At 40.6% G+C, this 144179-nt stretch overlaps 2 long non-coding RNA genes, 3 other non-coding genes and 2 pseudogenes across 5 annotated transcripts; all 7 read right to left on the bottom strand.

Annotated features, from left to right (window-relative positions):
• Positions 1-10609: 10609 nt before the first annotated feature.
• On the bottom strand, positions 10610-11573 carry LOC147612014 (uncharacterized). Its single transcript, XR_015263627.1, has 3 exons — positions 11168-11573; positions 10884-11080; positions 10610-10803 (listed from the first exon to the last, which is right to left on the bottom strand). It is a non-coding gene; the product is annotated as an uncharacterized LOC147612014 (long non-coding RNA).
• On the bottom strand, positions 11351-11549 carry LOC147612015 (U2 spliceosomal RNA). Its single transcript, XR_015263719.1, has one exon. It is a non-coding gene; the product is annotated as a U2 spliceosomal RNA (small nuclear RNA).
• Positions 11574-38274: 26701 nt separating the features above from the next.
• LOC147612011 (uncharacterized) lies at positions 38275-110701 on the bottom strand. Its single transcript, XR_015263626.1, has 3 exons — positions 110389-110701; positions 95883-96060; positions 38275-39080 (listed from the first exon to the last, which is right to left on the bottom strand). It is a non-coding gene; the product is annotated as an uncharacterized LOC147612011 (long non-coding RNA).
• LOC147612013 (U2 spliceosomal RNA) lies at positions 39323-39521 on the bottom strand. Its single transcript, XR_015263718.1, has one exon. It is a non-coding gene; the product is annotated as a U2 spliceosomal RNA (small nuclear RNA).
• Positions 96282-96459, bottom strand: LOC147612012 (U2 spliceosomal RNA; annotated as a pseudogene).
• A 290-nt stretch (positions 110702-110991) lies between the features above and the next one.
• Positions 110992-111190, bottom strand: LOC147612010 (U2 spliceosomal RNA). The gene has a single exon (XR_015263717.1). It is a non-coding gene; the product is annotated as a U2 spliceosomal RNA (small nuclear RNA).
• Positions 111191-124387: 13197 nt separating this feature from the next.
• LOC147612009 (U2 spliceosomal RNA) lies at positions 124388-124481 on the bottom strand (annotated as a pseudogene).
• Positions 124482-144179: the final 19698 nt, after the last annotated feature.

Genomic DNA, 144179 nt, shown 5'->3' with positions numbered 1-144179 from the left:
TTGATTTTCTTGTTTTACAGTTGCTTGAATTAAATTCAAATGCTATGCCTTTGAGGAAAAGGCCACCCCCTTCTCTTCTTTACAATTCAGCCTTTCTTAATCCTAGAAAGATTAATTAAACTTTTCTTATTGTTTACTCTCTTGAATTTTGAAAATTGAGTAGATTGGAGTCCTATACATCTAGATTGGGTTAATTTAAGTTGAAATTAGAATGATAAGAATGAGAAATGCTCAGCCATACAAAGGAGGTTATGGCAAAATTTTCCAGAATTTTGTGGAAAAGAAAGTAGTTTTTATGTTATTCCAAAAGAGTAATTCCCACCGTTTGTGCATTCTAAAAGAAATATTCTAATTACTCCATGTACATATTCACCTATGAATATGCATGGATATCACTGATATTAATTATTAAAATTGATTTCTATGCATAGAAAGATGCATAATGGAAATTATTTTGTTATAAAACTGTTATTTTCATTAAATTTAATTTCTTTGCATAGAAAGATGCATAATGGAAATTTTTTTATTATAAAAGTGTTATTTTCATTAAAATTGATTTTATGCATAGAAAGATGCATAATGGATTTTTTTTTATTTTAAAAGTGTTAATCTCATTAAAATTGATTTTATGCATAGAAAGATGCATAAAGGATTTATTTTATTTCAAAAGTGTTATTCTCATTAAAAAAAAATTTGCATAGAAAGATGCATGAAGGATTTATTTTTATTTCAAAAATGTTATTCTCATTAAAATTGATTTTATGCATAGAAAGATGAATAATGGAATTTTTTTTATTTCAAAAGTGTTACTCTTAAAATTGATTTTTTGCATAGAAAGATGCATGAAGGATTTATTTTTATTTCAAAAGTGTTATTCTCATTAAAATTGATTTTATGTATAACAAGATGCATAAAAGATTTATTTTTATTTCAAAAGTGTTATTCTCATTAAATTTGATTTTATGCATAGAAAGATGCATCAAGGATTTATTTTTATTTCAAGTGTTATTCTCATTAAAGTTGATTTTTATGCATGAAAGGATTTTTATAAAACTGTTATTCCCACCATTGAAGTTGTTTTTTATGCATAAATAGATGCGTAAAGAATCTTTATATCAAAATTAGAATTCTCTTAAATTCTATGTTTAAATTCTATGAATAGATGTAATGAGATGTGATGAGAGTCAGATAGGTGTGAATGAATGGATGGATGGATGTGATGTGAATAGAGGTGATGAGATGTGAGGTGAATAGATGTAATGAGATGTGATGAGAATCAGATAGGTGTGAATGAATGGATGGATGGATGGATGTGAATAGAGGTGATGAGATGTGAGGTGAATAGATGTGATGAGAATCAGATAGGTGTGAATGAATGGATAGATGGATGTGAAGTGAATAGAGGTGATGAGATGTGAGGTGAATAGATGTAATGAGATGTGATGAGAATCAGATAGGTGTGAATGAATGGATGGATGGATGTGGCTGTATGTGAAAGAATGGATGTGGATGTATGTGAAAGAATGAATGTGGATATGTACGTGAAAGAATGGATGTGGATATGTACGTGAAAGACAGGATATGTGGATATGTACGTGAAAGACGGGATGTGGATATGTATGTGAAAGAGTGGATGTGAATGTATAAGTGAAGAATGGATATGAATGTATATGTGAAGAATTGATGTGAATGTATATGTGAAGAATGGATACGAATGTGTATGTGAAAGAATGGATGTGGTTATGTATGTGAAGAATGGATGTGAATGTATATGTGAAGAATGGATGCGAATGTGTATGTGAAAGAATGGATGTGGTTATGTATGTGAAGAATGGATGTGAATGTATATGTGAAGAATGGATGCGAATGTGTATGTGAAAGAATGGATGTGGTTATGTATGTGAAGAATGGATGTGGAAGTATGTGAAAGAATGGATGTGGATATGTATGTGAAAGAATGGATGTGAATGTATAAGTGAAGAATGGATGTGAATGTATATGTGAAGAGTTGATGTGAATGTATATGTGAAGAATGGATGCGAATGTGTATGTGAAAGAATGGATGTGGTTATGTATGTGAAGAATGGATGTGAATGTATATGTGAAGAATGGATGTGGTTATGTATATGTGAAGAATGGATGCGAATGTGTATGTGAAAGAATGGATGTGGTTATGTATGTGAAGAATGGATGTGAATGTATGTGAAAGAATGGATGTGGATATGTATGTGAAAGAATGGATGTGAATGTATAAGTGAAGAATGGATGTGAATGTATATGTGAAGAATTGATGTGAATGTATGTGAAGAATGGATACGAATGTATATGTGAAAGAATAGTTGTGGTTTTGTATGTGAAGAATGGATGTGAATGTATATGTGAAGAATGGATGCGAATGTGTATGCGAAGGAATGGATGTGGTTATGTATGTGAAGAATGGATGTGGATGTATGTGAAAGAATGGATGTGGATATGTATGTGAAAGAATGGATGTGGATGTGTATGTGAAAGAATGTGATGTGATGTAAAGAGATGTGATGTGACATGAATATATGTGGATGTGAAGTGATAGATATGAATGTATGGATGATGTGACAAGTCGTACATGTGAATGATTGGATGGATGTGGATGAATGAGATGATATGTGTATGAATGAGATATGATGTGGATAGAAGTGATGTGATATAATGTGGATAGAATGTATGTGATGGGATGGTTATGAGAATGTATGTGGTGGATATGAACGAATGAATGTGATGGATATGAATTAATGTGATGTGATGTAAATGGAGATAGATGTGTTGTGTGATGTGAACGAATATGATGTTATGAGATGTGGATATGGGTAGATGTGAGTGGATGAGATCTGATGCGGATAAATGAGAAAAGATGTGATGAAATGGAAAACGATGTGATGAGAATGGGAATACATATGAAATAAATGAGAATTGATGTGAAACAATATGGAAAGACGAGAGTTCGTTATAGAAACTGTATTTATGACCTGTTTTTAAATGATTGTTTTATGTCAAGAATGTTGGGGAAGCATTTTGACCGTCTTGTGAATGAGGTCATGGAGACCTAATCTGATAAAGTTGCAACAGCTGTTTGACGGAGAGTCAATGGAGGACGTCTCGCGTAGCAAGGTCGCAGTCGAGGTCTTGACCAGCCTTGGTTTGATTAAATGGTGAGCTTCCGGTACGGTGGATGAGGGACCAAGGAAGCGGCCTATGAGTGAAGCGCTAGGTGACCTGCGAAGGATCCTAGAGGGTGCTGACCATACGCTGCTCAGGCTCTAGCTCGCCGAAGATACCCACACGTGCGTCGGGGAAGATATTAGAACAAGGAGTAAGAGTTGTTTTCTGAATTCGGGCGTGGATCTAGTTGATTGACCTTGCTGGTCCTCAACAGATGAGTCCATGGCTCTTTTATATGTATCTGTTGGTTGATCTTGCTGGAGGAAAGAGGTGATTATGATTCAACTAGATATTGAAAAGGCTTATGCTACGTTAGTTGATCTTTTCTTTTGCAGCTTATGCAAGCTATGGGATTTGGCCCTCTCATGTCTTCTTTGATTTATACTATTAGCCAACATGCAGTGGCTAGGCTTATGATTAATGGTGGGTGATTGAGCCCAGTCATTTGACGAGATCGGTTAGGCAAGGATGCCCACTTAGCCCTCTCTTGTTTTCAATTGTTACACATCCAATCTTATCTTAACTAGATAAGCTAGCAGAGGACCATGAAGTTGTAGGGCTTACACTTCCAAGCGGAGAGCAGATGGTTGGCCAGGCATTGGCAGATGATTCTTTCATGTTCCTTAAGGCTCAAAGAGATAATGTTCAAAAGGCTATGGCTGTTTGGGATACTTTTGGTCTTGCTTCAGGGTTCTGCATTAATATGCAGAAATCTGCTCTAATAAGTAGTACACTGAGAGGGATTTGCTTGATTTGGGATGGAATGGGGACAGGTCATACAAAGGGGATGCATCACACACCACTTGGGTTATCTGATTGGAGTTGATGTTGATTTCACAGGCTTTGTTGGCATGGATTTATGCAAGGATAAATGATAAGTTTGTGTGTATTGGAAATCTCAAGGTTGGCCTATGCATGTTCGGCTCAAAGTGGCACAATCCATTATGATTAGTATGATATCTTTTTTCTTACCTTTATTTCCATGGACGGGCAAAGCTTTACATCAGATACAACATCCAATTTGATTTATGCTATGGAAAAGAGCCGGAAATAAACCAAGGCAGACGTGGATTTCTTGGGAACATGTTACTACTCCGAAGAGGAGTGGAGATCCGGATAGTCCTATTAGATGTTAGATTACATATGGTCGCTAGGAGATGGCCTTGATTGCAAGATATGTGTGTATCTCAAGAGCCATGGGTGGTAATAGCTAAGGCCCTCATAGAGGAGGTCGCACTTGTGCATGGTAATACCAGGATTGATGGTACATGGTGGGATGTAGTGAATGGTTCTCAATAGGTTCGAGCGGTGGCTTGACATCTCCTTTCTCATTTGATGATCTCATGGAAGGAGGTGCTGGCACACACTAAATGGAAGCCTTCAAATCAGTGGTTGCAGTTGAATTCTATGGCAAGTGAGGTGTTGGGTATTTCACAACTTTTGGAGTGGCCTGACAAACTTGTTGAGTGGCCAAAATTCAATAGAATGGCTCGATTGGGACTCGTGAGGATTCTGGATGCTTTGTTGCCACGTAGAGGCCACTTATTGTCTTTTCGAAAAATCCATCAATATTTTCGTGTTCCACGTGGATATTTACAGTTTATGGGAGAAGGTGAGGGCAGCACTTACATCGTTTGGCGATATTCCTTAGTTGGAGGATCAACAACCTTGGTTATATTGGGCATTTAGAAAGCCTCATGACATTTTTTAGCATACAACAAATCAAGTGTACCATATGATGGTGGTAGAAGACAAGAGTTACATCATTGAGAAGGCTAATAGGGTATGGAACATCAGGAAGAGTAGGGCCTAGTGGAAGGAAGTAATCTTGCAAGGCTAGTGGTCTAAGATTCCATATCAAGAGAAGGTGTTCCTATGGTGCATGCTAGTTGGAGGTCTACCAGGAACCAGTCACAAAAGCGGTGGATTGCTTTTGGTAATTGTGTGTTTTGTAAACATACTCGCATCTTTTCATTTCATGTCCGGTGTGGCAAAGAAGGTATGGGATTTCCTTTCTTGCGTATGGACTCCATTGACAAATAGGCCCGTAAAGGTTAAAGATTGGATTTTTGGTAAGATTCCGAATGGGCCAAATAACCCTGAACATTCAGTTTTCTTTTCTTTTTCAAGTGGACAGGTTTGTGGCATATCTGGTTAACTAAGAATGCCTTCATATTTGATGCAAAAGTTGGTATTATAGCTCACATAGGTCGTATAAAAGGGCTACTATTGTGGCAAGTCTCTTCGTGATCAGCTCATTTGGTGGAGAATGACATGGCTATATATTGGATGAGGGTACTCCGAGCTACACTTGTGGTTCAGAGTAAGTGAGGGAAAGCTAGTACATCATATGGTAGCCATGTGAGCATTTGTAAAGTATTTTTGGTAATATATCTAAAAAAAAAGAGAGGAGAGAGAGAGGAGAGAGAGAGAGAGAGAGAGAGAGAGAGAGAGAGAGAGAAACTTGTTTCCATTGAGAATTATGCATTTTGGAAAATTTTCACTGATGTAAAAAAGGTTTTGGGTGCTCAATCAAACTGCTTCAAGATGCTTATTTTAAATGGTCCCCCAAACCTTACAAAAGCTGGCAGGGGCCTGTGGGTCCATGACCCCACTCTTGTGGTAGATCAATGTGAGAAGCTAGGAGGACATACAATGGAGACCATTACCAAGCTATAGCCAAGAACCAAAAGGACCAAGAACTACCCAAAGGTGTTGCCTTCACTAGAGTTGCCAAAGGTCACTGGTCAACCGCCGCAACTTCCCTTCTCATGCTTTATTCTTCGCCAACCTCTAGCTCAGATGCTGCTGGTAAGCTATATATATTTTATTGTTTTAATTTATTCTATGGTCTTTTGGGGAGTTCCTATTGTGGAGTTATTCAGGCGTGTTGGGAGAGAGAGAGAGAGAGAGAGAGAGAGAGAGAGAGAGAGAGAGAGAGAGAGAGAGAGAGAGAGAGAGAGAGAGAGAGAGAGATGCTTGATATTGCTGCTTGGCATGTATACGTGGTGGATGTATTTTTTTCATTTATGGATGTTTTTTTTTCATTTATGGATGTTTTTTTTTCATTTATGGATGTTTATGAGGATAACTTGAGGGATGTTTGTGTGGGTATATATAATACTTTTATATAAATAATACATAGAAAGTAAATGTACACATTAAGTAGTTTTTGGATTTTCAATGTTGTGTAGTATTATGTTATGTTAGGTCATGACTTCTTATAGATGCTACTAGAAATATAAGGGTACATGAAGGTATGTTGATGCATTAGGAAAGTGTGGATGATGGTATAAGGATGTTGAGATCTGGATGTTACTATACATTGCTTTTATGCTTTTTGATGCGTGAGAATATGTTCGAGATTCTATGCACATGATTGATACCTATGTCGATATTATGTGATTGTTTCATGATGAACTATTAGTATCTTGTTGATTTTTACAACAAACCTTTACAATGATGATACGGGGTCAATGGTTATAGAACAAGGGGGTCATGCAACTTTAGTCCCCGAATTGATTGTATACTCCCTCGATTGATTCACCGGCGGCGGTTGGTTAGTGAGGGGGGGGAGTACGGTGCGTCCTGAGGATAGGGTTTGTGGATGGGTGGACTCGAGCAATTGCGGGGACTTTGGTGATGGGTAATTAATTATCGGCTAACCCTATGAGTGGCAACTCGCACCTGTGAGAAGTAGATGGCCACCTGGTCTATGGGAGAAGCAAATGGAAGGGTGGCCTTGATTAGTCTCGAGCTTCTTTGTGTGAGTTGTTATGGTCTACTCAAGCTAATTATCTTGGTCAAGTTTGGTCAAGTATCATCTTGGTTGCTGTCTTGGTTGACACTAGTTAGATGGCTGTACTTTTATTGTGATGCTATATCGAGCTTCTTTGTGTGAGTTGTCATGGTCTACTCAAGCTAATTATCTTGGTCAAGTTTGGTCAAGTGTCATCTTGGTCAAGTCTAGTGAAGTGCTGTCTTGCTTTTGACGCTAGTTAGATGTCTGTACTTTTATTGTGATGCTATATTTAAAGAAATTTTTGATATTTTTTTTATATATTTGCGTGTCGTTATTGTACTCTGTTAGTCACTTGATGTGGGCGGTACGAGGTAGTCGGATGTCCATTACGTCAATCGATTGAGGTGGTATGACATTCTAGTCAGCCCTCAATAGACGTAAGGACCCCATATGTGGACTTTTAGTTACTTTCTTGTTTAGCCCATGTGGGGGGACCTCACATGTGGTAGCAAAGCACATGTTTCGTTCACCTAAGACCGGTGGGTAACAAGATTTTCATGCTTTCCATTCAATTAAAATGCGTAAAACAAGACCTAGAGTTGATCTTGGCAGAGGGCTTAGTTTCTATAGCAAACTTGAGAGTAGCTCATTGTGCCAAGTGTCCCATGAGAGAAGCAACAAAAAGAATTAAAATGTTGATTAGTGGTGCATGTGAGATTAATGCTAATCAAAATTACCTTGCACATGAGACAATGAGAAATAGATTTAATGGTCTATATAATACAAAACACAAGTATTTACGATCATGAACTTAGATCTTGGATGAGATTTTTGTTATGCATACATAAATAACTTGTTAGTTCATAGCTTTGTAATTATCTCCAAATGAGATTCTCATTACACATACCTATCTCCAAATGCTACTTGCTTTAAGGCTTAAGGCTACAACATATACTTGTTTTCACCCTGTATGAGAAGATGATATGAGATGCCTAAAATGAACTCTAAGCTACCCTCTTATAGGGTTTGTTGCTACTGGTTGGGTTCAACTTGGCCACCTCAAAAAGTCATCCAAAAGGTCATTTGTTGTGTTCCTATTATGCATACTATATTGCTTGTGCTTGATGGTCTTCTGAAATTTCTATGCTCTTTTCTTCTTGTGCCTCGTACAAACTTAAAAATATCATCCATTATTGATGTGATCTAACCATAGGTAAATGAGAACTAGCAATTGAAACCACAATGTCAAGAATAATAACCTATAGTGGTTGCATTGGAGGAAAAAACTAAGCACAAGAAACCTTAGCTTGAATATCGATTTCCACACAATTTCCACCTATTGAAACATTAACTTGATTTCCACACAAGTTCATCATTAACTTGGAGCTACATTGTACCGATTTAATCAGAGGATTCATACGCAAGGAAAAACCATTATGACTTGTCTACTAAAGAGTACACGAGCTCACTAGGAAACTCACTCAAAGACGACATCCTTTGTGATGTTGAAGTTACACTTGACTATGGCTTACGCGTCTTCTGTAAGACCTTCTCGAACCTTCCCGTGTGAAACCATCTTTTCTCTTATCTTAGTGGAGTTTCCCTCCACCTTGGCATCAGACGGAAGCATCAATTGGGACGATCGAATATACGATTGTAGAAAAAGTGGGGCTAGAGTTAGCGGCGGTGCATTTGCATTAACTATGCGTGACTACGTGGTAGAAGAAACATGATGTTTGTGGCCATGGAGAGCTTAGTTACTGCACTGGATATTGGAGACTTCGTTACTACAACAAACTTGGAGTAGCTCCCTATGCAAATTAACTAGAGGATTTTAATTATTATAACAAACCTGGAGGAACTCTTTGTGCCAAGTGTCCCATGAGATTAATGCTAAGTGCACGAGATCAATGCTAATCAAACTTATCTTACAAACACACAAAAGACAACATTGGAAATCGACTTAATCTAAAGTATAATACAAAACATAGAGATCCTCATTATGCATACGTATTTCCAAATGCTACTTGCATTCAAGGCTAAATGCTGCAAACAAACAATTGTATGACCCTATATGCGTGCAATAACTAATGATATGAGATGCCTACAATGAACTTTAAACTACACTTTCATAGTGTTTGTTGAAGCTAGCCAGCCATCCTTTCATGACCCCAAAAAGTCATCGAAAAGGTCAATTCCTATTGTGCTCAACTTTTGTCCCAATTATTGGTGCATGTCATGGGCACCTCTGGGCACCTATTGGGCTGTCAAAACAGCCCTGAATAAGCCATAATGTTTCACCTACTTGCCTAGAAAGTGACTGCAAGTAGGAAGCATGTTCATGTGGTACTCACTTGCGTGATGTAGGTGACACCAAGGACTTGGCGTCCGAGAAGACCCTTGGGGGTACCCCTTGTTAAACAAGTTTGACACATTGGAATTTCAAGTCTTCCACAATTGTATGTCAACTCCACGTTATGTCATATTCATGACCTTGACAAACGTCCAATCTATGAAAGTACCCATCTTGTCCCTTTCAAACTTCAGCAAGTACAAAGCAATGGGTGACCTTATTAGCAAAGGTGAGTTTTTCATTATGAGTTTTGTTGTAAAACCCTCGACGCGGTCAAGATTCTGAAGTGATGGGGTCCCTCAAATTTGCCACACTGGCAATCATAATCGGTTCCTTGTGCTACTAGGGGCCCTATCTTGGTTCCCTCAAATTTGGCACACTGGCAATCATAATCAGTTCCTTATGCTATCGGGCCTTATCTTGTGATCTTCTCCCATGCTTCAAACTGATACACCTAGAATGCCAAGTGTTGGAGTCTAGCTTGCCATCATACTCGATGTTCTCTCATAGATGGTTGACTTGAGCTATGAAGGATGCTTTTAAAAAATCGATGAAGCATGGCAACGCATTCTCATTGGTATCAATTGTCTTCAGCCTATCCATGATCTACCTCAATGGAGCACAACTGTAGTGCCATGTTGCTCTTTGCCCAGTTGTTCTTCCATTGGTTTCATGTATTCGACTAGGAATCACATCATAGCATCGCCTTCCAACAAGGGTGCTGGTAGTAGCCACTGTTAAGTGTCACTTGGGGTAAGGAACCTAGAGGGGTAGCTTGCCAAAAAGCCATCCAAAAGGTCATTTATTGCGTTCCTAGTGTGCATACCATGTAGCTTGTGCTTGATGGTCTTCTGAAATTTCTATGCTCTTTGTTTCTTTTACTTGGTACAAGCTTCAAAATGTCATGCAAAAACTTATTCATGATGCGATCTAGCCATAGGTAAAAGAGAACTAGCAATTGAAACCAGAATAATAACCTAGAGTGGTTGCATTGGAGGACAAAACTAAGCACAAGAAACCTTAGCTTGAATATCGATTTCGACCTATTGAAACATTAGCTTGGAGCTACCTTGTACCGATTTAATCAAGGAGGCAAAACCATTGTGACAATAGTAGATCGAGAGGCCTCCTTGGCAAGCGTCAAATGGCAAGCACAACAGCTCTGGTTCCGTGTTGGTTGCTCTCCGCCCAGCTGTTCTTCCATTGGCTTCATCATGTATACGGCTAACAACAATCACATCACTAGAATCGCCTTGCTGGTAGTAGCCACTGTTGTTAAGTACTTTTATCACTTGGGGTCAGGAACCTGGAGGGGTAGCAAGAGCAGAAGCATAGCTGAGAGTTGAGAGTCAATCGTGTCATGTATGAGGAGGATTTTACTGGCACACATGATTACCGGCATATCAGACACTAAGAGGAGTCTGAGGAGGCATAGCTTTTGCCATGAACATGAAGCACAGAGTCCAAATATTGCACCTCTTGTATTGAAAGCTGACTGTATATATGATGCCTGTTTTGTATGAAACTGGCAGTTCATTTTAGTAGGACTACTATAGCGAGAGAGCACTTGAGCTTTAGACAGGTATTTACCTTCTTACCACCACAGTCAATTTGTTTTTGGTGAAAAGAAACCCGGCTGCTCTCCTCATCACGAATCTCTATTGCTGATGGTTGCTCAGCAATAAATCATCCACCACAACCCACCCCCACACGCACACACACAAAACACAAACAAACTGAATCGAAGCTCTGATACATGATGATGATGATGATGATGCACTGACTGACTGCAAGATGAAAAAGAGATTATTATGGTTTTGCAACGCAGCATAGAGAATGAGAGATGAAGAAATACAGGAAAACTGGGTGTGTACCCGTCCGTTCATTGCTGTAGTTGAAACTCTGTTCAGGACCTCTCTGCAACTGTTGTTGAATCTCACATATGCTCCTCCGGCGTTCCCTCGTTGTTCTGCACCGGCTGTGGGGGCCAAAATAAAAAATAAAATCAGAAACACCAAGAACGCGCTTTCTTTCCACTTTGGGATTTTATTTTGGTAGGGGGGTGCGCCGGGCCTCTGAGGCAGTGCAATACAGAGGCGACGCGCGCAGCCCCCGGGCAGCAAGCTGCCGGGAGGGGGCTGCCCCCATGAAAGAAATTAGGTTAATATCATGTGGCCCGATGGGCCACGTATCAGATATTAAACTGATAAGAACAGATACTACACTTGATCTTAGCCAAAAGGCCGAGAAAGGTATGAGACACCACGGCTCACCCCTATGGATTTTATACCAGCCCTCGCAGTCCAGCCCGCCCTATGGGATAAAAAGGCGGATCCCTCACCTGCTATTCCATGCATATGCTTTGTAAGGCCACAGACATAAAGTCATCGAGCAACCACCTCCGAGTGACTCGAGAAATTAGAATGATCATGCACTTTTCATAACCATCCACTAGAGACTTGAAGGATAGGGATGCGCTCATTATCATGGCTTTTGCATCGCTATTATAGTAAGGGTGCCAATACCTAACTATTAATTGCGTACTATATGTGGACACCCATGAATCTCCGATAAAGCCACCAACGTTAGTGTGCTTCCCACCACCGCTACGTCTAGATAAATGAAGAATGGAGAGGCGTTTGCCCCCCGACTGTCAAAGAGCATGATGTGTTATGTAGAAGGTATTGGTGCTACAATCGGCCCACCATATAGCGTGCTAATGAGATGACATTACCATTGATGATGACTAGGATGCTCCTCAAGACAATCCTCCCCCGTTGTTATAAACAAGCCCAAGGAAGGGCACGAGTTCACAAACACACCTTCTCATTGCATGTAGATATAGCTATGCCCTAAACTTATAACCGTACACGAAGATGAAGAAGTTGATCCTCCACAATTCGTTGATTCGGAGTGATACGACCCATTGAACTCCTTACTTTTGTGATCGAGGAGAGAGAGAGAGAGAGAGAGAGAGAGTTTAAAACATTGGCTACTATAAGGTGCTACAAGTCAAAAATGGCAGAGCTAAAGCAATCACAGGGTTCTTCTCTCCATATGGAGGTATCGGCACGTGGAAGATTCAAGAGGACACTATCGCATGCCTAACAAGACCCGTGATGTAATTACAAAAGCAAATATGGGATTGCAACCTATCTAAAAACAGCCCCAACTTGAATTGTACAATGTTTCACTTGAATAAAGGGCCAACTCCTGAGACAAGTAATAGCATATTTCCATAAGCTCGAGATTCGTGGCATGATGGCACTACTTATAATACTCTTTAAAGATATGATACAAACACACTTATGTGGGCACCTATCCTCTACTTCAAGTAAAGAGCCACACAACATTATTATTCATTATACCCTTTGTACTAGATATTTTTATACACTCATATGACCAATTTGAAGATGGAATCATAATAAAAAGGGGAGCATGTTAACTCATTCATGTTAAAATAGCCTAAATATCACATTCTCATTACCAAACTCTGTGTAATATCACCTTTTGAGCCCTAATGTTATCTTGTGCTAGTCATCAGTATTGTGTGAGTCAAGAGTGGAATTTCTTACTTGTTTTTATCCTTCTTTATGGCTTTTAAATCATTGTGTGCTTTAGTAAGAGTGCTAGTACCTAAATATCATTACGTGTGGCTGGAACTACACAACCATTCTATATGGACACTGTAATTGGCACGAAACTTACACCAATGTCGATAAAGCCACCAACATTAGTGTGCATGAAGGTGGTCTTAGTGAAGCCCACTTTTACCATGTCTCGATAAATGAAGAATGGAGAGGCTTGACGAGTGTCAAAGAATATGATAGGATTGGCCATAGCCAATGTTGTAGAAGGTATTACTGCTACAATTAGCTATACTGAAATCATACTCAAAGGCACCTAGATTAACACTTTACCATCTCCATGAGGCCAAGAAAACCACATTTTTTGTTGATGAATAGTTTATAAAATAGCTAGAGATGGACATTGTTGACCAAGGAGTAATTCAGCCTTTCTATATAATTAAAGGGAAGATTTAATAAAAAAAGGGGAGCATGTTAACTCATTGGATTAAATAAAATAAATCTCACATTTTCAACCCTAAAAAAGTCTTTGTAATATCACATTTTGAGCCCTAATGTTATCTTGTGCTAGTCAGCAATACATGTGTGACTTGCGAGTGAGATTGCTTACTTGCTATAAAGTATGTTTGTACCTTTCCTCTATATTGCGTTCATTATCTTGGCTTTTGAATTGTTTTATGTGCTTTAGTAAGAGTGCCATTACCTAAGTATTAATGCGTGTGGCGGCTTAGTACTACAAAACCATTCTATATGGACACCTTAACTCATACGAATCTTTTACCATGTTCACAAAGCCACCAGTTGTTGAGCTTTTGGCCTTTGATCTGTTCTATGTGCTGTCATTCAAGGGTTCCCAGCATGCAGCTAGGCATCTAGAGGTTAGGATGGAAACTCTGGGTGGCTAAAATCTCTCTATGTGCAACCGATGTTCTTGCGTCGCCTCCTCCTCATCTGGATCTTGAGCTTGATGCTATCTACCTGTTCTGGAAGAAAATGGGAGAAGTGCCTGACATTGGCTCTGTTCTTCTCGCCTCCTCTCTCCTCTCATGAGTTAGTCTCCTTGTCTCATCTCTCATGTAGAAAGAGTGTCACACACCGATGATCCTTATACTCTATGACACACCGAAGAGGAACAAATCTCTCTGTGAACAGGCAGTGAAAGTGGCCTCTAATTGCATAGTATGCTGGGCATCATACTTATGCATATCACATGCATTGCAGAACTGTGGGTTCTCATGTGTGGATGACACCTGTCTCTACCTTAATGTGGAGTCTATATGATGACACCTAGAGCTGGCCCATGGATATCCTTAGTGCTTTGGATGTGTGAATTTTTAGGTAACCTGGCGTGTGGATTAACCCATATGTCATCACTGTTAGAAGCTGATCTTGTATAGTACTTTCTGTAGCTCTTCCACGAGCTTGAAAAAGAAGGAAAGAAAGTTCTGGTAACGTCTACAAAAGACCAAAGGGTCTATGAGACCGGAAGTGTTATAATGTGTCCATGAAGTAAATGAATCATGGAAAAAAACATAAAAAGTGTCACAATTGTCCATGAAGTGATTGAATCATGGAAAAAGCATATAGAGCTGAAAGAAAATACAGCCATGTGAGTGCTACTGGTACAATGCTCCAATGATACAATGTGAGGGATCAAAGTGGGTCCTTGACATCTACGACTGTATAGAGGCTCTCTAGGTCCACTGGATGTGGAGGGGCACTTCTGTGGTACTCCCGTGTCTTTGGAGGATCTCTCAGATCTGAAATTGTTGGGTGGAGCATCTCCTTGGACTAGTGGGTCTTAGGGATCTAGGTTTTTTCATCTGGATCACCTTGTCTAGAGAGACATCTGGGAGGCGGCAGGTCATGCCATTGCACATGGACTGTTCGTGTGTGCTGCCTGGTCCATCAAGTAGGCGCATCATGGATATTGTCAACTGAGGAGTAATCCTTTCTATATAGTTAAAGGGAAGATCATTACAACACTTATCCATCAGTATTGCCTCTCAATCACAATCATGCTACACTTCTAGGCTTGGTGTTGAATGCTCAATTTTGTAGAGAAGTTTCTTGACCGTCGCATAAACCTTCGAACTTGATAGATTACAAGAATGATTACTCATAACATCTTGAATAGGGTGGAGGTTTGGATAGTAACATAAAGGACCTATTTGCCATTGATAAAACAAGGAGGTGCACAAGGCAAGCCCAAAGATCATCGTCCTTTTGTATGTAAGAGCATAAACACAACTATAAGCTCAAGCTTCTCACAATATGAGTTCTACAATAACCATGGTGCTTAACAAATGAAGTATATGATATTGAGGACATGAAGAATATGATGTTAAGGACATGAAGAATGCTACATATCTCTTTAGCACTATGAAATCAAAGGACGTAGCAAACAAGTTTTAAAGAATGCTACATATCTCTTTTAGCACTATGAAGTTAAAGGATGTAGAAGACAGAGATGGGGAAAGCAAGGGCAAGAAGAAAGAAAGCAAAGACGGAAGCAAGAAGGAGAAAAGAAAAATGAAAAAGCTTAAGATACACATATTCATGGCAAGCTAGCCCCCTCCTTTAGCATAACACCCTCTTGAAGTCACCATGACTAACTATATAGAAAAATTACCAGGTGATTTGAATACCCTTGTATATTTCAAACATATGACATTACATTAAGTGGGATGTTGTGAAGTACTCCTCATGATAATTTTCTCATTGGTATAACAAGCTCGAGGAAGAGTGGTGACAATGCAAGGACAATCCGGAAGAGTTATTGACATGCCAACCACCTAGACCACAGTGACCTATCATGCTGATTGGGCAGGTGATCAGCTCCTGACCCATATGGGAGTCGCTCCACCATGTTGGGAGTTAAGAGGAGGTGTGGGACTGTGTTCATCTCTAGCATTTATCCCATTCATTGCACCATTTATGTAGCATATTTATTTGATATATTTTACTAAGTCATGGATATCTTTTTCCACATTTTTAGGCATTTCTCCTAGTCATAAGTATTTTCATCAGCCATGGGTTTCTTCTACTCCAACTTGGCTATTTGTGTTGTATATAAGAACATGCTTTTTGCCATTTAAATCATTCATCATTTTGCTCAAGTATGGATCATTGTTGGGCTGCTTCAAGTCTCTCCTCTACTTTCGGTTGTTGCCTTCAACCATTCTCTCATGTTCATTCCCACATTCATCACTACTATTAATATTTAACATTCCCCCCATTGTGATAATGTGGCTAGAAAGCCAATTCGTCTTGGACTAGGTCTTCTGTATCTTCTTGCTACTTCTTGTCGTGGTGGTCAGAGGAGGGTAGAGGTAGCACGGTTTATCAATTTATCTCTTCAGCCTTCAACTTGGCAAGTCATTTACTGCACTCACATTGATGTAGTGCTTAGGCTTGTGGCAGTAATGACATTTTCCTTTCTTCTTGGTGTCACCCTGAATCCACTTTGCCTTTACTATCTAGAGAAGTAGGGTTGGGCTTCTCTACCAACATCTCCTTACGATCTATTCTTTCTTGTCTACTCTTCATGAAGGAGTAGCCTGACCAGCTCTTCACAAGAAATAGGGTTATCTCCACCTCTCATGGAAACATTTAAAGAAGTGTGAAAGTTTTAATAAGAAAGAGGTAAGGAATTAAGAGTAGTGGTGAGACTAGCTTTATGTCTCCTACTATCTCATTGATGTTCAACGTATGTACTTTTTCAAGTTCTTTACCATGGATATATGCTCTTCCATAAAATCTCCTTCTTGCATATTAAGGTTATCCATGGCTTCACATCAGGTACATGACCCTAGCTTCATCATTGTAGGTTTGAAACATGGCTTCAAGGACCTACCATGAGTTGCAATATCAGATATGAGATATGATACATCACTTTAGAGAACGTCATATAAATAATTGCACTGATGTAAGAGTGCCTAGATTTGCATTGAGTTTTGGAGTGCCTATGGTGAAGCCACCTTATGGCTAAGTGTTGGTTGGCTTTGATGGCCTCCAATGCCCCTGTGGTTGTCGGTGGCTTTGAAGATCTGCCACTAATGGTGGCATAAACAAAGGGCGGTAGGCGTGTAGGTAGAGGCAGACTGGAGAAGGGGAGAGATGGCAGGATAGCTCTAATATAAGATATTAGGATTAAGAGTTAATCATATGGGTTTAACAAGAGTTATTAAGCAAGAGGGCAACAAGATTAACTTGAAAGATTAGACATACACATAAGATTATAATAACGGTTCTTTTATAGGAGAGAGAACCCTTTACAAGGTATATACATATGGGGCATGGGGCACCCACATATGCCACATGTCAAACCATGATGATACCAAGTGTCCATAGTTGTCACCTAAGATCCTCCAAGAGTAAGAGGTTTTTCCCACACAACACAAAAGAATCCACACCATTATAAGAAATAGGTAGGTATATTTGCAAAGAAACCAAAGGATCTAGCGAGTGAAAAAACATGTTTTATGTTTATAAACTCGGTTGATAATGTGGCTACGGATTCGTGACTAGGTTACCTTTATAACTACTGTGAAACAAAAAAATAAAAAACAAAAAATTAGAGCAAAATGGGGGAGAAAAATTTATGCCATTTTGTCCTATTTTTTTAAAATTAAGTTTAAATACACATTATTAAGAGCAAGAACACATTAAGAAGATAAAGGTCTCATAACATGTAAGAGCATATAAAAAATGTGACATTTAATATCCAAAATACCAAAAGTACATTCATGATATATACAAAAAGAGGAATCATATCCTCATCCATATGTTTTAAACAAAAAAACTATCCTAGAGTGCCCTATTCATCTTCATCCTCAAGCTTATCTTCATCATCATTTTGCTATACAAAATAGAAAAGAAAGAAATTATAGAGAGAACTATAGTGTTGTTAGAAAAGATAAAAGAGGATATTAAAGAAATATACGGAATAGAAAAGAATGAAATTACATAGATAACTACAATGTTGTTAGAAAAGATAAAAGTGAATATTAAAGAATATTAAATTTACCTCAATGGGGCTTGAACTATTGCCCCCTTTTCAAGAAGTCATTGCCCATGTTTCTTTCTCATTATTTTTTTTGGCAATAACCATATTCTTCTTTTGTGCTTTCTAAAAATTTTAATTAATCATCTTAATAAATCTATGTATAAGTTGAAAAGATGAATCGAAAAAAATATGATAATATAAGGTGGTTTTCCCACCCGAACTATAGTGTGAGGGGCTCATCGTAACCAATTTGCATTGAGCTACTGACCTTGGTTATGCATGGCCTTGTGGATTCTCTTTAAACTGTTTCTCTGCAATTCTCCACTACTTATTTGAGCAATGGCTAGGATAGGGACCACCATGCTCTACCTGTTGGTGTATCGTAGACCTCATATTGGAAAGATGTAGTTTTATTTGCTCTTTGGCCCAACCTTCATCAAAGTGTTAGCCTATGGGATCTATGGGATTTGGAAACTCTATATTTAGTACATCTATTATGTATTGCTTGTCCCTAGTCTTTTGCTTGGTCTACTTAATAAATGCGTTCTTAAAAGTTTTGCTTGCTTTACTTGTGTTGATAAATGAGTTCTTAAAATTTTGGTTGTTCTTTTATTTGGTCTACTTGATAAATGAGTTCTTAAAAGTTTGGTTGCCCAAGGTTTATAGGCGATTTCTTAAAAACGGTTGCCTTGGGTATCCATGAGAACACTCCCATCAACATCCACCATTGTGTAATATAATCTCTCCATTGCACATGAATCATCCTTCTCATCCTCCATAGATGGTGAGCTAGCATCTCCACCAAGGCATGCACTAAAGTATCCTCGAGAAAAACAACTTTAAGAGCCCATTTGTTCTTGAGAAGCCCTAGACTCTCTTGAGTGGGCATGATGGTGAGTGGATGTTGAAGTATCATTGCATCCCACAAGACTTTGGGGAGATGGTAGGGTTGAGGGCGAGCAAGGATGGAGCCATGAATGGAGGTGCCAATGGAAAAGGGGTGGCATGGGTAGATGGGAATGTAGATGGAACAAATGAATGGGGTGATTGGAGGTTGGAAGGAGATGGTATATATGGGGTTTTTTTTTATTTTAACCAACTTATGATATGAATAAATGGAAAGTATGAATGGGGTGATTGGAGATTGGAAGGAATTCTACCGTCGCATCCCACAAGAGATGGTAGGGTTGAGGAAGGAGGCATGAATGGAGGTGCCAATGGAAAAGAGGTGGCATGGAGAGATATGAATGTAAATGGAAAGAATGAATGGAGTGATTGTAGGTTAGAACAAAATGTGGTATATATATGAGGGTTGGATTGTAACCAACTTACGATATGAATTCCATCCCATATCTTTGAAAGTATCACTCATATGCCTCTGGATCATCACATGAGCTCCTTGTGAATTTCAAGAGAAGAAGAGCTTCGCCCCATCTACAACAAGGCATAAGGTAAAGAGAAGAAGAAGAGCTTCGCCCCATCTACAACAAGGCATAAGGTAAAGAAAAGCACTCTCTATACATGCATAGAACTCATAGAGATCCCTATGCATGCATAGACAATGCCTATGAGCACTTTATGCATGTATAAAACTCAATGCATTTGCGTAAGGGTGCTACCTTATGTATAGAGATCAAAGAGAGCTCTATGCAATAAGGTGACAGACCTTATGAAAATGCAAAGATAACTCATAGAGAGCTCTATGCATGCATAAAGAGCAATCTATTCTTGCATAGGAATCATAGAGAACCCTATGCATGCATAGACATCCCTATGTTGTATGCATAGGAATCATAGAGAACCCTATGCATGCATAGACATCCCTATGTTGTATGCATAGAGGGCACTCTATGCATAGAGGGCACTCTATGCCTGTATAGCTTATAAAGAGTCCTATACATGAATAGAGCACTCTATGCATGCATAGAGATTATAGAGCCCTGTGCATAGAGAGCTCTATCCATAAGGTAGAGCTCTCTATACATGTATAGAGCCAATAGAGAACCCTATATACACATCAAGAGCTATATCCATGCATAGAGAGCTCTATTCTTAAGGTAGAGCCCTATGCATGTATACCTATGCATGCATAAAGCTCATAGAATGCCCTATGCATGTATAAAGTTCATAGAGAGCCCTACTATGCATGTATAGAGCTCAATGCATTTGTATAAGGCTCTACCTTATACATAGAGCCTAAAGAGATGCATAAGGTAAGACCCTTATGTAGATCTCAGAGAGATCCCTATGCATGCATAGAATAGTGAACTTTACGCATGCATAGAGCCCTATGCATGCATAGAGAGCACTCTATCCACCATAAGGTAGAGCCCTTTATGCATGCATAGAGCACATAGAGAGCCTTATGGATGCATATAGAGCTATATCCATACATAAAGATCATAAAATATCTATATGATAAAAAGCTCTATCCATAAGGTAGAGCCCTTTATGCATGTATAGACCTTATAGAGAGCTTTATGCATATATCCATACATAGAGATCATAAAAGAACTATATGCATGTAGCATAAAAATCATAAAAATCTCTATCCACCATAAGGTAGAACCCTCTATGCATGTATAGACCTCATAGAGGGCCCTATGCATGCATAGAGAGCTATATCCATGCTCTATTGCATCTATAAGCTCTATGTATGCATAGAGGGCTCTACCTTATTGTGTATGCTTCCATACATTCTGGGGCTTCTTCATCCTCTGAATCTACAATCAATTCTTCAACTATTTTAAAATTAAGCTTTGGGTTTAAACCTGATACTTTGGCTTCATTGGCTTTTTGGGCTTCACTAGTCTTTTTGGGAAGCTTCATCTTTTGGAACATTTCCACATAACATCCTCCCATTTTTCTTCTATAGCTTTGATGGCCTTCTGTTTTTCGAATGTCATCTTCCTTGTAAGGTTGTATTGGCACCACCATTTATCAATGGGAGAGGGTTTATAGTTTGAAGATGACTGTATATTGGCTGAGGATATTTTTCTTTAAGCATCCTACCAAATTTTTTCAAGCAAATTCTTTATTTCAATGTGATTCAAAAGCATCCTAGACTTGGTTTGGTTGAGTCTATCATTTGCTTACATAATAGCTTGCATATTTTGTATTTCTCTTTTATTAATTGGCAAAGAGAGCCTTGGAGTGTCCATTTGAAATAGAGAGACCAGTATTTAGTGCTTGGTCAAGTGGTTGGGCTCCATATGGTGCATATACCCATAGGTATCCTTGCTTTATGCCTTCTTGGTCGGTGATTATGGTGACATCTCGTAGGATGGGGAATAGATTTTCAGTGTCACTTTACTGTCTGCCAGTAGTGTACCCATCATTGATACTCTACTTCTTGCTCTAACCACCATGCATCCATAAGCTATCCAAAAGCTTTGTATCTCCATCAGTCATGGTTTGAGTGTGATCACAAAGATCAAGCTTCATTGTCCCCAACTTTTGGGATAGATCTTCAGGCTACTTTAGCTTGTCTTCTCTCGCCTTGGTTTTACATTTGTAAATATACAAATAGACTTACTTGTTGAAGCTTCAAAAGCTTCTTCTCTAATTTGCAATTTCACTGGAGCAGGGAGTTCTTTGGGTAACTGCTCTATGTCAAATGTCCATTTTTGGGATCTTTAAATTTAACCACCTTGTGACCATGGGCATTATACTGCTAGAACTTTCATCGAGCTTTACAAACATGTTTATGCTTTGTATCGACCAATCTTCTCCTTGTTGTTCTCTACTATATGCTTTAGCAGAGGCATGCTGGTATTTATGTACCTATTACATATTTGCCATTGCACAGACAGAGTTTTTGTGAAGTTTATGAAGTCTTCTATGTTGAGGGTTACCTAATTGCAAGGACTTCAAGATAATAAGAATCTTTAAGAGATAGAAGATAGTTTGGATAGACTATGGAAAATGGTCCTTTAGAGAAGGGGTTTAGAGAGGGGAGTGCCAAGTAGTAATTATATACTTTTGCATGTCTTTAACTCTTGTGTCCATAAGGGAAACTCAAAGTCTAACAGACATCCTCTTTCTATAGTGAAAGAATGGATGTGGATGTGTATGTGAAAGAATGTGATGTGGATGTGAAAGAATGTGATGTGATGTGACATGAATATATGTGGATGTGAAGTGATAGATATGAATGTATGGATAGATATGAATGTATGGATAGATATGAATGTATGGATAGATGTGAGAAGTCGTACATGTGAACGATTAGATGGATGTGGATGAATGAGATGAGATGTGTATAAATGAGATATGATGTGGATAGAAGTGATGTGATATAATGTGGATAGAATGTATGTGATGGGATGGTTATGAGAATGTATGTGGTGGATATGAACGAATGAATGTGATGGATATGAATGAATGTGATGTGATGTGATGTAAATGGAGATTGATGTGATGTGTGATGTGAAGAACGAATATGATGTGATGAGATGTGGATATGGGTAGATGCGAGTGGATGAGATCTAATGCGGATAAATGAGAAAAGATGTGATGAAATGAAAAATGTTGTGAGAATGGGAATACATATGAAATAAATGAGAATTGATGTGGAACAATATGGAAAGACGAGAGTTCGTTATAAAAACTGTATTTATGGCCTATTTTTAAATGACTGTTTTATGTCAAGAATGTTGGGGAAGCATTTTGACCGTCTTCTGAATGAGGTCGTGGGGAGACCTAATCTGATAAAGTTACAACAGCTGACAGAGAGTCAATGGAGGACGTCTCGCGTAGCAAGGTCGGCCGAGGTCTTAGGTGACTAGCCTAAATGGTGAGCTTTCGGTACGGTGGATGAAGGACCAAGGAAGCGGCCTATGAGTGAAGTGCTTGGTGACCTGCGAAGGATCCTAAAGGGTGCTGACCATACAGTGCTCGGGCTCTGGGTCACCGAAGATACCCACACGTGTGTCACGGGAAGATATTGGAATAAGGAATAATAGTTGTTTTCTGAATTCGGGCATGGATCTAGTTGATTGACCTTGCTGATCCTCAACGGATGAGTCCATGGCTCTTTTATATGGATCTATTGGTTGATCTTGCTGATCTTCAACGGAGATTCCATTTTGATTTTTATAAGTGAAAATATTGCCGGTTACTATGAGCTAGGAACTATCGAAAAGGCCCCTGAGTGGACAGGTGGTGAGCGTTCTAGTTGCCAATGATGCCAAAGGTACACCGATGAAGGAAAAATTGGAAATTAGGATTCAACCGGATATTTTGGAGGATTATGATCAGTGACACTATGGTTTCATTAAATGATTGTTTTAAAGACAGCTGATTCTGTGAAAAGGCAATTTTATATTGGGTGTGTAAGTGGTGTGACTAGTTTTAAGTTTATGTGAATATCTGGCTAGGGGGCCTGGGAACTCTTTTCCCTGGTACCCGGGACAAAACCTAACCAAATTCTTAAATGGATCCCATCACTACAGTGGTTGGTGGTGTGGGCAGTTGGCTAACCCACGAGACTAGATGGGGTTAGGCTGGACTGATGGATCCCTAAATTGAGACTCAATTCTGTTATGGTACGATAGATGAAGTAAATCCCAGATAAGAATTATTCTATGGAAAAGAATCAACGGCTGTGCCTCTCAATGAGGAAAAAAGCGTTGGTCTCTATGATCCAAGTGTAATTTTTCCCTTGATTTGACTATGGGACTTACGGGTTCGGTCAGATCAATTCAGTTAGTTAAGGCTTTTGACTACGTTAGAGTAAAATTATCCTGGAGGAATCGCCCGTGCTTTCCGGGCAAGGGAAGTTTTTCCGGGTTCGGTTTTGGAAGAACCGATGGATTAGTCTCTTGTCCGGATATCCGTGGGCGAGGGCCTCGAGTGACTGACCCAGCCCTGTGCAAGAAGTGCTACTTCCGCTGCTAGCACCCCTGAATTTGTTGCGCAGTGTGGGGACATGGATCTTTCAGGTAATATCAGATCAATCGAGAAGTCAAATGTCAAAAACTTATAAAGTAGCAATGAAAGGTTGTAATTGTGTGATGAAATTCATACAAATTGATATTCAGAATGAAGATTCATAAATAGGTAATTGGGTCTTCAATTGGAAGTACCGCAATTGTATGGAATCCTTGACTTGCTTGAGGCCTAGACATGATGATATTTACCTTAAAATTCCAAAGACCGTGACTACCCGTATATACCAAGGGTATAACTACAACTCTTTACTGGCAGTATATACGAGTAAATCTAAGACCTTGAAATTATAAGCATAAATGCTATCCAGATGATGAATTTGAATGTGGTTGATATGAGTTTTAAATTCTGGTTGAGAAAGTTGATTTGGATTCTAATTGAAAAATGACGATTCCTGAAGTTTGGTTGAAAAGTGATAAGCTGAGCAAAACCACAATGAGGATGAATGGGACGAGTCCCTGTGATGATGTGCGTAATTGGAATGACGATAATGACTTCAGAAATCACTATGAGATTAGTGGATTGTGCTGGTGAGTGACAGATTGCTACTGTCAACACTTGACCCAGTGGATCAAGTTAAGGGATGAGAAATTAAAAATCTATATAATTGAAATTCCCATGGAGGACTGTTCAGATGATGGAAATTTCGGTCTATAGGACCATTATTGTGATAAGGATTTGAATGATATGATCTGAGTGAATTGTTATCTGATGATGAGTTCTATATAAGGGATCTTTATCCCAGGATTCTGTTGGGTTCACCACACTATAAGGGACCCCAGAATCAGTTGGATCTTAAGGAAAAGAGTTGTCCTCTAGTTTTGCGAGATAAGGACATCTCGCGTTTTTTAAGTGGGGTAGGATGTAAGATTCCTCCCTCCAGCTTTTGAGGTGTGTGGGTATAAGAACCTCCCCTTCTTATCTTATAATTATTCCCCTCTTTGAAATCAAAGAAAGATCCTATTTTACCCTGTTTTGGCCTGGAGAGAGAAAATGTCTAGAGGGAGGTAATTTAAAATTGAGATATTTTTTGGATATGAAAATCCTGCTAGTGTCTAAAACGGTTTCCCCTGAAACATAAATTCAAAAAGAACCTTCCAATGTGCAATTGAAATAAATTGAAAATAGGTAAAAAGGACCTTAGCCTAAGGGTCCAGATTTTCAGAAATTTTTGGAATATGGTCCAATTAAGGTTCCTATGGACCAATAAGATTAATCCAAATGTAGGGAGGAGATAAATTGAAGAATTAAAAAAAAAACTCCCAAAAATGAGTAAATGCTCACATAAGATGAAGAGTTGACTGAGTACAAAGTTTATTAGTTAAAAATTAAGAGATATTTAGAGAAAATGATGCATTTTTGACACCTCACTGTGGGGATCTCCCCTCATGAAGGAGGCGCCTATTTTGCATGTGTGGAGGAGTTGTAAACTAAAAAATAATGAGATATTTTCATCTCTCCTCTCTCCTATTTCAACTAGATCCAAAAAGTAAGCTAAACTGACCCAAAAATGGTCAAAAATTGACCAAACTGATTTGGAAAATTCTAGAATCATTTTTCTTGGTTAGAGGCTCACTTTTTCGTGTAAATAAGAGCCTCCCTCTTTGTAAAGCTTAATGGTTTTTATGCACTGTTACTCTGCTCTCCTGTCCTGAGCCATTTATATTGAATTTTATTAATAATTCAATTGTTTTTGGCCTAATCCTCTCCAAAGTGAATTGGTAGCCACTCTTGCTTCAAACAAGAGTAGAACCCTCAATCCCTCAAGCCAAAGTAAAGCTTACAACTCCATGTAAACTAAATTTTCTTACTTTTTTAATTTTAAATCTATGGTTTTCTTGATTTTCTTGTTTTACAATTGCTTGAATTAAATTCAAATGCTATGCCTTTGAGGAAAAGGCCACCCCCTTCTCTTCTTTACAATTCAGCCTTTCTTAATCCTAGAAAGATTAATTAAACTTTTCTTATTGTTTACTCTCTTGAATTCTGAAAATTGAGTAGATTGGAGTCCTATACATCTAGATTGGGTTAATTTAAGTTGAAATTAGAATGATAAGAATGAGAAATGCTCAGTCATACAAAGGAGGTTATGGTAAAATTTTCCAGAATTTTGTGGAAAATAAAGTTGTTTTTATGTTATTCCAAAAGAGTAATTCCCACCGTTTGTGCATTCTAGAAGAAATATTCTAATTACTCCATGTACATATTCACCTATGAATATGCATGGATATCACTGATATTAATTATTAAAATTGATTTTTATGCATAGAAAGATGCATAATGGAAATTATTTTGTTATAAAACTGTTATTTTCATTAAATTTAATTTCTTTGCATAAAAAGATGCATAATGGAAATTTTTTTATTATAAAAGTGTTATTTTCATTAAAATTGATTTTATGCATAGAAAGATGCATAATGGAATTTTTTTTATTTCAAAAGTGTTAATCTCATTAAAATTGATTTTATGCATAGAAAGATGCATAAAGGATTTATTTTATTTCAAAAGTGTTATTCTCATTAAAAAAAATTTTGCATAGAAAGATGCATGAAGGATTTATTTTTATTTCAAAAATGTTATTCTCATTAAAATTGATTTTATGCATAGAAAGATGAATAATGGAAATTTTTTTATTTCAAAAGTGTTACTCTTAAAATTGATTTTTTGCATAGAAAGATGCATGAAGGATTTATTTTTATTTCAAAAGTGTTATTCTCATTAAAATTGATTTTATGCATAGCAAGATGCATAAAAGATTTATTTTTATTTCAAAAGTGTTATTCTCATTAAATTTGATTTTATGCATAGAAAGATGCATCAAGGATTTATTTTTATTTCAAGTGTTATTCTCATTAAAGTTGATTTTTATGCATGAAAGGATTTTTATAAAACTGTTATTCCCATTGAAGTTGTTTTTTATGCATAAATAGATGCGTAAAGAATCTTTATATCAAAATTAGAATTCTCTTAAATTCTATGTTTAAATTCTATGAATAGATGTAATGAGATGTGATGAGAGTCAGATAGGTGTGAATGAATGGATGGATGGATGTGATGTGAATAGAGGTGATGAGATGTGAGGTGAATAGATGTAATGAGATGTGATGAGAATCAGATAGGTGTGAATGAATGGATGGATGGATGGATGTGAATAGAGGTGATGAGATGTGAGGTGAATAGATGTGATGAGAATCAGATAGGTGTGAATGAATGGATAGATGGATGTGAAGTGAATAGAGGTGATGAGATGTGAGGTGAATAGATGTAATGAGATGTGATGAGAATCAGATAGGTGTGAATGAATGGATGGATGGATGTGGCTGTATGTGAAAGAATGGATGTGGATATGTATGTGAAAGAATGAATGTGGATGTATGTGAAAGAATGGATGTGGATATGTACGTGAAAGAATGGATGTGGATATGTACGTGAAAGACGGGATGTGGATATGTATGTGAAAGAATGGATGTGAATGTATAAGTGAAGAATGGATGTGAATGTATATGTGAAGAATTGATGTGAATGTATATGTGAAGAATGGATACGAATGTGTATGTGAAAGACGAATGTGTATGTGAAAGAATGGATGTGGTTATGTATGTGAAGAATGGATGTGAATGTATATGTGAAGAATGGATGCGAATGTGTATGTGAAAGAATGGATGTGGTTATGTATGTGAAGAATGGATGTGGAAGTATGTGAAAGAATGGATGTGGATATGTATGTGAAAGAATGGATGTGAATGTATAAGTGAAGAATGGATGTGAATGTATATGTGAAGAGTTGATGTGAATGTATATGTGAAGAATGGATGCGAATGTGTATGTGAAAGAATGGATGTGGTTATGTATGTGAAGAATGGATGTGAATGTATATGTGAAGAATGGATGCGAATGTGTATGTGAAAGAATGGATGTGGTTATGTATGTGAAGAATGGATGTGAATGTATGTGAAAGAATGGATGTGGATATGTATGTGAAAGAATGGATGTGGATATGTATAAGTGAAGAATGGATGTGAATGTATATGTGAAGAATTGATGTGAATGTATATGTGAAGAATTGATGTGAATGTATGTGAAGAATGGATGCGAATGTATATGTGAAAGAATAGATGTGGTTTTGTATGTGAAGAATGGATGTGAATGTATATGTGAAGAATGGATGCGAATGTGTATGTGAAGGAATGGATGTGGATGTATGTGAAAGAATGGATGCGAATGTGTATGTGAAGGAATGGATGTGGATGTATGTGAAGGAATGGATGTGGATGTGGTTATGTATGTGAAGAATGGATGTGGATGTATGTGAAAGAATGGATGTGGATGTGTATGTGAAAGAATGGATGTGGATGTGTATGTGAAAGAATGTGATGTGATGTAAAGAGATGTGATGTGACATGAATATATGTGGATGTGAAGTGATAGATATGAATGTATGGATGATGTGACAAGTCGTACATGTGAACGATTGGATGGATGTGGATGAATGAGATGATACGTGTATGAATGAGATATGATGTGGATAGAAGTGATGTAATATAATGTGGATAGAATGTATGTGATGGGATGGTTATGAGAATGTATGTGGTGGATATGAACGAATGAATGTGATGGATATGAATTAATGTGATGTGATGTAAATGGAGATAGATGTGATGTGTGATGTGAAGGAATATGATGTTATGAGATGTGGATATGGGTAGATGTGAGTGGATGAGATCTGATGCGGATAAATGAGAAAAGATGTGATGAAATGAAAAACGATGTGATGAGAATGGGAATAGATATGAAATAAATGAGAATTGATGTGAAACAATATGGAAAGACGAGAGTTCGTTATAGAAACTGTATTTATGACCTGTTTTTAAATGATTGTTTTATGTCAAGAATGTTGGGGAAGCATTTTGACCGTCTTGTGAATGAGGTCATGGAGACCTAATCTGATAAAGTTGCAACAGCTGTTTGACGGAGAGTCAATGGAGGACGTCTCGCGTAGCAAGGTCGCAGTCGAGGTCTTGACCAGCCTTGGTTCGATTAAATGGTGAGCTTCCGGTACGGTGGATGAGGGACCAAGGAAGCGGCCTATGAGTGAAGCGCTAGGTGACCTGCGAAGGATCCTAGAGGGTGCTGACCATACGCTGCTCAGGCTCTAGCTCGCCGAAGATACCCACACGTGCATCGGGGAAGATATTGGAACAAGGAGTAAGAGTTGTTTTCTGAATTCGGGCGTGGATCTAGTTGATTGACCTTGCTGGTCCTCAACAGATGAGTCCATGGCTCTTTTATATGTATCTGTTGGTTGATCTTGCTGATCTTCAACGGAGATTCCATTTTGATTTTTATAAGTAAAAATATTGCCGGTTATGAGCTAGGAACTATCGAAAAGGCCCCTTAGTGGACAGGTGGTGAGCGTTGTGGTTGTTGCCAATGATGCCATAGGTACACCGATGAAGGAAATATTGGAAATTAGGATTCAACCGGATATTTTGGAGGATTATGATCAGTGACATTATGGTTTCATTAAATGCTTGTTTTAAAGATAGCTGATTCTATGAAAAGGCAATTTCATATTGGGTGTGTAAGTGGTGTGACTAGTTTTAAGTTTGCATGAATATCTGGCTAGGGAGCCTGGGAACTCTTTTCCCTGGTATCCAGCACAAAACCTAACCAAATTCTTAAATGGATCCCATCACAACAATGGTTGGGCGGTTGGCTTGGGCGGTTGGCTAACCCACAGGACTGGATGGGGTTATCTGGATGGGGTTAGGCTGGACTGATGGATCCCTAAATTGAGACTCAATTCTGTTATGGTACGATAGATGAAGTAAATCCCGGATAAAAACTGTTCTATGGAAAAGAATCAACGGCTGTGCCTCTCAATGAGGAAAAAAGCGTTGGTCTCTATGATCCAAGTGTAATTTTTTCCTTGATGTGACTATGGGACTTACGGGTTCGGTCAGATCAGTTCAGTTAGTTAAGGCTTTTGACTACGTTAGAGTAAAATTATCCTGGAGGAATCGCCCGTGCTTTCCAGGCAAGTGAAGTTTTTCCGGGTTTGGTTTTGGAAGAACCGATGGATTAGTCTCTTGTCCAGATATCCATGGGCAAGGCCTTGAGTGAGGAACCCTGCCCCGCGCAAGAAGTGCTACTTCCACTACTAGCACCCCTGAATTCGTTGCGCGGTGGGGACAGGGATCTTTCAATATGGAGAGAGAAGGCATTGAGGATCCTATGCAATATTTTAAGGAAAGAGAGGCCAATGGTGGTACCTGTGTCATTGATTGGCTTTCTATTTTGATGGATTCTGAAGATTGCTCTTTGGAATGTAAAAGGTGTGTTCACCGCCGTCGAAGAAGTATCGCATGTGGCATACTATGTTTCAAGGTCGATGGGATATGTTTTGTGCTGTGGAGCATAAACAACATTCCATGGTTGGACAAGTATATGATTACAAGGAATTTTGTGTGTTTCATAGTGGTCACCTCATAGTGGTCACCTCACTACACAATCAGTGGTCACCTCATAGTGGTCACCTCACTACACAATCAGGGGTCATGATTGCAGTGAAATTTCAGTTTAAGCCATCATTGGTTATGTAGGATGTCCGAGGGAAGTTCATTATTGTGGAAATGGAGTTTATGGATGAAACATTATGGCTTGTAGGGTTGTATGTGCCTAATGTTGTTGCACAGCGTTGTCAGTTATGGGATGATTTATTGTGTTTGTGCAACGCTAAGCCTAGCTTTATGTTGGGCGATTTTAATGTATGTGAATTTCCGGAGCATGCTTCTATACCTCAATCTATTATGAATGGGTTGGAGAGGCTCAGCTGGAATGTGTTTGTCAATCAAGTTTTGAAACAAGATATGTGGTCATGACTACACCCGCAAGAGAGAGGATTTACATATGCCTCTCAATAGTACATGGGTACAAGAGCTCGTCTCTGGACTGAATGTATATTTGCCAGCATGATTTGTTTTTGCCATAGATATTGTCCATGCAGATGGAATATAAACATATTTTGTCAGATCATTGCTCTTTGGTATTGGAGATGCATAGCCATTTTGTGGATGCTTATAGGCCATTATTGGAAAAGGCTCCTTTTAAGGTTAACCAGGCTTTCTTGGAGCATACTTTTTTCCATTAGTTTATGTTGCAGGTGTTACAAAACTTTCGAGGCCATGTAATCTCTATTAGGGTGTCATCTTGGGAGTGTTGTATGTTCAAAATCTTGCTCGCCAGTATGGGATTCATAATGCATTATATTTTAGGGAGAAGTTGCAAAACCTAGAATCGTTATTGGTTCATTTAAACTAGGTGATTCAAGAGGACGGTTCTTGCCCTGACATTAAGATAGCTATTGATTGGTTGTCCCATCAGGTTTTGTAGCATTGTATGAGAATCAAATATGTGCGATATAAGCTTATGGCTCGAATGGATGCCCTAATGGATTCTAATTCTCAGCAGTCACATATGTTCTTTGAGATCGTTTGCAAAAAAAGCATGCACATGAGAATATTATCAAGACTCAAGATAAGCAAGGAGTATTGATTTACTGATCCTGCTTGTGTTCTAGATGTGTGTATGGACTTTTATCACCATTTGTTGGGTCCGCAGGAGGTCATATCTCCTTATGTCATTGCAGCTAGAGAGTCTTTGTTTCACTTGGTTCGTCACCACCAGGTATCAGATGTTTCTCTGCAAATGAATCAGAAAGAGATATTTCTGAGGATGAGATCAAAGCTGTGTTGAAGCATTTGCCTAAAGGGAAAAGTCTAGGATGGGATGGGCTCCCCAATGAGCTTTTCACGAAGTATCTTGATGAGTTAAAGGCCCCTCTTGCTTCTATTTTTCAGGAGGTGTGGAATACAGGTATCATGCCTATGAGTTGGAAGGTTGGGCTTGTACATTTACTGCCTAAAGTTCTATCCCCAATTATTCTACATCAATGGAGACTAATCACATTGATGGGGGCCATGTATAAGATATTTGTAAAGGTTTTGGCCAACAGGTGGTTTCATTCATCCAAGGCAATATGGATTTATTAAATGTCTAAATATTTTGCATAATATACTGAATGTACAAATTGGAATTGATTATGCAAGGGCTTCGAGGAAAGAGGTGATTATGATTCAACTAGATATTGAAAAGGCTTATGATAACGTTAGTTGATCTTTTCTTTTGCAGCTTATGCAGCTTATGCAGGCTATGGGATTTGGCCCTCTCATGTCTTCTTTGATTTATACTATTAGCCAACATGCAGTGGCTAGGCTTATGATTAATGGTGGGTGATTGAGCCAGTCATTTGACGAGATCGGTTAGGCAAGGATGCCCACTTAGCCCTCTCTTGTTTTCAATTGTTACACATCCAATCTTATCTTAACTAGATAAGCTAGCAGAGGACCGTGAAGTTGTAGGGCTTACACTTCCAAGCGGAGAGCAGATGGTTGGCCAGGCATTGGCAGATGATTCTTTCATGTTCCTTAAGGCTCAAAGAGATAATGTTCAAAAGGCTATGGCTGTTTGGGATACTTTTGGTCTTGCTTCAGGGTTCTGCATTATTATGCAGAAATCTGCTCTAATAAGTAGTACACTAAGAGGGATTTGCTTGATTTGGGATGGAATGGACAGGTCATACAAAGGGGATGCATCACACACCACTTGGGTTATCTAATTGGAGTTGATGTTGATTTCACAGGCTTTGTTGGCATGGATTTATGCAAGGATAAATGATAAGTTTGTGTGTATTGGAAATCTCAAGGTTGGCCTATGCATGTTCGGCTCAAAGTGGCACAATCCATTATGATTAGCATGATATCTTTTTTCTTACCTTTATTTCCATGGACGGGCAAAGCTTTACATCAGATACAACATCCAATTTGATTTATGCTATGGAAAAGAGCCGGAAATAAACCAAGGCAGACGTGGATTTCTTGGGAACATGTTACTACTCCGAAGAGGAGTGGAGATCCGGATAGTCCTATTAGATGTTAGATTACATATGGTCGCTAGGAGATGGCCTTGATTGCAAGATATGTGTGTATCTCAAGAGCCATGGGTGTATCTCAAGAGCCATGGGTGGTAATAGCTAAGGCCCTCATAGAGGAGGTCGCACTTGTGCATGGTAATACCAGGATTGATGGTACATGGTGGGATGTAGTGAATGGTTCTCAATAGGTTCGAGCGGTGGCTTGACATCTCCTTTCTCATTTGATGATCTCATGGAAGGAGGTGCTGGCACACACTAAATGGAAGCCTTCAAATCAGCGGTTGCAGTTGAATTCTATGGCAAGTGAGGTGTTGGGTATTTCACAACTTTTGGAGTGGCCTGACAAACTTGTTGAGCGGCCAAAATTCAATAGAATGGCTCGATTGGGACTCGTGAGGATTCTGGATGCTTTGTTGCCACGTAGAGGCCACTTATTGTCTTTTCGAAAAATCCATCAATATTTTCGTGTTCCACGTGGATATTTACAGTTATGGGAGAAGGTGAGGGCAGCACTTACATCGTTTGGTGATATTCCTTAGTTGGAGGATCAACAACCTTGGTTATATTGGGCATTTAGAAAGCCTCATGACATTTTTCAGCATACAACAAATCAAGTGTACCATATGATGGTGGTAGAAGACAAGAGTTACATCATTGAGAAGGCTAATAGGGTATGGAACATCAGGAAGAGTAGGGCCTAGTGGAAGGAAGTAATCTTGCAAGGCTAGTGGTCTAAGATTCCATATCAAGAGAAGGTGTTCCTATGGTGCATGCTAGTTGGAGGTCTACCAGGGACCAGTCACAAAAGCGGTGGATTGCTTTTGGTAATTGTGTGTTTTGTAAACATACCCGCATCTTTTCATTTCATGTCCGGTGTGGCAAAGAAGGTATGGGATTTCCTTTCTTGCGTATGGACTCCATTGACAAATAGGCCCGTAAAGGTTAAACATTGGATTTTTGGTAAGATTCCGAATGGGCCAAATAACCCTGAACATTCAGTTTTCTTTCCTTTTTCAAGTGGACAGGTTTGTGGCATATCTGGTTAACTAAGAATGCCTTCATATTTGATGCAAAAGTTGGTATTATAGCTCACATAGGTCGTATAAAAGGGCTACTATTGTGGCAAGTCTCTTCGCGATCAGCTCATTTGGTGGAGAATGACATGGCTATATATTGGATGAGGGTACTCCGAGCTACACTTGTGGTTCAGAGTAAGTGAGGGAAAGCTAGTACATCATATGGTAGCCATGTGAGCATTTGTAAAGTATTTTTGGTAATATATCTAAAAAAAAAGAGAGGAGAGAGAGAGAGAGAGAGAGAGAGAGAGAGAGAGAGAAACTTGTTTCCATTGAGAATTCTGCATTTTGGAAAATTTTCACTGATGTAAAAAAGGTTTTGGGTGCTCAATCAAACTGCTTCAAGATGCTTATTTTAAATGGTCCCCCAAACCTTACAAAAGCTGGCAGGGGCCCGTGGTTCCATGACCCCACTCTTGTGGTAGATCAATGTGAGAAACTAGGAGGACATACAATGGAGACCATTACCAAGCTATAGCCAAGAACCAAAAGGACCAAGAACTACCCAAAGGTGTTGCCTTCACTGGAGTTGCCAAAGGTCACTGGTCAACCGTCGCAACTTCCCTTCTCATGCTTTATTCTTCGCCAACCTCTAGCTCAGATGCTGCTGGTAAGCTATATATATTTTATTGTTTTAATTTATTCTATGGTCTTTTGGGGAGTTCCTATTGTGGAGTTATTCAGGCGTGTTGGGGGAGAGAGAGAGAGAGAGAGAGAGAGAGAGAGAGAGAGAGAGAGAGAGAGATGCTTGATATTGCTGCTTGGCATGTATACGTGGTGGATGTATTTTTTTCATTTATGGATGTTTTTTTTTCATTTATGGATGTTTATGAGGATATCTTGAGGGATGTTTGTGTGGGTATATATAATACTTTTATATAAATAATACATAGAAAATAAATGAACACATTAAGTAGTTTTTGGATTTTCAATGTTGTGTAGTATTATGTTATGTTAGGTCATGACTTCTTATAGATGCTACTAGAAATATAAGGGTACATGAAGGTATGTTGATGCATTAGGAAAGTGGATGATGGTATAAGGATGTTGAGATCTGGATGTTACTATACATTGCTTTTATGCTTTTTGATGCGTGAGAATATGTTCGAGATTCTATGCACATGATTGATACCTATGTCGATATTATGTGATTGTTTCATGATGAACTATTAGTATCTTGTTGATTTTTACAACAAACCTTTACAATGATGAATCTATCAATGATGATACGGGGTCAATGGTTATAGAACAAGGGGGTCATGCAACTTTAGTCCCCGAATTGATTGTATACTCCCTCGATTGATTCACCGGTTGGTTAGTGAGGGGGGGAGTACGGTGCGTCCCGAGGATAGGGTATGTGGATGGGTGGACTCGAGCAGTTGCGGGGACTTTGGTGATGGGTAATTAATTATCGGCTAACCCTATGAGTGGCAACTCGCACCTGTGAGAAGTAGATGGCCACCTGGTCTATGGGAGAAGCAAATGGAAGGGTGGCCTTGATTAGTCTCGAGCTTCTTTGTGTGAGTTGTTATGGTCTACTCAAGCTAATTATCTTGGTCAAGTTTGGTCAAGTATCATCTTGGTTGCTGTCTTGGTTGACACTAGTTAGATGGCTGTACTTTTATTGTGATGCTATATCGAGCTTCTTTGTGTGAGTTGTCATGGTCTAGTCAAGCTAATTATCTTGGTCAAGTTTGGTCAAGTGTCATCTTGGTCAAGTGTCATCTTGGTCAAGTCTAGTGAAGTGCTGTCTTGCTTTTGACGCTAGTTAGATGTATGTACTTTTATTGTGATGCTATATTTAAAGAAATTTTTGATTTTTTTTTATATATTTGCGTGTCGTTATTGTACTCTGTTAGTCACTTGATGTGGGCGGTACGAGGTAGTCGGATGTCCATTACGTCAATCGATTGAGGTGGTATGACATTCTAGTCAGCCCTCAATAGACGTAAGTACCCCATGTGTGGACTTTTAGTTACTTTCTTGTTTAGCCCATGTGGGGGGACCTCACATGTGGTATCAAAGCACATGTTTCGTTCACCTAAGACCGGTGGGTAACAAGATTTTCATGCTTTCCATTCAATTAAAATGCGTAAAACAAGACCTAGAGTTGATCTTGGCAGAGGGCTTAGTTTCTATAGCAAACTTGAGAGTAGCTCATTGTGCCAAGTGTCCCATGAGAGAAGCAACAAAAAGAATTAAAATGTTGATTAGTGGTGCATGTGAGATTAATGCTAATCAAAATTACCTTGCACATGAGACAATGAGAAATAGATTTAATGGTCTATATAATACAAAACACAAGTATTTACGATCATGAACTTAGATCTTGGATGAGATTTTTGTTATGCATACATAAATAACTTGTTAGTTCATAGCTTTGTAATTATCTCCAAATGAGATTCTCATTACACATACCTATCTCCAAATGCTACTTGCTTTCAGGCTTAAGGCTACAACATATACTTGTTTTCACCCTGTATGAGAAGATGATATGAGATGCCTAAAATGAACTCTAAGCTACCCTCTTATAGGGTTTGTTGCTACTGGTTGGGTTCAACTTGGCCACCTCAAAAAGTCATCCAAAAGGTCATTTGTTGTGTTCCTATCATGCATACTATATTGCTTGTGCTTGATGGTCTTCTGAAATTTCTATGCTCTTTTCTTCTTGTGCCTGGTACAAACTTAAAAATATCATCCAAAGACTTATTGATGTGATCTAACCATAGGTAAATGAGAACTAGCAATTGAAACCACAATGTCAAGAATAATAACCTATAGTGGTTGCATTGGAGGAAAAAACTAAGCACAAGAAACCTTAGCTTGAATATCGATTTCCACACAATTTCCACCTATTGAAACATTAACTTGATTTCCACACAAGTTCATCATTAACTTGGAGCTACATTGTACCGATTTAATCAAAGGATTCATACGCAAGGAAAAACCATTATGACTTGTCTACTAAAGAGTACACGAGCTCACTAGGAAACTCACTCAAAGACGACATCCTTTGTGATGTTGAAGTTACACTTGACTATGGCTTACGCGTCTTCTGTAAGACCTTCTCGAACCTTCCCGTGTGAAACCATCTTTTCTCTTATCTTAGTGGAGTTTCCCTCCACCTTGGCATCAGACGGAAGCATCAATTGGGACGATCGAATATACGATTGTAGAAAAAGTGGGGCTAGAGTTAGCGGCGGTGCATTTGCATTAACTATGCGTGACTACGTGGTAGAAGAAACATGATGTTTGTGGCCATGGAGAGCTTAGTTACTGCACTGGATACTGGAGACTTCGTTACTACAACAAACTTGGAGTAGCTCCCTATGCAAATTAACTAGAGGATTTTAATTATTATAACAAACCTGGAGGAACTCTTTGTGCCAAGTGTCCCATGAGATTAATGCTAAGTGCACGAGATCAATGCTAATCAAACTTATCTTACAAACACACAAAAGACAACATTGGAAATCGACTTAATCTAAAGTATAATACAAAACATAGAGATCCTCATTATGCATACGTATTTCCAAATGCTACTTGCATTCAAGGCTAAATGCTGCAAACAAACAATTGTATGACCCTATATGCGTGCAATAACTAATGATATGAGATGCCTACAATGAACTTTAAACTACACTTTCATAGTGTTTGTTGAAGCTAGCCAGCCATCCTTTCATGACCCCAAAAAGTCATCGAAAAGGTCAATTCCTATTGTGCTCAACTTTTGTCCCAATTATTGGTGCATGTCATGGGCACCTCTGGGCACCTATTGGGCTGTCAAAACAGCCCTGAATAAGCCATAATGTTTCACCTACTTGCCTAGAAAGTGACTGCAAGTAGGAAGCATGTTCATGTGGTACTCACTTGCGTGATGTAGGTGACACCAAGGACTTGGCGTCCGAGAAGACCCTTGGGGGTACCCCTTGTTAAACAAGTTTGACACATTGGAATTTCAAGTCTTCCACAATTGTATGTCAACTCCACGTTATGTCATATTCATGACCTTGACAAACGTCCAATCTATGAAAGTACCCATCTTGTCCCTTTCAAACTTCAGCAAGTACAAAGCAATGGGTGACCTTATTAGCAAAGGTGAGTTTTTCATTATGAGTTTTGTTGTAAAACCCTCGACGCGGTCAAGATTCTGAAGTGATGGGGTCCCTCAAATTTGCCACACTGGCAATCATAATCGGTTCCTTGTGCTACTAGGGGCCCTATCTTGGTTCCCTCAAATTTGGCACACTGGCAATCATAATCAGTTCCTTATGCTATCGGGCCTTATGTTGTGATCTTCTCCCATGCTTCAAACCGATACACCTAGAATGCCAAGTGTTGGAGTCTAGCTTGCCATCATACTCGATGTTTTCTCATAGATGGTTGACTTGAGCTATGAACGATGCTTTTAAAAAATCGATGAAGCATGGCAACGCATTCTCATTGGTATCAATTGTCTTCAGCCTATCCATGATCTACCTCAATGGAGCACAACTGTAGTGCCATGTTGCTCTTTGCCCAGTTGTTCTTCCATTGGTTTCATGTATTCGACTAGGAATCACATCATAGCATCGCCTTCCAACAAGGGTGCTGGTAGTAGCCACTGTTAAGTGTCACTTGGGGTAAGGAACCTAGAGGGGTAGCTTGCCAAAAAGCCATCCAAAAGGTCATTTATTGCGTTCCTAGTGTGCATACCATGTAGCTTGTGCTTGATGGTCTTCTGAAATTTCTATGCTCTTTGTTTCTTTTACTTGGTACAAGCTTCAAAATGTCATGCAAAAACTTATTCATGATGCGATCTAGCCATAGGTAAAAGAGAACTAGCAATTGAAACCAGAATAATAACCTAGAGTGGTTGCATTGGAGGACAAAACTAAGCACAAGAAACCTTAGCTTGAATATCGATTTCGACCTATTGAAACATTAGCTTGGAGCTACCTTGTACCGATTTAATCAAGGAGGCAAAACCATTGTGACAATAGTAGATCGAGAGGCCTCCTTGGCAAGCGTCAAATGGCAAGCACAACAGCTCTGGTTCCGTGTTGGTTGCTCTTCGCCCAGCTGTTCTTCCATTGGCTTCATCATGTATACGGCTAACAACAATCACATCACTAGAATCGCCTTGCTGGTAGTAGCCACTGTTGTTAAGTACTTTTATCACTTGGGGTAAGGAACCTGGAGGGGTAGCAAGAGCAGAAGCATAGCTGAGAGTTGAGAGTCAATCGTGTCATGTATGAGGAGGATTTTACTGGCACACATGATTTTCTCTGCAACTGTTGTTGAATCTCACATATGCTCCTCCGGCGTTCCCTCGTTCTTCTGCACCGGCTGTGGGGGCCAAAATAAAAAATATAATCGGAAACACCAAGAACGAGGCCCCGCGCGCTTTCTTTCCACTTTGGGATTTTATTTTGGTAGGGGGGTGCGCCGGGCCTCTGAGGCAGTGCAATACAGAGGCGACGCGCGCAGCCCCCGGGCAGCAAGCTGCCGGGAGGGGGCTGCCCCCATGAAAGAAATTAGGTTAATATCATGTGGCCCGATGGGCCACGTATCAGATATTAAACTGATAAGAACAGATACTACACTTGATCTTAGCCAAAAGGCCGAGAAAGGTATGAGACACCACGGCTCACCCCTATGGATTTTATACCAGCCCTCGCAGTCCAGCCCGCCCTATGGGATAAAAAGGCGGATCCCTCACCTGCTATTCCATGCATATGCTTTGTAAGGCCACAGACATAAAGTCATCGAGCAACCACCTCCGAGTGACTCGAGAAATTAGAATGATCATGCACTTTTCATAACCATCCACTAGAGACTTGAAGGATAGGGATGCGCTCATTATCATGGCTTTTGCATCGCTATTATAGTAAGGGTGCCAATACCTAACTATTAATTGCGTACTATATGTGGACACCCATGAATCTCCGATAAAGCCACCAACGTTAGTGTGCTTCCCACCACCGCTACGTCTAGATAAATGAAGAATGGAGAGGCGTTTGCCCCCCGACTGTCAAAGAGCATGATGTGTTATCGGCATACCGAGAGAGCTATACCTCCTCCTCAAGTCTTGTAGAAGGTATTGGTGCTACAATCGGCCCACCATATAGCGTGCTAATGAGATGACATTACCATTGATGATGATGACTGTATAGCACTCCTCAAGACAATCCTCCCCCGTTGTTATAAACAAGCCCAAGGAAGGGCACGAGTTCACAAACACACCTTCTCATTGCATGTAGATATAGCTATGCCCTAAACTTATAACCGTACACGAAGATGAAGAAGTTGATCCTCCACAATTCGTTGATTCGGAGTGATACGACCCATTGAACTCCTTACTTTTGTGATCGAGGAGAGAGAGAGAGAGAGAGAGAGAGAGAGAGAGAGAGAGAGAGAGAGTTTAAAACATTGGCTACTATAAGGTGCTACAAGTCAAAATGGCAGAGCTAAAGCAATCACAGGGTTCTTCTCTCCATATGGAGGTATCGGCACGTGGAAGATTCAACAGGACACTATCGCATGCCTAACAAGACCCGTGATGTAATTACAAAAGCAAATATGGGATTGCAACCTATCTAAAAACAGCCCCAACTTGAATTGTACAATGTTTCACTTGAATAAAGGGCCAACTTCTGAGACAAGTAATAGCATATTTCCATAAGCTCGAGATTCGTGGCATGATGGCACTGCTTATAATACTCTTTGAAGATATGATACAAACACACTTATGTGGGCACCTATGCTCTACTTCAAGTAAAGAGCCACACAACATTATTATTCATTATACCCTTTGTACTAGATATTTTTATACACTCATATGACCAATTTGAAGATGGAATCATAATAAAAAGGGGAGCATGTTAACTCATTCGTTAAAATAGCCTAAATATCACATTCTCATTACCAAACTCTGTGTAATATCACCTTTTGAGCCCTAATGTTATCTTGTGCTAGTCATCAGTATTGTGTGAGTCGAGAGTGGAATTTCTTACTTGTTTTTATCCTTCTTTATGGCTTTTAAATCATTGTGTGCTTTAGTAAGAGTGCTAGTACCTAAATATCATTACGTGTGGCTAGAACTACACAACCATTCTATATGGACACTGTAATTGGCACGAAACTTACACCAATGTCGATAAAGCCACCAACATTAGTGTGCATGAAGGTGGTCTTAGTGAAGCCCACTTTTACCATGTCTCGATAAATGAAGAATGGAGAGGCTTGACGAGTGTCAAAGAATATGATAGGATTGGCCATAGCCAATGTTGTAGAAGGTATTAGTGCTACAATTGGCTATACTGAAATCATACTCAAAGGCACCTAGATTAACACTTTACCATCTCCATGAGGCCAAGAAAACCACATTTTTTGTTGATGAATAGTTTATAAAATAGCTAGAGATGGACATTGTTGACCAAGGAGTAATTCAGCCTTTCTATATAATTAAAGGGAAGATTTAATAAAAAAAGGGGAGCATGTTAACTCATTGGATTAAATAAAATAAATCTCACATTTTCAACCCTAAAAAAGTCTTTGTAATATCACATTTTGAGCCCTAATGTTATCTTGTGCTAGTCAGCAGTACATGTGTGACTTGCGAGTGAGATTGCTTACTTGCTATAAAGTATGTTTGTACCTTTCCTCTATATTGCGTTCATTATCTTGGCTTTTGAATTGCTTCATGTGCTTTAGTAAGAGTGCCATTACCTAAGTATTAATGCGTGTGGCGGCTTAGTACTACAAAACCATTCTATATGGACACCTTAACTCATACGAATCTTTTACCATGTTCACAAAGCCACCAATATGAGTGTGCTTCAAGGTGGTCCTAAAGAAGCCCACTTTCACCACGTCTAGATAAATGAACAATGGAGGGGCTTGACAAGTGTCTAATAACATGAAAGGGCTAGCCCATAATGTGTTCTCAACGTACCAAAAGCAATACCTGAAGTATAGTTATTAGTGCTACAATCACCCCACTAGCGTGCTAACAAAATCTTACTCAAAGGGACCTAGATTAACACTTTACCATCTCAATGAGCTTGGAAAAACCACATGTTTGGGTGAATAGTTTGTAAAATAATTAGAGATGGATTTTGTCAACCGAGGAGTAATCCTTTTTATATAGTTAAAAGGAAGATCATTACAACACTTATCAGTATTGCCTCTCAATCACAAGCATGCTACACTTCTAGGCTTGGTGTTGAATGCTCAATTTTGTAGAGAAGTTTCTTGACCGTCGCATAAACCTTCGAAGTTGATAGATTACAAGAATTATTACTCATAACACCCGCCTGCGTGAACAGCCCATATAGCGAGCGCCGTCGACCCGTACGGCCACCACAGCGGACGCTTGGATATTATCAACCGAGGAGTAATCCTTTCTATATAGTTAAAGGGAAGATCATCACAACACTTATCAGTATTGCCTCTCAATCACAAGCATGCTACACTTCTAGGCTTGGTGTTGAATGCTCAATTTTGTAGAGAAGTTTCTTGACCGTCGCATAAACCTTCGAAGTTGATAGATTACAAGAATTATTACTCATAACACCCGTGTGACGCCTCCGCTTCTACGGCTGCGTCTTCCTCAAGCCGCCATAGCCTAGGCGTGGAGAAGAAGAGAGGGTGGAAGTCGGTTCACCTCCCAACCATATAATGACGAGTTAGGGTTTCTCGTTGGGTTTTATACCAAAACCCTAGCCTGTGTCCACACCTCCTAGCCCGGCCGCCCATCTTACTTAAGAGCCGTGCTAACTTAGATGTGTACACACATCGACCAAACCCTAACGCCCATTAACCCCTGAACCCCGCTAGCACTAATAATACTCTCGAGACTCCGAAAGCTATTAACTTATGCTAGGGTTCGACTTCCGTAGGACCATAGTCCTGACATTACTCCCCCCTTCGAAAAGAGTTTTCTTCCTCGAAAACAAAAGTGGGGAAACGTTTCCTCATCACACTAATGTTTTCCCAAGTGGAGCCTTCCTCTGGACGGTCCTTCCACTTGATAAGAGCTTGTTTTCGAACTTGGTGGCGAGTACGTAACATGTGGTAATCCAATACTCTTTCTGGTTCATGAGGCAGTATTGGGGGTTCCACATATTCTACCAAGAAAGAATCATCCACCAACCTTTCATGACCCATAAGGCGTTTCCTCAAACGGCTTACGCTATCCATAAGCGTCATAAACGTTGCCGGGGCATTAGTAAGCCCAAACGGCATAACCAAAAACTCATAGTGTCCAAAGCGAGTCTTGGTTATATCATCAGTGTTAATACGCACTTGATGATATCCTGAACGTAAATCAATTTTAGAAAAATACTTCGCACCTTTGAGTTGATCAAACAACTCATCTATCTTAGGTAGCGGGTATTTGTTCTTAATGGTTACCGCATTCAAGGAGCGATAATCCACACACATGCGCATGGATCCATCCTTTTTCTTCACCAAAAGAATGGGCGATGCCCATGGTGAAGCACTATGGCGAATGAAGCCCTTACTAAGGTAATCAGCAAGCTGACGTTCCACCTCAGCTGCTTCAGTCACACTAAGCCTGTACGACGGCTTACTAATTGGTTTGGTGCCCGGAACGACATCAATGCGATGAGGCAAAGCTCGTTCGGGTGGCAAACCCTCTGCTAAATCATTAGGAAAAATATCTTTAAATTCTTGTAACAGTTGTTGCAAAGACAAAGCATTAACTGTTGCTTAAGATTATTTAAAGAGATTTTAGAAGAAGGTAAAGAGAAAGAAGGCATCGCTGAGGAAGATTCATTTGAAGAAGAAACATCATGCACATCAAACCCACTAGTTTGCGACACACAATAACAAAAATAGACTTCTTCTATTTGATTACTATGCTCCAAAAAGAGAGTTCGGCATTACATATGAGTGGTGTTGGGGGTACATCACGTTCCCCAATAAGTAAAACATGCTTACCATTGGCCTCAAACGTAAACGTATTATGTTCATAACTCCTTTTGAGTGATGACCCTAACCCATACAACCACTCCCGTCCTAAGATGACATCCGCACGAGACATATTCATCACTTGGAAGTCAAGAACCATAGTGTGTTCTTGCACAAACACAGGCACTTGCCATACTAGAGTATCCCACACATCGTGATCATCCCCTTGAATGGTGGACACCACATAACGATGAGAACTCTTTGTCTCCGGCAACTTTAATTTCTTAACTAATGCATAGTTTAAGAAATTGTGCGTGGCACCATCATCAATGAGAAACGTACTCGATGGCCATAAATGGAGCCATGCATACGGACCAAATCATGTGGTCCAACTGTCTCTTGCCACATAGATGCAGTGAGATTACACTCATGCATCTCGGCGGCAGTGTGCGAAACCTCTACCGCAGAATACTTAGGATCAGCATCCAAGGGAAGCGTTTGCACCATGTGTACAGCCTTCTCCTTGACCTTATCCTTATTCTTGTGAGGCAACTGTGGACAATTTTTCTTCTCATGATCACTACCTAAGCAATGATAACATAGTTTCTCCTTCTTGGCGGCCCGTTCATAGTCTTGTGGAGACAACGGACCACTTGACCCTTTAGACTTCTTTGTGGTTTCAGTAGAATTGCTGGCAAGTTTACGCTTATTAGCATTAAATTGCGAGCCATTGAATTTGGCTGGTCTATCCATGCCCTTCTTATCCATGGTGTCATCAAAGATAAGGGCACTTTGGATAGCCGCTTCCAAAGTTTTAGGATACTGGGTTTTAACCTTTGCCTGATATTCTAACAAACCCATGAACCTTTTGAAAGTCGTCCAAACCGTCTAGCTTGAGAATGACTTCACGGTATTTGTACACATACTGATTAGGTGTAAGACCTTCCATCTTGCACTTGTCCCAGGCTGTCCAAACTCCGATCTTTCTCGTTTTGCGGTAAGAACTCCTTTTTAAAAGCTACCGCAAACTCCTCCCAAGTCTTAGGGCGAGTTTCAATAGGTAGACTCATCCACCACTTGTAGGCTTTACCTTCAACTGTGAGACTCGTCTCAGTGACCATAACAGCAGCGGGAGTGCGGCGTAAGCGATGCAAGTCCGTCCACTTGTGTAAAAATGTATGGACCGCATCCTTGTTACGATCGTGCTCCTCTCCCTTAAACACAGGCGGCTTCACGTTTTTCAACATAGCCCCTTCCTGCGTTGCAGATGGTGCAATAGATTCTACTGTAGGATTTGGAACAAGAGGAGGCATAACTATCGGAATAGGCCCTCCACTTGCTGCCGATCCACTTGCAAAACGTGCCATAAATTCAGTAAAAAGTGTGCTCATGTTTGTGAGATTGGTATTGACATTTGTTATAGTGCGCTCAAGTGCAACTACCCTTGAAGTGAGACGCCCAAACTCTAACGTGTCTACCAAACCATAATCGTCTATTGGACTCGCACCCCTTTCGGCATCGGTCATGTTGTCATCCCGATCAGGCGCAACGGCCTGTTGCGAATCACCCACACCACCACCCAAAGGGTGTGCCTCACTAACATCATGCATATCATTCTCAAAATCGAAGTGAACATGAGACGGTTCCGCTGAGGCCATGGTATGCACCTGCTTACAAATAGAGAACAAAAGCGAACTCCAATTGAAGCGTCGTAGAAGAATTCCTCTTGCATGCGCACGAAAATCGAGAAGAAATCACCACTTGAGTCGTCAATCAACACATGCATGCAAAAAAGTGTGTTGCATGTAGCATGTCGTTGAGGATCCGTCCACCAAAAACTTCCAAACTTGGAGCATAGAAAACTCCTCTCACAAATTGAAAGAAGGAAAGTTGAAGGTGAAAAGGTCACTTTCCTTGTAGTTTGTGTCACTTTCCTTGTAGTTTGTGTCCTCCCTTGAAAGAATAAGTAGAGTTCTTTTGAAGAGAAGAACAACACAAGTGAAAAGGTGAAGTGGCTAGCACACTTGCCTTGGAGCTTGAGGTGGTGGGTTCAAAACCCCACTCCTTGGATGGTGAAGCCTCCCCCTTGTGCCACTCAAGTAAGGGAGAATTCTCGCGCGCTCGCCAACGGCGCGCCAACGATCGCTCACCGATCGCCTTCTAGGACTGCTGGATTGCCTTGGTCGCCGCCTTGGGCATACTATAACAAATGTCAATACCAATCTCACAAACATGAGCACGCTTTTTACTGAATTTATGGCACGTTTTGCAAGTGGATCGGTGGCGGCAAGTGGAGGGCCTATTCCGATAGTTATGCCTCCTCTTGTTCCAAATCCTACAGTAGAATCTATTGCACCCTCTGCAATGCAGGAAGGGGCTATGTTGAAAAACGTGAAGCCGCCCGTGTTTAAGGGAGAGGAGCGCGATCGTAACAAGGATGCGGTCCATACATTTTTACACAAGTGAACGGACTTGCATCGCTTACGCCGCACTCCCGCTGCTGCTGTTATGGCCACTGAGACGAGTCTCACACTTGAAGGTAAAGCCTACAAGTGGTGGATGAGTCTACCTATTGAAACTCGCCCTAAGACTTGGGAGGAGTTTGCGGTAGCTTTTAAAAAGGAGTTCTTACCGCAAAACGAGAAAGATCGGAGTTGGACAGCCTGGGACAAGTGCAAGATGGAAGGTCTTACACTTAATCAGTATGTGTCCAAATACCGTGAAGTCATTCTCAAGCTAGACGGTTTGGACAACTTTCAAAAGGTTTGTGGGTTTGTTAGAGGCCTTGATAAAGAATATCAGGCAAAGGTTAAAACCCAGTATCCTAAAACTTTGGAAGCGGTTATCCAAAGTGCCCTTATCTTTGATGACACCATGGATAAGAAGGGCATGGATAGACCGGCCAAATTCAATGGCTCGCAATTTAATGCTAATAAGCGTAAACTTGCCAGCAATTCTACTGAAACCACAAAGAAGTCTAAAGGGTCAAGTGGTCCGTTGTCTCCACAAGACTATGAACGGGCCAAGAAGGAGAAACTATGTTATCATTGCTTAGGTAGTGATCATGAGAAGAAAAATTGTCCACAGTTGCCTCGCAAGAATAAGGATAAGGTCAAGGAGAAGGCTGTACACATGGTGCAAACGCTTCCCTTGGATGCTGATCCTAAGTATTCTGCGGCGGTAGAGGTTTCGCACACTGCCGCTGAGATTCATGAGTGTAATCTCACTGCATCTATGTAGCAAGAGACAGTTGGACCACATGATTTGGTCCGTATGCATGGCACCATTTATGGCCATCGAGTACGTTTCTCATTGATGATGGTGCCACGCACAATTTCTTAAACTATGCATTAGTTAAGAAATTAAAGTTGCCGGAGACAAAGAGTTCTCATCGTTATGTGGTGTCCACCATTCAAGGGGATGATCACGATGTGTGGGATACTCTAGTACGGCAAGTGCCTGTGTTTGTGCAAAAACACACTATGGTTCTTGACTTCCAAGTGATGAATATGTCTCGTGCGGATGTCATCTTAGGACGGGAGTGGTTGTATGGGTTAGGGTCATCACTTAAAAGGAGTTATGAACATAATACGTTTACGTTTGAGGCCAATGGTAAGCATGTTTTACTTATTGGGGAACGTGATGTACCCCCAACACCACTCATATGTAATGCCAAACTCTCTTTTTGGAGCATAGTAATCAAATAGAAGAAGTCTATTTTTGTTATTGTGTGTCGCAAACTAGTGGGTTTGATGTGCATGATGTTTCTTCTTCAAATGAATCTTCCTCAGCGATGCCTTCTTTCTCTTTACCTTCTTCTAAAATCTCTTTAAATAATCTTAAGCAACCAGTTAATGCTTTGTCTTTGCAACAACTGTTACAAGAATTTAAAGATATTTTTCCTAATGATTTGCCTGAGGGTTTGCCACCCGAACGAGCTTTGCCTCATCGCATTGATGTCGTTCCGGGCACCAAACCAATTAGTAAGCCGTCGTACAGGCTTAGTGCGACTGAAGCAGCTGAGGTGGAACGTCAGCTTGCTGACTACCTTAGTAAGGGCTTCATTCGCCAATAGTGCTTCACCATGGGCATCGCCCATTCTTTTGGTGAAGAAAAAGGATGGATCCATGTGTGTAGATTATCGCTCCTTGAATGCGGTAACAATTAAGAACAAATACCCGCTACCTAGGATAGATGAGTTGTTTGATCAACTCAAAGGTGCGAAGTATTTTTCTAAAATTTATTTACATTCAGGATATCATCAAGTGCGTATTAACGCTGATGATATAACCAAGACTGCGTTCCGGACTCGCTTTGGACACTATGAGTTTTTGGTTATGCCGTTTGGGCTTACTAATGCCCCGGTAACGTTTATGACGCTTATGGATAGCGTACTAAGGCCGTAGTTAGGCAAATTTGTCATTGTCTTTCTTGACGACATTTTGGTCTATAGTTCGACTTTAGAAGAGCATTTGGAACACTTACGAAAAGTTTTTCAGTTACTACGCGAGAATGCACTTTACGCGAGAATGCACTTTACGCGAAAGAAAGTAAGTGCGAATTTCTCAAGGATAGCATACAATACCTAGGTCATGTAATTTCTGCAGACGGAATTGCTATGGGATGCTAGTAAGGTTGATGCTATTATGCGATGGCCAACACCTTGAAGTATGGAAGAACTTCAAATCTTCTTGGGAATGGCAGGATTTTATCGCAAATATGTGAACGGTTATGCAAAGATTGCCGCTCCCATGACTGATCAATTGAAAGGTGCGGCAATTACCTTTCAATGGCGTGAGGAGCAACAACGTAGCTTTGATAAGCTTAAAGTTGCTTTGGCTACGGCTCCCATCTTGGCAATTGTGGATCCTCAAAAACCATTTGTGATTGAAACGGATGCCAGTGCTAAGGCAATGGGTGCGGTTCTCATTCAAGATGGTCATCCTGTTGCCTATGAGAGCAAGAAGCTCAATCGTGCTCAACAAAACTACTCAGCTTACGAGCGTGAGCTCTTTGCCATCATATATGCCTTACGAAAATGGCGACATTACTTATATGGTACGCAATTCGAGATTGTTTTTGATCACGAAAGCATAAAGTGGTTTATGAACCAAATAGATTTGCAGGGTCGAAAGGCCAGATGGGCTGAGATCCTTCAGGAGTATGATTGCAAGCTACGCTATCGCAAAGGACGTTACAATATTGTAGCTGATGCTTTGAGTCGTATGCCAGAGATTAATTCGCTGTTATTCACAGAGTTGAAAAGCGAATTGTTAGAATTACGAGGCAAATGCAAGCAGGATTCAACATACTCAAAGGTGTGGAATCATGTTCAAATGAGGGGTCCCTCTGACTCACACACTAGTGTTCCCAGTTCTTCCACACATGGTTCTTCTTTATCACAAGATGAACTACAGCGATGGAAAAACTTTTCCATCGATGATGGATACTTATTCCACAAGGGGAGAGTTTGTGTTCCATTGACACTAGGCGCCAAATTCTTTTTGAGTGTCATGATAGTCCAAGTGCAGGTCATGCGGGCATTCGCAAAACGTATGCTCTCGTAAGAAAGCATTTCTATTGGCCTGGACTTCACAAGGATGTTACTGACTATGTTCTGCAGTGTCAGAAGTGTCAAGTGAACAAAGCAGAACATCTTAAAGCTGGCGGGTTACTGCATCCATTATCTAGATTCCCGACGGAAAGTGGGAAAGTATCTCTATGGATTTTATAATGGGCTTGCCCACAACGAATCGTGGACATGATGCCATTTGGGTAATCGTGGACATGATGCCATTTGGGTAATCGTGGATCGATTAACCAAGCTTTGTAGGTTCGTGCCTACCAGAATTGGGACGCCTTTTCGTGGAGAATGTTTACCGACTTTATGGCTTACCGTCCAATATTGTCAGTGATCGCGATCGTAAGTTTAACAGCCATTTTTGGCGAGCAGTATTCAGTAAGCTGGGTACTATGTTGAACCTTAGTACAGCTGATCATCCGCAGACAGATGGTCAGACTGAACGGGTTAATCAAGTGCTGGAAGATATGCTTAGGGCATATGTCAGCAAAAAACAATCTGATTGGGAGTCTTATTTGCCTATTCTCGAGTTTGCTTACAATAGTGCAAAGCATGTCTCGACAGGCTTTAGCCCTTTCATGTTGATGTATGGTTTTCAGCCACGTTCACCAGTGTCGGTGGGACTGGCGAATGAGAAAATCAGTCAGGTTAAGGATTTTATCCAAGACCATATGGATATGTTGCGCCTTGCACGATTAAATGTTCGTCAAGCGCAAGATCGTTACAAGAAGTTTGCGGACCAGAAACGTAGGCCACTTCACTTTCAAGAAGGTGATTGGGTGTTTCTAAAGGTACCAAAAAACTCCACCAGTTTAAAAACGGGTCCCGTACCAAAATTGTCGCCCCGATTTTGTGGACCGTTTAAGATACTCAAGACGGTGGGCCCAGTAGCCTATAAATTTAAGTTACCAGCACATTCCAAGGTTCATCCCATCTTTCACGTAAGCCGTTTGAGGAAACGCCTTATGGGTCATGAAAGGCCGGTGGATGATTCTTTCTTGGTAGAATATGTGGAACCCCCAATACTGCCTCATGAACCAGAAAGAGTATTGGATTACCACATGTTACGTACTCGCCACCATAAGTGGTTGCTGTCTTGGTTGACACTAGTTAGATGGCTGTAAGCCGTTTGAGGAAACGCCTTATGGGTCATGAAAGGCCGGTGGATGATTCTTTCTTGGTAGAATATGTGGAACCCCCAATACTGCCTCATGAACCAGAAAGAGTATTGGATTACCACATGTTACGTACTCGCCAACCACCATAAGTGGTTGCTGTCTTGGTTGACACTAGTTAGATGGCTGTACTTTTATTGTGATGCTATATCGAGCTTCTTTGTGTGAGTTGTCATGGTCTACTCAAGCTAATTATCTTGGTAAAGTTTGGTCAAGTGTCATCTTGGTCAAGTCTAGTGAAGTGCTGTCTTGCTTTTGACGCTAGTTAGATGTCTGTACTTTTATTGTGATGCTATATTTAAAGAAATTTTTGATGTTTTTTTATATATTTGCGTGTCGTTATTGTACTCTGTTAGTCACTTGATGTGGGCGGTACGAGGTAGTCGGACGTCCATTACGTCAATCAATTGAGGTGGTATGACATTCTAGTCAACCCTCAATAGACGTAAGGACCCCATATGTGGACTTTTAGTTACTTTCTTGTTTAGCCCATGTGGGGGGACCTCACATGTGGTATCAAAGCACATGTTTCGTTCACCTAAGACGGTGGGTAACAAGATTTTCATGCTTTCCATTCAATTAAAATGCATAAAACAAGACCTAGAGTTGATCTTGGCAGAGGGCTTAGTTTCTATAGCAAACTTGAGAGTAGCTCATTGTGCCAAGTGTCCCATGAGAGAAGCAACAAAAAGAATTAAAATGTTGATTAGTGGTGCATGTGAGAGATTAATGCTAATCAAAATTACCTTGCACATGAGACAATGAGAAATAGATTTAATGGTCTATATAATACAAAACACAAGTATTTACGATCATGAACTTAGATCTTGGATGAGATTTTTGTTATTCATACATAAATAACTTGTTAGTTCATAGCTTTGTAATTATCTCCAAATGAGATTCTCATTACACATACCTATCTCCAAATGAGATTCTCATTACACATACCTATCTCCAAATGCTACTTGCTTTAAGGCTTAAGGCTACAACATATACTTGTTTTTACCCTGTATGAGAAGATGATATGAGATGCCTAAAATGAACTCTAAGCTACCCTCTTATAGGGTTTGTTGCTACTGGTTGGGTTCAACTTGGCCACCTCAAAAAGTCATCCAAAAGGTCATTTGTTGTGTTCCTATTATGCATACTATATTGCTTGTGCTTGATGGTCTTCTAAAATTTCTATGCTCTTTTCTTCTTGTGCCTGGTACAAACTTAAAAATATCATCCAAAAACTTATTGATGTGATCTAACCATAGGTAAATGAGAACTAACAAGTTCATCATTAACTTGGAGCTACATTGTACCGATTTAATCAAAGGATTCATACGCAAGGAAAAACCATTATGACTTGTCTACTAAAGAGTACACGAGCTCACTAGGAAACTCACTCAAAGACGACATCCTTTGTGATGTTGAAGTTACACTTGAAGTTACACTTGACTATGGCTTACGCGTCTTCTGTAAGACCTTCTCGAACCTTCCCGTGTGAAACCATCTTTTCTCTTATCTTAGTGGAGTTTCCCTCCACCTTGGCATCAGACGGAAGCATCAATTGGGACGATCGAATATACGATTGTAGAAAAAGTGGGGCTAGAGTTAGCGGCGGTGCATTTGCATTAACTATGCGTGACTACGTGGTAGAAGAAACATGATGTTTGTGGCCATGGAGAGCTTAGTTACTGCACTGGATACTGGAGACTTCGTTACTACAACAAACTTGGAGTAGCTCCCTATGCAAATTAACTAGAGGATTTTAATTATTACAACAAACCTGGAGGAACTCTTTGTGCCAAGTGTCCCATGAGATTAATGCTAAGTGCACGAGATCAATGCTAATCAAACTTATCTTACAAACACACAAAAGACAACATTGGAAATAGACTTAATCTAAAGTATAATACAAAACATAGAGATCCTCATTATGCATACGTATTTCCAAATGCTACTTGCATTCAAGGCTAAATGTTGCAAACAAACAATTGTATGACCCTATATGCGTGCAATAACTAATGATATGAGATGCCTACAATGAACTTTAAACTACACTTTCATAGTGTTTGTTGAAGCTAGCCAGCCATCCTTTCATGACCCCAAAAAGTCATCGAAAAGGTCAATTCCTATTGTGCTCAACTTTTGTCCCAATTATTGGTGCATGTCATGGGCACCTCTGGGCACCTATTGGGCTGTCAAAACAGCCCTGAATAAGCCATAATGTTTCGCCTACTTTGCCTAGAAAGTGACTGCAAGTAGGAAGCATGTTCATGTGGTACTCACTTGCGTGATGTAGGTGACACCAAGGACTTGGCGTCCGAGAAGACCCTTGGGGGTACCCCTTGTTAAACAAGTTTGACACATTGGAATTTCAAGTCTTCCACAATTGTATGTCAACTCCACGTTATGTCATATTCATGACCTTGACAAACGTCCAATCTATGAAAGTACCCATCTTGTCCCTTTCAAACTTCAGCAAGTACAAAGCAATGGGTGACCTTATTAGCAAAGGTGAGTTTTTCATTTTGAGTTTTGTTGTAAAACCCTCGAAGCGGTCAAGATTCTGAAGTGATGGGATATAGATCGGGGACCCTCAACGGAGACCCTCAAATTTGCCACACTGGCAATCATAATTGGTTCCTTGTGCTACTAGGGGCCCTATCTTGGTTCCCTCAAATTTGGCACACTGGCAATCATAATCAGTTCCTTATGCTATTGGGCCCTATCTTGTGATCTTCTCCCATGCTTCAAACTGATACACCTAGAATGCCAAGTGTTGGAGTCTAGCTTGCCATCATACTCGATGTTTTCTCATAGATGGTTGACTTGAGCTATTAAGGATGCTTAAAAAAAATCGATGAAGCATGGCAACGCATTCTCATTGGTATCAATTGTCTTCAGCCTACTACCTCAATGGAGCACAACTGTAGTGCCATGTTGCTCTTTGCCCAATTGTTCTTCCATTGGTTTCATGTATTCGACTAACAATCACACCATAGCATCGCCTTCCAACAAGGGTGTTGGTAGTCGCCACTGTTAAGTGTCACTTGGGGTAAGGAACCTAGAGGGGTAGCTTGCCAAAAAGTCATCCAAAAGGTCATTTATTGCGTTCCTAGTGTGCATACCATGTAGCTTGTGCTTGATGGTCTTCTGAAATTTCTATGCTCTTTGTTTCTTTTACTTGGTACAAGCTTCGAAATGTCATGCAAAAACTTATTCATGATGTGATCTAGCCATAGGTAAAAGAGAACTAGCAATTGAAACCAGAATAATAACCTACAGTGGTTGCATTGGAGGACAAAACTAAGCACAAGAAACCTTATATGTGTGCAATAACTAATGATATGAGATGCCTACAATGAACTTTAAACTACACTTTCATAGCGTTTGACACATTGGAATTTCAAGTCTTCCACAATTGTATGTCAACTCCACATTATGTCATATTCATGACCTTGACAAACGTCCAATCTATGAAAGTACCCATCTTGTCCCTTTCAAACTTCAGCAAGTACAAAGCAATGGGTGACCTTATTAGCAAAGGTGAGTTTTTCATTATGAGTTTTGTTGTAAAACCCTCGACGCGGTCAAGATTCTGAAGTGATGGGGTCCCTCAAATTTGCTACACTGGCAATCATAATCGGTTCCTTGTGCTGCTAGGGGCCCTATCTTGGTTCCCTCAAATTTGGCACACTGGCAATCATAATCAGTTCCTTATGCTATTGGGCCTTATCTTGTGATCTTCTCCCATGCTTCAAACTGATACACCTAGAATGCCAAGTGTTGGAGTCTAGCTTGCCATCATACTCGATGTTTTCTCATAGATGGTTGACTTGAGCTATGAAGGATGCTTTTAAAAAATCGATGAAGCATGGCAACGCATTCTCATTGGTATCAATTATTTTCAGCCTATCCATGATCTACCTCAATGGAGCACAACTGTAGTGCCATGTTGCTCTTTGCCCAGTTGTTCTTCCATTGGTTTCATGTATTCGACCAACAATCACATCATAGCATCGCCTTCCAACAAGGGTGCTAGTAGTAGCCGCTGTTAAGTGTCACTGGGGTAAGGAACCTAGACGGGTAGCTTGCCAAAAAGCCATCCAAAAGGTCATTTATTGCGTTCCTAGTGTGCATACCATGTAGCTTGTGCTTGATGGTCTTCTGTGGATTTTATACCAGCACTCGCACTCCAGCCCGCCCCTATGGGATAAAAAGGCGGATCCCTCGACTTGCAAAGAAGAATTTTCACCTGCTATTCCTTTGTAAGGCCACAGACATAAAGTCATCGAGCAACCACCTCCGAGTGACTAGAGAAATTAGAATGATCATGCACTTTTCATAACCATCCACTAGAGACTTGAAGGATAGGGATGCACTCATTATCATGGCTTTTGCATCGCTATAGTAAGGGTGCCAATACCTAACTATTAATTGCGTACTATATGTGGACACCCATGAATCTCCGATAAAGCCACCAACGTTAGTGTGCTTCCCACCACCGCTACGTCTAGATAAATGAAGAATGGAGAGGCGTTTGCCCCCGACTGTCAAAGAGCATGATGTGTTATCGGCATACCGAGAGAGCTCTCCTCAAGACAATCCTCCCGTTGTTATAAACGAGCCCAAGGAAGGGCACGAGTTCACAAACACACCTTCTCATTGCATGTAGATATAGTTATGCCCTAAACTTATAACCGTACACGAAGATGAAGAAGTTGATCCTCCACAATTCGTTGATTCGGAGTGATACGACCCATTGAACTCCTTACTTTTGTGATCGAGGAGAGAGAGAGAGAGAGAGAGAGAGAGAGAGAGAGAGAGAGAGAGAGAGAGAGAGAGAGAGAGTTTAAAACATTGGCTACTATAAGGTGCTACAAGTCAAAATGGCAGAGCTAAAGCAATCACAGGGTTCTTCTCTCCATATGGAGGTATCGGCACGTGGAAGATTCAAGAGGACACTATCGCATGCCTAACAAGACCCGTGATGTAATTACAAAAGCAAATATGGGATTGCAACCTATCTAAAAACAGCCCCAACTTGAATTGTACAATGTTTCACTTGAATAAAGGGCCAACTCCTGAGACAAGTAATAGCATATTTCCATAAGCTCGAGATTCGTGGCATGATGGCACTGCTTATAATACTCTTTAAAGATATGATACAAACACACGTATGTGGGCACCTATCCTCTACTTCAAGTAAGAGCCACACAACATTATTATTCATTATACCCTTTGTACTAGATATTTTTATACACTCATATGACCAATTTGAAGATGGAATCATAATAAAAAGGGGAGCATGTTAACTCATTCGTGTTAAAATAGCCTAAATATCACATTCTCATTACCAAACTCTTTGTAATATCACCTTTTGAGCCCTAATGTTATCTTGTGCTAGTCATCAGTATTGTGTGAGTTGAGAGTGGAATTTCTTACTTGTTTTTATTCTTCTTTATGGCTTTTAAATCATTGTGTGCTTTAGTAAGAGTGCTAGTACCTAAATATCATTACGTGTGGCTAGAACTACACAACCATTCTATATGGACATTGTAATTGGCACGAAACTTACACCAATGTCGATAAAGCCACCAACATTAGTGTGCATGAAGGTGGTCTTAGTGAAGCCCACTTTTACCATGTCTCGATAAATGAAGAATGGAGAGGCTTGACGAGTGTCAAAGAATATGATAGGATTGGCCATAGCCAATGTTGTAGAAGGTATTAGTGCTACAATTGGCTATACTGAAATCATACTCAAAGACACCTAGATTAACACTTTACCATCTCAATGAGGCCAAGAAAACCACATTTTTTGGTTATGAATAGACAAAGATGAATGAATTTTGGGAGTTGGAGCAAGAAGACAGAACATTAAAAGAATATCACCAATCTTACTTGTGAAAGAAGCCCTTTTGAATTGGTTCATTCAAAACCTCAAGTGACTATGGGATCACTTGGTAAGGAATGCCAAATCGGCTTCCATATCTAAGATAATGGTGATGGGGCAGAAGATTCTCTAAAGTTTTTCCTAAAGAAAAAAAGATAAAGGATAGAAGGCCAGCCAAATTTGGAAAGTAGAATAAAGTGGGTGATGTTGACAAGACAAATTACCCAACCAAAAGAGAAACAAGATTCAATATCAAGAGCAAGAGAGGGATAGAATGCGGACTAAAGAAGGTAGAAGGATGGCCCCAAGACAATATAAACCCAAAGGAAAACTTCCTTTCGAGACTCCAAACTTGGGTAACCAACTACTATATATTTGTAATAATTGAGGTTTTAGGTCCATCAAGCTGGTCACCGATTTAAGGATTGCTTGTTGAATGTCAGACTTTCGATTGTCAATTTAAGGTTCTACCCTTAGGAATTTATGATGGGATACTTGGTTTATAGATTGGCTAGTCCAAAACCAACAAGCTGACATTCACTGCCATAATGGAACCTTATCCTTTTTGGATCTCAATAAAAATTAAGCCAAAGAAATGGGAAAATGAGCCACTTGTAGATTTAATCAGTAAAGGTGAGTAAAATATTAAAAGGACTCAAGACGAAACAAGCCATCTACTTAATTAAAATTACTCTGACAGGGAAGGATTCCGATGCTAAGGAGCGTAAATGGTTGAGAGAATAAGCTAACATCTTTTCTGACAGGCTTATGGAGATGCCACTAGTCCCTGACATGGATCACGAGATAGAATTGATACCAAGCACCCAACCAACCACCAAGCGAGCTTATAAAATATCTATCCTTAAAGCTATTGAGCTCAACGAGCAATTAAGGCAACTTTTGGACCAAGGATTCATTCAACCCAATGTTTCACCTTTTCGGGAGCACCTATCCTATTCCAAAAGAAAAAGGATGAAACTTTTTGTTTTATGTATTGATTATCAAGGATTTAACTAATTGACTATTAAAAATAAGTACCCATACCCCGAATCGATAAGCTTCTTGACTACTTGCATGGTGCCTAGATATTTACGAAGATAGACTTAAAGTTGAGCTATTACCAGATCAAGATCAAGTAGTAAGACATCCCCAAGATGGTTTCAACACTTGATATGGTCATTACTAATTCACTATGATGCCCTTTGGATTGACTAATGCCCAGCTGCATTGATGCAAGAAATTTTTTGGATTGACTAATGCTCTTTGGATTGACTAATGCCCAGCTGCATTCAACCGACTGATTGACTAATGCCCTTTGGATTGACTAATGCCCAGCTGCATTCAACCGACTGATTGACTAATGCCCTTTGGATTGACTAATGCCCAGCTGCATTCAACCGACTGATTGACTACTAATGCCCTTTGGATTGACTAATGCCCAGCTGCATTCAACCGACTGATTGACTAATGCCCTTTGGATTGACTAATGCCTAGCTGCATTCAACCGATTGATTGACTAATGCCCTTTGGATTGACTAATGCCCTTTGGATTGACTAATGCCCAGCTGCATTCAGCCCTTTGGATTGACTAATGCCCTTTGGATTGACTAATGCCCTTTGGATTGACTAATGCCCAGCTGCATTCAGCCCTTTGGATTGACTAATGCCCTTTAGATTGACTAATACCCTTTGGATTGCAGCTGCATTCAGCCCTTTGGATTGACTAATGCCCAGCTGCATTCAGCCCTTTGGATTGACTAATGCCCTTTGGATTGACTAATGCCCAGCTGCATTCAGCCCTTTGGATTAACTAATGCCCTTTGGATTGACTAATGCCTAGCTGCATTCAACCGACTGATTGACTAATGCCCTTTGGATTGACTAATGCCCAGCTGCATTAGTCAACCGATTGATTGACTAATGCCCAACTGCATTAGTCAACCGACTGATTGACTAATGCCCTTTGGATTGCCCAGCTGCATTCAACCGACTAATTGACTAATTCCCAACTGCACTGATTGACTAATTCCCTTTGGATTGCAACTGCATTCAACCGACTGATTGACTAATGCCCAACTGCATTCAACCGACTGATTGACTAATGCCTAGCTGCATTCAACCGACTGATTGACTAATGCCCTTTGGATTGACTAATGCCCAGCTCCCTTTGGATTGATTAATGCCCAACTGCATTCAACCGACTGATTGATTAATGCCCAACTGCATTCAACCGACTGATTGACTATTGCCCTTTGGATTGACTAATGCCCAGCTGCATTCAACCGATTGATTGACTATTGCCCTTTGGATTGACTAATGCCCACCGATTGATTGACTATTGCCCTTTGGATTGATTAATGCCCAGCTGCATTCAACCGACTGATTGACTATTGCCCTTTGGATTGGCTAATGCCCTTTGGATTGACTAATGCCCAGCTGCATTCAACCAACTGATGCAAGAAATTTGGATGGTTTCAACACTTGATATGGTCATTACTAATTCACTATGATGCCCTTTGGATTGACTGATGCTGCCCTCTGGATTGACTAATGCCCAGCTGCATTCAACCGACTGATGGAAGAAATTTTTTGGATTGACTAATGCCCTTTGGATTGATTAATGCCCAAGCTACATTCAACTAGCTGATGCAAAGAAAAAAATTAGGAACAATTGGATTAATTTGTGCTTGTGTTCTTTAATGATATCTTGATGTACTCTAAGGAAGCGGCTGACCATAATAAATATGTTTGTAAGGTGTTAGAAATCCTGAGGAAGTACAAGCTTTACACCAAAAAGAATAAGTGCACTTCCTTGTGTCTAAGGATTGAATTCTACATATTCAACCAAAGTTCAAGCACTGGTCAGAGCTAAATATTGTCAAGTTATGGGATTTCTAGGGTTGATAGGTTGATACATGGTTTTCATATCTAGATACACTAAGATAGCCACTCCTTTGAATGCTCTTCTCTGAAGAAAAATGTACCTTTGATAAGGTCTCCTATGTGTCAAGGTGCTTTTGATAAGCTAAAGGTGGCCTTGGTCTCACTAATCCCATCTTGAACCTGCCAGAGTTTGGTAAACCATTTTAAGGTTGTAACCAATGCTAGCAGATTTTTTATTGGAGGAGTTCTTATGCAAGATGGAAGACTAGTAGTTTACGAGTCTGAAAAGCTCCACCCACATTAGAGGAATTGTGCAATCCATGATGTCGAGCTACAACCATTGTCTATGCTTAAAATTATGGAGGGATTACCTTTTGGGACAAGGGTTTACCTTTTGGGACAAGGGTTTACCTTGGATGGACAAGAGTTTCATTTTGAAATCAAGTACACACCAAGGAAGGAGAATGTGGTAGAAGATTCCCTTGTTAGAAAATCTTCCTTGATGGCTGTGAGTGTGGTTGCAAACCTATTATCAAAAGAAGCGAAGGATAAATGCGCCAGTGACAAATTCTTTACACCAATTGTCTTACTTCTCTTGTAAGAGTGAAAGTCTCCTCAAGAAATAAATAAAGTGCAAGGTTGCATACTTAAAGATGGGTACTTTTATTACAATGGTTGCTTGTGTATACCATCGAACAATAAGCTGAAGAAGAAGATTTTGGTTGAAGCATATGACATTATTATGGTAGCAGGACATCTTGGAGCGATAAAGGCTAATAGAAAGGCATTAAGAAAAGTTTCTTTTGGCCAGGATTAAAGAAGGATGTATTTCACCATGTCATGCATAGTGTGTTAGAAGATTAAGGCCGAGAGAGTTAAATTACCTAGGAAATTACAACCTTTAGACATTCCTCAAATGAAATAGAAATGGATCAGTATGGATGTCATTATAGGTTACCTAATGCAGGGTACAATTTCATACTAGTAATTGTGGATAAGCTAACCCCAGTCACTTGATTCCAATCAAGAAGGCTAATATGGCCTTAGACATTGCAAGGATCCTCCTTAAGGAAATATCCGAGTTACATGGATTACCTAGGAGGGTCGTTAGTGACCATGATGCAAAATTCACCTCTCGTTATTACTAGACAGCCATCTTCAATGGATTACCTAGGAGGATCATTAGTGACCGTGATGCAAGATTCACCTCTCGTTTTTGGACAGCTTTCTTCGATATATAAGGGACATCCATAGATCTTAGTAGTACCTATCATATAGACACAGATGGACAAATTGAGCGGGTGAATTAAGTTATCGAAGAAATTTTGATAGCCTAATATAGCCAAGAACCAACATGGATGAACTATTTACACTTGGTAGAGTTCTCCCAGAATGCATCTTACCATCAAAGCATTGGAATGTCTCCGTTCAAGGCACTGTATGGATACAATTGTATCATGCCTTTAAATTGGTATGATCCAATGATCAAGGTTGAAGTATCCAAGCAAATTCTTGACAAGATGGATTTTTAGATGTAGACTATCCACAAAGGATATTAAGGCTGGTCATGATAGACATAAGTTGACCCTGAGTGAATAGATCATGTATTTGAAGAAGGAGATATGGGTTTGCTTAGGTTAGACCCAAGCAAAGTTCTATCCCTGTAGAATAAAATGATTAACTATCGTATTCCCAAAATGTACAGAAGGAACAAAAAACTAACCATCATTAAGGACCACTTCTACGAACTTGCAAGAATGCCACATGCATCTCCAAGTCCAAGAGTTCGTAGGAAGCTCCAAGAATTTGTAGAATACTTGTGCTTGCCTGTATTTTAGGCTCAACCTTGTGGACCACCTCTGGGTTAAGCCAATCTCCTGGCTGTACATTCTACGATAGCGTGAAGCACTTACCTTATCCTGCAACGCTGATGTGCTTACCATTGCCTTTTCCCATCAAAACATGGATTCCAACAAGTTCTGCATGCACTGTGCGTTCCATTGCCCTTGCCACCATCGGAACACGTCTTCCAAGTTCTACATGCACTGCGTGTTTCATTGCCCTTGCCATTAGAACATGCTCTCCAAGATCTACATACATGACTTGTTTGGGTAAGGACAACAATGATCCCAAACTTGTGCCTTTATTCACCAACCTCCCCCCAATATGCCTCTCTCCAATTACCTGGATCTGATATGCCTCTCAAAGGGCTAGATATGTTCTCTCAACGCTTCTGCTGGAGTTACAAAAAGGAAATTGGGGTTGGGCAAGCCTTTGCACAGGGGGCACAGAGATAGAGGAGATGATTGCAAGTTTTTTTTTAACAATCTGGGGGGAATAATGAAGGTGAATTGCAAAATGGAGGGAAGAAAGGGTGAATTACATAATGAAGGGAAGAAATTGGCTAATTGTAAAATTGAAGGGATGATAATGCAAATTTGGGGGAAAAAGGAGGCGAATCAAAAATTTCATGCGCATGGGGGTGCGTGTAGGGGGTGTGGTGTGGTTTGGTTGTTGGCATAAATTAGTGGGGAGGTGGGGTGATTATTAGAAATTGGGGGGCAAGCAAGCAGCAAACAATAGCCCTACAAGGGGGCGACCAACAATCGGGAAGGTGAGCCAGAGCTGGGGGGCTAGCAAAGAAATGGCTAAAAGGGGAAAGGAGAAAGGAGCTGACTATAGAACAGGAAAGGAGAAGAAGGGGGAGTAGGAGTTTGGTGGAGGTAGTTGAGTAGGGTCGAAGCTTGTAGCACCCACAAACACACACCATGACAACGGCCCACTTGTGAGAGCACCAAGCTACAAGCCATTCAAAATAAGGCAGCAACAATCTCCCTTCTTCTGTAGTTGCCTTTGGAAAGAGGGAGGAGGGGTTTGGGCGCCGGTGCCCAAACCCCCTCCCCCCACGACGAAGGCAAAAAAGGGGGTGGGCGGGCTCATATGGGTGCCGACGCCCAAACCCCCCCTCTTCCCAAAGGCAACAAGAGGTATGTGATTTAATCCCTCTCCATTGCTTCCCACCACAGCTTTCTTCCCATTCTCAAGCGCACTCTCCCACTTTCTCACTCACTCCATTCTCTCACTCTCTCTCTTCTCTATGTTTAAAATAAAAAATCTATAGTAGGATTAGCATGTGACTACATGCTTCCCACCACAGCTTTCTTCCCATTCTCAAGCGCACTCTCCCACTTTCTCACTCACTCCATTCTCTCACTCTCTCTCTTCTCTATGTTTAAAATAAAAAATTTCATCATCAAATAAGTTTTCAACATGGTTCATGTCATCGTTAAAAGCATCCTAAAACACCACGTTCATCTTAGCCAACAATAGTAGGATTAGCATGTGACTACATGCTTATTACAACCTTATCTACGTTGTAAATTTTTGTGTTGTCGGTAGGTGCCACATGGTAGTCAACATGTATGTGGATCGACGAATACACATGTTAGTCCACGATCTCAACATGCGTGTCCATCTGACAAACACCTTGATGCTCGGATTTTTGTTTTAGAATTTTGTATGTGTTTGTTGCATTATGGATATATGTATATATATAGCATGTCCATGTGTTTAAGTGTTGCATCCTAGGATAGTGTTGCATCCTAGGATAGTGTTGTCACACGGGGAAGATCCTTGCATGTATATTATATATTATATAACACAGCGGGGAAGATCCTTGCATGTATTTACCTCATTTAGTAATAAGGGAACTCAAGTGTGGTAGTATACCTTGGTTTCAAAGTAGTAATCCCAGCTCATGTGGCATACCACACCATTATTCTATCATATCCTACCCAACCTCCCATCCTCTATGAAACCTTTCCCACAACACCCCCCCCCCCCGGTGGGTGCCTCCCATGCTAAAAGACCTATCCCCAATTATATTAGGAAAAAAAACAAGAATCCCCATCCTCTCTCTCTCTCTCTCTCTCTCTCTCTCTCTCTCTCTCTCTCTCTCTCTCTCTCTCTCTCTCTCTCTCTCTCTTTCTCAAAATCTGCATATTGTTGGCTCAAATATTTTTTTATACTCAAGCTTGGGCCTTCCTCCATAGAGTACCATGGAGAGCTATATAAGTGCACACTACTTATCATTATCCATGAGTGTTTTTATCTCTAGAATTAGTGTGCAGCTACTTACGCTACTATAGTGTAAGGCTAGATTTATACAACCTTTTACAAAAGATGAAGGGGGTTCACAGTGGTACACTAGTTGCATATAAGAAACCTATCATTGATCATTAAGAAACCAAACAAGCTCATAATTAGAGTTTTTTGCAGCACCCACCAAGAGGCCCTCGCAACATGCCACAATGAGTAGACAATGAACCTAGAGGAGCAAATCTTCAAGTTGCATCTATAGAACACATTATTCAATGTTTAGCTTTATATACTAATATGCATCGAGGAACATTAGAGAGAAAGGTAACTTCGGAGATTAAGATCCAAACAAAAAAAATTGACATTAAGGTTAAGGAAGATTTGAGAGAGATGGTTAGGCACATTAAAACAAAATTTATAGTCAAAGACAAGGAAAGTTAATCGAGGGAGGTGATAGCCCTCAAATCCACATGGACAGAATGGTACAAGGAGATTGATATTTTTTAAGATGTGGGAGAATATATTTTCAAGGCTAGATTGAAAATGGAATGAAAAATTCATGTATAAGACAACTTGAGTAGTCAAAGAAAGCAGAAGGCGCAAAATTGGCCAAAGTTCACAAAGAAGACAAATGGGTAGTTATCCATGATGGAAGATCTCTCACTAAGCCTAAAAATGTTGTATAATCAAAGTTTGGAAAGGTCATAAACAAGACAAATGGATAATTATCCATGATGGAAGAGCCCTCATCAAAGATTTTTGGAAACAAGCCTAAACCTATTGAGTCTCAAAACGACAAAATATTGATGCATGCATTGACTATGTAGCTTTAGTAGGTTCCTAGTAAGGCATCTCTTTTTCTATTTCCTTTTCTTTTGTTATTCTCAACAATATCTATTTTGTTCAAGACCTTCAAGATATTTATGCTTGTACATGATCTCATAGGTCATTTTGGCTTCATAATGGTCAGTCTCTTGAATGTTCGGTGCAGGACTGAAGTAGGGCGAGTGGATAGAACTTTGGTGAGTTCAACTCTTGCAATTTTTGGGTGTGCTTTGAGCATTTGCATTTCATTGGTTTACTATTTGTGACCTACTTTAAAGGTCTATACTCTCATTTGTGCAGCCTTCATGGTGAGGTATGAATTAGCATGTTGTACTTATTTTATGTTTGGAATTAAAGGATCTTGTCGTAATATGACCATTGGAATTGATTGCTTGCAAGAGGCTATTAGCATGGAAGAGAGTTCTGGGAATTCATCGTAAAGTCATTCTCAAAAGAGGGAAATATAGTTGTTGAAATATATTTAGGAGTAGTAGATTTTGCTATAGTGGCTTGTTATGAGGGCATACATGATGTATGTGTGGAGCCTGATGAGGCTATTGTAAATGTCGTTCTATATACATTGGTTTCTTAAAGATCACAAAAAATTAATTTGTATATCTTGTGTTCCTTTTGATCTCATGTATTTGAAAAATATAAGGAGGATGACATGTTCCATAGCCTTGAGACATGTTCATTACTATTTGAAAAGATAGAGAGAGAGAGAGAGAGAGAGAGAGAGAGAGAGAGAGAGAGAGAGAGAGAGCGAGCGAGCGAGAGAGAGAGAGAGAGAGAGAGAGAGAGAGAGAGAGAGAGAGAGAGAGAGAGAGATTGCAGGGGAGAATGAGAAGGGGGGAATTGAGTTAAAGGGACAAAGGGAGGGAGGGCATGGACAGAGAGAGGGAGAGGGATAGATAGCAAAGGTGTCAATGAGGGAGAGACAGGGAGAAGGATAGACATAGGTGGAGGGGGCATGCATGAGAGTGCATGTAGAAGGAGGTAGAGAGAGTGTGTGTATGGAGAGAGAGAGAGAGAGAGAGAGAGAGAGAGAGAGAGAGAGAGAGAGAGAGAGAGAGAGAGAGAGAGAGTAGGCAAGAGAGGCATTGTAGAGGAGAAGAGACATTAGAGTAGGACAACAAAGAAATGAGCATAAGACAGGTGGAGAAAGAGAGAGGGAGAAGGATAGATAGAGGTGGAGAGAGCATGCATGAGGGTGTGGGTTGAAAGAGGTAGAGAGAGTGTAAAAGGAGGGGGAGAGAGAGTAGAGGGAGAGGGAGAGGGAGAGGGAGAGGGAGAGGGAGAGGGAGAGAGAGAGTTTGTGTGTGTAGAGGGAGAGAGAGTGTTGAGGGAGAGAGTGAGGGAGAGAGAGGGACAGAAAAAGAGAGGGAGAGGGAGAGGGAGAAGGAGTTGGTTGCAGTGGGTTGTAAATGGGGAGAAGAGGGAAGGAGGTTGAGAGAAAGTGAGAAATGAGCATAAGACAGGTGGAGAGAGGGAGAAAGAGAGAGAGGGGAAGAGGGAGAGAGAGAGAGAGAGAGAGAGAGAGAGAGAGAGAGAGAGATAGCAGAGGGTGAGCGTATGGTGGCAAATGAGAGAGAAAGAGAGGGATAGAGACAAAGAGGGAAAGAGCGAGAGGGAAGGGAGGGCATGGAGAGAGAGAGAGAGAGAGAGAGAGAGAGAGAGAGAGAGAGCAAAGGGAGAGTGTATGGTGGGAGATCAAGTTGGTTGCAGTGGGAGGAGGGGGGAGGAGGTGGGTTGGGTTGGGTTGGGATGAGCTAAGGTGGGAGTAGGGAGGAGGGGGGAGGAGGTAGGTGTTGAAATATACAAGTGAATAGGGTGTGTGCGGGAACAAGCCCTTGGCAAGAGGTTGTAAAAGAGAATCTGTAAATGTGAGAGAACCTGTGAAAAGGTGAGAAGAATCTACTAGGAGAGAATAAAGGGTAGCATGAGAAGATGACATCATAGTGCATTCATAATGACCATATCAAGTGTTGAAACCGTCTTGGGGATTTCTTGCATTAGCCAGTTGAATGTAGCTCAGGCATTAGTCAACCCAAAAAATCTATTGCATCAATCTATTGAATGCAGCTAGGCATTAACCCAAAGGACATCATAGTGCATTCATAATGACCATATCAAGTGTTGAAACCGTCTTGGGGATTTCTTGCATTAGCCAGTTGAATGTAGCTCAGGCATTAGTCAACCCAAAAAATCTATTGCATCAATCTATTGAATGCAGCTAGGCATTAACCCAAAGGACATCATAGTGCATTCATAATGACCATATCAAGTGTTGAAACCGTCTTGGGGATTTCTTACTACTTGATCTTGATCTGTAATAGCCCGACTTTAAGTCTATCTTCGTAAATATCTAGGCCCAACTTTAAGTCTATCTACGTAAATATCTAGGCACCATGCAAGCGGTCAAGAAGCTCATTGATTTGGGGTATGGGATACTTATTTTTAATAGTCAATCCCTGATAATCAATACATAAATAAAAAGTTTCATCCTTTTTCTTTTGGAATAGGATAGGTGCTCTCCAAAGGTGAAACACTAGGTCCAATGAATCCTTGGTCCAAAAGTTCCTTAATTTCTTCTTGAGCTCGATAGCTTCAGGGATAAACATTTTATAAGCTCGCTTAGTGGTTGGTTGGGCTCTTGGTAGGACCATGTCCGTGTGGAAGGTTTGAAAAAATAATTGAGAAAATGATGATCAATAAACTCTAAAAAATGAAGGTATTTGTACCGTTATATTAAAAAGGTTCATATGGTTTGAACCTATGGTTTAAACCTTAGGTCTATTAAGCAAGTGGCAAATAAGCATAGGTTTGGAAATAAATCAGGTTTAAAATTAAAAAGGTTTGTATGGTCTAAACCTTAGGGCTATTAAGCATGTGGAAAATTAGCATAGGTACTTTATGCACCTTAAAAAAGAGTAAAACCCATGTAAGGAGTCATGCTACTATGTGTGAGAAACCATATGGGTTAGTAAAAGAATCACATGAAGCTTTTTAATAAGGTTAAAGGCTATGCATTTATGAGAAGCCTATAAATCAATACATAAACAAAAAGTTTCATCCTTTTTATTTTGGAATAGGAGAGGTGGTCCCCAAGGTGAAACACCGGGTTCAATGAGCCAAAAGTTGCCTTAATTTCTCCTTGAGCTCAATAGCTTCAGGGTTAGAAATTTTATAAGCTCACTTGGTGGTTGGTTGGGCTCTTGGTATCAATTCTATCTCATCTAAGTGTAGAGCCTTAAATTGACACACCATCAAGTTTCCATCTAGGAAGAATTAGATTTTATCGGTTTTATTGCCAGTGAAAAGGAGCTTCCCACTGGCCAATTCTACTTGCATCGATTTACCTTGCCTCTGATCTAAGACTAGATTCCACATGTAACCAAGCATGATAGAAAATAATGAGTGCTTCCTGAACCAGCCAATAACTTGAAATCCTTACCGTGGTAGTTCGTTGGGGCTTAGATAACCAAAAATTGCTGATTCGGCCCTTGGAGCTCAACAGTGGCACGAATGTGGCCTCTTTCAACTTCCACCTCATCATCACCAATTGTAACAGCTTTAGTAGTGCTTGTCTAAACTCGAGCTATGCCCCGTAGGTTGTTCCAGATCGGAGGGTCCTTGATTTCCTGGCACCTAAAACATCAATTACCACACAGTAGTTGGTTACCCAATTTTGGAGTGTAGAAAAGAAGTATTCCTTTGGGTTCATACTACCTTGGGACCATCCTTCCCCCTGCTCTAGTCAACTCTCTAACATGGTTGGTGAGATTATGGTGGTTGATATGCTGCCAGTGGATGATAGGTTGTATGATGACAACCACTTTGGAGTACTAGAGCTATGGCATAGTTATAGTGCCAGCTCATATAGTCGAGTTCACACTATGGACCAACCATTATATGTTATTATACTTTCCCTTATAGTATGTACTCTTATCTTTTTAGTTATATGGTTGTAGATAAGAGAAGACAATAGAAGAAAATTCAACCATCCATCTCACTCTTGTGTCTTTCTCTCCCGAAGGGTGTCTAACAACCACCTAGGTACTCGAACAGATCGTGGAGCCTCCTGTGGGGTCGCGGGGGCTCTACTCCAGCTGCGGGCTCAAGTACTGACTGAGGTTGATCAACTGGAATGATGGTCTGGGAATCATCATCACCTTTGGATCTCCAAGAAGTGGCGGCTCCTCGATAGTGGATACTGGAACATGCTTGTCAAAGACCACATCCTGGCGGTGAGTATCTTTATCCCTTGATTCTGTGGGGAGCCTATTTAGAGAACCCCGGAATCAGTTGAATCAAAAATCAGATTGAATCATAAATAAAGAGACTTAACAAGAATTTTCGTATTGATAGGAACATGAATCGAGGTTGTCGTGGTAGAAATGTTAACCCCCAACTCAATGAAGAAGATCTCGACCTGGATGTTCGTAAAACTCTTCATAGTTCGCAGCCTGGACCTTTCAAGGGTGAAGGGAAAAACTTGGGCGAGGCTATGGAGAAGTGGATGGAATCAATGGAAGAATACTTCGACATCACCGGGTACAATGAGAAGAGCAAAATGTCTCTTGCAAGGCTGAAGATAGTGGAGACAGCTAGAGTGGAATGGAGAAACCACTGCGAGACAAACCGTCTCGACCAAAATACCCAAACCTAGACTGATCTCAAAATTTACCTAAGGACGAGGTTATGTCCTCCCGGCTTTTTAGAAACAAAGATGAACGAATTCTTAGAGTTAACCCAGGGGAGTAGAACTATTGAAGCATATCATCAAGCATTCGCCCTTCTCCTCAAATACTCGCCTCTGCTGGATGGAGAACAGCTGATGGCCAGGTTCATTCGGGGACTGAACGAACCTTTGAACATCCTGGTGAAGAATGCCAAGCCAGTTTACATGGCCGTTCGGATGGCAAAGGATTTCGCCAAAGCCTTTGATGTCAAAGTCCCGCCAAAGCCAGCACCATCATCTTTCAAAAGGTTTTTATTCCCAGAAGATGATTCCAACCTTACTCCGCCTAAGAGACATTAGGGTCAAACCCAAGATATGGGAAGTTTCAGAATGGAAGAAATGTCCTTTTCCCGAAACTCAATTCCCTGGATTTCAACTTCAAAAGTTCCACCCTTGAACAAGAGAGTGAAATGCTATAACTGTCAAGGATTTAGACATCACAGTATGGATTGTCCAACTCCTTTTGGATCAAGGTTTTCAGGGCAGGGAAGTCAGGGATCAAGATTCCAGACTCCAGCCCCTTCCTTCCAAAGTAATCAGGGTTCTATCCGCCAAAATCAGGGAAATCCCAGAGGTAGACCCTCTATCCAACCTACAGTTTCAATCCAAAGTAATGCAAGACCTCCACCTCAGAATAGGGGAAGTCAAAGAGAGTTGTTCCCAAATCGGCCGTCCACTTCCAAGGTAGTAACACTGGAAGAAGAAGAAGATGATGAAAGAGATCATATTGCGAGATGAGGACATCTCGTGTTTTTTAAGTGGGGTAGAATGTAAGATTCCTTCCCCAGCCCCTCATGATCTCCAAATTCTCCATGCATAGAAAGATGCATAAAGAATTTTATTTTTAATTCAAAAGAGTTATTTTCATCAATTTTGATTTTATGCATAGAAAGATGCATAAAGAATTTTATTTTTAATTTGAAAGAGTTATTCTCATCAATTTTGATTTTATGCCTAAATAGATGCATAAAGAATTTTATTTTTAATTCGAAAGAGTTATTTTCATCAATTTTGATTTTATGCATAGAAAGATGCATAAAGAATTTTATTTTTAATTCAAAAGAGCTATTCTTATCAATTTTGATTTTATGCATAAATAGATGCATAAAGAATTTTATTTTTAATGCAAAAGAGTTATTTTCATCAATTTTGATTTTATTCATAAATAGATGCATAAAGAATTATATTTTTAATTCAAAAGATTTATTTTCATCAATTTTGATTTTATGCATAAAAAGATGCATAAAGAATTTTATTTCTAATTCAAAAGAGTTATTTTCATCAATTTTGATTTTATGCATAGATAAATTAAGAAAAGAATTTTATTTTTAATTCAAAAGAGTTATTTTCATCAATTTTGATTTTATGCATAAAAAGATGCATAAAGAATTTTATTTTTAATTCAAAAGAGTTATTCTTATCAATTTTGATTTTATGCATAGAAAGATGCATAAAGAATTTTATTTTTAATCAAAAGAGTTTTTTTCATCAATTTTGATATTATGCATAGAAAGATGCATAAAGAATTTTATTTTTAATTCAAAAGAGTTATTTTCATCAATTTTGATTTTATGCATAAATAGATGCATAAAGAATTTTATTTTTAATTCAAAAGAGTTATCCTCATCAATTTTGATTTTATGCATAAATAGATGCATAAAGAATTTTATTTTTAATTCAAAAGAGTTATCCTCATCAATTTTGATTTTATGCATAAATAGATGCATAAAGAATTTTATTTTTAATTCAAAAGAGTTATTTTCATCAATTTTGATTTTATGCATAGAAAGATGCATAAAGAATTTTATTTTTAATTCCAAAGAGTTATTCTTATCAATTTTGATTTTATGCATAGAAAGATGCATAAAGAATTTTTTTTAATTCAAAAGAGTTATTTTCATCAATTTTGATTTTATGCATAAGAGGAATTCCCATGACAATTGGAATTCTATCATTTAAATGGTAAAAGTGGAATTCTTGGTATATTTGAAATAATGCATATTTTGATTTAATTTAAAGAGAAATTTTAGATAAATTCATTTTATGATAGAGGAATTCCCATGACAATTGGAATCCAATCATTAAATGAGAAAAAGAGAAATTTTAAGCTTATTCAAAAAAATGAATATTTGTGTTTAGTTAAAAGAAGAATTTTTATGGTATTTGTAGAGAAAGAATTGAATTAATTTTTGGTGACAAAAGAGGAATTTTCACCATAATTCCACATAGAGAATTAGGGTTGATAAATTAAGGTAGTAGAAAGAATATATTTAGATATTTTATTTGGTTAAATCATCAAATTGGTATTTATCCAAAATTAGATTAAATGGAAGAAGAGTATTTCATTAAAATCTGATATTCTCATATAAAACCATTTCTTAATCTATTATGGTTAAGAAGGAATGAAATTCACAAAGTTGGAATTTCCTTACAGTTAGAAGTTCAGTAGATGTTTATTTGAAGAAAATCCTTGGAATCAAAGCTAGGACTAAACCGAATGATTTTGGTTAGACCACGGCTATGAGAGGGACGGTCAGTAAACTACTTGTCCATCTCTCGATCTGAATCAAGCAAAAACTTCATTCCAGTTCCTAAATACAAAGAATAGACTACGTTGAATTAACTAATTTCACCTTGACCGAATTCACCAAGAATCTAGTTGGACAGTCAGTCAAATGATGGGTAGATTACCCTAATGAGAGATCAAGGATTCTCATTATGAAATTATGGATTAAGGAAAAAGGGTTTTGTGGAACCAATCTCAAACTGGGAATTTTACTTGCATAGAACCTCTGTTTTCATTTAAAGGACTGTTTTACACCAGAATGCTGGGAGGAAGCATTTGGCTTATGTTAAAACTAAGAAGAGGCTCATTGCAACAGCTGGTGGGGAGTCGTTGAGGGACGTCGCTTGCAGCAAAGCCTGCCGAGGTCTTGACCAGCCTCAGTACAGTTAAAATGGTGCGCTTCCGGTGTACGATGGGCGAGGACTGACGAAGCAGTCCCTGAGTGAAGTGCTAGGGCACCTAAGTAGGATCCTAGAGGGTTCTGACCAAGTGATGCACGGGCTTGCGGTTGCTGGGACACCCATACGTGTGTCGAGGAAGATTCGGATGGACTAAGAAGAATGACTTTTGTGAATCAAATTTTGGATATTGGATCTCGTTGGTTGGCCAGCTGGACTTCAACGGAGAGTCCAGATGACATATTTTGTAATACAATGGATTTAATATTTTGGAGGATTATGATCAGCAATACTATGATTTTTCATTGAAGGATTATTTTTAAAGACAGCCGAATCTGTTATAAATGGCAATTTCATATTGGGTGTGTACGTGGTATGCCTATCTTAATTTTTGCATGAAACGTCGGTTAGGGGGCTTGGAAACTCTTTTCCTCGATACCCGGGCAAAACATAACCAAATCTTTATAAAGGGATCCCACCAATACAATGGTCGATGGACGGTTGGCTAACCCATGGGCCGGTTAGGCTGGATCGGGGGATCCTTACGATACCATTAAGTTACGATTAGTTACGTTAGTTAGATTAAGTCCTGCTGAGAAGACCCTTGTTCTGTGGGAGGGAATCAACGGCTGTGCCTCGTTAAAGGAGGAAAAAAGCGGTGATTCTATGGACCAAGTGCAAGTCTCTTCTTTGATCTGACCATGTGACTTCAGGTTCGATCAGATCAGTTTGAATAATTAAGACTTTGACTCGTTAGATTAATTAAGCATGTACATGGTCTTAATTTGCCATGTATAAAACCCATCACCATTGAATTTCTTAATCTCTTGTTCCATGTTTGAGGGGTCCTAATGAGTACTACTCAGCAGTGTCTACCTCTTGATTTTACAAGTTGGGCATGTGTAGCAATACAAGCAAGATTAATGCAAAGAGTTGTTGCAATACAAATATGAGTGCTTTTGGTGTCATTCAAGGTTAATGCAAGCTTTTCAAAAACTTGAAAATGTTGAAAACCTCAACAAAAAAATTGGAAAATGTTGAAAACCTCAACAAAAAAATTGGAAAATTTTGACATGCCTACTTTGCATAGAAGATCTAAGAAGATCCAACCGTTGGATTGACTTCATGTAAAAATGAAAGTTGTTTGTTACCTCATGATCTACACTTTGACCATTGGGATTTCCAAAATCATCTCTCATATGCTACTGGGATGCACTTTACTAAAGTCCAAATTTCAGGTGGTTTGCAGAGCAATTGTAGCCTCCTTGTTGGCATTTGGTTTTTTTTGCTTGCTCCAACTCCCCCAATAGACCAAATGGCATGAGATTTGGGCTGTGGGTAGCTCATAACATTGCTAAACTTAACCTAAGAGGAATTAGCCCAATTATGAGTAGAGAGAAAGAATGAATCAAAAAACATGGATAGCAGCCCGCTGGTGCGGCTTGCAACACAAAAATCGGGAGGTAGAGGATAAAATTAGCCAAACCCTTGAATGTGTAGCTTAGCAATACATTGAGAAATGTGTGGCTAAGAGGGTTTAGGAAATGGTGCAAAGGATTGAGAGAATAGAGTACGTCAAATTTGGGCCACAAGCGGGAGAAATGGATAAGATGTGATTAGTGCTATTTGAGCTATGGGAAGACTAATGAGAAGAGGGAAGATACGTAGGAGAGCTATGGGGAGGCTCTGATACCATGTTGAGATTTTGGGAGACCCAAGCTCTCCATGGCAATGATGCTAATCCCACACTTATTATCACCTACATGATTATAATGACCTAAGGTGGATGGTGTCTAATTATACACATGATGATGTGTATGTGCAATAGACTCAAATCAATTAGGTTCTAAGATAGATTAGCTTGGACTCATAGAGAGACTTAAGATGTGCAAAGTGCATGAGATGATTCATTGCTTGAAAAATGACCCCTTTTATAGGGTGGAGGTACAAATCTCATAGGACTTCCCTTGCATATGGGATAAATGTCTACTTGCCATATGGAATTTCTCACTCTATACCTCATTTCTCACTCTATACCTCTTGTCTAGTGCACTTTGGAACCGCAATTCTCAACACGAAGGTGCCAATCCAATTTGGGTGCCTTGATAATCAAAGCCTCTTCCTCAATGCGACACTCAAAAGCCAAAGAGGAATAAACGTATACCACAACATCGTCATCAGTAAATGCCGATGTGAGTTCCTTAAAGAACTCCAGCCATTCAACAAGTGTGGGTGTCAAAAAGATTACTCGAAGCACAAGGGTACTACCACGGTAATACCAAATCTTGGATTCCCAAGCACGTCAAAAAGTCCCTTAAGCCTGCCTAGAGAAATAAACCTCACCAATCAAAGGCATCAACCATTAACTCCTAATGTTCATCAACGATTGGTGCTTGTGAGCATGCTTCAATAACAAGGATACTATGATGGTAATCCCATCATATGGTTGCCAAGATCAAACAAAGGAAGGAATGCTTCACCAACACCTTCAACCCCAACACCTTTACCTAAAGCTCGACAAGAATGGAGGCCCAAGCAACACCAAGTAAATACACAAGAGCTTGCCTGTTCAGATACCCCAATGGCAACCAACTTGAAGCTATACCTACAACCTTGACAACAATTGAGCCACAAACTCAAGAATCAATACCCACGCCTTTACGCCTCAAATGGAGACTTATGAGCACATCAAGGACACACTCACAATGCTCTTTTCACCCATTTGGATGAGAAGCATGAGTGCCGAAGCTATGCGGAAAACATAAGAACCTATTCCCTAAAAGGAGAGTAGCCACAAGTACCTGTTGCTCACAAGGTGGTAACAAAAAAAAAGAACAAAAACACAAGAGAGTCACACAAATGACCTACCTACAAATGGTAGAATATCACAAATGGTAGAATATCACAAAAAACACCCAACGATCGTCACAATAGAAGCCAATATCTTTTTGTTAAGCCTATAGCTTACTATTCTTTTGGCTAAGTTACTATAGCAGCAACTCTATAAGTACATATCCATACTATAGCAGCAACTCTATAAGTACATATCCATACTTATGCATTGGAGGACATTTGCACCAAACCCTTATCATCGACAACTTTCCAGGTACATCTCTAGGTAGATGGGGGGGCATGGTGAGCGAAAGTCAATGGTACAACCCATCACCTAGAATTTTCCTTCAAATTGCAAACCTCTCCAAAAGAAGGTAGCATCTTCAGAAAACATTGATCTCCAATCCTTAGTAAAGATGTCTATATTAGCCTCACAAGGTGACATAATTCTTTCATGCCTCGCCAACAACTGGCTACTTTAACAAACAGCAGCTCAATAAGAGTCCATTTGACTCATTTAATGTATATCATGTATCTCTGCTTCATAGAGCACTTAAATATACATAAAAGCATTAAAAAGCACATGGAAGACACATGCATGAACTGGTCCTATTCAACACATGCATGAACTGGTCCTATTCAACAACATTTGACATCCTGCTACACAAAGGGATATCATCGACAGCCAAATTCTTCAATGATGAATGCCACTTCAATTAATCAAATGAGAAATTGAGAGTCACAATCTCGTTCTGATGATTTTGTCTACGTCCTCCGGAGCCTTCCTTCTCTTCTTTCCCATCATTAACATCTCTTAGTTTCCCAAGTAACACTAATAACATGTAACCATGTTTATGATTGCTAAAAACAAAGTGAGCAAAAAATATATTCACAGAAAAAAAATTCTTACAAAAATATAAAAAATGCAATCACTCGCAAAAACCCCACCCCCCACCCTATTAGGAATTTCCACTAATATCTAAACTAACTACTCTTTCTTATTCCTTCCGGTGGAACACTGACCATTGAACGTCACCCAACATCAAAAGCCATCAACAAAGCTTGTCAATTCTCCCCACACAAAGGTTTTCAATGTGATCACGAGGATGCGATTGGCATCAAGGGAATGTTAATCCATTCCTAGGGTTAACAAGAGCTACTGCCATTTTCTTACATCAAGGAGTCAAGGTAGATACACCAAGAGGTCATACATCCAAGATATGAAGCAATGGTGTCCAAATCTACAACTTGGACGGGCGTCCGTAATAGTCCGACGGAATACTTAGGCGATTTCCGCTTCAAGAGCGTTTGGTAGTAAGTTAGGATGAAGTTCCAAGTGATGTAGTTCATGGATATATTATGAGATTAGTCATTGTAATAGCGTTAGGACTCTTATGAGCCTAAAGTGCCCGGCCAGCCATAGTTTAAGTGAGTGTGAACACTTATGGCCATGTATATAAGTGAATATCTCTTTAAAAACTCTCCCATTGTGCAATAGAGTCTTGCTCTTGCTAATCTCTCTCTAATCCATGCTAGTGTATGCTAGTGAGTGTGTGTGAGTGAAGTGAGGTGAGAGAAGGGATGAGTACATGTAGTTTAACACGGTGGAACTGCTTCTCAAGGAGTTGTATAGCTTGGAGACCTCAAGGGTTACGAGCTTGGCCATTGGAAAGATCCTCACGGTGGAACTGCTTCTCAAGGAGTTGTATAGCTTGGAGACCTCAAGGGTTACGAGCTTGGCCATTGGAAAGATCCTCACGACAGTTGTTGTTCACCATGTAATATCTTGCTGGGGGGGTGACCCATAATAGAAGGGGGGGCATGAGAGCTTGTGGTTGTTGTTAGGGCTTCAGCTGCCCAGCACTTGGGCACCTCCTTGTGTGGGGATACGCCATGTTATTATGGGCTTCACACTTGGGTGCCCCCATTTTGTTGGACCCTTCTTGTGCAACTTCGATGCACGCTCATCGGTTGTCTAGCTCTTATCTGAAGGCACCTGAATCTAGCCTCCTGTGCCTAAATTTGGGCGCTTATATGCCCCCCATTTGCATGAAAAAAGAGTGTTTCTATCCTTCACCTGTCTCTAAAATCCATCCTTTCCTCTCAAAAGAGAAGCCTTTTTTAGTCTTCTTTGCAAAAAAAGAGAACTATTCTTGGACAAGCTAAACACCACTTTAAAGCAAGATAAAAATACATGCTACAACTCTTTTTTAACAACCAAAGTGAGAAAGAAAAGAAGTAAAGGAGCGGTGTGGAATTCGAGCTTTCTACATATAAGAAGTCTATAAAAGGCACCATGTGCATCACAAAGGAGGAAAAAAGGATAGAGCTAAATGCAACTTGTTAGGAGAGGAGCTCAACTTCACTACTATAATCTTTGTGGGTGTGTAGATCGCAAGGTTCACATGTTCTTGATGTGGGATGTGATAACCTATATCCCAACGATATCAACATATGTGTTTGTTGCCTAGTTAATGATGGAGAAGAAGAAGTAGATTCTTCTTAGGATTTTTGGTCAAGATCATCTCCTTGTAATTACTTCCACGTAAGGGATCATTATTTGGACATCTAGTTTCAACAGAAGGAATTTCAATAGACCCTACTAGGATCAAGGTGCTCTTAGAGTTGCATGCCCTCTCTAGTCTCAAGGAGCTCATGTCATTTATCCAAAAAGTCAGGTATATGGCTAAGTTTATTCATTTTCTTTCTCAAATTTTGCATCCTTTAGAGTTATTATCCAATCAAACAATTCTTGTCTGGAATGAGGAGTATGATGGATATTTTGGCAAAGTGAAGAAATTTTTGAGCACTCTGCACTCTACCTACTTTAATGCCACCTAGCTGGGACCAACAATTTTATGTGAATCCAAGTGTTGGGAAAGATGCCATTGGCAATTTTATGTGAATCCAAGTGTTGGGAAAGATTCCATTGGCACAATTCTATTACATAAGTATTCAATGACTTCACTCTTGCAACCTGTTTATTTTGCCAGCAGCAGAGTTATGTGATGGTTGGAGAAAGGGGTTATTTTGAGATGGAGCAACTTGTTTTAGGCTTTGATGTTTATGGTAAGAAAGTTTCATGCTTAATTAGCAGATCTTTTATTGTGATCACGATGGAGAAGCTTTTTCGAGTAGTTGTTCAACATATGACTAGGTCTCATAGAATTGATAAATTGATATCGAAGTTGCAAGAGTTTGATTATACTTTCAAAGTAGAGGATAGTAATAAAGCCACACTTGTAGACATGTTGACCCATAGAGTATACGAGAAGAAGCTAAATATCAAGGAGCCACTTAAAGAGGTATAGCCTTTTAAACCTTTGAAGAATGGTATTTACTATTTTTTTATGGTGCATATAGAAGACAAATAGGGAAAGCTAGTGGTGGACTAATCTTGTATGATCTGCATGGTCAAGTTTTATTCAAGGAAAAGGTTGTGTTGGAATATGTGTAAACAAATAATGAGGCTGGGTATGCAGTGATTGAGGAGTAATTGATGTTTGAACATTATCTTACAAATCCAAAAATCTAGCTTTATCTCTTGTGTGAATATAATAGCGGACATAAAAGTTAAATGTCAAAAAAATTCATCCATCCTTTTCGAAGCACTTGGTATGGGCATAAATTTGATACTAAACAACTCATATACAATAGAATCCAAGGTAAGTTCCCCTTTGTGGCTATCGGGGCTAGCTAGAGAGCCATACCACCCCTATGGACTATTGTTCGAATGCCAGACTACTCTGTGCCATACAAATAGAGGTACTCGTGCAACAAAAACATACAAAAACCAAAAATTAGGCCATTCACAACCACAAAATACATTATGAAATACTTCAACACTAGATAAGAAGTTCCCAATCCTATCAAGCAAAGAAAACAAACTATCAAAGATCCCAACTAATTGGGACCACCCATCCAATCCCACTTCAGCCTACAAACTAGAGGAATCTGACTTCGTCAAGTGCAAGCCCGTACACCATGGACACAACCTTCTCATAGCCATAGTGGCTTCTTTGCCACTCTCCATAGGCTCGAACCTAGAAGGGATCATGTTAAAAGTGTGATGCTAGAGTGCCATGTCACCTAGCTCATTTATCCCATATGCAAGAGAAATTCCAAGCCCAAGAAGCCATGTATAAGAGGTTCATTGCAAACTAGAGGAATCTGACTTCGTCAAGTGCAAACTAGAGGAATCTGACTTCGTCAAGTGCAAGCCCGTACACCATGGACACAACCTTCTCATAGCCATAGTGGCTTCTTTGCCACTCTCCATAGGCTCGAACCTAGAAGGGATCATGTTGAAAGTGTGATGCTAGAGTGCCATGTCACAAAGCAATGCAAACTAGAGGAATCTGACTTCGTCAAGTGCAAGCCCATACACCATGGACACAACCTTCTCATAGCCATAGTGGCTTCTTTGCCACTCTCCATAGGCTCAAACCTAGAAGGGATCATGTTGAAAGTGTGATGCTAGAGTGCCATGTCACCTAGCTCATTTATCCCATATGCAAGAGAAATTCCAAGCCCAAGAAGCCATGTATAAGAGGTTCATTGCAAAGCAATGCAAATCATCCAAGTTCTCCATTTGAGTCTTACATACTCTTAGAGCTTGTGATCACTCACTCTTCACAACATTCTCCAAATTAATAAATCTTGAGGCTAATTGTGTTGAGAGATAACCACACACACTAATCACGATGTGTGCACTTAGATATCATCTCCACCATAGCTTAGCTTCACCTTAACTCACCTCCATAGCCATGGAGAGCTCAATCCATGAAAGTTATCAGATCCTCCTACCAAGCGGGAAGGTCAGGCTAACACGTACAAGACTCTGGGTTGTGGGCTCAGTCATTAAGGCCTACCACCATCCCCATAGTCTTAAATTCATGCTACATAGAGACATAAGAATCAACCTAGGTACAACCAATAGCTCTTATCATATCTATATGGATCCAATCATGTAAACATACTCGTGATCAAAGCATATCCACATACTCGTGATCAAAGCATATCCACATAAAAATCTATAAAATACTATCCAACTAAACCATGATAAACCTCAAAAAGCAATTACAATACCATCTAAGCGATCCATGGTGAACCTCAAGAAGCAATTACAATACCATCTAAGTGATCCATGGTGATACTAATGTCCAATAGCATCGAGGTGAACCCAAAAACATATTGTTATAGGTCGATGAGTGGATCTTATATAACCTAACCAAGATCACTCTTGTTCATCCTTCCTAAATATGAACATTCTATAAGTTTAACATGGACACAAGCCATATAAAAAACCATAATAGAGCCCTCTCTATGGTGCCACAAGAGTATTAAAGAGTCACAACGGAAGCCACTAGTAGCCGTTCACAAGGTCTAACTCATTCAGTTAATATCTTACCACACACAAGAAATGAACCAAGTTTTCTACAAAGCATGTCTCTACAAAACACTCCAAAAAGAAGTTCTAGGGCCTCATATGGCACCTCCAGAATAGGCAGTATGCATATTCAGAAATAGTCAAGTAATTATTTTAAAGTTACCATATCTCCTAAAAAATGTGGGATCGGTGTACGCTTGTCTCACACACTGTTGTAGAAACTTTGTGGGCTAAAACTTATGTGTTTTAACCAAATGTTGATTCTAAATACATGAAAAGATATCAAGTTTACCAAAATTGCCTAAATTTAAGAAAAAGAAAGCAATCCCTCTATTCTTGGCTTCTCCCACACACATGAAGCCCCCTTACTCTCCCCCTTTTTGATAAAATAAAGCTTTTCCTTGTTTTCTTTCTATTAATGAGGATTCCCCCTTACTTTTTCCAAGAAAATTTCCCTCTCGCTTTGAGAACACAAAGCACGTCTTGCCTATCAAGCTAAGGTCCTACTCCACACATGAGTTGAGCTGCCCTAGCCTTAAAAAAGCCCCCTTACTCTCCCCCTTTTTGATAAAATAAAGCTTTTCCTTGTTTTCTTTCTATTAATGAGGATTCCCCCTTACTTTTTCCAAGAAAATTTCCCTCTCGCTTTGAGAACACAAAGCACGTCTTGCCTATCAAGCTAAGGTCCTACTCCACACATGAGTTGAGCTGCCCTAGCCTTGAAACAGTAGGCAATCACACTTTTTTAACACTTATGTAGTGAAGTTCGGATAAGGATAAGTAAAAGATGCTAGGAGTGTGAATTTTACAAACTTTCCTTTTTACTTGAATTCTTAACGAAGTTTTTCCACCTCTTGCCCACTTTAATTGTTAACTATCTTCTCTCACTCTCCTCAATAAATCACAGATTTTATTGATAAAACTTAACGAATAAGCTCTCACCACAAGTCACTGACCAAAGTGGAGGACAATCACACACTCATCAGATCACAAGGGAGAGTATCATAAATTCAACTATCAAGTTTTACACAAAAAATGTGGGGTACAGAGAGATTCCACGGGGGTAGGGTCCCTACCCCTTAGAAGCTCACTAGACCCATAACTCAATATCCATCTCAACATTATTCAAAGACTCTTTTCACTTACATGAAGATTTCAGGGTGCCATTATTCTTTTCAACTTTTGTAAGATCCCCACCTTGGGTCTCTTATGAAGAATCCATCGCAATGATATAAATCTAGGAACATTGAGGGGGGTTGAAACCCTATCCTTCTAGCCCTAGAAAGAGGAGGTTACACCCTTTTTTTCTCTCTCATCAATTTAGTCTTGGACTTCCCTATTTGAACCTCCTAAAAGGATCTGCAACCTTGCTTTTGGGTGCTCAATCAAACTACTTCAAGATGCTTATTTTAAATGGTCCCCAAACCTTACAAAAGCTGGCATGGCATGTGGTTCCATGACCCCACTCCTGTGGTAGAGATCAATGTGAGAAGCTAGGAGAACATACAATGCAAACCATTACCAACAAACTATAGCCAAGAACCACAAAGACCAAGAACTACCCCAAAAGTTTATTGTTGCCTTCAATAGAGTTGTCAAAGGTCACTGGTCAACCGCAACTGCCCTTCTTATGCTTTATTCATCGCCAACCCTCTAGTTCAAATGATGTTAGTAAGCTATATATATTTTATTATTTTAATTTATTCTATGGGAGTTCCTATTGGAGATATTTAGGCATGTTGGGAGAGAGAGGGGGGGTTGATTTTCCATTTGGGCAGTGGAGAATTCGCGATTGTGTGGCTGCGCCTAGAGTTTCAACCTGCACAGTGTTTGTGTTTGCCCTAATTTCTCTATGGGAAGTTTTACCTCCCTTTTAGAGCCATTCGTGCAGACAAATTTTCCATCCGGGTAGTAGAGAATTCACGATCGCGTTGCACGTAGATTTTTAGCTTGCACACTGTTTGTGTTAGCCCTAATTTCTCTATGGGTGAGCCTGAAGCGGTTCCAGTAGATGTGCTGAGGTTTTACCCCCTTTTGGAGCCATTTATGCAGACAGATTTTCCATCTAGGCAGTGGATCTTCTCCTCTTTGTTTTGCAGGTCTAAAACGTAACTCTTCTCCTTCTTTTGCAGGTCTAAAATGTAACTCTTCTCCTTCTTTTGGTAGAAGCATTAATTTTTGGTGTTGAGCAAGGGAAATGAGTCAGGGAACCATGGATATGGATTTTGTAGAGGCACATGTCTCAATAGAAGATACAAAGAAGTTTGAGGGTGGAGGGCCAAAGCCAGAGAACTGAAGATTAGGCTAAAAGGCATAGATTGATCGGAGGTGAATATGGAGGGAAGGAGGCTAGTCAGATGCTTTAGGATACTTTGCTTCTTGATGTACCTCAGGAAGAGAACCATGAGGTGTTTTTTTACTTTTGAGTCACACAAGCTAAATAGATTTTGCATCAACTATGTGGTAATTATTACTGTTGGCCATGCTTACTATTGGGGAGGTGTTGGTGGAGCCCAAAATGTTGTCCAAGAATAAAAATATGGTTTGCATGTTGTGGGATACTGGATATGAATGAATGTGATGTGATGTAAATGGAGATAGATGTGATGTGTGATGTGAACGAATATGATGTGATGAGATATGAATATGGGTAGATGCAAGTGGATGAGATCTGATGCGGATAAATGAGAAGAGATGTGATGAAATGGAAAATGATGTGATGAGAATGGGAATACATATGAAATAAATGAGAATTGATGTGGAACAATATGGAAAGACGAGAGTTTGTTTATAGAAACTGTGTTTATGACCTGTTTTTAAATGACTGTTTTATGTCAAAAATGCTAGGGAAGCATTTTGACCGTCTTGTGAATGAGGTCGTGGAGACCTAATATGATAAAGTTGTAACAGCTGACAGAGAGTCAATGGAGGACGTCTCACGTAGTAGCAAGGTCGACCGAGGTCGCCGAGGTCTTGACTGTAAGATTCCTCCCTCCGGCTTTTGAGGTGTGTAGGTGTAAGAACCTCCCCTTTTGATCTTATAATTATTCCCCTCTCTGAAATAAAAGACAGATCTTGTTTCTACCTATTTTGGCTTAGAGAGAGAAAATATTCTAGAGAGAGATTATTCAACTTTTAGATATTTTTAGATGGAAAAATATCTATTCTTATTAAAATAAATTCCCTCGAAACATAAATTCAGAAGGTGCATTAGAAATAAATTATAATATGTTCAAAAGGCCTTATCCTAAGGGTCTAGATTTTCTGAAAATTTTAGATTAAGGTTTTGAGGGGCCAATTAGATTAATCCAAATGTAGGGAGGAGAGATAAATTGAAGAAATAAAGAAAATCTCCCCCAAAAATGAGTAAATACTCACATAAGATGAAGAGTTGACTAAGGACAAGGTTATTAGTTAAAAAAGAAGAGATATTTAGAAGAAATGATGCATTTTTGACACCTCAGTGTAGGGAATTCCCCTCATGAAGGAGGCACCTATTTCACATATGTGGTTGAGTTTTAAACTCATAAATAATGAGATATTTTCATCTCTCCTCTCTCTTGCTTCAACTAGATCCAAAAAGTAAGCTAAACTGACCTAAAAATGGTCAAAATTTGACCAAACTGATCTGGAAAATTCTAGAATCAGTTTGCTTGGTTAGATGCTCACTTTTTCCTATAGATGAAGCCTCCCCCTTTGTAAATGGTTAATAGTGTTTTATGCACTGTTACTCTGCTCCTCCTCCCCAGAGCTAAAAACAGTGAATTCATTGATAATTCATTTGTTTTTGACCATTTCCTCTTAAAAAGAATTGGTGGCCACTCTTGTTGCAAACAAGAGTAGATCCCTCAAACCATCAAGATAAAGGAAAGCTCACAAAAGTCCTAGTAAGTTAGAAATTCTACTTTTTCTTATTCTATTTTATGGTTTTCTGATTTTTGCTTTCTTCAAAATGAAAATGGATGTTATGCCTTGTTGGAAAGGCTTTCTCCCTTCTCTTCATTCAGCCTTTCTTTATCCTAGATGTGTAATCAAATTGATGGAATTAAACTTTTCATATTGTTTACTCTTAATAATAAAGTGAAAATTGATTAGATTAGAATGATTTAAATCATCTTGGATAAATTCGAGTAAATTTAAATTTTAAAAAATGGTCAGCCATACAAAGGAGGTTATGGCAAAATTTTCTTAAATTTAGTGAAATAAGTTTTATCTTTTTATTATTCAAAAAGAGTAATCCCCACTGCTTGTGTATTCTAAAAGTGTTATTTTTATTCTATGCATAGAAAAATGCATATTAGAAATATTTTTATAAAAGTGTTATTTTCATTAGAATTAATTTCTATGCATAGAAAGATGCATATTGGGAATATTTGATTAAAAAAGAGTTACTTTCATCAAATTTTGATTTTATGCATAGAAAGATGCATAAAGAAATTTATTTTTATTTCCAAAGTGTTATTCTCATCAATTTTGATTTTATGCATTGAAAAGTTCATAAAGAAATTTATTTTTATTCCAAAAGTGTTATTCTTATCGATTTTGATTTTATGCATAGAAAGATGCATAAAAGAATTTATTTTTATTTCAAAAGAGTTATTCTCATTGATTCTGATTTTATGCATAGAAAGATGCATAAAGAAATTTATTTTTATTCCAAAAGTGTTATTCTCATCAATTTTGATTTTATGCATAGAAAGATGCATAAAGAATTTTGATTTTATGCATAGAAAGATGCATAAAGAAATTTATTTTTATTTCAAAAGAGTTATTCTCATTGATTTCGATTTCATGCATAGAAAGATGCATAAAGGAATTTATTTTTATTTCAAAAGAGTTATTCTCATCAATTCTGATTTTATGCATAGAAAGATGCATAAACAAATTTATTTTTATTCCAAAAGTGTTATTCTCATCAATTTTGATTTTATGCATAGAAAGATGCGTAAAGAAATTTATTTTTATTTCAAAAGAGTTATTCTCATTGATAAAAGGAATTTATTTTTATTTCAAAAGAGTTATTCTCATCGATTCTGATTTTATGCATAGAAAGATGCATAAAGGAATTTATTTTTATTCCAAAAGTGTTATTCTCATCAATTTTGATTTTATGCATAGAAAGATGCATAAAGAATTTATTTTTATTCCAAAAGTGTTATTCTCATCAATTCTGATTTTATGCATAGAAAGATGCATAAGAAATTTATTTTTATTCCAAAAGTGTTATTCTCATCAATTCTGATTTTATGCATAGAAAGATGCATAAAGAAATTTATTTTTATTCCAAAAGTGTTATTCTCATCAATTCTGATTTTATGCATAGAAAGATGCATAAAGAAATTTATTTTTATTCCAAAAGTGTTATTCTCATGAATTCTGATTTTCTGCATAGAAAGATGCATAAAGAAATTTATTTTTATTTCAAAAGAGTTATTCTCATTGATTTTGATTTTATGCATCGAAAGATGCATAAAGGAATTTATTTTCAAAATAGTTATTCTCATTAAATTTTATTTTATGCATAGAAAGATGCATAAAGGAATTTATTTTTATTTCGAAAGTGTTATTTCCTAAAAATTGAATTTATGCATAAATAGATGTATAAAAGGATTTTTATAAAAAAGTTATTCCCACAGAAGTTGATTTTTATAAAAGAATGAACCGATGGATAGATGTGATGTGAATCAGATAAATGTGAATGAATGGATGGATAGATGTGATGTGAATCAGATAAATGTGAATGAATGGATGGATAGATGTGATGTGAATCAGATAAATGTGAATGAATGGATGGATGGATGTGATGTGAATAGATGTGATGAGATGTCATGTGAATCAAGATGTAAATGAATAATATGGGATGGATGTGGATGTATGTGAAAGAATGGATGTGGATGTATGTATGTGAAAGGATGGATGTGGATGTATGTATGTGAAAGGATAGATGTGGATATGTATGTTATAAGTATGGATGTGGATGTTGTTACCATATTATAGTAGTGATGTGTGTGAACACACTTAGGACCGCCGGGGCACTTTTTCCCTCACTAGGAGGTTTTTTCCCCCGTGCATTGTATATACGCCCATTATCTTCTAGGGCTTGTTATCTTTCATTTTTGGCACTCATAATACACTACTGTGTTGTGCTCAAACTTCCTCATCTTCTTGAAGTTGTGTGTGCATTCCTGCAACCCTAATTCCAACAATTGGTATCAGAGCAGGCTTCCTCCTCCCGGGCAGCATCACCGGCACATGCCGCTTCATCTCCTCCGATTGCGACGAGGTTTCACGAGCGTCTGCAGGTTAGTATATGATTTGAAGTCATTTCGCCCTCCGTTTTTGCATTCCAAGTACTGCGCAGGCAAAATCGTCCTACTGTGCAGATTTTCTGTCAAGATTAAAATCTGCAGGACAGGTGCCCATTCGTCTGTTTTGGGCTGTGCTACATAGCACAGGTCGATTTTATACAGGTTTACCTCTTACAGACAGCATTTACATCTAGTAGTACAGTCATTGGCCATGGCTGACAACAATGATGTATTCCGCATGTTGGCTGCTGAGGATAAGTTGGATGGCACCAACTATCCATTGTGGGCATATATGATGCGACATGTATTGGTAGCAAAGGGGTTATGGAACATTGTGCAGGGTATTGATGCACGTCCTATTGTGGCTGGGAATGCTGCAAACACATCAGAAACAGGTACTGTTGATGATGGTGCAGGCACAAGTGCTGTAGCAGCTGTTCGAGAACCACCACTTTCAGCAGAGCAGATTCGTTGGGATGGTAGAGATGCGCAGGCTCATGCCTTGATTGCGCTGTCTGTCAAACGTACCATTATCCCACATATTCGCTCCTGTAGGACTTCTAAGGATGCTTGGGATGTACTTGCCACATTGTATCAGGCAAGAAATGAGGCTCGTGTTGCTTACCTCCGAAAACAATTGGAGAGTGAGCATATGAACGAAGGTGATTCTATGGATAGCTTTTTGACAAAGATCAAGGATTTCAAAGAGCAGCTCATTTCTGCAGATGAAATCCTGTCAGACAGTTCACTTGTGCAGACTGTTTTGAATGGTCTACCAGATTCTTATCAGGGTTTTGCTTCCACTCTTCGCTTGTAATGAAAGGCAATCCCAATGCCTTATCATTTGAGGAGTTAGTTTCTGTTTTGCTGCAAGAAGACCAGTCAAGGCAAAACAGGAATATTATGCGTGTCGCAGATCAAGCTTTCGTTGCTAGTCAGAGAAGCGGGAAAGGTAAAGCTGGCTTTTCTTCTAGTAAGCAGAAATCTGCAAATGCTGCGCAACCAAAGAAGGAAGACAAAGATGAGAAGAAGGGTGACAAACAGAAGACATTTTGCAAGTATTGTAAGGGAAATGATCATGTCATCAAAGCGTGTCCTAAGCTGGCTGCGAAAGAGGCTAAGAAGAAAGAGGCTGGTATGGCTGTTGTTGCAGATGCCTCTCCTTCTAACAATGAATCTGCTAATGTTGTGCTAGATACAGAATGGGCATTCAATGCGCAGTGCAGTTATGACCCATCTTTGCATGACACATGTATGTCTGCAGTAGATTCAGATGTATGGTACTTTGACAGTGGTGCCACTAAGCATATCACCTCGCAGCGCAGTTTATTCACTTTCCTTGAGTCTGCTCCCACAGGGAATACTGTCACTTGTGCCAATAACTCCTCTTATCCCGTTAAAGGAGTTGGACAGATTGTGCTGAATGTTGCAAATGGCAACACCTTTACACTTTTTGATGCATTGTATGTGCCAGGGATCAAAAAGAATCTGCTGTCAGTCTCCGCATTTGCCAAAACAGGTTTGGTTGTAAAATTTGTGGATGACAGATGTACTGTTCATGATCTCTCTTGTGGTGACATCATTGTAGCATCTAGTTCACTATGTCGAGGGCTGTATAAGCTCAATATGGATGGCAAATGTGTAGAGGATTTAGCATGTGCTATTATGGATACGCAGGCTATTTCAAATGCAAAACTGTGGCATGCACGTTTTGGTCATCTGAATTTTGCAAGTTTGCTGCGCCTGCAGAAATCTGAAATGGTGTCTTCTTTGCCTAAGCTTGAGGCACCTGTCAAACATGTTTGTGAGGGCTGCATATTGGGTAAAATGCAGCGTGCTTCCTTTCCCAAAGATGGATCAGTGAGAGCTGATCAGTGAGAGCTGAACGCAGATTGCAGCTTGTTCACAGTGATGTTTGTGGTCCCATGCAAACTCCATCATTTGGAAACTACCTTTACTTCGTGACTTTCATTGATGATTTTACCAGGCATGCATGGGTATATCCTTTGAAGGCAAAGTCCGAAGTGTTTTTGTGCTTCAAACAGTTTTTGGTTATGGCTGAAAATGTGTCAGAAAGTAAGATGGGCACCCTCCGTTCAGATCGAGGGGGGGAGTATATGTCTTCAGAATTTAATGCATTTCTGGCTGAGCGTGGGATAAAACACCAATGTACAGTGCCGTATACACCACAGCAAAATGGTGTGGCTGAGAGAAAAAACAGGTCTCTCATGGAAATGGCAAGATGTATGGTTAAGAGTCAAAGTCTACCACATGGTTTTTGGCTTGAGGCTGTCATGTGTGCCACTTATGTACTAAACAGGTGTCCCACCAAAGCATTACAGGTTGTCACTCCATATGAGGCTTGGCATAGCCGCAAGCCATCTGTTGGCCATTTACGTGTTTTTGGTTGCCTGGCATATGCATTAGTGCCTGTGCAACATCGCAGAAAATTGGATGACAAAGCTGTCAAATGTATTTTTGTTGGATATAGTGCTGAGAGCAAAGGCTATCGTTTGTATCATCCACAGACAAAGCGCATTTTGGTTAGCCGTGATGTTGTATTTGTGGAAGATGCAGTTCAGCCCTTGGTTTCATGTACTAAGGAGACAGATATCAGCTCACGTGATGTCTATGATACATTGTTGCCTCTTTTCAGTGGTGCACAGTCAAGTGCAATACCTCATGAGGCAGTTTTTCAGCCTATGCAGGTTTTAAATGATGGCACAGATCAGCCTATATCTGATGCAGATGTGCATGATGCACTTGACGATGAGAGACAAGAGATTGAGGGCTCTAGGAATATGCCTAGATGGCTGGTGCAGACTTTGCGTGACAGCAAGTTGGATGCCCCTTTGACTAGTCGCACTCGTTCTGGCTCTCATGGTGCCTCTTATGCGTCAGATTGTTATGCATTGGCTGTTTCTAGTATGTGCGATGAAAGTGAGCCTGTTTCATTTGATGAGGCACAAAGTTCAGAAAATTGGATGGCTGCTATGCAAGCAGAATACGATGCTATTATGAAGAATGGTACATGGTCTTTATGTGACTTGCCCCCTGGCAAGAAGGCCATTGGCACTAAGTGGGTATACAAATTGAAGTGTAAGCCTGATGGCACAGTGGATCGCCATAAGGCTAGGCTTGTTGCAAAAGGTTATGCTCAAGAGAAGGGCATTGATTTTGATGAGACTTTTGCTCCCACATGTCGTATGACCACTGTTCGTAGCATCTGTGCATTAGCAGCTCATAATGGTTGGAATGTACATCAGCTGGACATAAAGACTGCGTTCTTAAATGGAGATTTGCATGAGGAGGTGTATGTATCGCAGCCTCGTGGTTTTGTTCAAAGAGGGCAGGAAAACAAAGTGTGCAGGTTAAAAAAGGCTTTATATGGTTTAAAGCAAGCTCCACGAGCTTGGTATGAAAAAATACATGCATATTTGACTGCACATGGGTTTCAGAATAGTCCAACAGAAAGCACTTTGTATGTTAAACGTGTGGATGGTGTACATCTAATCATTGCTCTCTATGTCGATGACATGCTGCTCACAGGACCAAATGAGAGTCATATTGCTGATTTTAAGGCTGATTTGAATGCCTCTTTTGAGATGTCAGATTTGGGGCATTTGCATCATTATTTGGGGATACAATTTAAGCAGTGTGATGGAGGTATTGCTTTGTGTCAGACAAAGTATATTGAAACATTGTTGCGGAGATTTGGCCTTGAAGACTGCAAGCCTATTGCTACTCCAATGGAGACAGGTTTGAAGTTGAGTCTTCATGATGCTGGAGATCACTTTGATGTCACACTCTATCAGACAGCTGTTGGTTGCCTCATTTATGTATGCATTACGAGGCCAGACATTCAGTTTGCAGTCTCACAGGTGAGCAGATTTATGCATAGCCCAGGCATTAAGCATTGGCAGGCAGTGAAGCGTATCTTTCGCTATTTGAGTGGTACTCGGCATCTTGGGTTGTTTTATCCCAAGGGGGGATCATTGCCGCCAGATTTACATGCTTTTTCAGATTCTGACTGGGCTGGTTGTTATGACACACGCGTGTCCACGAGTGGTTTTTGCTTCATGCTTGGAAGCTCATGCATATCATGGTTGAGCAAGAAGCAGCCTACTGTGGCCACTTCTAGTTGTGAAGCTGAGTACAGGGCAGCTTTCACAGCTACGGTTGAGTGTGTGTGGCTCAGACGCCTTATGGCTGATTTGGGTGTTGGGCAGCCATCTGCCACCACCATCTTCACTGACAGTCAGAGCGCATTGGCAGTTGCGCGGAACCCAATGTTCCATGCTCGTACGAAGCACATTGAGGTGCACTACCATTATGTCAGGGAGAGACTCTCTGCAGGAGAGATCAGTTTGGCTTATGTGCCAACACAGGATAACCTTGCAGACCTTTTCACAAAGGCTCTGCCTCGTGAGAAGTTCGAAGCTTTTCGCAAAGCTTTGGGCTTACTCCCTTTTGTGGATTCATCCACATAGCTAGACACTTCCCTATACATGAGTGCTAGCTCTTGTTCACCGCATCACTCCAGGGGGGATTTGTTACCATATTATAGTAGTGATGTGTGTGAACACACTTAGGACCGCCGGGGCACTTTTTCCCTCACTAGGAGGTTTTTTCCCCCGTGCATTGTATATACGCCCATTATCTTCTAGGGCTTGTTATCTTTCATTTTTGGCACTCATAATACACTACTGTGTTGTGCTCAAACTTCCTCATCTTCTTGAAGTTGTGTGTGCATTCCTGCAACCCTAATTCCAACAGATGTATGTGAAAGGATAGATTGTGGAAGTGGAGTTTATGGATGAAACATTATGGCTTGTAGGGCTGTATGCACCTAATGGTGTTGCACAGCGTTGTCAGTAATGGGATGATTTATTATGTTTGTGCAACGCTAAGCCTAGCTTTATGTTGGGCGATTTTAATGTATGTGAATTGCCCGAGCTTGCTTCTATACCTCACTCTATTATGAATGGGTTGGAGAGGCTCAGCTGGAATGTGTTTGTCAAAAATCAAGTTTTGAAACAAGATATGTGGTCATGGCTACACCCGCAAGAGAGAGGATTTACATATGCCTCTCAATAGTACGTGGGTACAAGAGCTCGTCTCTGAATGTATATTTGCCAGCATGATTTGTTTCTGCCATAGATATTGTCCATGCAAATGGAATATAAACTTATTTTGTCAGATCATTGCTCTTTGGTATTGGAGATGCATAGCCATTCTGTGGAGAAGAGGAGTGGAGGGATAGTCCTATTAGATGTCAGATTACATATGGTCGCTAGGAGATGGCCTTGATTGCAAGATATGTGTGTATCTCAAGAGCCATGGGTGGTAATAGCTAAGGCCCTCATAGAGGAGGTCGCACTTGTGCATGGTAATACCAGGATTGATGGTACATGGTGGGATGTAGTGAATGGTTCTCAATAGGTTCGAGTGGTGGCTTGACATCTCCTTTCTCATTTGATGATCTCATGGAAGGAGGTGCTGGCACACACTAAATGGAAGCCTTCAAATCAGTGGTTGCAGTTTAATTCTATGGCAAGTGAGGTGTTGGCTATTTCACAACTTCTGGAGTGGCCTGACAAACTTGTTGAGCGGCCAAAATTCAATAGAATGGCTCGATTGGGACTCGTGAGGATTCTGGATGCTTTGTTGCCACGTAGAGGCCACTTATTTTCTTTTCGAAAAATCCATCAATATTTTCGTGTTCCACGTGGATATTTACAGTTATGGAAGAAGGTGAGGGCAGCACTTACATCGTTTGGTGATATTCCTTAGTTGGAGGATCAACAACCTTGGTTATATTGGGCATTTAGAAAGCCTCATGACATTTTTCAGCATACAACAAATCAAGTGTACCATATGATGGTGGTAGAAGACAAGAGTTACATCATTGAGAAGGCTAATAGGGTATGGAACATCAAGTGTACCATATGATGGTGGTAGAAGACAAGAGTTACATCATTGAGAAGGCTAATAGGGTATGGAACATCAGGAACAGTAGGGCCTAGTGGAAGGAAGTAATCTTGCAAGGCTAGCGGTCTAAGATTCCATATCAAGAGAAGGTGTTCCTATGGTGCATGCTAGTTGGAGGTCTACCAGGGACCAGTCACAAAAGAGGTGGATTGCTTCTGGTAATTGTGTGTTTTGTAAACATGCCCGCATCTTTTCATTTCATGTCCGTGTGTGGCAAAGAAGGTATGGGATTTCCTTTCTTGCGTATGGACTCCATTGACAAATAGGCCCGTAAAGGTTAAAGATTAGATTTTTGGTAAGATTCCGAATGGGCCAGATAACCCTGAACATTCAGTTTTCTTTCCTTTTTCAAGTGGACAGGTATGTGGCATATCTGGTTAACTAAGAATGCCTTCATATTTGATGCAAAAGTTGGTATTATAGCTCCCATAGGTCGTATAAAAGGGCTACTATTGTGGCAAGTCTCTTCGCGGTCAGGTCATTTGGTGGAGAATGACATGGCTATATATTGGATGAGGGTACTCCGAGCTACACTTGTGGTTCAGAGTAAGTGAGGGAAAGCTAGTACATCATATGGTAGCCATGTGGGCATTTGTAAAGTATTTTTGGTAATATATCTTCAATTACGAAAAGAGAGAGAGAGAGAGAGAGAGAGAGAGAGAGAGAGAGAGAGAGAGAGAGAGAGAGAGAGAAACTTTTTTCCATTGAGAATTATGCATTTTGGAAAATTTTCACTGATGTAAAAAAGAAGGTTTTAAGTGCTCAATTAAACTGCTTCAAGATGCTTATTTTAAATGGTCCCCCAAACCTTACAAAAGCTGGCAGGGGCGTGTGGTTCCATGACCCCACTCTTGTGGTAGATCAATGTGAGAAGCTAGGAGGACATACAATGGAGACCATTACCAAGCTATAGCCAAGAACCAAAAGGACCAAGAAGGTGTTGCCTTCACTGGAGTTGTCAAAGGTCACAGGTCAATCGCAACTTCCCTGCTCATGCTTTATTCTTCACCAACCTCTAGCTCAGATGCTGCTGGTAAGCTATATATATTTTATTATTTTAATTTATTCTATAGTCTTTTGGGGAGTTCCTATTGTGGAGTTATTCAGGCGTGTTGGGGAGAGAGAGAGAGAGAGAGAGAGAGAGAGAGAGAGAGAGAGAGATGCTTGATATTGCTGCTTGGTATGTATATGTGGTGGATGTATTTTTTTCATTTATGGATGTTTTTTTTTTCATTTATGGATGTTTATGAGGATATCTTGAGGGATGTTTGTGTGGGTATATATAATACTTTTATATAAATAATACATAGAAAATAAATGTACACATTAAGTAGTTTTTGGATTTTCAATGTTGTGTAGTATTATGTTATGTTAGGTCATGACTTCTTATAGATGCTCCTAGAAATATAAGGGTACATGAAGGTATGTTGATGCGTTAGGAAAGTGGATGATGGTATAAGGATGTTGAGATCTGGATGTTACTATACATTGCTTTTATGCTTTTTGATGCGTGAGAATATGTTCGAGATTCTATGCACATGATTGATACCTCCGTCGATATTATGTGATTGTTTCATGATGAACTATTAGTACTCATCTTGTTGATTTTTACAACAAACCTTAACAATGATGAATCTATCAATGATGATACGGGGTCAATGGTTATAGAACAAGGGGGTCATGCAACTTTAGTCCCCGAATTGATTGTATACTCCCTCGATTGATTCATCAGTTGGTTAGTGAGGGGGGGAGTACGATGCGTCCCGAGGATAGGGTCTGTGGATGGGTGGACTCAAGCAGTTGCGGGGCATCAATGCTAATCAAACTTATCTTACAAACACACAAAAGACAACATTGGATATAGACTTAATCTAAAGTATAATACAAAACATAGAGATCCTCATTATGCATACGTACAACATTGGAAATAGACTTAATCTAAAGTATAATACAAAACATAGAGATCCTCATTATGCATACGTATTTCCAAATGCTACTTGCATTCAAGGCTAAATGCTGCAAACAAACAATTGTATGACCCTATATGGGTGCAATAACTAATGATATGAGATGCCTACAATGAACTTTAAACTACACTGTCATAGCGTTTGACACATTGGAATTTTAAGTCTTCCACAATTGTATGTCAACTCCACGTTATGTCATATTCATGACCTTGACAAACGTCCAATCTATGAAAGTACCCATCTTGTCCCTTTCAAACGTCCAATCTATGAAAGTACCCATCTTGTCCCTTTCAAACTTCAGCAAAGTACAAAGCAATGGGTGACCTTATTAGCAAAGGTGAGTTTTTCATTATGAGTTTTGTTGTAAAACCCTCGACGCGGTCAAGATTCTGAAGTGATGGGGTCCCTCAAATTTGCCACACTGGCAATCATAATCGGTTCCTTGTGCTACTAGGGGCCCTATCTTGGTTCCCTCAAATTTGGCACACTGGCAATCATAATCAGTTCCTTATGCTATTGGGCCTTATCTTGTGATCTTCTCCCATGCTTCAAACTGATACACCTAGAATGCCAAGTGTTGGAGTCTAGCTTGCCATCATACTCGATGTTTTCTCATAGATGGTTGACTTGAGCTATGAAAGATGCTTTAAAAAAATCGATGAAGCATGGCAACGCATTCTCATTGGTATCAATTGTCTTCAGCCTATCCATGATCTACCTCAATGGAGCACAACTGTAGTGCCATGTTGCTCTCTGCCCAGTTGTTCTTCCATTGGTTTCATGTATTCGACTAACAATCACATCATAGCATCGCCTTCCAACAAGGGTGCTAGTAGTAGCCACTGTTAAGTGTCACTTGGGGTAAGGAACCTAGAGGGGTAGCTTGCCAAAAAGTCATCCAAAAGGTCGTTTATTGCGTTCCTAGTGTGCATACCATGTAGCTTGTGCTTGATGGTCTTCTGAAATTTCTATGCTCTTTGTTTCTTTTACTTGGTACAAGCTTCAAAATGTCATGCAAAAACTTATTCATGATGTGATCTAGCCATAGGTAAAAGAGAACTAGCAATTGAAACCAGAATAATAACCTACAGTGGTTGCATTGGAGGACAAAACTAAGCACAAGCAACCTTAGCTTGAATATCGATTTCGACCTATTGAAACATTAGCTTGGAGCTACCTTGTACCGATTTAATCAAGAAGGCAAAACCATTGTGACAATAGTAGATCGAGAGGCCTCCTTGGCAAGCGTAGATCAGCCTCAAATGGCAAGCACAACAGCTTTGGTTCCGTGTTGCTCTTCGCCCAGCTGTTCTTCCATTGGCTTCATCATGTATACGGCTAACAACAATCACATCACTAGAATCGCCTTGCTGGTAGTAGCCACTGTTGTTAAGTACTTTTATCACTTGGGGGTAAGGAACCTGGAGGGGTAGCAAGAGCAGAAGCATAGCTAAGAGTTGAGAGTCAATCGTGTCATGTATGAGGAGGATTACTGGCACACATGATTACCGGCATATGAGCAAAAATCAGACACTAAGAGGAGTCTGAGGAGGCATAGCTTTTGCCATGAACATGAAGCACAGAGTCCAAATATTGCACCTCTTGTATTGAAAGCTGACTGTTATATATATATATATATATATGATGCCTGTTTTGTATGAAACTGGCAGTTCATTTTAGTAGGACTACTATAGCGAGAGAGCACTTGAGCTCTAGACAGGTATTTACCCCCATGAAAGAAATTAGGTTAATATCATGTGGCCCGATGGGCCACATATCAGATATTAAACTGATAAGAACAGATACTACACTTGATCAAGTGCTCTCTCGCTATAGTAGGACTACTATAGCGAGAGAGCACTTGAGCTCTAGACAGGTATTTACCCCCATGAAAGAAATGAGGTTAATATCATGTGGCCCGATGGGCCACATATCAGATATTAAACTGATAAGAACAGATACTACACTTGATCTTAGCCAAAAGGCCGAGAAAGGTATGAGACACCACGGCTCACCCCTATGGATTTTATACCAGCCCTCGCACTCCAGCCCGCCCTATGGGATAAAAAGGCGGATCCCTCGACTTGCAAAGAAGAATTTTCACACTGCTATTCCATGCATATGCTTTGTAAGGCCACAGACATAAAGTCATCAAGCAACCACCTCCGAGTGACTAGAGAAATTAGAATGATCATGCACTTTTCATAACCATCCACTAGAGACTTGAAGGATAGGGATGCGCTCATTATCATGGCTTTTGCATCGCTATAGTAAGGGTGCCAATACCTAACTATTAATTGCATACTATATGTGGACACCCATGAATCTCCGATAAAGCCACCAACGTTAGTGTGCTTCCCACCACCGCTACGTCTAGATAAATGAAGAATGGAGAGGCGTTTGCCCCTGACTGTCAAAGAGCATGATGTGTTATCGGCATACCGAGAGAGCTATACCTCCTCAAGTCTTGTAGAAGGTATTGGTGCTACAATCGGCCCACCATATAGCGTGCTAATGAGATGACATTACGATTGATGATGACTAGGATGCTGTATAGCACTCCTCAAGACAATCCTCCCGTTGTTATAAACAAGCCCAAGGAAGGGCACGAGTTCACAAACACACCTTCTCATTGCATGTAGATATAGCTATGCCCTAAACTTATAACCGTACACGAAGATGAAGAAGTTGATCCTCCACAATTCGTTGATTCGGAGTGATACGACCCATTGAACTCCTTACTTTTGTGATCGAGGAGAGAGAGAGAGAGAGAGAGAGAGAGAGAGAGAGAGAGAGAGAGAGAGAGAGAGAGAGAGAGAGAGAGAGAGAGTTTAAAACATTGGCTATAAGGTGCTACAAGTCAAAATGGCAGAGCTAAAGCAATCATAGGGTTCTTCTCTCCATATGGAGGTATCGGCACGTGGAAGATTCAAGAGGACACTATCGCATGCCTAACAAGACCCGTGATGTAATTACAAAAGCAAATATGGGATTGCAACCTATCTAAAAACAGCAAATATGGGATTGCAACCTATTTAAAAATAGCCCCAACTTGAAGATTCAAGAGGACACTATCGCATGCCTAACAAGACCCGTGATGTAATTACAAAAGCAAATATGGGATTGCAACCTATCTAAAAACAGCCCCAACTTGAATTGTACAATGTTTCACTTGAATAAAGGGCCAACTCCTGAGACAAGTAATAGCATATTTCCATAAGCTCGAGATTCATGGCATGATGGCACTGCTTATAATACTCTTTAAAGATATGATACAAACACACTTATGTGGGCACCTATCCTCTACTTCAAGTAAGAGCCACACAACATTATTATTCATTATACCCTTTGTACTAGATATTTTTATACACTCATATGACCAATTTGAAGATGGAATCATAATAAAAAGGGGAGCATGTTAACTCATTCGTTAAAATAGCCTAAATATCACATTCTCATTACCAAACTCTGTGTAATATCACCTTTTGAGCCCTAATGTTATCTTGTGCTAGTCATCAGTATTGTGTGAGTTGAGAGTGGAATTTCTTACTTGTTTTTATCCTTCTTTATGGCTTTTAAATCATTGTGTGCTTAAGTAAGAGTGCTAGTACCTAAATATCATTACGTGTGGCTAGAACTTGTAACACCTCCGCTACGGCTGCGTCTTCCTCAAGCCACCATAGCCTAGGCGTGGAGGAGAGAGGGTGGAAGTGAGTTCACCTCCCAACCATATAATGACGAGTTAGGGTTTCTCGTTGGGTTTTATACCAAAACCCTGGCCTGTGTCCACACCTCCTAGCCCGGCCGCCCATCTTACTTAAGAGCCGTGCTAACTTAGATGTGTACACACATCGACCAAACCCTAACACCCATTAACCCCTGAACCCTGCTAGCACTAATAATACTCTCGAGACTCCGAAAGCTATTAACTTATGCTAGGGCTTGACTTCCATAGGACCATAGTCCTGACATTACTCCCCCCTTCGAAAAGAGTTTTCGTCCTCGAAAACAAAAGTGGGGAAACGTTTCCGCATCACACTAATGTTTTCCCAAGTGGAGCCTTCCTCTGGACGGTCCTTCCACTTGATAAGAGCTTGTTTCCGAACTTGGTGGTGGCGAGTACGTAACATGTGGTAATCTAATCCTCTTTCTGGTTCATGAGGCAGTATTGGAGGTTCCACATATTCTACAAAGAAAGAATCATCCACCGGCCTTTCATGACCCATAAGGCGTTTCCTCAAACGGCTTATGTGAAAGATGGGATGAACCTTGGAATGTGCTGGTAACTCAAGTTTATAGGCTACTGAGCCCAGCTTCTTGAGTATCTTAAACGGTCCACAAAATCGAGGCGACAATTTTGGTACGGGACCCGTTTTTAAACCGGTGGAGTTTTCTGGTACCTTCAAAAACACCCAATCACCTTCTTGAAAGTGAAGTGGCCTACGTTTCTGGTCCGCAAACTTCTTGTAACGATCTTGTGCTTGACGAACATTTAATCGTGCAAGGTGCAACATATCCATATGGTCTTGAAGAAAATCCTTAACCTGACTGATTTTCTCATTCGCCAGTCCCACCGACACTGGTGAACGTGGCTGAAAACCATACATCAACATGATTGTTTTTTGCTAACATATGCCCTAAGCATATCTTCCAGCACTTGATTAACCTGTTCAGTCTGGCCATCTGTCTGCGGATGATTAGTTGTACTAAGGTTCAACATAGTACCCAGCTTACTGAATACTGCTCGCCAAAAATGGCTGTTAAACTTGCGATCGCGATCACTGACAATATTGGATGGTAAGCCATAAAGTCGGTAAACATTCTCCACGAAAAGGCGTCCCAATTCTGGAGTTGTAACTGTTTTCTTAGTAGGCACAAACCGACGAAGCTTGGTTAATCGATCCACGATTACCCAAATGGCATCATGTCCACGATTCGTTGTGGGCAAGCCCGTTATAAAATCCATAGAGATACTTTCCCACTTTCCGTCGAGAATCTCTAATGGATGCAGTAACCCGCCAGCTTTAAGACGTTCTGCTTTGTTTACTTGACACTTCTGACACTGCAGAACATAGTCAGTAACATCCTTGTGAAGTCCAGGCCAATAGAAATGCTTTCTTATGAGAGCATACGTTTTGCGAATGCCCGCATGACCTGCACTTGGACTATCATGACACTCAAAAAGAATTTGGCGCCTAGTGTCTAAGTCTAACGGAACACAAACTCTCCCCTTGTGGAGTAAGTATCCATCATCGATGGAAAAGTTTTTCCATCGCTGTAGTTCATCTTGTGATAAAGAAGAACCATGTGTGGAAGAACTGGGAACACTACCGTGTGAGTGAGAGGGACCCCTCATTTGAACATGATTCCACACCTTTGAGTATGTTGAATCCTGCTTGCATTTGCCTCGTAAAGATTCTAATAATTCACTTTTCAACTCTGTGAATAACAGCAAATTAATCTCTGGCATACGACTCAAAGCATCAGCTACAATATTGTAACGTCCTTTGCAATAGCGTAGCTTGCAATCATACTCCTGAAGGATCTCAGCCCATCTGGCCTTTCGACCCTGCAAATCTGTTTGGTTCATAAACCACTTTATGCTTTCGTGATCAAAAACAATCTTGAATTGCGCACCATATAAGTAATGTCGCCATTTTCGTAAGGCATATATGATGGCAAAGAGCTCACGCTCGTAAGCTGAGTAGTTTTGTTGAGCACAATTGAGCTTCTTGCTCTCATAGGCAACAGGATGACCATCTTGAATGAGAACCGCACCCACTGCCTTAGCACTGGCATCCGTTTCAATCACAAATGGTTTTTGAGGATCCACAATTGCCAAGATGGGAGCCGTAGCCAAAGCAACTTTAAGCTTATCAAAGCTACGTTGTTGCTCCTCACGCCATTGAAAGGTAATTGCCGCACCTTTCAATTGATCAGTCATCATGGGAGCGACAATCTTTGCATAACCGTTCACATATTTGCGATAAAATCCTGCCATTCCCAAGAAGATTTGAAGTTCTTCCTTACTTCGAGGTGTTGGCCATCGCATAATAGCATCAACCTTACTAGCATCCATAGCAATTCCATCTGCAGAAATTAAATGACCTAGGTATTGTATGCTATCCTTGAGAAATTCACACTTACTTTCTTTCGCGTAAAGTGCATTCTCGCATAGTAACTGAAAAACTTTTCGTAAGTGTTCCAAATGCTCTTCTAAAGTCGAACTATAGACCAAAATGTCATCAAGAAAGACAATGACAAATTTGCCTAAGTACGGCCTTAGTACGCTATCCATAAGTGTCATAAACGTTGCCGGGGCATTAGTAAGCCCAAACGGCATAACCAAAAACTCATAGTGTCCAAAGCGAGTCCGGAACGCAGTCTTGGTTATATCATCAGCGTTAATACACAGTCTTGGTTATATCATCAGCGTTAATACGCACTTGATGATATCCTGAACGTAAATCAATTTTAGAAAAATGCTTCGCACCTTTGAGTTGATCAAACAACTCATCTATCTTAGGTAGCGGGTATTTGTTCTTAATGGTTACCGCATTCAAGGAGCGATAATCCACACACATGCGCATGGATCCATCCTTTTTCTTCACCAAAAGAATGGGAGATGCCCATGGTGAAGCACTATGGCAAATGAAGCCCTTACTAAGGTAATCAGCAAGCTGACGTTCCACCTCAACTGCTTCAGTCGCACTAAGCCTGTACGACGGCTTACTAAGTCCTGACAGAACTACACAACCATTCTATATGGACACTGTAATTGGCACGAAACTTACACCAATGTCGATAAAGCCACCAACATTAGTGTGCATGAAGGTGGTCTTAGTGAAGCCCACTTTTACCATGTCTTGATAAATGAAAAATGGAGAGGCTTGACGAGTGTCAAAGAATATGATAGGATTGGCCATAGCCAATGTTGTAGAAGGTATTAGTGCTACAATTGGCTACTGAAAGCATACTCAAAGGCACCTAGATTAACACTTTACCATCTCAATGAGGCCAAGAAAACCACATTTTTTGTTGATGAATAGTTTATAAAATAGCTAGAGATGGACATTGTTGACCAAGGAGTAATTCAGCCTTTCTATATAATTAAAGGGAAGATTCAATAAAAAAGGGGAGCATGTTAACTCATTGGATTAAATAAAATAAATCTCACATTTTCAACCCTAAAAAAGTCTTTGTAATCTCACATTTTGAGCCCTAATGTTATCCTATGCTAGTCAGCAATACATATGTGACTTGCGAGTGAGATTGCTTACTTGCTATAAAGTATGTTTGTACCTTTCCTCTATATTGCGTTCATTATCTTGGCTTTTGAATTGCTTTATGTGCTTTAGTAAGAGTGCCATTACCTAAGTATTAATGCGTGTGGCGGCTTAGTACTACAAAACCATTCTATATGGACACCTTAACTCATACGAATCTTTTACCATGTTCACAAAGCCACCAATATGAGTGTGCTTCAAGGTGGTCCTAAAGAAGCCCACTTTCACCACATCTAGATAAATGAACAATGGAGGGGCTTGACAAGTGTCTAATAACATGAAAGGGCTAGCCCATAATGTGTTCTCGACGTACCAAAAGCAATACCTGAAGTATAGTTATTAGTGCTACAATCACCCCACTAGCGTGCTAACAAAATCTTACTCAAAGGGACCTAGATTAACACTTTACCATCTCAATGAGCTTGGGAAAACCACATGTTTGGGTGAATAGTTTGTAAAATAATTAGAGATGGATATTGTCAACCGAGGAGTAATCCTTTCTATATAGTTAAAGGGAAGATCATTACAACACTTATCCATCAGTATTGCCTCTCAATCACAAGCATGCTACACTTCTAGGCTTGGTGTTGAATGCTCAATTTTGTAGAGAAGTTTCTTGACCGTCGCATAAACCGTCGAACTTGATAGATTACAGGAATTATTACTCATAACATCTTAAATAGGGTGGAGGTTTGGATAGTAACATAAAGGACCTATTTGCCATTGACATGGCTATATATTGGATGAGGGCACTCCGAGCTACACTTGTGGTTCAGAGTAAGTGAGGGAAAACTAGTACATCATATGGTAGCCATGTGGGCATTTGTAAAGTATTTTTGGTAATATATCTTCAATTACGAAAAACAAAAAGAGAGAGAGAGAGAGAGAGAGAGAGAGAGAGAGAGAGAGAGAGAGAGAGAGAGAGAGAGAGAGAAACTTGTTTCCATTGAGAATTATGCATTTTGTGGAAAATTTTCACTGATGTAAAAAAGAAGGTTTTGGGTGCTCAATAAACTGCTTCAAGACGCTTATTTTAAATGGTCCCCCAAACCTTACAAAAGCTGGCAGGGGCCTGTGGTTCCATGACCCCACTCTTGTGGTAGATCAATGTGAGAAGCTAGGAGGACATACAATGGAGACCATTACCAAGCTATAGCCAAGAATCAAAAGGACCAAGAAGGTGTTGCCTTCACTGGAGTTGTCAAAGGTCACTGGTCAACCGCAACTTCCCTGCTCATGCTTTATTCTTTGCCAACCTCTAGCTCAGATGCTGCTGGTAAGCTATATATATTTTATTGTTTTAATTTATTCTATGGTCTTTTGGGGAGTTCCTATTGTGGAGTTATTCAGGCGTGTTGGGGGGGAGAGAGAGAGAGAGAGAGAGAGAGAGAGAGAGAGAGAGAGAGAGAGAGAGAGAGAGAGAGAGAGAGAGAGAGAGAGAGAGAGAGAGAGAGAGAGATAGGCTTGATATTGCTGCTTGGTATGTATACGTGGTGGATGTTTTTTTTTCATTTATGGATGTTTTTTTTTCATTTATGGATGTTTATGAGGATATCTTGAGGGATGTTTGTGTGGGTATATATAATACTTTTATATAAATAATACATAGAAAATAAATGTACACATTAAGTAGTTTTTGGATTTTCAATGTTGTGTAGTATTATGTTATGTTAGGTCATGACTTCTTATAGATGCTACTAGAAATATAAGGGTACATGAAGGTATGTTGATACATTAGGAAAGTGGATGATGGTATAAGGATGTTGAGATCTGGATGTTATACATTGCTTTTATGCTTTTTGATGCGTGAGAATATGTTCGAGATTCTATGCACATGATTGATACCTATGTCGATATTATGTAATTGTTTCATGATGATGAACTATTAGTACTCATCAATGTTGATTTTTACAACAAACCTTTACAATGATGAATCTATCAATGATGATACGGGGTCAATGGTTATAGAACAAGGGGGTCATGCAACTTTAGTCCCCGAATTGATTGTATACTCCCTCGATTGATTCACCGGTTGGTTAGTGAGGGGGGGAGTACGATGCGTCCCGAGGATAGGGTCTGTGGATGGGTGGACTCAAGCAGTTGCGGGGACTTTGGTGATGGGTAATTAATTATCGGCTAACCCTATGAGTGGCAACTCGCACCTGTGAGAAGTAGATGGCCACCTGGTCTATGGGAAAAGCAAATGGAAGGGTGGCCTTGATTAGTCTCGAGCTTCTTTGTGTGAGTTGTTATGGTCTACTCAAGCTAATTATCTTGGTCAAGTTTGGTCAAGTGTCATCTTGGTTGCTGTCTTGGTTGACACTAGTTAGATGGCTGTACTTTTATTGTGATGCTATATCGAGCTTCTTTGTGTGAGTTGTCATGGTCTACTCAAGCTAATTATCTTGGTCAAGTTTGGTCAAGTGTCATCTTGGTCAAGTCTAGTGAAGTGCTGTACTTTTATTGTGATGCTATATTTAAAGAAATTTTTGATGTTTTTTATATATTTGCGTGTCGTTATTGTACTCTGTTAGTCACTTAATGTGGGCGGTACGAGGTAGTCGGACGTCCATTACGTCAATCGATTGAGGTGGTATGACATTCTAGTCAGCCCCCTCAATAGACGTAAGGACCCCATATGTGGACTTTTAGTTACTTTCTTGTTTAGCCCATGTGGGGGGACCTCACATGTGGTATCAAAGCACATGTTTCGTTCACCTAAGACCGGTGGGTAACAAGATTTTCATGCTTTCCATTCAATTAAAATGCATAAAACAAGACCTAGAGTTGATCTTGGCAGAGGGCTTAGTTTCTATAGCAAACTTGAGAGTAGCTCATTGTGCCAAGTGTCCCATGAGAGAAGCAACAAAAAGAATTAAAATGTTGATTAGTGGTGCATGTGAGAGATTAATGCTAATCAAAATTACCTTGCACATGAGACAATGAGAAATAGATTTAATGGTCTATATAATACAAAACACAAGTATTTACGATCATGAACTTAGATCTTGGATGAGATTTTTGTTATTCATACATAAATAACTTGTTAGTTCATAGCTTTGTGATTATCTCCAAATGAGATTCTCATTACACATACCTATCTCCAAATGCTACTTGCTTTAAGGCTTAAGGCTACAACATATACTTGTTGTCACGTAGGCTGTAATGCCTGTGACCCGCCGACGGGGCAGACCGGATGGCCATGTTCGGGGTTCAGTGGGAGAGGATGCCCATGTGGAGTCATGGGCGGCCAGGCTAGTGTGGACGACAGGCCACACACTATATAGCCTGGTGGGGGAAAAGGGGCATTCCTCATTCTTCCTCTATGGCTGTGTGGTGAGCCAGATGCCGTCCCCTCCTGTGGTAACGCCCGTAGCGCGAAGACCAGCCCCACGAAAGAATGCTGAAATGCAATACTATGTGTGGGGATGGGGGGCGAAGACCAGCCAGCCCCACGATAGTCTGTGGCAATGCAACTCGTGTAAAAGGAGGCGGCGAATAGTCTAAGGCGGCCAGCCATAACACTGTGTGTCTGAGGGGGGCAAAAACCAGCGAAGAACCTTGCGTGAGCGCCGTCTGAGGGGGGCGACTTGCGTTGAAGACGAAGAGCCTAGGCGGCCAGCCCAAGCGGGCAGCCCAGTGGGCAGCCATGCCAACCAGGCGGCCTAGGCGGCCAGGCCAACCAGGCGGCCTAGGTGGCCTAGGCGGCCAGCCAACAAGGGCGGCCAGCTAGGGGCGGCGGCGGCCACCAGAGCAGCCGGCGGCCAGCCACCCCCACAGGCCAGCCAACCCAGCGTTGCAGGCGGCCAGAAGAAGAAAAAAAAGCCATTTATTTTTTTATATATTTTCATTATTCATTTTTAATAAAATTAAAAATAAAAGTAAATTAAATTTTTTATGAGTTGCAGGCATTTTTTCTCGTGGATCGGAGCATCCTGGACTAGCGACGCTTGTAGAGGCTCGCAGGAAACACAAATCGACAGGCAACCGTAAAGGGGGGTGACTATTCTCTCTCCACCACTGCTCATTTTATTAGCGCTTTTTTTAGTAATTTCCGAGTTCTCGCATTGTTTTTTGCAAGAATTAAGATGTCTGCTAGGTGTAGTGTGTCCCCACCGCCTTCTACTTCTCTAGGTTTTTCCAGTCTCTTGTCCTCGGTCGCGGGTTTGACCCCGATCGAATTGTCAGGCCGTACACGCCCGACCGTTCGGTTCGGAGTGCGCTCGTCGATCACGCGTGATCCGCCAGCGCCCTCCTCGTCTATTGACCCCTCCTTAGGACCCAGCGAGCCTGCAGCGGCCGCATTGGCAGATGACCCCTTTCTGGCTGACGAGCCAGAGGACATGAACACCGACGTCGCCGAGGGGACCGAGGAGGACCTCTTGGATTATGACGACGACGATTATGACCTATTGGTTCCTGCTGATGTCTTGACAGAGACGGAGCTCTCTAGTGGTGGACTGTTTAAATATCTTAATGCCAAACTAAACAATATGGGTAAAGTCCAGGCTGATTTAGTCACGATGCTACACAGAGCATCTCCACACAGTTAGATGCACTGACAGCCGCCTCGGCTAGTACTCCGACTCCTCGTGGTAGCCGAGCTCCTGCGGCACGGGTGAGCGTAGCCTCGCCACAGTGGTTGCAAGAGTACAGGCCGATGCGCCTGCGGGGCCGTCCGTAGTAGCGAGACAGCTTCGTCGTTATTAAAAGACTTAAAGCCGCCTAGTTTTGGTGGCGAGGAAAAGGAGAGAAACAAGGACTCGGTCAATATGTTTCTAGCAAAGTGGTCAGATTTGCACGCGCTGCGACAGCAGCCTAGCCGTATACGCCCGTAGAGGCTAGTCTCTCATTAACCGGCAAAGCATACAAGTGGTGGATGAGTATCGCCTACCACTTGGACAGAGTTTGAAACGATGTTTCGAAAAGAATTTTTGCTTGTTAATGAGGCAGAGAGAAGCTGGGAGTTATGGGACAAGTGCTCGATGGAGAACAAATCCCTAACTCAGTACATCTCAGACTATAGGGAGATAGTACTCAAACTAAAGGGAATCGATGCATTCCAGACATTGTGAGGCTTTAAGAGAGGCCTCAAAGATGATTACCTTGAGTACGTAGAGCCCTTACAGCCTAAAGACCTGGCAGAGGCAATTAAGTATGCGCAAATATTTGATGACATCAAGCGCCATAGTGCGCGTGGTGGTTCTAGCAGGGCCGAGGGTAGTGAAAAGAGGAGGTCAGGCCTTGAAAGAAAAGGATTCCGCAGTGATAAACAAGGGGATAGGACGGACCAGGAAGGACAGGGTGGTCATTGGTCTAAAAAACGGCGACCATCCAAGAAAAGAGACAGTGAAATCCAAAAGAAAGAGCAGTATATTAAAGCGCGAAAGGAAAATCGCTGCTTTAATTGCAATGAAGTAGGGCACACAAAGGCTGAGTGTCCAAAGCCTAAAGCCAGCACAAGTGGCAACGAGCCCAAAAAAGATGGTAAATCTTCTAGGCAGTTACATACAGTGCAGAGACTCCCTCTCAGTTCCGCAGAGTTCAGAGTGGTGACAGTGTGTCATTGTGATGAGCATCACGCTTGTTCAGTGACACCAGCGATGTGGCAGCCTACTGTAGGTCCGCATGACATGGTGTGCATGTATGGCACCATAGGTGGAGCTAGTCACAGTTTTTATTGATGATGAAGCTAGTCACAACTTCTTGAACTACTCGTTAGTCAAGAAGTTGGGGTTGACTGAGACTCGGAGTGATCATGAGTATACTGTTGGCCTAGCCAATGGATATGACAAAACGGTATGGAATACCGTAGTATTGGGGGTCCCATTATCTATGCAGGACTACGAGGCTTCGCTTGACTTTCAAGTCATGCACTTAGCCAGAGCAGACGTATATTTAGGCAGGGAGTGGCTGTATGGCTTGGGCCCTAGTCTAGCTCGGAATTACTTACATAATACGCTATGTTTTGAGCACGGAGGAAGAGTCATTACCCTGCAGGGCGACCGTACTGTCCCTGCCACACCACTTATTTCCTCCATGGAGCTGTGTACACCGGTCCGCAGAGACCAGATAGCAGAGGTATATGCTTGTTACCCTCTTTTGAATTCTGTTTCCATAGATGAAACGATAAATGATGTTTGCGTACACAAACAAGGAAAACAAAATAACCTTGGACGAGACCCACTGTTTGAAAACCCTGTTTGGCATGCATGTGATTCAAACAAGAAAAAATCCAAGGTGAATGAGACATTAAAGAAAAAGTACGTAGATACTTTAATGAATTTATTAGAGGAATTTCAGGATGTTTTTCTTGATGATTTACCAGATGGTTTACCACCATCTAGAGAAGTAGACCATGGCATCGAAGTTATGCCAGGATCAAAACCTATAAGAAAACCTGCTTATAGATTAAGCCACTCCGAGGCACAGGAGGTGGAAAAACAATTAACGGAATATTTGAACAAAGGCTTTATTCGGCCTAGTTCAAGTCCGTGGGCATCACCTATTCTTCTGGTAAAGAAGAAAGACGGATCTATGCGGATGTGCATAGACTATAGGGCTCTTAATCAAATAACGATTAAGAACAAGTATCCGATGCCACGCATAGATGAGTTGTTTGATCAACTTTATGGATCGAGATACTTTACAAAAATAGACCTGAGATCAGGATATCATCAGGTTAGAATTGAACAAGAAGATGTTGCGAAGACAGCATTTAGGACCCGTTTCGGGCATTTTGAGTTTTTGGTTATGCCATTTGGGCTAACTAATGCTCCAGCGACATTTATGACGCTGATGGACAGCATTTTACGTCCATATCTGGGAAAATTCGTAGTAGTTTTCCTAGATGATATTCTTGTGTAAAGTAAGACACAGAAAGAACACATAGAACATTTGCGTCTAGTGTTCGAGTTGTTGCGAAAGCACAAACTATTTGCAAAGAAGAGCAAATATGAATTTTTTGAAACAGAAATTCACTACCTTGGCCATATTATATCCGCCGATGGTACGCGGATGGAGCCAGAAAAAGTAGAGGCTATTCTTAAATGGCCAGCGTCGAAGAATCTCGAGGAACTGCAGATTTTTCTTGGCATGTCGGGGTTCTACCGACAGTATGTAAAGGACTACGCGAAGATCGCAGTTACGGTCAAAAACTAAAAACATTAGTTGGGGGGATACTAATGTTTTTAGTTTTTGACCAATTACGGTCAAAAACTAAAAACATTAGTTAGAGGGATGCCCAACAGAAAAGCTTTGATAAGCTCAAGGTGACCGTAGATAGCAGCTGCACCTATTTTGACTATTGTCGATCCAAATGAGCCGTTTGTTTTGGAAACACACGCTAGTAATGAGGCCATTGGGACCGTACTTATGCAAAAAGGACGCCCAATTGCATTTGAGAGTAAAAAGTTAGATCGTGCGCAGCGTAACTACTCGGCTTACGAGCGAGAGTTACTAGCGATAGTTCATGCACTGAAAAAGTGGAGACACTATTTATATGGTGCTACTTTTGAGGTCCGGATGGACCATGAAAGTCTGAAATGGCTTTCAAGTCAAAATGAACTGAAGGGTAGAAAAGCTCGGTGGGCGGAGATTCTACAGGAGTTTGACCTTTAGATACGTTACCAGAAAGGTAAGTATAACGTGGTGGCAGATGCACTTAGTCGCATGCCACAGATTAATGAACTTAGTTTCACAGTATTCAAGAATGATTTCTTGGAGTCACTACATGGTTTATGTGAGCATGATCCATCTTTTACAGAGGTCTGGCGCGCTGTACGCATACGCACTTCTTCACAGACGCGACCACCTCCCTCGTTGGCACGTATTGCTAGTCCGGAGAGACTGGTCGAAGGTGCAATGAGAAGGAAAGCGAGAGTTAGTCCGGAGAGACTAGCCGTGTCTTCTGGCTAGAGGGGTAGCTTGCCAAAAAGCCATCCAAAAGGTCATTTATTACGTTCCTAGTGTGCATACCATGTAGCTTGTGCTTGATGGTCTTCTGAAATTTCTATGCTCTTTGTTTCTTTTACTTGGTACAAGCTTCAAAATGTCATGCAAAAACTTATTCATGATGCGATCTAGCCATAGGTAAAAGAGAACTAGCAATTGAAACCAGAATAATAACCTACAGTGGTTGCATTGGTGGAGGACAAAACTAAGCACAAGAAACCTTAGCTTGAATATCGATTTCGACCTATTGAAACATTAGCTTGGAGCTACCTTGTACCGATTTAATCAAGGAGGCAAAACCATTGTGACAATAGTAGATCGAGAGGCCTCCTTGGCAAGCGTAGATCAGCCTCAAATGGCAAGCACAACAGCTCTGGTTCCGTGTTTCTCTTCGCCCAGCTGTTCTTCCATTGGCTTCATCATGTATACGGCTAACAACAATCACATCACATCACTAGAATCGCCTTTTGCTGGTAGTAGCCACTGTTGTTAAGTACTTTTATCACTTGGGGTAAGGAACCTGGAGGGGTAGCAAGAGCAGAAGCATAGCTGAGAGTTGAGAGTCAATCGTGTCATGTATGAGGAGGATTACTGGCACACATGATTACCGGCATATCAGACACTAAGAGGAGTCTGAGGAGGCATAGCTTTTGCCATGAACATGAAGCACAGAGTCCAAATATTGCACCTCTTGTATTGAAAGCTGACTGTATATATGATGCCTGTTTTGTATGAAACTGGCAGTTCATTTTAGTAGGACTACTATAGCGAGAGAGCACTTGAGCTTTAGACAGGTATTTACCTTCTTACCACAGTCAATTTGTTTTTGGTGAAAAGAAACCCGGCTGCTCTCCTCATCACGAATCTCTATTCTTGATGGTCACTCAGCAATAAATCATCCACCACAACCCACCCACACACACACACACACACACACACACACACACACACAAAACAAACAAACTGAATCGAAGCTCTGATACATGATGATGATGATGCACTGACTGACTGCAAGATGAAAAAGAGATTATTATGGTTTTGCAACGCAGCATAGAGAATTAGAGATGAAGAAATACAGGAAAATTGTGTACCCACCCGTTCATTGCTGTAGTTGAAACTCTGTTCAGGACCTCTCTGCAAACTGTTGTTGAATCTCACATATGCTCCTCCGGCATTCCCTCGTCGTTCTGCACCGGCTGTGGGGGCCAAAATAAAAAATAAAATCAGAAACGCCAAGAACCCTCGCGCCCCTCTCTCTTCTTTCTTTCCACTTTGGGACTTTATTTTGGTAGGGGGGTGCGCCGGGCCTCTGAGGCAGTGCAATACAGAGGCGACGCGCGCAGCCCCCGAGCAGCAAGCTGCCGGGAGGGGGCTGCCCCCATGAAAGAAATTAGGTTAATATCATGTGGCCCGATGGGCCACGTATCAGATATTAAACTGATAAGAACAGATACTACACTTGATCTTAGCCAAAAGGCCGAGAAAGGTATGAGACACCACGGCTCACCCCTATGGATTTTATACCAGCCCTCGCACTCCAGCCCGCCCTATGGGATAAAAAGGCGGATCCCTCGACTTGCAAAGAAGAATTTTCACCTGCTATTCCATGCATATGCTTTGTAAGGCCACAGACATAAAGTCATCGAGCAACCACCTCCGAGTGACTAGAGAAATTAGAATGATCATGCACTTTTCATAACCAGACTTGAAGGATAGGGATGCGCTCATTATCATGGCTTTTGCATCGCTATAGTAAGGGTGCCAATACCTAACTATTAATTGCGTACTATATGTGGACACCCATGAATCTCCGATAAAGCCACCAATGTTAGTGTGCTTCCCACCACCGCTACGTCTAGATAAATGAAGAATGGAGAGGCGTTTGCCCCCGACTGTCAAAGAGCATGATGTGTTATCGGCATACCGAGAGAGCTATACCTCCTCAAGTCTTGTAGAAGGTATTGGTGCTACAATCGGCCCACCATATAGCGTGCTAATGAGATGACATTACCATTGATGATGACTAGGATGCTGTATAGCACTCCTCAAGACAATCCTCCCATTGTTATAAACGAGCCCAAGGAAGGGCACGAGTTCACAAACACACCTTCTCATTGCATGTAGATATAGCTATGCCCTAAACTTATAACCGTACACGAAGATGAAGAAGTTGATCCTCCACAATTCGTTGATTCGGAGTGATATGACCCATTGAACTCCTTACTTTTGTGATCGAGGAGAGAGAGAGAGAGAGAGAGAGAGAGAGAGAGAGAGAGAGAGAGAGAGAGAGAGAGAGAGAGAGAGAGAGTTTAAAACATTGGCTATAAGGTGCTACAAGTCAAAATGGCAGAGCTAAAGCAATCACAGGGTTCTTCTCTCCATATGGAGGTATCAGCACGTGGAAGATTCAAGAGGACACTATCGCATGCCTAACAAGACCCGTGATGTAATTACAAAAGCAAATATGGGTTTGCAACCTATCTAAAAACAGCCCCAACTTGAATTGTACAATGTTTCACTTGAATAAAGGGCCAACTCCTGAGACAAGTAATAGCATATTTCCATAAGCTCGAGATTCGTGGCATGATGGCACTGCTTATAATACTCTTTAAAGATATGATACAAACACACTTATGTGGGCACCTATCCTCTTCTTCAAGTAAGAGCCACACAACATTATTATTCATTATACCCTTTGTACTAGATATTTTTATACACTCATATGACCAATTTGAAGATGGAATCATAATAAAAAAGGACACCACATATAACGATGAGAACTCTTTGTCTCCGGCAACTTTAATTTCTTAACTAATGCATAGTTTAAGAAATTGTGCGTGGCACCATCGTCAATGAGAATACGTACTCGATGACCATAAATGGAGCCATGCATACGGACCAAATCATGTGGTCCAACTGTCTCTTGCCACATAGATGCAGTGAGATTACACTCATGCATCTCGGCGGCGGCAGTGTGCGAAACCTCTACCGCAAAATACTTAGGATCAGCATCCAAGGGAAGCGTTTGCACCATGTGTACAGCCTTCTCCTTGACCTTATCCTTATTCTTGCAAGGCAACTGTGGACAATTTTTCTTCTCATGATCACTACCTAAGCAATGATAACATAGTTTCTCCTTCTTGGCCCGTTCATAGTCTTGTGGAGACAACGGACCACTTGAGCCTTTAGACTTCTTTGTGTTTTCAGTAGAATTGCTGGCAAGTTTACGCTTATTAGCATTAAATTGCGAGCCATTGAATTTGGCCGGTCTATCCATGCCCTTCTTATCCATGGTGTCATCAAAGATAAGGGCACTTTGGATAGCCGCTTCCAAAGTTTTAGGGTACTGGGTTTTAACCTTTGCCTGATATTCTTAACCAAGGCCTCTAACAAACCCACGAACCTTTTGAAAGTCGTCCAAACCGTCTAGCTTGAGAATGACTTCACGGTATTTGGACACATACTGATTAAGTGTAAGACCTTCCATCTTGCACTTGTCCCAGGCTGTCCAACTCCGATCTTTCTCGTTTTGCGGTAAGAACTCCTTTTTAAAAGCTGCCTCAAACTCCTCCCAAGTCTTAGGGTGAGTTTCAATAGGTAGACTCATCCACCACTTGTAGGCTTTACCTTCAAGTGTGAGACTCGTCTCAGTGGCCATAACAGCAGCAGCGGGAGTGCGGCGTAAGCGATGCAAGTCTGTTCACTTGTGTACAAATGTATGGACCACATCCTTGTTACGATCGCGCTCCTCTCCCTTAAACACGAGCGGCTTCACGTTTTTCAAATAGCCCCTTCCTGTTTTGCAAAGGGTGCAATAGATTCTACTGTAGGATTTGGAACAAGAGGAGGCATAACTATCGGAATAGGCCCTCCACTTGCCGCCGCCGATCCACTTGCAAAACGTGCCATAAATTCAGTAAAAAGCGTGCTCATGTTTGTGAGATTGGTATTGACATTTGTTATAGTGCGCTCAAGTGCAACTACCCTTGAAGTGAGACGCTCAAACTCTAACGTGTCTACCAAACCATAATCGTCTAGTGGACTCGCACCCCCTTCGGCATCGGTCATGTTGGCATCCCGATCAGGTGCAACGGCCTGTTGCGAATCACCCACACCACCACCCAAAGGGTGTGCCTCACTAACATCATGCATATCTTTCTCAAAATCAAAGTGAACATGAGACGGTTTCGCTGAGGCCATGGTATGCACGTGCTTACAAATAAAGAACAGATTACCTTAAAAAGCAAACTCCAATTGAAGCGTCGTAGAAGAATTCCTCTTGCATGCACGAAAATCGAGAAGAAATCACCAGTCGAGTCGTCAATCAACACATGCATGCAAAAAAGTGTGTTGCATGTAGCATGTCGTTGAAGATCCGTCCACCAAAAACTTCCAAACTTGGAGCATAGAAAACTCCTCTCACAAATTGAAAGAATGAAAGTTGAAGGTGAAAAGGTCACTTTCCTTGTAGTTTGTGTCCTCCCTTGAAAGAATAAGTAGAGTTCTTTTGAAGAGAAGAACAACACAAGTGAAAAGGTGAAGTGGCTAGCACACTTGCCTTGGAGCTTGAGGTGGTGGGTTCAAAACCCTTCACTCCTTGGATGGTGAAGCCTCCCCCTTGTGCCACTCAAGTAAGGGAGAATTCTCGCGCGCTCGCCAACGATCGCTCAACCGATCGCCTTCTAGGACTGTCGGACTGCCTTGGTCGCCGCCTTAGGCATCCGCTGTGGTGGCCGTACGGGTCGGCGGTGCTCGCTATGGGCTATTCACGCAGGCGGGTGTTATGAGTAATAGTTCTTGTAATCTATCAACTTCGAAGGTTTATGCGACGGTCAAGAAACTTCTCTACAAAATTGAGCATTCAACACCAAGCCTAGAAGTGTAGCATGCTTGTGATTGAGAGGCAATACTGATAAGTGTTGTGATGATCTTCCCTTTAACTATATAGAAAGGATTACTCCTCGGTTGACAATATCCAAGCGTCCGCTGTGGTGGCCGTACGGGTCGGCGGCACTCGCTATGGGCTGTTCACGCAGGCGGGTGTTATGAGTAATAATTCTTGTAATCTATCAACTTCGAAGGTTTATGCGACAGTCAAGAAACTTCTCTACAAAATTGAGCATTCAACACAAAGCCTAGAAGTGTAGCATGCTTGTGATTGAGAGGCAATACTGATAAGTGTTGTAATGATCTTCCTTTTAACTATATAGAAAGGATTACTCCTCGGTTGACAATATCCATCTCTAATTATTTTACAAACTATTCACCCAAACATGTGGTTTTCCCAAGCTCATTGAGATGGTAAAGTGTTAATCTAGGTCCCTTTGAGTAAGATTTTGTTAGCACGCTAGTGGGGTGATTGTAGCACTAATAACTATACTTCAGGTATTGCTTTTGGTACGTCGAGAACACATTATGGGCTAGCCCTTTCATGTTATTAGACACTTGTCAAGCCCCTCCATTGTTCATTTATCTAGACGTGGTGAAAGTGGGCTTCTTTAGGACCACCTTGAAGCACACTCATATTGGTGGCTTTGTGAACATGGTAAAAGATTCGTATGAGTTAAGGTGTCCATATAGAATGGTTTGGTAGTACTAAGCCGCCACACGCATTAATACTTAGGTAATGGCACTCTTACTAAAGCACATAAAGCAATTCAAAAGCCAAGATAATGAACGCAATATAGAGGAAAGGTACAAACATACTTTATAGCAAGTAATCAATCTCACTCGCAAGTCACACATGTATTGCTGACTAGCACAGGATAACATTAGGGCTCAAAATGTGATATTACAAAGACTTTTTTAGGGTTGAAAATGTGAGATTTATTTTATTTAATCCAATGAGTTAACATGCTCCCCTTTTTTATTGAATCTTCCCTTTAATTATATAGAAAGGCTGAATTACTCCTTGGTCAACAATGTCCATCTCTAGCTATTTTATAAACTATTCATCAACAAAAAATGTGGTTTTCTTGTCCTCATGGAGATGGTAAAGTGTTAATCTAGGTGCCTTTGAGTATGATTTCAGTAGCCAATTGTAGCACTAATACCTTCTACAACATTGGCTATGGCCAATCCTATCATATTCTTTGACACTCGTCAAGCCTCTCCATTCTTCATTTATCGAGACATGGTAAAAGTGGGCTTCACTAAGACCACCTTCATGCACACTAATGTTGGTGGCTTTATTGACATTGGTGTAAGTTTCGTGCCAATTACAGTGTCCATATAGAATGGTTGTGTAGTTCTAGCCACACGTAATGATATTTAGGTACTAGCACTCTTACTAAAGCACACAATGATTTAAAAGCCATGATAATGAGCACAATATAAAGGAAGGATAAAAACAAGTAAGAAATTCCACTCTCAACTCACACAATACTGATGACTAGCACAAGATAACATTAGGGCTCAAAAGGTGATATTACAAAGAGTTTGGTAATGAGAATGTGATATTTAGGCTATTTTCACGAATGAGTTAACATGCTTCACGATGTGTGGGATACTCTAGTACGGCAAGTGCCTGTGTTTGTGCAAGAACACACTATGGTTCTTGACTTCCAAGTGATGAATATGTCTCGTGCGGATGTCATCTTAGGACGGGAGTGGTTGTATGGGTTAGGGTCATCACTCAAAAGGAGTTATGAACATAATACGTTTACGTTTGAGGCCAATGGTAAGCATGTTTTACTTATTGGGGAACGTGATGTACCCCCAACACCACTCATATGTAATGCCGAACTCTCTTTTGGAGCATAGTAATCAAATAGAAGAAGTCTATTTTTGTTATTGTGTGTCGCAAACTAGTGGGTTTGATGTGCATGATGTTTCTTCTTCAAATGAATCTTCCTCAGCGATGCCTTCTTTCTCTTTACCTTCTTCTAAAATCTCTTTAAATAATCTTAAGCAACCAGTTAATGCTTTGTCTTTGCAACAACTGTTACAAGAATTTAAAGATATTTTTCCGAATGATTTGCCTGAGGGTTTGCCACCCGAACGAGCTTTGCCTCATCGCATTGATGTCGTTCCGGGCACCAAACCAATTAGTAAGCCGTCGTACAGGCTTAGTGTGACTGAAGCAGCTGAGGTGGAACATCAGCTTGCTGACTACCTTAGTAAGGGCTTCATTCGCCAATAGTGCTTCACCATGGGCATCGCCCATTCTTTTGGTGAAGAAAAAGGATGGATCCATGCGCATGTGTGTGGATTATCGCTCCTTGAATGCGATAACAATTAAGAACAAATACCCGCTACCTAGGATAGATGAGTTGTTTGATCAACTCAAAGGTGCGAAGTATTTTTCTAAAATTGATTTACGTTCAGGATATCATCAAGTGCGTATTAACGCTGATGATATAACCAAGACTGCATTCCGGACTCGCTTTGGACACTATGAGTTTTTGGTTATGCCGTTTGGGCTTACTAATGCCCCGGCAACGTTTATGACGCTTATGGATAGCGTACTAAGGCCGTACTTAGGCAAATTTGTCATTGTCTTTCTTGACGACATTTTGGTCTATAGTTCGACTTTAGAAGAGCATTTGGAACACTTACGAAAAGTTTTTCAGTTACTACGCGAGAATGCACTTTACGCGAAAGAAAGTAAGTGCGAATTTCTCAAGGATAGCATACAATACCTAGGTCATGTAATTTCTGCAGACGGAATTGCTATGGATGCTAGTAAGGTTGATGCTATTATGCGATGGCCAACACCTTGAAGTATGCAAGAACTTCAAATCTTCTTGGGAATGGCAGGATTTTATCGCAAATATGTGAACGGTTATGCAAAGATTACCGCTCCCATGACTGATCAATTGAAAGGTGCGGCAATTACCTTTCAATGGCATGAGGAGCCGCAACGTAGCTTTGATAAGCTTAAAGTTGCTTTGGCTACGGCTCCCATCTTGGCAATTGTGGATCCTCAAAAACCATTTGTGATTGAAACGGATGCCAGTGCTAAGGCAGTGGGTGCGGTTCTCATTCAAGATGGTCATCCTGTTGCCTATGAGAGCAAGAAGCTCAATCGTGCTCAACAAAACTACTCAGCTTACGAGCGTGAGCTCTTTGCCATCATATATGCCTTACGAAAATGGCGACATTAGTTATATGGTGCATAATTCGAGATTGTTTTTGATCACGAAAGCATAAAGTGGTTTATGAACCAAACAGATTTGCAGGGTCGAAAGGCCAGATGGGCTGAGATCCTTCAGGAGTATGATTGCAAGCTACGCTATCGCAGAGGACGTTACAATATTGTAGCTGATGCTTTGAGTCGTATGCCAGAGAATAATTCGCTGTTATTCATAGAGTTGAAAAGCCAATTGTTAGAATTACGAGGCAAATGCAAGCAGGATTCAACATACTCAAAGGTGTGGAATCATGTTCAAATGAGGGGTCCCTCTCACTCACACGCTAGTGTTCCCTGTTCTTCCACACATGGTTCTTCTTTATCACAAGATGAACTACAGCGATGGAAAAACTTTTCCATCGATGATGGATACTTACTCCACAAGGGGAGAGTTTGTGTTCCATTGGACTTAGACACTAGGCGCCAAATTCTTTTTATGTGTCATGATAGTCCAAGTGCGATGTATGGTTTTCAGCCACGTTCACCAGTGTTGGTGGGACTGGCGAATGAGAAAATCAGTCAGGTTAAGGATTTTATCCAAGACCATATGGATATGTTGTGCCTTGCATGATTAAATGTTCATCAAGCGCAAGATCGTTACAAGAAGTTTGCGGACCAGAAACGTAGGCCACTTCACTTTGAAGAAGGTGATTGGGTGTTTCTAAAGGTACCAGAAAACTCCACCAGTTTAAAAACGGGTCCCGTACCAAAATTGTCGCCCCGATTTTGTGGACCGTTTAAGATACTCAAGAAGGTGGGCCCAGTAGCCTATAAATTTGAGTTACCAGCACATTCCAAGGTTCATCCCATCTTTCACGTAAGCCGTTTGAGGAAACGCCTTATGGGTCATGAAAGGCCGGTGGATGATTCTTTCTTGGTAGAATATGTGGAACCCCCAATACTGCCTCATGAACCAGAAAGAGTATTGGATTACCACATGTTACGTACTCGCCACCAAGTTCGGAAACAAGCTCTTATCAAGTGGAAGGACCGTCCAGAGGAAGGCTCCACTTGGGAAAACATTAGTGTGATGAGGAAACGTTTCCCCACTTTTGTTTTCAAGGACGAAAACTCTTTTCTAAGGGGGGAGTAATGTCAGGACTATGGTCCTACGGAAGTCGAGCCCTAGCATAAGTTAATAGCTTTCGGAGTCTCGAGAGTATTATTAGTGCTAGCGGGGTTCAGGGGTTAATGGGCGTTAGGGTTTGGTCGATGTGTGTACACATCTAAGTTAGCACGGCTCTTAAGTAAAATGGGCGGCCGGGCTAGGAGGTGTGGACACAGGCCAGGGTTTTGGTATAAAACCCAACGAGAAACCCTAACTCGTCATTATATGGTTGGGAGTTGAACCGACTTCCACCCTCTCTTCTTCTCCACGCCTAGGCTATGGTGGCTTGAGGAAGACGCAGCCGTAGCGGAGGCATCACAACATGGCTATATATTGGATGAGGGCACTCCGAGCTACACTTGTGGTTCAGAGTAAGTGAGGGAAAGCTAGTACATCATATGGTAGCCATGTGGGCATTTGTAAAGTATTTTTGGTAATATATCTTCAATTACGAAAAAAAAAGAGAGGGAAAAGAGAGAGAGAGAGAGAGAGAGAGAGAGAGAGAGAGAGAGAGAGAGAGAGAGAGAGAGAGAGAGAGAGAGAGAGAGAGACTTGTTTCCATTGACAATTATGCATTTTGTGGAAAATTTTCACTAATGTAAAAAAGAAGGTTTTGGATTCTCAATTAAATTGGTTCAAGATGCTTATTTTAAATGGTCCCCCAAACCTTACAAAAGCTGGCAGGGGCCTATGGTTCCATGACCCCACTCTTGTGGTAGATCAATGTGAGAAGCTAGGAGGACATACAATGGAGACCATTACCAAGCTATAGCCAAGAACCAAAAGGACCAAGAAGGTGTTGCCTTCACTGGAGTTGTCAAAGGTCACTGGTCAACCGCAACTTCCCTTCGGGAGTTCCTATTGTGGAGTTATTCAGACATGTTGGGAGAGAGAGAGAGAGAGAGAGAGAGAGAGAGAGAGAGAGAGAGAGAGAGAGATGCTTGATATTGCTGCTTGGTATGTATACGTGGTAAATGTTTTTTTTTCATTTATGGATGTTTTTTTTTCATTTATGGATGTTTATGAGGATATCTTGAGGGATGTTTGTGTGGGTATATATAATACTTTTATGTAAATAATACATAGAAAATAAATGTACACATTAAGTAGTTTTTGGATTTTCAATGTTGTGTAGTATTATGTTATGTTAGGTCATGACTTCTTATAGCTACTAGAAATATAAGGGTACATGAAGGTATGTTGATACATTAGGAAAGTGGATGATGGTATTGTATACTCCCTCGATTGATTCACCGGTTGGTTGGTGAGGGGGGAGTACGATGCGTCCCGAGGATAGGGTCTGTGGACTCAAGTAGTTGCGGGGACTTTGGTGATGGGTAATTAATTATCGGCTAACCCTATGAGTGGCAACTCGCACCTGTGAGAAGTAGATGGCCACCTGGTCTATTGGAGAAGCAAATGGAAGGGTGGCCTTGATTAGTCTCGAGCTTCTTTGTGTCAGTTGTTATGGCCTACTCAAGCTAATTATCTTGGTCAAGTTTGGTCAAGTGTCATCTTGGTTGCTGTCTTGGTTGACACTAGTTAGATGGCTGTACTTTTATTGTGATGCTATATCGAGCTTCTTTGTGTGAGTTGTCATGGTCTACTCAAGCTAATTATCTTGGTCAAGTTTGGTCAAGTGTCATCTTGGTCAAGTCTAGTGAAGTGCTGTCTTGCTTTTGACGCTAGTTAGATGTCTGTACTTTTATTGTGATGCTATATTTAAAGAAATTTTTGATGTTTTTTTATATATTTGCGTGTCGTTATTGTACTCTGTTAGTCACTTGATGTGGGCGGTACGAGGTAGTCGGACGTCCATTACGTCAATCGATTGAGGTGGTATGACATTCTAGTCAACCCTCAATAGACGTAAGGACCCCATATGTGGACTTTTAGTTACTTTCTTGTTTAGCCCATGTGGGGGGACCTCACATGTGGTATCAAAGCACATGTTTCGTTCACCTAAGACCGGTGGGTAACAAGATTTTCATGCTTTCCATTCAATTAAAATGCATAAAACAAGACCTAGAGTTGATCTTGGTAGAGGGCTTAGTTTCTATAGCAAACTTGAGAGTAGCTTATTGTGCCAGGGGTCCCATGAGAGAAGCAACAAAAAGAATTAAAATGTTGATTAGTGGTGCATGTGAGAGATTAATGCTAATCAAAATTACCTTGCACATGAGACAATGAGAAATAGATTTAATGGTCTATATAATACAAAACACAAGTATTTACGATCATGAACTTAGATCTTGGATGAGATTTTTGTTATTCATACATAAATAACTTGTTAGTTCATAGCTTTGTAATTATCTCCAAATGAGATTCTCATTACACATACCTATCTCCAAATGCTACTTGCTTTAAGGCTTAAGGCTACAACATATACTTGTTTTTACCCTGTATGAGAAGATGATATGAGATGCCTAAAATGAACTCTAAGCTACCCTCTTATAGGGTTTGTTGCTACTGGTTGGGTTCAACTTGGCCACCTCAAAAAGTCATCCAAAAGGTCATTTGTTGTGTTCCTATTATGCATACTATATTGCTTGTGCTTGATGGTCTTCTAAAATTTCTATGCTCTTTTCTTCTTGTGCCTGGTACAAACTTAAAAATATCATCCAAAAACTTATTGATGTGATCTAACCATAGGTAAATGAGAACTAACAAGTTCATCATTAACTTGGAGCTACATTGTACCGATTTAATCAAAGGATTCATACGCAAGGAAAAACCATTATGACTTGTCTACTAAAGAGTACACGAGCTCACTAGGAAACTCACTCAAAGATGACATCCTTTGTGATGTTGAAGTTACACTTGACTATGGCTTACGCGTCTTCTGTAAGACCTTCTCGAACCTTCCCGTGTGAAACCATCTTTTCTCTTATCTTGGTGGAGTTTCCCTCCACCTTGGCATCAGACGGAAGCATCAATTGGGACGATCGAATATACGATTGTAGAAAAAGTGGGGCTAGAGTTAGCGGCGGTGCATTTGCATTAACTATGCGTGACTACGTGGTAGAAGAAACATGATGTTTGTGGCCATGGAGAGCTTAGTTACTGCACTGGATACTGGAGACTTCGTTACTACAACAAACTTGGAGTAGCTCCCTATGCAAATTAACTAGAGGATTTTAATTATTATAACAAACCTGGAGGAACTCTTTGTGCCAAGTGTCCCATGAGATTAATGCTAAGTCCACGAGATCAATGCTAATCAAACTTATCTTACAAACACACAAAAGACAACATTGGAAATAGACTTAATCTAAAGTATAATACAAAACATAGAGATCCTCATTATGCATACGTACAACATTGGAAATAGACTTAATCTAAAGTATAATACAAAACATAGAGATCCTCATTATGCATACGTATTTCCAAATGCTACTTGCATTTAAGGCTAAATGCTGCAAACAAACAATTGTATGACCCTATATGTGTGCAATAACTAATGATATGAGATGCCTACAATGAACTTTAAACTACACTTTCATAGTGTTTGTTGAAGCTAGCCAGCCATCCTTTCATGACCCCAAAAAGTCATCGAAAAGGTCAATTGCTCAACTTTTGTCCCAATTATTGGTGCATGTCATGGGCACCTCTGGGCACCAATTGGGCTGTCAAAACAGCCCTGAATAAGCCATAATGTTCCACCTACTTTGCCTAGAAAGTGACTACAAGTAGGAAGCATGTTCATGTGGTACTCACTTGCGTGATGTAGGTGACACCAAGGACTTGGCGTCCGAGAAGACCCTTGGGGGTACCCCTTGTTAAACAAGTTTGACACATTGGAATTTCAAGTCTTCCACAATTGTATGTCAACTCCACGTTGTGTCATATTCATGACCTTGACAAACGTCCAATCTATGAAAGTACCCATCTTGTCCCTTTCAAACTTCAGCAAGTACAAAGCAATGGGTGACCTTATTAGCAAAGGTGAGTTTTTCATTATGAGTTTTGTTGTAAAACCCTCGACGCGGTCAAGATTCTGAAGTGATGGGGTCCCTCAAATTTGCCACACTGGCAATCATAATCGGTTCCTTGTGCTACTAGGGGCCCTAACTTGGTTCCCTCAAATTTGGCACACTGGCAATCATAATCAGTTCCTTATGCTATTGGGCCTTATCTTGTGATCTTCTCCCATGCTTCAAACTGATACACCTAGAATGCCAAGTGTTGGAGTCTAGCTTGCCATCATACTCGATGTTTTCTCATAGATGGTTGACTTGAGCTATGAAGGATGCTTTAAAAAAATCGATGAAGCATGGCAACGCATTCTCATTGGTATCAATTGTCTTCAGCCTATCCATGATCTACCTCAATGGAGCACAACTGTAGTGCCATGTTGCTCTTTGCCCAGTTGTTCTTCCATTGGTTTCATGTATTCGACCAACAATCACATCATAGCATCGCCTTCCAACAAGGGTGCTAGTAGTAGCCACTGTTAAGTGTCACTTGGGGTAAGGAACCTAGAGGGGTAGCTTGCCAAAAAGCCATCCAAAAGGTCATTTAGTGTGCATACCATGTAGCTTGTGCTTGATGGTCTTCTGAAATTTCTATGCTCTTTGTTTCTTTTACTTGGTACAAGCTTCAAAATGTCATGCAAAAACTTATTCATGATGCGATCTAGCCATAGGTAAAAGAGAACTAGCAATTGAAACCAGAATAATAACCTACAGTGGTTGCATTGGAGGACAAAACTAAGCACAAGCAACCTTAGCTTGAATATCGATTTCGACCTATTGAAACATTAGCTTGGAGCTACCTTGTACCGATTTAATCAAGGAGGCAAAACCATTGTGACAATAGTAGATCGAGAGGCCTCCTTGGCAAGCGTAGATCAGCCTCAAATGGCAAGCACAACAGCTCTGGTTCCGTGTTGCTCTTCGCCCAGCTGTTCTTCCATTGGCTTCATCATGTATACGGCTAACAACAATCAAATCGCATCACTAGAATCGCCTTGCTGGTAGTATCCACTGTTGTTAAGTACTTTTATCACTTGGGGTAAGGAACCTGGAGGGGTAGCAAGAGCAGAAGCATAGCTGAGAGTTGAGAGTCAATCGTGTCATGTATGAGGAGGATTACTAGCACACATGATTACCGGCATATCAGACACTAAGAGGAGTCTGAGGAGGCATAGCTTTTGCCATGAACATGAAGCACAGAGTCCAAATATTTCACCTCTTGTATTGAAAGCTGACTGTATAGCCTGTTTTGTATGAAACTGGCAGTTCATTTTAGTAGGACTACTATAGCAAGAGAGCACTTGAGCTTTAGATAGGTATTTACCTTCTTACCACCACAGTCAATTTGTTTTTGGTGAAAAGAAACCCGGCTGCTCTCCTCATCACGAATCTCTATTCCTGATGGTTGCTCAGCAATAAATCATCCACCACAACCCACCCACCCCCACACACACACACACACACACACACACACAAAACAAACAAACTGAATCGAAGCTCTGATACATGATGATGATGATAAGAACAGATACTACACTTGATCTTAGCCAATAGGCCGAGAAAGGTATGAGACACCACGGGTCACCCCTATGGATTTTATACCAGCCCTCGCACTCCAGCCTGCCCTATGGGATAAAAAGGCGGATCCCTCGACTTGCAAAGAAGAATTTTCACCTGCTATTCCTCTGTAAGGCCACAGACATAAAGTCATCGAGCAACCACCTCCGAGTGACTAGAGAAATTAGAATGATCAGGCACTTTTCATAACCATCCACTAGAGACTTGAAGGATAGGGATGCGCTCATTATCATGGCTTTTGCATCGCTATAGTAAGGGTGCCAATACCTAACTATTAATTGCGTACTATATGTGGACACCCATGAATCTCCGATAAAGCCACCAACGTTAGTGTGCTTCCCACCACCGCTACGTCTAGATAAATGAAGAATGGAGAGGCGTTTGCCCCCGACTGTCAAAGAGCATGATGTGTTATCGGCATACCGAGAGAGCTATACCTCCTCAAGTCTTGTAGAAGGTATTGGTGCTACAATCGGCCCACCATATAGCGTGCTAATGAGATGACATTACCATTGATGATGACTAGGATGCTGTATAGCACTCCTCAAGACAATCCTCCCATTGTTATAAACGAGCCCAAGGAAGGGCACGAGTTCACAAACACACCTTCTCATTGCATGTAGATATAGCTATGCCCTAAACTTATAACCGTACACGAAGATGAAGAAGTTGATCCTCCACAATTCGTTGATTCGGAGTGATACGACCCATTGAACTCCTTACTTTTGTGATCGAGGGGAGAGAGAGAGAGAGAGACAGCGAGAGAGAGAGAGTTTAAAACATTGGCTACTATAAGGTGCTACAAGTCAAAATGGCAGAGCTAAAGCAATCACAGGGTTCTTCTCTCCATATGGAGGTATCGGCACGTGGAAGATTCAAGAGGACACTATCGCATGCCTAACAAGACCCGTGATGTAATTACAAAAGCAAATATGGGATTGCAACCTATCTAAAAACAGCCCCAACTTGAATTGTACAATGTTTCACTTGAATAAAGGGCCAACTCCTGAGACAAGTAATAGCATATTTCCATAAGCTCGAGATTCGTGGCATGATGGCACTGCTTATAATACTCTTTAAAGATATGATACAAACACACTTATGTGGGCACCTATCCTCTACTTCAAGTAAAGAGCCACACAACATTATTATTCATTATACCCTTTGTACTAGATATTTTTATACACTCATATGACCAATTTGAAGATGGAATCATAATAAAAAGGGGAGCATGTTAACTCATTCATGTTAAAATAGCCTAAATATCACATTCTCATTACCAAACTCTTTGTAATATCACCTTTTGAGCCCTAATGTTATCTTGTGCTAGTCATCAGTATTGTGTGAGTTGAGAGTGAAATTTCTTACTTGTTTTTATCCTTCTTTATGGCTTTTAAATCATTGTGTGCTTTAGTAAGAGTGCTAGTACCTAAATATCATTACGTGTGGCTAGAACTACACAACCATTCTATATGGACACTGTAATTGGCACGAAACTTACACCAATGTCGATAAAGCCACCAACATTAGTGTGCATGAAGGTGGTCTTAGTGAAGCCCACTTTTACCATGTCTCGATAAATGAAGAATGGAGAGGCTTGACGAGTGTCAAAGAATATGATAGGATTGGCCATAGCCAATGTTGTAGAAGGTATTAGTGCTACAATTGGCTATACTGAAATCATACTCAAAGGCACCTAGATTAACACTTTACCATCTCAATGAGGCCAAGAAAACCACATTTTTTGTTGATGAATAGTTTATAAAATAGCTAGAGATGGACATTGTTGACCAAGGAGTAATTCAGCCTTTCTATATAATTAAAGGGAAGATTCAATAAAAAAGGGGAGCATGTTAACTCATTGGATTAAATAAAATAAATCTCACATTTTCAACCCTAAAAAAGTCTTTGTAATATCACATTTTGAGCCCTAATGTTATCTTGTGCTAGTCAGCAATACATGTGTGACTTGCGAGTGAGATTGCTTACTTGCTATAAAGTATGTTTGTACCTTTCCTCTATATTGCGTTCATTATCTTGGCTTTTGAATTGCTTTATGTGCTTTAGTAAGAGTGCCATTACCTAAGTATTAATGCGTGTGGCGGCTTAGTACTACAAAACCATTCTATATGGACACCTTAACTCATACGAATCTTTTACCATGTTCACAAAGCCACCAGTTGTTGAGCTTTTGGCCTTTGATCTGTTTTATGTGCTGTCATTCAAGGGTTCCCAGCATGCAGCTAGGCATCTGGAGGTTAGGATGGAAACTCTGGGTGGGTGAAATCTCTCTATGTGCAACCGGTGTTCTTGCGTCGCCTCCTCCTCATCTGGATCTTGAGCTTGATGCTATCTACCTGTTCTGGAAGAAAATGGGAGAAGTGCCTGACATTGGCTCTGTTCTTCTCGCCTCCTCTATCCTCTCATGAGTTAGTATCCTTGTCTCATCTCTCATGTAGAAAGAGTGTCACACACCGATGATCCTTATACTCTATGACACACCGAAGAGGAACAAATCTCTCTGTGAACAGGCAGTGAAAGTGGCCTCTAATTGCATAGTATGCTGGGCATCATACTTATGCATATCACATGCATTGCAGAACTGTGGGTTCTCATGTGTGGATGACACCTGTCTCTACCTTAATGTGGAGTCTATATGATGACACCTAGAGCTGGCCCATGGATATCCTTAGTGCTTTGGTGGATGTGTGAATTTTTAGGTAACCTGGCGTGTGGATTAACCCATATGTCATCACTGTTAGAAGCTGATCTTGTATAGTACTTTCTGTAGCTCTTCCACGAGCTTGAAAAAGAAGGAAAGAAAGTTCTGGTAACGTCTACAAAAGACCAAAGGGTCTATGAGACCGGAAGTGTTATAATGTGTCCATGAAATAAATGAATCATGGAAAAAAACATAAAAAGTGTCACAATTGTCCATGAAGTGATTGAATCATGGAAAAAGCATATAGAGCTGAAAGAAAATACAGCCATATGAGTGCTACTGGTACAATGCTCCAATGATACAATGTGAGGGATCAAAGTGGGTCCTTGACATCTACGACTGTATAGAGGTTCTCTAGGTCCACTGGATGTGGAGGGGCACTTCCGTGGTACTCCCGTGTCTTTGGAGGATCTCTCAGATCTGAAATTGTTGGGTGGAGCATCTCCTTGGGCTAGTGGGTCTTAGGGGTCTAGGTTTTTTCATCTGGATCACCTTGTCTAGAGAGACATCTGGGAGGCGGCAGGTCATGCCATTGCGGGGCAGAAGATTCTCTAAAGTTTTTCCTAAAGAAAAAAAGATAAAGGATAGAAGGCCAGCCAAATTTGGAAAGTAGAATAAAGTGGGTGATGTTGACAAGACAAATTACCCCAACCAAAAGAGAAACAAGATTCAATATCAAGAGCAAGAGAGGGATAGAATGCGGACTAAAGAAGGTAGAAGGATGGCCCCAAGACAATATAAACCCAAAGGAAAACTTCCTTTCGAGACTCCAAACTTGGGTAACCAACTACTAGATATTTGTAATAATTGAGGTTTTAGGTCCATCAAGCTGGTCACCGATTTAAGGATTGCTTGTTGAATATCAGACTTTCGATTGTCAATTTAAGGTTCTACCCTTAGGAATTTATGATGGGATACTTGGTGTATAGATTGGCTAGTCCAAAACCAACAAGCTGACATTCACTGCCATAATGGAACCTTATCCTTTTTGGATCTCAATAAAAATTAAGCCAAAGAAATGGGAAAATGAGCCACTTGTAGATTTAATTAGTAAAGGTGAGTAAAATATTAAAAGGACTCAAGACGAAACAAGCCATCTACTTAATTAAAATTACTCTGATGACAGGGAAGGATTCCGATGCTAAGGAGCGTAAATGGTTGAGAGAATAAGCTAACATCTTTTCTGACAGGCTTTAGAGATGCCACTAGTCCCTGACATGGATCACGAGATAGAATTGATACCAAGCACCCAACCAACCACCAAGCGAGCTTATAAAATATCTATCCTTAAAGCTATTGAGCTCAACGAGCAATTAAGGCAACTTTTGGACCAAGGATTCATTCAACCCAATGTTTCACCTTTTCGGGAGCACCTATCCTATTCCAAAAGAAAAAGGATGAAACTTTTTTTTTATGTATTGATTATCAAGGATTTAACTAATTGACTATTAAAAATAAGTACCCATACCCCGAATCGATAAGCTTCTTGACTGCTTGCATGGTGCCTAGATATTTACGAAGATAGACTTAAAGTTGAGCTATTACCAGATCAAGATCAAGTAGTAAGACATCCCCAAGATGGTTTCAACACTTGATATGGTCATTACTAATTCACTATGATGCCCTTTGGATTGACTAATGCCCACCTGCATTGATGCAAGAAATTTTTTGGATTGACTAATGCTCTTTGGATTGACTAATGCCTAGCTGCATTCAACTGATTGACTAATGCCCTTTGGATTGACTAATGCCCAGCTGCATTCAACCGACTGATTGACTAATGCCCAGCTGCATTCAACCGACTGATTGACTAATGCCCAACTGCATTCAACCGACTGATTGACTAATGCCCAACTGCATTCAACCGACTGATTGACTAATGCCGAGCTGCATTCAACTGACTGATTGACTAATGCCCAGCTGCATTCAACTGACTGATTGACTAATGCCCAGCTGCATTCAACTGACTGATTGACTAATGCCCTTTGGATTGACTAATGCCCAGCTGCATTCAACCGACTGATTGACTAATGCCCAACTGCATTCAACCGACTGATTGACTAATGCCCAGCTGCATGCATTCAACTGACTGATTGACTAATGCCCAGCTGCATTCAACTGACTGATTGACTAATGCCCAGCTGCATTCAACTGACTGATTGACTAATGCCCAGCTGCATTCAACTGACTGATTGACTAATGCCCTTTGGATTGACTAATGCCCAGCTGCATTCAACCGACTGATTGACTGATGCCCAGCTGCATTCAACCGACTGATTGACTAATGCCCAGCTGCATTCAACCGACTGATTGACTAATGCCCTTTGGATTGACTAATGCCCAGCTGCATTCAGCCCTTTGGATTGACTAATGCCCAGCTGCATTCAGCCCTTTGGATTGACTAATGCCCAGCTGCATTCAGCCCTTTGGATTGACTAATGCCCTTTGGATTGACTAATGCCCAGCTGCATTCAGCCCTTTGGATTAACTATTGCCCTTTGGATTGACTAATGCCCAGCTGCATTCAACCGACTGATTAACTAATGCCCTTTGGATTGACTAATGCCCAGCTGCATTAGTCAACCGACTGATTGACTAATGCCCAACTGCATTAGTCAACCGACTGATTGACTAATTCCCTTTGGATTGCCCAGCTGCATTCAACCAACTGATTGACTAATGCCCAGCTGCATTCAACCGACTGATTGACTAATGCCCAGCTGCATTCAACCGACTGATTGACTAATGCCCAACTGCATTCAACTGGACTGATTGACTAATGCCCTTTGGATTGCCAACTGCATTCAACCGACTGATTGACTAATGCCCAACTGCATTCAACCAGCTGATTGACTAATGCCCAGCTGCATTCAACCGACTGATTGACTAATGCCCTTTGGATTGACTAATGCCCAGCTCCCTTTGGATTGATTAATGCCCAACTGCATTCAACCGACTGATTGATTAATGCCCAACTGCATTCAACCGACTGATTGATTAATGCCCAACTGCATTCAACCGACTGATTGATTAATGCCCAACTGCATTCAACCGACTGATTGACTATTGCCCTTTGGATTGACTAATGCCCAGCTGCATTCAACCGACTGATTGACTATTGCCCTTTGGATTGACTAATGCCCACCGACTGATTGACTATTGCCCTTTGGATTGATTAATGCCCAGCTGCATTCAACCGACTGATTGACTATTGCCCTTTGGATTGATTAATGCCCAGCTGCATTCAACCGACTGATTGACTATTGCCCTTTGGATTGACTAATGCCCTTTGGATTGACTAATGCCCAGCTGCATTCAACCGATTGATGCAAGAAATTTGGATGGTTTCAACACTTGATATGGTCATTACTTATTCACTATGATGCCCTTTGGATTGACTGATGCTGCCCTCTCGATTGACTAATGCCCAGCTGCATTCAACCGACTGATGGAAGAAATTTTTTGGATTGACTAATGCCCTTTGGATTGATTAATGCCCAAGCTACATTCAACTAGCTGATGCAAAGAAAAAAATTAGGAACAATTGGATTAATTTGTGCTTGTGTTCTTTAATGATATCTTGATGTACTCTAAGGAAGCGGCTGACCATAATAAATATGTTTGTAAGGTGTTAGAAATCCTGAGGAAGTACAAGCTTTACGCCAAAAAGAATAAGTGCACTTCCTTGTGTCTAAGGATTGAATTCTACATATTCAACCAAAGTTCAAGCACTGGTCAGAGCTAAATATTGTCAAGTTATGGGATTTCTAGGGTTGATAGGTTGATACATGGTTTTCATATCTAGATACACTAAGATAGCCACTCCTTTGAATGCTCTTCTCTGAAGAAAAATGTACCTTTGATAAGGTCTCCTATGTGGTGCTTTTGATAAGCTAAAGGTGGCCTTGGTCTCACTAATCCCATCTTGAACCTACCAGAGTTTGGTAAACCATTTAAGGTTGTAACCAATGCTAGCAGATTTTTTATTGGAGGAGTTCTTATGCAAGATGGAAAACTAGTAGTTTACGAGTCTGAAAAGCTCCACCCACATTAGAGGAATTGTGCAATCCATGATGTCGAGCTACAACCATTGTCTATGCTTAAAATTATGGAGGGATTACCTTTTGGGCCAAGGGTTTACCTTGGATGGGGATGCAAATGCTCCAAGAGTTTCATTTTGAAATCAAGTACACACCAAGGAAGGAGAATGTGGTAGAAGATTCCCTTGTTAGAAAATCTTCCTTGATGGCTGTGAGTGTGGTTGCAAACCTATTATCAAAAGAAGCGAAGGATAAATGCGCCAGTGACAAATTCTTTACACCAATTGTCTTACTTCTCTTGTAAGAGTGAAAGTCTCCTCAAGAAATAAATAAAGTGCAAGGTTGCATACTTAAAGATGGGTACTTTTATTACAATGGTTGCTTGTGTATACCATCGAACAATAAGCTGAAGAAGAAGATTTTGGTTGAAGCATATGACATTATTATGGTAGCAGGACATCTTGGAGCGATAAAGGCTAATAGAAAGGCATTAAGAAAACTTTCTTTTGGCCAAGATTAAAGAAGGATGTATTTCACCATGTCATGCATAGTGTGTTAGAAGATTAAGGCCGAGAGAGTTAAATTACCTAGGAAATTACAACCTTTAGACATTCCTCAAATGAAATAGAAATGGATCAGTATGGATGTCATTATAGGTTACCTAATGCAGGGTACAATTTCATACTAGTAATTGTGGATAAGCTAACCCCAGTCACTTGATTCCAATCAAGAAGGCTAATATGGCCTTAGACATTGCAAGGATCCTCCTTAAGGAAATATCCGAGTTACATGGATTACCTAGGAGGGTCGTTAGTGACCATGATGCAAAATTCACCTCTCGTTATTACTAGACAGCCATCTTCAATGGATTACCTAGGAGGATCATTAGTGACCGTGATGCAAGATTCACCTCTCGTTTTTGGACAGCTTTCTTCGATATATATGGGACATCCATAGATCTTAGTAGTACCTATCATATAGACACAGATGGACAAATTGAGCGGGTGAATTAAGTTATTGAAGAAATTTTGATAGCCTAATATAGCCAAGAACCAACATGGATGAACTATTTACACTTGGTAGAGTTCTCCCAGAATGCATCTTACCATCGAAGCATTGGAATGTCTCCGTTCAAGGCACTGTATGGATACAATTGTATCACGCCTTTAAATTGGTATGATCCAATGATCAAGGTTGAAGTATCCAAGCAAATTCTTGACAAGATGGATTTTTAGATGTAGACTATCCACAAAGGATATTAAGGCTGGTCATGATAGACATAAGTTGACCCTGAGTGAATAGATCATGTATTTGAAGAAGGAGATATGGGTTTGCTTAGGTTAGACCCAAGCAAAGTTCTATCCCTGTAGAATAAAATGATTAACTATCGTATTCCCAAAATGTACAGAAGGAACAAAAAACTAACCATCATTAAGGACCACTTCTACGAACTTGCAAGAATGCCACATGCATCTCCAAGTCCAAGAGTTCGTAGGAAGCTCCAAGAATTTGTAGAATACTTGTGCTTGCCTGTATTTTAGGCTCAACCTTGTGGACCACCTCTGGGTTAAGCCAATCTCCTGGCTGTACATTCTACGATAGCGTGAAGCACTTACCTTATCCTACAACGCTGATGTGCTTACCATTGCCTTTTCCCATCAAAACATGGATTCCAAGTTCTGCATGCACTGTGCGTTCCATTGCCCTTGCCACCATCGGAACACGTCTTCCAAGTTCTACATGCACTGCGTGTTTCATTGCCCTTGCCATTAGAACATGCTCTCCAAGATCTACATACATGACTTGTTTGGGTAAGGACAACGATGATCCCAAACTTGTGCCTTTATTCACCAACCTCCCCCCAATATGCCTCTCTCCAATTACCTGGATCTGATATGCCTCTCAAAGGGCTAGATATGTTCTCTCAACGCTTTTGCTGGAGTTGCAAAAAGGAAATTGGGGTTGGGCAAGCCTTTGCACAGGGGGCACAGAGATAGAGGAGATGATTGCAAGTTTTTTTTTTTAACAATCTGGGGGGAATAATGAAGGTGAATTGCAAAATGGAGGGAAGAAAGGGTGAATTACATAATGAAGGGAAGAAATTGGCTAATTGTAAAATTGAAGGTAGAAGGGGTGATAATGCAAATTTGGGGGAAAAAGGAGGTGAATCAAAAATTTCATGCGCATGGGGGTGCGTGTAGGGGGTGTGGTGTGGTTTGGTTGTTGGCATAAATTAGTGGGGAGGTGGGGTGATTATTAGAAATTGGGGGGCAAGCAAGCAGCAAACAATAGGCCTACAAGGGGGCGACCAACAATCGAGAAGGTGAGCCAGAGCTGGGGGGCTAGCAAAGAAATGGCTAAAAGGAGAAAGGAGAAAGGAGAAAGGAGCTGACTATAGAACAGGAAAGGAGAAAGGAGCTGACTATAGAACAGGAAAGGAGAAGAAGGGGGAGTAGGAGTTTGGTGGAGGTAGTTGAGTAGGGTCGAAGCTTGTAGCACCCACAAACACACACCATGACAACGGCCCACTTGTGAGAGCACCAAGCTACAAGCCATTCAAAATAAGGCAGCAACAATCTCCCTTCTTCTGTAGTTGCCTTTCGAAAGAGGGAGGAGGGGTTTAAGCGCCGGTGCCCAAACCCCCTCCCCCCACGACGAAATAAGGCAGCAACAATCTCCCTTCTTCTGTAGTTGCCTTTGGAAAGAGGGAGGAGGGGTTTGGGCGCCGGTGCCCAAACCCCCTCCCCCCACGACGAAGGCAAAAAAGGGGGTGGGCGGGCTCATATGGGTGCCGACGCCCAAACCCCCCCTCTTCCCAAAGGCAACAAGAGGTATGTGATTTAATCCCTCTCCATTGCTTCCCACCACAGCTTTCTTCCCATTCTCAAGCGCACTCTCCCACTTTCTCACTCACTCCACTTTCTCACTCTCTCTCTTCTCTATGTTTAAAATAAAAAATTTCATCATCAAATAAGTTTTCAACATGGTTCATGTCATCGTTAAAAGCATCCTAAAACACCACGTTCATCTTAGCCAACAATAGTAGGATTAGCATGTGACTACATGCTTATTACAACCTTATCTACGTTGTAAATTTTTGTGTTGTCAGTAGGTACCACATGGTAGTCAACATGTATGTGGATCGACGAATACACATGTTAGTCCACGATCTCAACATGCGTGTCCATCTGACAAACACCTTGATGCTCGGATTTTTGTTTCAGAATTTTGTGTGTGTTTGTTGCATTATGGATATATGTATATATATAGCATGTCCATGTGTTTAAGTGTTGCATCCTAGGATAGTGTTGTCACACGGGGAAGATCCTTGCATGTATATTATATATTATATAACACAGCGGGGAAGATCCTTGCATGTATTTACCTCATTTAGTAATAAGGGAACTCAAGTGTGGTAGTATACCTTGGTTTCAAAGTAGTAATCCCAGCTCATGTGGCATACCACACCATTATTCTATCATATCCTACCCAACCTCCCATCCTCTATGAAACCTTTCCCACAACACCCCCCCCGGTGGGTGCCTCCCATGCTAAAAGACCTATCCCCAATTATATTAGGAAAAAAAACAAGAATCCCCATCCTCTCTCTCTCTCTCTCTCTCTCTCTCTCTCTCTCTCTCTCTCTCAAAATCTGCATATTGTTGGCTCAAATATTTTTTTATACTCAAGCTTGGGCCTTCCTCCATAGAGTACCATGGAGAGCTATATAAGTGCACACTACTTATCATTATCCATGAGTGTTTTTATCTCTAGAATTAGTGTGCAGCTACTTAAGCTACTATAGTGTAAGGCTAGATTTGTACAACCTTTTACAAAAGATGAAGGGGGTTCACAGTGGTACACTAGTTGCATATAAGAAACCTATCATTGATCATTAAGAAACCAAACAAGCTCATAATTAGAGTTTTTTGCAGCACCCACCAAGAGGCCCTCGCAACATGCCACAATGAGTAGACAATGAACCTAGAGGAGCAAATCTTCAAGTTGCATCTATAGAACACATTATTCAATGTTCAGCTTTATATACTAATATGCATCGAGGAACATTAGAGAGAAAGGTAACTTCGGAGATTAAGATCCAAACAAAAAAAATTGACATTAAGGTCAAGGAAGATTTGAGAGAGATGGTTAGGCACATTAAAACAAAATTTATAGTCAAAGACAAGGAAAGTTAATCGAGGGAGGTGATAGCCCTCAAATCCACATGGACAGAATGGTACAAGGAGATTGATATTTTTTAAGATGTGGGAGAATATATTTTCAAGGCTAGATTGAAAATGGAATGAAAAATTCATGTATAAGACAACTTGAGTAGTCAAAGAAAGCAGAAGGTGCAAAATTGGCCAAAGTTCACAAAGAAGACAAATGGGTAGTTATCCATGATGGAAGATCTCTCATTGAAGATTTTTGAAACAAACCTAAACCCACTAAGCCTAAAAATGTTGTATAATCAAAGTTTGGAAAGGTCATAAACAAGACAAATGGATAATTATCCATGATGGAAGAGCCCTCATCAAAGATTTTTGGAAACAAGCCTAAACCTATTGAGTCTCAAAACGACAAAATATTGATGCATGCATTGACTATGTAGCTTTAGGAGGTTCCTAGTAAGGCATCTCTTTTTCTATTTCCTTTTCTTTTGTTATTCTCAACAATATCTATTTTGTTCAAGACCTTCAAGATATTTATGCTTGTACATGATCTCATAGGTCATTTTGGCTTCATAATGGTCAGTCTCTTGAATGTTCGGTGCAGGACTGAAGTAGGGCGAGTGGATAGAACTTTGGTGAGTTCAACTCTTGCAATTTTTGGGTGTGCTTTGAGCATTTGCATTTCATTGGTTTCCTATTTATTGACACTTGTGACCTACTTTAAAGGTCTATACTCTCATTTGTGCAGCCTTCATGGTGAGGTATGAATTAGCATGTTGTACTTATTTTATGTTTGGAATTAAAGGATCTTGTTGTAATATGACCATTGGAATTGATTGCTTGCAAGAGGCTATTAGCATGGAAGAGAGTTCTGGGAATTCATCGTAAAGTCATTCTCAAAAGAGGGAAATATAGTTGTTGAAATATATTTAGGAGTAGTAGATTTTGCTATAGTGGCTTGTTATGAGGGCATACATGATGTATGTGTGGAGCCTGATGAGGCTATTGTAAATGTCGTTCTATATACATCGGTTTCTTAAAGATCACAAAAAATTAATTTGTATATCTTGTGTTCCTTTTGATCTCATGTATTTGAAAAATATAAGGAGGATGACATGTTCCATAGCCTTGAGACATGTTCATTACTATTTGAAAAGATAGAGACGGAGAGAGAGAAAGAGAGAGAGAGAGAGAGAGAGAGAGAGAGAGAGAGATTGTAGGGGAGAATGAGAAGGGGGGAATTGAGTTAAAGGGACAAAGGGAGGGAGGGCATGGACAGAGAGAGGGAGAGGGATAGATAGCAAAGGTGTCAATGAGGGAGAGACAGGGAGAAGGATAGACATAGGTGGAGGGGGCATGCATGAGAGTGCATGTAGAAGGAGGTAGAGAGAGTGTGTGTATAGAGAGAGAGAGAGAGAGAGAGAGAGAGAGAGAGAGAGAGAGAGAGAGAGAGAGATGAGAGTAGGCAAGAGAGGCATTGTAGAGGAGAAGAGACATTAGAGTAGGACAACAAAGAAATGAGCATAAGACAGGAGGAGAAAGAGAGAGGGAGAAGGATAGATAGAGGTGGAGAGAGCATGCATGAGGGTGTGGATTGAAAGAGGTAGAGAGAGTGTAGAAGGAGGGGGAGAGAGAGTAGAGGGAGAGGGAGAGGGAGAGGGAGAGAGAGAGGGAGAGAGAGAGTTTGTGTGTGTAGAGGGAGAGAGAGTGTTGAGGGAGAGGGTGAGGGAGAGAGAGGGACAGAAAAAGAGAGGGAGAGGGAGAGGGAGAAGGAGTTGGTTGCAGTGGGTTGTAAATGGGGAGAAGAGGGAAGGAGGTTGTGAGAAAGTGAGAAATGAGCATAAGACAGGTGGAGAGAGGGAGAAAGAGAGAGAGGGGAAGAGGGAGGGAGGACATGGAGAGAGAGAGAGAGAGAGAGAGAGAGAGAGAGAAATAGCAGAGGGTGAGCGTATGGTGGCAAATGAGAGAGAAAGAGAGGGATAGAGACAAAGAGGGAAAGAGCGAGAGGGAAGGGAGGGCATGGAGAGAGAGAGAGAGAGAGAGAGAGAGAGAGAGAGAGGGAGAGAGAGAGAGGGAAGGGAGGGCATGGAGAGAGAGAGAGAGAGAGAGAGAGAGAGAGAGAGAGAGAGCAAAGGGAGAATGTATGGTGGGAGATCAAGTTGGTTGCAGTGGGAGGAGGGGGGAGGAGGTGGGTTGGGTTGGGTTGGGATGAGCTAAGGTGGGAGTAGGGAGGAGGGGGGAGGAGGTAGGTGTTGAAATATACAAGTGAATAGGGTGTGTGTGGGAACAAGCCCTTGGCAAGAGGTTGTAAAAGAGAATCTGTAAATGTGAGAGAACCTGTGAAAAGGTAAAGGGTAGCATGAGAAGATGACATCATAGTGCATTCATAATGACCATATCAAGTGTTGAAACCGTCTTGGGGATTTCTTGCATTAGCCAGTTGAATGTAGCTCAGGCATTAGTCAACCCAAAAAATCTATTACATCAATCTATTGAATGCAGCTAGGCATTAACCCAAAGGACATCATAGTGCATTCATAATGACCATATCAAGTGTTGAAACCGTCTTGGGGATTTCTTACTACTTGATCTTGATCTGTAATAGCCCGACTTTAAGTCTATCTTTGTAAATATCTAGGCCCAACTTTAAGTCTATCTACGTAAATATTTAGGCACCATGCAAGCGGTCAAGAAGCTCATTGATTTGGGATATGGGATACTTATTTTTAATAGTCAATCCCTGATAATCAATACATAAATAAAAAGTTTCATCCTTTTTCTTTTGGAATAGGATAGGTGCTCTCCAAAGGTGAAACACTAGGTCCAATGAATCCTTGGTCCAAAAGTTGCCTTAATTTCTTCTTGAGCTCGATAGCTTCAGGGATAAACATTTTATAAGCTCGCTTAGTGGTTGGTTGGGCTCTTGGTAGGACCATGTCCGTGTGGAAGGTTTGAAAAAAATAGCCCCAACTTGAAGATTCAAGAGGACACTATCGCATGCCTAACAAGACCCGTGATGTAATTACAAAAGCAAATATGGGATTGCAACCTATCTAAAAATAGCCCCAACTTGAATTGTACAATGTTTCACTTGAATAAAGGGCCAACTCCTGAGACAAGTAATAGCATATTTCCATAAGCTCGAGATTCGTGGCATGATGGCACTGCTTATAATACTCTTTAAAGATATGATACAAACACACTTATGTGGGCACCTATCCTCTACTTCAAGTAAGAGCCACACAACATTATTATTCATTATACCCTTTGTACTAGATATTTTTATACACTCATATGACCAATTTGAAGATGGAATCATAATAAAAAGGGGAGCATGTTAACTCATTCGTTAAAATAGCCTAAATATCACATTCTCATTACCAAACTCTGTGTAATATCACCTTTTGAGCCCTAATGTTATCTTGTGCTAGTCATCAGTATCATGTGAGTGGAGAGTGGAATTTCTTACTTGTTTCTATCCTTCTTTATGGATTTTAAATCATTGTGTGCTTTAGTAAGAGTGCTAGTACCTAAATATCATTACGTGTGGCTAGAACTTGTAACGCCTCCGCTACGGCTCCGTCTTCCTAAAGCCGCCATAGCCTAGGCGTGGAGGAGAGAGGGTGGAAGTCAGTTCACCTCCCAACCATATAATGACGAGTTAGGGTTTCTCGTTGGGTTTTATACCAAAACCCTGGCCTGTGTCCACACCTCCTAGCCCAGCCGCCCATCTTACTTAAGAGCCGTGCTAACTTAGATGTGTACACACATCGACCAAACCCTAACGCCCATTAACCCCTGAACCCTGCTAGCACTAATAATACTCTCGAGACTCCGAAAGCTATTAACTTATGCTAGGGCTTGACTTCCGTAGGACCATAGTCCTGACATTACTCCCCCCTTCGAAAAGAGTTTTCGTCCTCGAGGAAAACAAAAGTGGGGAAACGTTTCCACATCACACTAATGTTTTCCCAAGTGGAGCCCGGTCCTTGCACTTGATAAGAGCTTGTTTCCAAACTTGGTGGTGGCGAGTACGTAACATGTGGTAATCCAATACTCTTTCTGGTTCATGAGGCAGTATTGGAGGTTCCACATATTCTACTAAGAAAGAATCATCCACCGGCCTTTCATGAACCATAAGGCGTTTCCTCAAACGGCTTACGTGAAAGATGGGATGAACCTTGGAATGTGCTGGTAACTCAAGTTTATAGGCTTCTGAGCCCACCTTCTTGAGTATCTTAAACGGTCCACAAAATCGGGGCGACAATTTTGGTACGGGACCCGTTTTTAAACTGGTGGAGTTTTTTGGTACCTTCAGAAACACCCAATCACCTTCTTGAAAGTGAAGCACTTGGCCTACGTTTCTGGTCCGCAAACTTCTTGTAATGATCTTGCGCTTGACGAACATTTAATCGTGCAAGGCGCAACATATCCATATGGTCTTGAAGAAAATCCTTAACCTGACTGATTTTCTCATTCGCCAGTCCCACCGACACTGGTGAACGTGGCTGAAAACCATACATCAACATGATTGTTTTTTGCTAACATATGCCCTAAGCATATCTTCCAGCACTTGATTAACCCGTTCAGTCTGGCCATCTGTCTGCGGATGATCAGTTGTACTAAGGTTCAACATAGTACCCAGCTTACTGAATACTGCTCGCCAAAAATGGCTGTTAAACTTGCGATCGCGATCACTGACAATATTAGACGGTAAGCCATAAAGTCGGTAAACATTCTCCACGAAATGGCGTCCCAATTCTGGAGTTGTAACTGTTTTCTTAGTAGGCACAAACCGACAAAGCTTGGTTAATCGATCCACGATTACCCAAATGGCATCATGTCCACGATTCATTGTGGGCAAGCCCGTTATAAAATCCATAGAGATACTTTCCCACTTTCCGTTCGGGAATCTCTAATGGATGCAGTAACCCGCCAGCTTTAAGACGTTCTGCTTTGTTTACTTGACACTTCTGACACTGCAGAACATAGTCAGTAACATCCTTGTGAAGTCCAGGCCAATAGAAATGCTTTCTTACGAGAGCATACGTTTTGCGAATGCCCGCATGACCTGCACTTGGACTATCATGACACTCAAAAAGAATTTGGCGCCTAGTGTCTAAGTCTAATGGAACACAAACTCTCCCCTTGTGGAGTAAGCATCATCGATGGAAAAGTTTTTCCATCGCTGTAGTTCATCTTGTGATAAAGAAGAACCATGTGTGGAAGAACTGGGAACACTACCGTGTGAGTGAGAGGGACCCCTCATTTGAACATGATTCCACACCTTTGAGTATGTTGAATCCTGCTTGCATTTGCCTCGTAAAGATTCTAACAATTCACTTTTCAACTCTGTGAATAACAGCGAATTAATCTCTGGCATACGACTCAAAGCATCAGCTACAATATTGTAACGTCCTTTGCGATAGCGTAGCTTGCAATCATACTCCTGAAGGATCTCAGCCCATCTGGCCTTTCGACCCTGCAAATCTGTTTGGTTCATAAACCACTTTATGCTTTCGTGATCAAAAATAATCTCGAATTGCGCACCATATAAGTAATGTCGCCATTTTCGTAAGGCATATATGATGGTGGCAAAGAGCTCACGCTCGTAAGCTGAGTAGTTTTGTTGAGCACGATTGAGCTTCTTGCTCTCATAGGCAACAGGATGACCATCTTGAATGAGAACCGCACCCACTGCCTTAGCACTGGCATCCGTTTCAATCACAAATGGTTTTTGAGGATCCACAATTGCCAAGATGGGAGCCGTAGCCAAAGCAACTTTAAGCTTATCAAAGCTACGTTGTTGCTCCTCAAGCCATTGAAAGGTAATTGCCGCACCTTTCAATTGATCAGTCATGGGAGCGGCAATCTTTGCATAACCGTTCACATATTTGCGATAAAATCCTGCCATTCCCAAGAAGATTTGAAGTTCTTCCTTACTTTGAGGTGTTGGCCATCGCATAATAGCATCAACCTTACTAGCATCCATAGCAATTCCGTCTCTGCAGAAATTAAATGACCTAGGTATTGTATGCTATCCTTGAGAAATTCACACTTACTTTCTTTCGCGTAAAGTGCATTCTCGCGTAACTGAAAAACTTTTCGTAAGTGTTCCAAATGCTCTTCTAAAGTCGAACTATAGACCAAAATGTCATCAAGAAAGACAATGACAAATTTGCCTAAGTACGGCCTTAGTACGCTATCCATAAGCATCATAAACGTTGCCGGGGCATTAGTAAGCCCAAACGGCATAACCAAAAACTCATAGTGTCCAAAGCGAGTCCGGAACGCAGTCTTGGTTATATCATCAGCGTTAATACGCACTTGATGATATCCTGAACGTAAATCAATTTTAGAAAAATACTTCGCACCTTTGAGTTGATCAAACAACTCATCTATCTTAGGTAGCGGGTATTTGTTCTTAATGGTTACCGCATTCAAGGAGCGATAATCCACACACATGTGCATGGATCCATCCTTTTTCTTCACCAAAAGAATGGGCGATGCCCATGGTGAAGCACTATGGCGAATGAAGCCCTTACTAAGGTAATCAGCAAGCTGACGTTCCACCTCAACTGCTTCAGTCGCACTAAGCCTGTACGATGGCTTACTAATTGGTTTGGTGCCCGGAACGACATCAATGCGATGAGGCAAAGCTCGTTCGGGTGGCAAACCCTCTGGTAAATCATTAGGAAAAATATCTTTAAATTCTTGTAACAGTTATTGCAAAGACAAAGCATTAACTGGTTGCTTCAGTCGCACTAAGCTTGTACGACGGCTTACTAATTGGTTTGGTGCCCAGAACGACATCAATGCGATGAGGCAAAGCTCGTTCGGGTGGCAAACCCTCTGGTAAATCATAAGGAAAAATATCTTTAAATTCTTGTAACAGTTGTTGCAAAGACAAAGCATTAATTGGTTGCTTAAGATTATTTAAAGAGATTTTAGAAGAAGGTAAAGAGAAAGAAGGCATCGCGGAGGAAGATTCATTTGAAGAAGAAACATCATGCACATCAAACCCACTAGTTTGAGACACACAATAACAAAAATAGACTTCTTCTATTTGATTACTATGCTCCAAAAAAGAGAGTTTGGCATTACATATGAGTGGTGTTGGGGGTACATCACGTTCCCCAATAAGTAAAACATGCTTACCATTGGCCTCAAACGTAAACGTATTATGTTCATAACTCCTTTTGAGTGATGACCCTAACCCATACAACCACTCCCGTCCTAAGATGACATCTGCACGAGACATATTCATCACTTGGAAGTCAAGAACCAAAGTGTGTTCTTGCACAAACACAGGCACTTGCCGTACTAGAGTATCCCACACATCGTGATCATCCCCCTGAATGGTGGACACCACATAACGATGAGAACTCTTTGTCTCCGGCAACTTTAATTTCTTAACTAATGCATAGTTCAAGAAATTGTGCGTGGCACCATCATCAATGAGAATACGTACTCGATGACCATAAATGGAGCCATGCATACGGACCAAATCATGTGCTCCAACTGTCTCTTGCCACATAGATGCAGTGAGATTACACTCATGCATCTCGGCAGTGTGCGAAACCTCTACCGCGCAGAATACTTAGGATCAACATCCAAGGGAAGCGTTTGCACCATGTGTACAGCCTTCTCCTTGACCTTATCCTTATTCTTGCGAGGCAACTGTGGACAATTTTTCTTCTCATGATCACTACCTAAGCAATGATAACATAGTTTCTCCTTCTGGGCCCGTTCATAGTCTTGTGGAGACAACGGACCACTTGACCCTTTAGACTTCTTTGTGTTTTCAGTAGAATTGCTGGCAAGTTTATGCTTATTAGCATTAAATTGCGAGCCATTGAATTTGGCCGGTCTATCCATGCCCTTCTTATCCATGGTGTCATCAAAGATAAGGGCACTTTGGATAGCCACTTCCAAAGTTTTAGGATACTGGGTTTTAACCTTTGCCTGATATTCTTTATCAAGGCCTCTAACAAACCCACGAACCTTTTGAAAGTCGTCCAAACCGTCTAGCTTGAGAATGACTTCACGGTATTTGGACACATACTGATTAAGTGTAAGACCTTCCAGCTTGCACTTGTCCCAGGCTGTCCAACTCCGATCTTTCTCGTTTTGCGGTAAGAACTCTTTTTTAAAAGCTGCCTCAAACTCCTCCCAAGTCTTAGGGCGAGTTTCAATAGGTAGATTCATCCACCACTTGTAGGCTTTACCTTCAAGTGTGAGACTCGTCTTAGTGGCCATAACAGCAGCGAGAGTGCGGTGTAAGCGATGCAAGTCCGTCCACTTATGTAAAAATGTATGGACCGCATCCTTGTTACAATCGTGCTCCTCTCCCTTAAACACAGGTGGCTTCACGTTTTTCAACATAGCCCCTTCCTGTGTTGCAGAGGGTGAAATAGATTCTACTGTAGGATTTGGAACAAGAGGAGGCATAACTATCGGAATAGGCCCTCCACTTGCCGCGCTGATCCACTTGCAAAACGTGCCATACATTCAATAAAAAGCGTGCTCATGTTCGTGAGATTGGTATTGACATTTGTTATAGTGCGCTCAAGTGCAACAACCCTTGAAGTGAGACGCCCAAACTCTACCGTGTCTACCAAACCATAATCGTCTAGTGGACTCGCACCCCCTTCGGCATCGGTCATGTTGGCATCCCGATCAGGCGCAACGGCCTGTCTCGCGAATCACCCACACCACCACCCAAAGGGTGTGCCTCAATAACATTAGGCATAT

This window comes from Cibotium barometz, chromosome 46 (genome assembly GCF_041138505.1).
Source record: "Cibotium barometz isolate CiBa-2024 chromosome 46, ASM4113850v1, whole genome shotgun sequence".
NCBI lineage: Eukaryota > Viridiplantae > Streptophyta > Polypodiopsida > Cyatheales > Cibotiaceae > Cibotium > Cibotium barometz.
The sequence above is the reverse complement of the archived record's forward strand: the minus strand, read 5'-3'. Positions and strand labels throughout refer to the sequence as shown.